Source organism: Trichoderma aggressivum, assembly GCF_033847375.1.
Source record: "Trichoderma aggressivum f. europaeum strain CBS 100526 chromosome Unknown scaffold_024, whole genome shotgun sequence".
NCBI lineage: Eukaryota > Fungi > Ascomycota > Sordariomycetes > Hypocreales > Hypocreaceae > Trichoderma > Trichoderma aggressivum.
Window position 1 is genome coordinate 125,252 of NW_026946390.1, and position 127,910 is coordinate 253,161.

Genomic DNA, 127,910 nt, shown 5'->3' on the forward strand with positions numbered 1-127,910 from the left:
CATGAAGCAAACCACCATCCTCATCTATGTTACAGATCGTAGTCCTAGAGTATTAAATACATCTGCCACATGGGTTGAATGCCAATTAAATGCGGTACTAAGGCCTTGATGAGTCTGTTTCTTCTAGTCGGTACAACGTATATGAAACCCACTGCAGTTAGTTCCTGGCGGGTGCCAATCAAGAGGATCAAGCCAACATCCACACGTGCTGAGCTCTTACTCACCCCCAACTCTTCCCCTTTGGGCCACGCCACCAATGACTCCCCGCGCCACAACTTCAAGCCCCACCAAGACGCACAATTATCGCCAAAATTTCAAAGCACCACCATCTCCAACCTCGTCCTCGTGCTGGCCCATATTATAACCCCCCCTCTTCCCTGATCACTTCCTCAGCCTTCCAGCATCAGGATCACCAGCCAAAATGAGACCCATCCTTCTTGCCGGGCACGAGCGTGCGCTCACCCAGATCAAGTATGTCGCTGTCCAAGCAAGAGAAGCAATTTCGACACCATCTTCTCTTCCCATCTGTTCCAAGCCCCTCCTCTTCACGATGCTGCTGCTCCCCTTTTTCTGCCAACCACCAATAGGAAGCCTCAGCTAACCAAATTTTCCTGCGCATCAGATATAACCTCGACGGCGACCTCATCTTCTCTGTCGCAAAGGACCAGCAGATCTGCGTCTGGTTCTCTCACAATGGCGAGCGTCTAGGAACCTACCACGGCCACGTCGGTGCCATCTGGACCGTCGACGTCGACCCGACCTCCACCTACATTGCCTCTGGCTCAGCCGACAACACCATCCGCATGTGGGAGGTCAAGACCGGCAAGTGCCTCAAGACTTGGGAGTTCCCTACCGCTGTCAAGCGCGTCGAGTTCAACGAGGACGGCACCAAGCTGCTGGGCGTCACCGAGAAGCGTATGGGTTACCTCAGCAACATTGTCGTTATCGACATCAACCCGGATATCACCGCCGAGCAGACCGACGAGAAGTCCCTGACCATTGTCTGCGACGAGAGCAAGGCCACCGTAGCTGGCTGGAGCCAGGCTAGCAAGTACATCATCGCCGGCCACGAGGACGGCAGTGTCAGCCAGTACGACGCCAAGACCGGTGAACTGCTGGACAACGTCCCCATCCACGAGCTCGACAAGCCCATCGTCGACCTGCAGTGGTCGCCCGACAGGACCTACTTCATCACTGCTTGCCGAGACAAGACCGCCAAGGTACAACCTCTTCCACAACCCCCCCCCCCCCCCCTTGACATGATGTTGAATTCTGACATGAAATCTTCACACCAGCTCATCTCCGCTCGCGACCTCGCCACCCTCAAGACATACACGGCAGACACTCCTCTCAACAGCGCCACAATTACCCCCAAGAAGGACTTTGTCATCCTCGGAGGTGGTCAGGCCGCCATGGAAGTCACAACCACTTCCGGTCGCCAGGGTAGATTCGAGGCTCGATTCTACCACAAGGTCTTCGAAGACGAGATTGGCCGTGTCCGTGGCCACTTCGGTCCCCTCAACACCGTCGCCGCCGACCCTACCGGCCGCTCCTACGCTAGTGGAGGTGAGGACGGTTACGTCCGTGTCCACCACTTCGACAAGGGCTACTTCGACTTCAACTACGAGGTTGAGAGGGAGCGACTGAACCGACTTGACGCTTAGAGGAGGAGACGAAGCCACACCGAACCCTTTTTTACTCTTTTTTTTCTTCAATTTTGGTCTAGATTTTGAAACCAAAAGAACGCGAAAGGGAGGAGAGACATGGAGAAAAGGAGACGGGGGGAGACAAAAGGGAAAATGACCAGTCTGTGTTTTGATTATTGCGGACTGCTTGCTTGCTTGCTTGCATGCGTTACATATTGTACGGCGTTTTTGGAAGGGCGGAAAGGGAAACAAACAAGTTCTTCTTGCGGGAAGAGAGAGGGGATATTCAAGGCCGGGGGGGGAGGACGACTGATTCCCGTATGTAATCCATACTAGGTATCTCCTTGTGTTGTAGTAGAGAGAAGAAGAAAATATTGTGCCACTTCAAGATGACGAGTTTCACTACAAGAACAAGTAGGGAGAAGTGACTGTCATCCCGTCATCTACGATTGCTCAAGAGAGGACACAACTACATTCATCACACAATTCTAAGCACACATTAATTCGGTTCGAACATCAATTCTAAACAGCGACAGAAAAGAAGTATATATCCGGTATTATCTGTCGCCAGGCTCTCGTGGTTTTTTCGAGCCCACGGCCGAGAAAACAAACCGGCCGCTACCTCAGAATGCCAACCAAAAGAGGCGTGTATAAAACTTTGTGATAAATCTCCACGCACGTTTAAAAAAAAACCCACGTTGTCTTCCCAGTCCAAAAACGCCTTTCCATGCCCTGCCCAACGTGACAAGAAACATATACGTCCAGCATAATCGTACAGGTCCCTCCAAAGCCCAAAGTCAAAAAGTCATACAGGGGGGCTGTAGTGGCCGTCTTTTTATGGCAACCGAAGCATAAAAAAAGCATCACTTGAGTGATGCCCGGTATTCAGAGAATTTTGTCATCCTTTCTTTGTTTTTTGTTTTTTGTTTTTTTTTAAAACCCTCCCATGACCTCCCTTTAACCAATAATCTCTTGATCCTGTGCCATCTCTTCCTTGTGCCCCGTCTCTGGCTGAATCAGCTGCTCTTCAGCATTCTCATCCACAAATTTTCTCTCGCTGACATGCTCCTGTCCCTGGCCTGGTGTCCAGACCTTGTCCTTGAAGCCTCCTTGCTGGCCCTCCTCGTGGGCGAAGGCGCAGGTGGGATTTAGGCAGGGAGTGTATTTGCACTTTGTCGTGACATGTGTAAACTTGCAATTTGGTGTAGTGCAGTCCGCACCGTTGCGGCAGAGAGGCATCGAGGGGTGCTTGAACGGGCATCGAGGGTTTTGGCAGTTGGGGAAGAATTTGCAGTCTTGTTCGCTCTGGTGCGCAAGTCTTGCGGCCGGTGAGGGATGGCGTCCGACACACTTGCGGTTCTTGCAGGCGGCGCCAAAGCTGCAAACATCGTTGACATCGACAGAAACTCCCGGGGGCGCTGCTGGCGACTGATGTGCAAATTTGCAGTCCTTGTTGGTGCAGTGAAGGTTGTATTTGCAAACAGTCTCGTCTGGGTTCGGAGGCTCGCGCTTGCCCATGTCAACATCTTCGCCTTCGGCACCCGTCTCCATGTTCGAGTCCTCCCCGTTGGCGTCAGCCTGACCCTGACCTTGGCCTCTGCGAAAGTTATTCTTGTGGCGAGGGTCCTGAGTCCTCTCAAACAGAGACTTTCCTCGTCGCTGATGGCCAAAACCTCGGTTTCCATTGCTCATCATCTGTTGAGACAGCTCCAGCATCATTTGGCTCTGTTGTTCTAGCATGGCCATGACATCGATCTGAGAAGGTTGGCCTTGCATCCCCCATTGCGGGAACGCGGGTCCGCCAGCAACAGCAGGCATTGCGCCGGCCTGCATGCCTCTGTTGTTGTTGTTGTTGTTGTTGTTGTGATTCCGCATCATGCCGCCGCGACCTCCGCGTGGGCCAGTTGGGGGGGCACGCCCGTGTGTGTCGATTCTTCCACCGCCCGATTGCCCACGAACTCGGTGAAGCACGTTGTCGTTTGATCGGTCCATGGCTTTGGACATTTGCCCAAACATTCGCTTGTCCCGTCCTCCCCTGAAGTTGCCGTTGCCGTTGCGCATTGAGCGGGGACCGGTGGGCCTACAAAAGAGCTCCAGTTAGCTCCAGCAACACCACAGACGAAGCATCAGAGCTTCAGCCAATGCAAACAAGAAGGAAAAGTACTTACGCGTTCAGTTCGGGCGCACCGTGAGAGCCCATATCAGTGTCCATATCTCCACCTGCGGCATCGCCTGAGAAGTCGCCCATGGAGTCACCGCCGTTTCCTTGTCCGCCATGCGCGTTAAGCATGTGAACTTGGTCGAATAGCCATTTGGAGAATTCGTGAACGACAGGGTCGTCGAGCGGCAGATTTAGGAGGTCTCCAGACAGCTCAGCGGCAATCTGGTCTTGCGTCTTGCCGTTGACAAGCATCAGAATGATGTACTCGGCGAGTGCGGAGTCGTCGCTGCCGCCTGTGCCCCATCCAACCTCAACCAGCTTCGGCGGGATCGCAGCATTCAGGGCGTCCGCCAGCGGCGTGCCAAGGCCAATCTCAATAGACATGGTGTCGAGGTAAGGATCGTTGTGTCTGGACGACCAGTGCGACGGTGGCCCTTTGCCCGTGTCCGACTTCTGAGACGCGTTTATCTAGGCGGCGGGAGGTGATCGCGCGGCAGGGAGTTTCTCGGATCTGGGGCGCCTCTTGAAACGGGCAGATGAGCGTGGAAATGTCGCAAGATCGTGAGTGAATGCGAGGGAATGCTGTAATGGCGAAAATTGGCCTGCTCTGGCTCACATGTAGCAGATGATGTTCACAAAGTTCTTCTTGGCTGCTGGGCGACTCGAAAGAATGGGTCAGAGTGGTGTCACGTGATGCGATATCACTGGTGGCGAATAGGTTTGTCATCAGCTTTGCCGGTGGCTGAGCATACGAGTATGTGAGCCACCGGCTCTAGTTGTAAACTGTAATCATAGCTTTGATTTCATTGTGAATCTGGTGGAATTTTCTGGTTCCCTGCGGCTAACTGTTAACTTTACCAGAACTGGGCTTTGTGCGTGGCCGTTTCCGTTGTATTACAGAGCACTTTATTGGCTTTTCCCCTGGAAAAAAAAAGCCTTTTAATGCTGCAGTTGGAGTCCCACGTGCCATCCTGCGGCCTCCTCAAAGCAGTGAGTGCCAGCGCTCCTCCATTAATAGCATCATCGGTGCCTGTACTTGGCATAGGGCTTGAAGAATTAGTGAAGTCTGTGCTTTCACTTGCAGGTTCCGAGAGTTTGTATCAACGTGAATGATCTATTTTGGGAGCGCAATCTTCAAAGAACAGCAAAAGAACAGCCATGACAAAGAAACGAGTGCTCTTTGAGACATTCTTCAAAGAGAAACAGCCTTGTCTATATTTAGCTATTTGTTTGTTTTCTCCCCCTTTTCTTTACCTGTAATAGGTGCCTTATACCCAAGGTGATGGACTAAAGATCTTCAACGCCTCTAAAAAAGACAAACAAACAAGATGCCTTGAGGTTGTCTCTGCGGAGCCAGCAAACCCAAATACTGGGTACCTCGTATTAGGATTTGGCCCCTTCCAATTCGGCAATCTGGGGTTACGGACTCCCCCACAATGTCCCAGTCCTCATCACGATCTACCTACTGTATGTAGATGTCTTACATCTTGGTAGTAGTATTAGTATACCACTCGCGCCAGAGATTGCAACGGTTGTCCCATTTCACCAACGTAGACGTGTTCTTGTATACCTTGGTCGGAATGGAAGCTCTCGGTGCCAGGCCTAGACGGGGCCCCTATGGATATGGCAATCTAGAGCAATGTACTGCCAGATTACAGTCCGGCACACTTGAGTCCGTGGAACAACAGCCATACAGTTATGCTTTATCGATAGCTTGCTGCTTTGTGTCACAGAGGCGGGCATCGGTTTATAAATGAAACGCCAGCTGGTACTTGGCATCTCTCGTCTCGCAAGACATTTCCAACTGCAGAGCACAGGCTCTCTACCAACACATCAATAATGCCTAGGTGCCTAGTATGTCGTACTACCTACACATCAAGCTTCAAGGCTCCAAGCTCAGCTGGTTAGTTTCTCTGCATAGTGGGGTAAATGCATGCGTTCGGATGGCCTTCCAGGCGAGAGATGATTCGAATTGAGTAGTAGTAGTAGTAGTATACGCTTGGTCATGAGATATAGTGGCTGCAAGGAAACCCTGGCGATGTCTCCAGATAAGATTGGCCGTGGAAGCAAGCATCCAGATCAGGCTGGCTTGCATTATGTATCATCGCGTCCAGCTTTCTCGATTGTCTCGCAAAAGACGGGACCTGAGAACCATCCAGACTTGACGCGATACCACGAGCCAGTGTTACATGCCGCTTCGCCGGAGATGCCCATGTCTGAGCAGCGCTATGGAGTGTAACCTAGCGAGATGACCTGTAAATCAAGCATCGTCGGTTGAGCAGCAGTCTAGCCTCCCAAGCCTAGCGGCATGTCCTGCATGCTGGGTACTACTGTACGAGTACTACACGCCACAGGAGGGGCCTGGAGAGGTGAGGTTACAATCGTGCCAAGGGTACGGCCTGTTATATCGTGCTTGCTAGAAGTAACGAGATAGTCCATGTACTAAAATGCGAGTACGGAGTAGTGCTGTTTGCAAACAGGTACCCGTACGTAATACAGGGGTGGGCCATAGTAACAGTTCAGCACAATAGACTAGGTAGTTGTACTACCACTCTGCGTACGTATCTCTCTAATCGTGACGACCTTGTGTAAGTAGAGGGACGGCTCGATATCAAATCTCTACCTATGGAGCCGATGATATGGACGGGACCCTTTGTTCAACATGGCTCTCGACAGGGGCCATGATAGCTGCGATTACACGTAGTAGGTACTGTGGTGTAAGTACGGGGCAACTCTGCTCCGCAAGTGCGGCTGCTGGGTCGTGATGAATCAACTGATCCATTCTCGTATCATTGTGAGCCATGTGCTGTATGTAGCACTTATCTTGGTATCCCACCAGGGGGGTCCATACCTCTGAGCAAGCATCAATACAGAGGATGACTGTAGAGCACTCGTACGAGTACTTGCAGTAAGCACCATAGGCGATGGTAATTTAACTCGATTCCCGGCACGGCGGCGATGAAGACAAAAAAGAGCACGGATGAAGCCCCAAATGATCGCTAGCTAATTAGCAATGCAACGCCTGTTCTGTCTGTCAGCTTCACACAAGCAACAGCGCTGTCGATTCGACTCAACTGGACTTCAATTTCCGCCCACGGCCCAAGGCCCCGCAAAATCACCCGGCAAACCACCGAACCGGCCATTGACAGATGCCTGATGCAGACTAACGCCTCATCAAAAGGGCGGCCCCCGGACTAAGGCTTATCCGCCACTGATTGGCTCGCGATAACGGGCCGTGGAGAGGCGTCCCCGCATGATGATCGCAATCAGGGATTCTCCAACCATTTGCCGTTACAACCACACAAAAGAACGACAGAGGGCCCTAGCCAGCTGCATTAGCGACCAGAGAAACAAAGTCCCGGGGCCGTTGCGGCATCCAGCGCCACTAGCTGATTTCCCGGCCGGCGAAAAAGAGCGGCTTTGGCCTCTGTGGCCGCTCAGTTCGATGGCGACACGGTCGAGGGCTGGGACAATGGATCGAGTGACCTCTGGTGCAACAGCACTGCAGCTTCAGCTCTTGGCCTCGATCGGTCCATCGGTGCAAGACGGAGGCTGGTGAACCGCTTGGCCCTTTGTCGGCGCTCTGCTGGTGCTGATGCTGGGGCATGGAGAGTGCCAGTCCCATTACCACCGCCCAGATCTCTCGTCAGATCCCACCCCTGTCGAAATATCATTGACTGTGTTTCAAGTTGCCAGCGGCATTCGGAGTACGGAGCATATCGTACTTGCAGGGGTGCTTCTACAGCAGCTAATTTGTCCGACTTGCCTGAATGATGGAATGATGGACGGGCATGTACGAGTACTCGCAGGGAGTCGCCGTGGGATGCTCGCACCTGGCCCGACTCGACTTGTTCAGCATTCGCCTTGATCGTCGCCTTCTTTTTCTTCCCTTTTGTTATTGGGCATCTCTTGCCAAGCATTGTTTTATGCAAGCAAAAACATTCTTAGCGAAGGATATGCGTGCTGTTGGTTGCTGGGCGTGGGGAGTGCGTCCAATTAACACCACCAAAAAAAAGGTTGACTTAAAGTAACGTTGCCCTCACAAGTTACCCAAGTCAACTCGGCCCCCGGCAGAACGCCACAGCTTCACCATCAACAGGGAGGTCTCCTCTATGTCTGGAGCACATGCTCAGCCTCAGCTTCTGCCCAGCAGTCAGTCTCCCTGCTGCCGACCTGCCGAGCCGCTGGGATCTGGGAATGGACAGGCATCAGCTGCCTCTCTACACGCGTGCCATGTAGCATTGGCCTCTGGATCGTTGAATTTGTCTTGCCAGTCGCGTGTCAAGGGTCGTGGCCCATCCTAGCGCATAACGTCTTTTTGGGGGAGGCATGCCCATTTTAGAGATCCGCACATCCCTTCAAGGAACCGTGTGGCCGGCCAGCTATTTAAATATTCGGTTGGCCCCCCGTGTCCGAGAGCTGTAGCAGTGCTGGCAGGACGACATCTCCACCAAAGAGTCGACTCATTGCTGGCATACGGAGCATTCCAATTCTACTCGTAGTAGTGCTATTGCCATCGCTCATCATGCTGCCCAAGGCGATCATCGCGATTGCCGCACTGGCCTTCAGCCCAGCAAATGCGCTGTGGCCCATTCCTCAGAACATCTCGACCGGAGACAGCGTGCTCTTTATTGACCAGGCTGTCAGGGTGACTTACAATGGAGTGCCGGTATGTCGATGAAGATGGAGACGAAGACGCTGATGCTTGATATACCCATGCATAGATCTCAGAGACTAACACTTTGGCAATAGATCATCACCATCGGTTATAACCCACCGGCGAGCTCCAACTTCGACAGCAGGCAAATCGTCCAGGGCGCTGTCTCGCGCGCTTTTCAATCCATCTTCAGCACCAACTATGTGCCATGGAAGCTTCACCCGCGTAATAGCAACTTTGAGCCCAAGGTGGCCCCTCTGAACCGAATCCAGTCCATCTCAATTCAGCAGACTGGCAAGGATACCTCCAAGACGTTCAAGCCGCGCGCCGGAGACGTTGATGAGTCGTACTCTTTGACCATTTCCAAGAATGGACAGGTCAACATCAGTGCCAAGTCCTCTACCGGTGTGCTGCACGCCCTCGAGACCTTCTCGCAGCTTTTCTACAAGCACTCTGCTGGGCCTTTCTACTACACGACCCAGGCGCCAGTGTCCATCACAGACGCTCCCAAATATCCCCACCGTGGCATCATGCTTGACCTTGCCCGTAACTATCAAACCGTTGATGACATCAAGAGGACCATTGACGCCATGTCGTGGAACAAGCTGAACCGCCTGCACTTGCACATCACCGACTCTCAGTCGTGGCCGCTGGTGATTCCCTCGCTGCCCAAGCTGTCCCAGGCCGGTGCCTACCACCCCAGCCTCGTCTACACGCCTGCAGACCTTGCTGGCATTTTCCAGTACGGCATCAACCGCGGTGTTGAGGTCATTACGGAAATCGATATGCCTGGCCACATCGGTGTTATTGAGCTCGCCTACAGCGATCTCATTGTGGCCTACGAAGAGATGCCTTACCAGTACTACTGCGCCGAGCCCCCTTGCGGTGCCTTTTCCATCAACAGCACCAAGGTGTACAGCTTCCTCGACACCCTGTTCGACGACCTTTTGCCTCGCGTCGCGCCCTACAGCGCATACTTCCACACCGGTGGTGACGAGCTCAACGCTAACGACTCCATGCTCGACTCCCATATCAAGAGCAACGATACCTCGGTTTTGCAGCCCCTGCTGCAAAAGTTCATCGACTTTGCCCACTCCAAGGTCCGTGCCGCGGGCCTGTCGCCATTTGTCTGGGAGGAGATGGTCACCACCTGGAACCTGACTCTTGGCAGCGACACCGTTGTCCAGTCGTGGCTGGGTGGCGATGCCGTCAAGAACCTGGCTGAGAGCGGCCACAAGGTCATTGACACCGACTACAACTTCTACGTAAGTTACGATCTTGAAAACCGAGATGTTACCTGAATGATAACTAACGAAATACGCATGTGTAGTACTTGGACTGCGGCCGCGGTCAATGGGTCAACTTCCCTCCCGGAGACTCCTACAACACCTACTACCCATTCAACGACTGGTGCCAGCCCACCAAGAACTGGAGGCTCATCTACTCTCACGACCCTGCGGCGAACGTGTCCGCTTCGGCTGCCAAGAACGTCCTGGGAGGAGAGCTTGCCATATGGAGCGAGATGATTGACGCCAGCAACTTGGACAACATCATCTGGCCTCGTGGCAGCGCTGCCGGTGAGGCTTGGTGGTCCGGCAATACCGATGCCTCTGGCCAGCAGCGCAGCCAGCTGGACGTTGTTCCTCGTCTGAACGAGTTCCGAGAGCGCTTGCTTGCTCGCGGTGTCAGCGCGTTCCCCATCCAAATGACTTACTGCACTCAGCTCAATGCGACTGCTTGCACACTATTTTAAGTCTAGGATGACTCTGGTTTTCTTTTATTGGGCAGGGTTTCTTTCTATTTTTCACGTATCATCATTAGTGTACAGTGGTTAAAACAGGCATGGCTTAAGAGGAGCCGTGAGGGTATCCGGCTTGGGGGCGGTATATTATTAACTGTATATAATTCAAATTCAACTACATATATGTTATGACGAGCCAGATTCGGCAGGGTGACTCGTATCTCTCTATAATTGCCGTGACAAGGATGATAGTATCCATGCAGACCGTTAAGCGCAGCACTTTCACGTTGTCCACTCCTCTTTTGAGATGTATCAATACACTGAAATAGACTCTTCAAGTAATTGTATCTTTCCAAAGACAGTTCGGAGGCACAGAAGCTTGATTATTAGCGAGACCCGGGTACCTGGATCAGGACCAATTTAGCAAGGAGGCAATGGTACCAAATAATGCAAGTTACCTAGGTACTTTATCATCTACGGCATGCCGTCATACTTACCTACTGGGTAGATTAGACGAGGGGTTAGTAGATCAGATTTAATAGGCGGTGCGAGATTCTATAAAAAAATATCCTGTCATCTTTTATGAACTACCTTTGATCCCTTCAAGACACGTGTGACACCTTGAACCATCTTGATCATAACCACGGAGCTCATCTCGACTACACATGATACTATTTGTGATGGATCAAGACGAAGCAACGGCTGATTCTGTGCCGACAATTCGATTTACAAATATCGAAGACTTAGTCAGGGAAAAGTATTCCCAGCAAGGAGATGCATTGCGCGTAACAAGTACGTCTGTCCATAGTTTATATCTCTTCTTCCCTTTTCTTACTTATTCGGCAGACGTATCTCTTGCGGATTTCAACAAGATAGACGAAGAGTCCGAGTGGAACAAAATCCGCATCTCGCAGTATTTGGAGTCCTCCCAATGTATGCTGGTGTCCATCCCCACAGCTGCCCACGAAGTGCTTCACCTGGCGCTGGATAGAAAGATTAGCCGTCGACTCGATCGTATGGGACTGGATGACGACTGGAACCCTACGGGAGCGGTGACCTGTTACAGCCAGGGGTTTCGTTCCGGCGGCGGCAACGGCGGTGCAGGATCGGCAGACTCGTCGATGAGGCCGTATAGAAACGGATACAGAGGTTTCCCTACCCTCATGATCGAAGCCGGATGTTCTTGGCCTTTGGTCCGCATGCGGGACAAGGCTGAATGGTGGTTTCAGGTCTCGAATCACACTGTCAAGACTGTTCTTTTGGCAAAGCTCGACGAGAGTCGGCTTACCATCGTCTTGGAGAGGTGGGAGGAGAGACAGCAGGGGGGAACTAACGAGGAAGAGGTCGAATGGGTGGCGGCCTGTCAACAAGCCATTACTATATCCGATACTGGTTCGAATCCGCCAGTGTATCGAGTGACTGGTGGTGATTTGATGCTGAATCTCAAGCTGCTGCTTCTGAATAGTTCGCTCGAGGAAGAGGAATACGTTGCTGTGACTGTGGACGATTTTGAAGACTATGCGCGACGAGTGTTTGAAAATGCTCTAGGGAGACATGTTGGATCGAGATGACCTATTGGGCTTAGAGTAGCTGTGACTATTTTGATATATATTGCTAGTATAGCTGCTTTTATCTAGTAGAGATTTTTGTATCTAGTAGAGCTATTTACTTCTAGTGGAGATATTTATGTCTAGTAGAGATATACACGTCCAATAGAGTTGTCTATATCCAGTACATCCATCTTTTCGAGTACTCATAAGCAAGCTAGACACCATCTTCCAAAGAAATGAGTTTGATCAATCCTCTCCTGAATACTGTCTCCCTCTAGTCCTCAAGAGTTTCTTCCCAAACCATCTCCGCATAGTCCTGCAAGCGGTCAGCGGAAATCACCACATCCCTCCCCCCCTCGCCCGGATCCCTCAAAAACAACAGCCGAAAACTCAACACCAAGTCACCGGATATCTGATATGCTAATGGATCGTCGCTAGTCTTTATAATCGTAACCACTTGCTGACAGGACGGCACTCCTTCAGATCCCCATCGAGTTGTTGCCGCCCCTTGACGAATCTCTCGTGGCCTCTCTTCCCACTTTTCGACAACTGTCATCTGTCGTGCCGGATAAAACTTTGCCAACAGCACAATCTTTACATCGTGGTGGGAGATTTTGAACCACCACTTCGCCTTGGCCTGCATAATCGCCAAAGACCGAGTACACCCGGCCTCGATGACAACAGTGGGAAATACACCGCGGCCACGTCGTTCTGGCCACGGTCCTCCCGAAGAATCTGGCTCTCCACTACTCCCTCCGCCATTACCATGACCGACGCTGGTATTTCCAAGTTGTTCGTCCGAATCGAGACTCCCGTGATAGAAACTCGTGGCTCCCATAGGATTCCAGTTATCACCAAGGCCCATGCGCCAAAAGGCGTATATGAGCTCGTAGTACAGCCATATATGAAGTTGCACGTAGAAGCTTGCAAGTTAGAGAGAGGGCAGCGATGGATTCGGGGGACGAAGAGAGCTGAGACCCAATCAGTAAATCGATCTCGATCGGCAGTCTTAGGAGTGATGGTAGAGGCGGAGGCGGAAACAAACGCCTCAACAGAGAAGAAAGAAACTGGCCCATTGCTCAGATACATGAAAGAGTTCAAGGGGGAAAGAATCATGAGCCACATACAAACGTCATAAGGGGAGGGCATCAAGAAGCCCTGCACGCGATGTTCGTGCCGCAGCAAAGTCAAAATACCTTCAAGCCGATCAAGTAGAGTAGCCAACGGCATCAAGACACGACAAGTCAGCCTTGCATGATGCTTCTATTATCTGCGTGGGTATGTAACCTGTGTGTATAAGCCGTCCACAACATCCTCCCACACACAACCTCTCCTCTTCTCTTCTCTCCCTCCCCCTTTTCCAATAGAGCCGTCACCTATTAAAATGCCGTGCAACACCTAGAACCACATCAAGGACAAGAAAGGAAAAACAAAAATAAAGAAATCCCATAATCCTTAATTTCATCCCAGCTGACCAAAGAAAGAAAAAGAAAAATCCCATACATGCTATACACTACGCAGGCCCAACGACGCTCGCGTCCCCAGTCCCAGTCTTGACCGACCACAAATCTCGCGACCATCCCATCTCCCGCTGCTTCTTGCTGCCAGATCCAGATGGCCTCTTCTCCCCGGTGGCAATGGCCAGCGCCTTGCTGCAGGCGGCAAAGGCCTCGACGAGCTCCGTCATGCGCTTAGCGTCGACGAAGACGTCTTTGAGGTCCGAATCGCGTTCGGCTACCAAGGCGGCGAGCTCCATGCACTCCAACAGGTTCTCCCGTGACAATCCAGTGCCAGCGAAATGGAGAGCGCTAATGTATGCCAAGATGGTTTCTGGCAAATAGGCAGCTCGAATATCCTGTAACTCGGCATCACCAGCTGTAAGAGAAGATTAGTTAGCAATCATGTATGACGGATATATGCAACATCAAGGCCAAGTACATACCCTTGATTGCTGGCATCAGCCATCCCTTTAGCAAGGGTCGCATAACATCCTTGACGTTCTTGATTGTCTCCCCCGCCGGACCCCAAAACTCCCGGTCTCCATGTGTTACCCTAGCCAAAATGTGTCAGTCAATCCAGCCTTTTATCCCCAAGAAATGGCAGTTACATACTCAGTTGAAATAACCATCAGCGAAGCAATTGTCTCCAGGCCGTCTAGAGCCTTGACGAGAGCTTCAAGTCCGCGGAAAATTCGTGCCTCTGCCTGCACCTGCTCGGGGCTCATGTTGGAGACTTCGCTGCGCTCCAGCAGCTTAGCCCAAAAGTCGGCATCCTCATACCAGATATCCTCAGTATCCTCTTGTCCCGATATCCCCTTGATAATATTTTCAAATGAAATCCTCTCATAGAGCCGTCGGGCAGCTCCCAGGCGTCCGGAACCTGTTAAACTGTCAGTCACATAATCCCTAAATTGCATCACAACCGGGACTGGCGAGTTAACATACGCAAGAAGAACTTGTAAACCTTTGTTCCCATGGAAAAGACGTCGGCCCACTTTCCATCCACCATCAAGAGCCACTCCAAGGAACGGATAACGTGGTCATCGCCGCTCTGCACGACACCCTCCTCATAGCCAAAGAAGTCTGCCTTTATCAACTTCCCAAACTGCGGTGTTGAGGGTCCATCGCTGATGATGCTAAAGGCAGCTTGCTGAGGGGCCCTGTCGCCCAGTGCCTCGTAAAAGAGCACAACCTGCCTGTCCACAAACTTCAAGACGTCGATGCCGGCCTTTTTTATCAACTTCAGCTGCAACAAGCGCTGTTCGGGATCCTCTTCGTGTATCAGATTCCAGCTCAGAACGTCGTATTGCCTAGGCGCCTCCAGTATTGAGCAGTATAGAGGGATAAGCTCTGGCAGACCGGCACGACGCAAGTAATCCGTGTACCCCGCCAAAATACTCTCCTGAGAAAATGTCAATTGGGTTGGTGGTGAAAAGCTAGAGACCTTTTTCTGTGCACCGCCAAACTTCTTCATCAGGGCTGTGAGCACATAGACGTGCGACACAATGCGAAGCCCATCATGCTGATTCAGGCTAAAGTACTTCTTCTTCACAACACCAGAGTTGATGGGCTCAGATGAGGGCAGAAGAATGGATTTGCCATTTGAGTTGGCGTCCGCAATCATGACAAGTCCTTGTTCGTACAAGTGGCGCTCGACATCCCTGGCAACAAACGCGGCTTGCAGAGCTTTACTAGGCTCCGTCGCCTCGTCATGGGTCCTTGGCTGAGACTCTAGCGAGCGAACAAGGCGCTTTTCAACTCCATGTGGCTTTCCCAAGAATTGAACGGCGTCGAAGGAGGGGAAGTTCTGAGTCAACGTCGAGGTCACGTTTGGCGGACATCGGCCCAGCACATAGGCGTCAAACTGGGTTCGTAAAAGTGCGTTGTAGTTGGCAAAGAGGAAGTCGTCCCATCTCCGGGCAATCTTTTCGACACTGTTGATATCACCAGAGAGTAAACCATACACCGCACGTTCGTAATCGTCCGAGCCCCCCTGTCGAGCCAAGGCAAAGCACATACGTCTCCAGAGAGCCAGAGACTCGGGCTTCAAGTCATCAACGGGGACAGTCTGGTCCTCAACGGAGAGAAGCATTGCAGACATGGAAACAGCCCGCCACATTTCTGTTCGCTCCTGACACCACTCGCGCAGTTCCTCGAGGCTGCTACCACGGCGAAGATGTTCAAAACAGCCTAGCCAAATGGCACGCTCAAAGTACTCGTCCGCAGGCTCGAGCTTTCGTCCCTGGCGGGTGATGGCGTCGGGGTCCAGCTGCGTAATCAGGGGAGCACCATCCTTGTTGACATGAGATTCCATGACTCTCGGTTGTTGGCGATCCAGCAGCCCGTTCCACGCCGTCAAATTCTTCCGCAGCTTAATCGTCGCTCGCGTGTGAAGCCAGCCGTGCGCAACGATATCCCCTCGGTCGGCCTGTTTCAGAAGATCCCGGGCCAAGTCGTCAATATCCGGGCCATCAGCCGCGTTGCTCTGAAGCCACTGCAGCACCGCATGGCGCTCTCGAGCTAAGGGATCCGAAGTAAGAAGCTCGAGCAGCAAATCGGACTGCGTCGAGCCTGTTTCCATTTCTATTGACGGCCGGTCGTCTGTCTTTGCTTCTGGAGTTGCGTAGCGTAGGGGGAGTAGTCGTCGGATAAGGTCCCAGGTCTGCACTTCTTTTTCCAGCTGCTTTACCTCGTCAGCCTCACCAGAGAGACCATCCCCATCGGCCGTCTCGATCTCATCAGCATCCATATCTACATCTTCGTAGCCGCTGCGAGCTCGCTTCGGCCGCGCCTGTTGCAGTCGTCGGACCGCATTTTCGTAGTACTTTCGAGGGAGGTCGAGGATTCGGGCTCGTTTGTCTTCCTGCGATAGGAATGGCGAGAGACAGTTGTCAAGGGCGTTGGCAAATTCTTCCACCTCGGGGCCAACATTGAAGTCGAACGACAGCCCTTGGTCCATGTTGATTTCCGCGTCGCGCACAGAGTGCCTATGTGATGCTAAAGAGGATGAATAGGGCAAAATACACGTCCAGGGCTCTGCGATGTGTCGATCTCGCCGTCGAAAGATCCAACCAGACGAATCCGATAGAGTCTGGCTGGGCGTCCAAGTGCCGAACTTTCAGGGCGTTGACCTTGGCCGCATAACCCAAATGTGAGTTGCAATTGATGGCCCGGGAGGAATCCGTTGTCGTAGCAGTGATCGGGAGGCTCCTCGTCCGCTGAGGGAATTCGCTATGTTGCCTGGCGAGATCGTTGGTTTGCCAGCGCAGAAATTCAGCACCTTCAATATTTTGTTGCTTCAAGGCGCGCTTGAGCTTGCACACGAACGGCTTCTGGACGCTAAAGGCAGCGCTAGACTCTGATGGGTTCGTAGTCGAGTGTACATGGCCCCCAGCGTATTGAGACGCCTAGAAGAAAGTACTCGGTACTAGCCACTCGAACATCACAAGCGGCAACCAAAAGGTGGAACTTTTCGGCATACTGCGATATGCAACAAAACGGGCATTCCGTGCGCTGGTGAATCCGACTACTACTGCAAATTTTCATCACGCTCTTTTTCTTTTCCTTTTCTCTTTTCTTCTTCATCATAATGTCATCGGCATTCGTATTAGAGTCTCGGAATAAGCGTTCAATGCTTGTTCAGGTCCTATAAGGATCTCTTGCGTGCTCAACGATCGCCTAGAAAAATCGCTCCTCATTAAGTTGCCTGAAATTCTCTACACTGGTTGACACACCATACGATGAGCGTACATATCTTCCTCTCGCCTCTCCTGCCTTTATACGGTACATGGTACATTTTACATGGTACATGATACATGATACATTTCTATCCAGGTATCTCGTAAGACGTTTCGCGTCTCTAAATGCGCCGTAGAAGCAGTCTGTGGTCGCAAAGCCCGCGTGTTCTTGCCCTGCTGCGTCCTCATTTGCCTTCCTTCTGCTGCTGGATCTTCAAACGAAGCAATTTCGGCGCTGGGCAGCTTGGAGAGGTAGCGTCGTCGCCGTAACGCTGGTAGAAGGCGTCACAGCATTCGTAAAGCGCCTTGATGGCATTCTGGCAACGCGCCTCGTTGTAATTGTTTTTGGAAAGGCAATCTGTGGTCATTTCAGCTCTCAAGCGGTCTTTGGGCGAATATATCCGAATTGTGTGGTGTTTGCCTACCCTGGATGGCACACTGAGAATGCGAGCAAAGCCCATCTTGTCAGTGTCTCAATGTTCAGAGTAACACCTATTGCCAAAACTTACTGCTCGAGGATGACACGGTGGGCGTGCCTCCACGTCATCTTGCGGAGATGCCTTCAATACCAATGTTTGCGATTAGTTGCCGAAATGACACACCTGCAATTAAAGACACCAAAGCGGGAAGATTCTCACAACGAACCATTACTGGATAGGACCCAACAAGCCAACAAGTTCTCCAAAGAGGGCAACAGAATAATAATGAGTTCTCAATGGCAGAATAAAATATCGCTAGTCCCCAATTGATGTAAAAAGAAGCTCAAGTCTCGAATCAATCATCCCTCACAAGCGAGTTCAAGGCCAAGTTCCTCGTCACTGATGTCATCCGCAGCCGTGAACTTTTTAGCGCCCCAAAGTCCAGCAAACCCTCCAGGTCAGCGAGCAGTCACACAGGCACCTAAACACTGCCCCAACAGCGCTACAACCTCAGCGCTCCAGCGTGCACACAATCACTCAAGCCCAGCGGTGCAAGATACTGTACCTGCCGCCTGTACCTTTTCTCTCCCCCGGGGGAGCCTCAGCCGTCCAATCAGATGCCTCGCTCCCCACTTCTTGCCTCGATACACTGCTAAACATCAGGCCGCCTCATTCGCCTTGCCATCGCATCACTTTTCGCCCAGCCTAATCTTTCCTTTCTTACTTCTTCCAACATACGCTCTCGCGAAGAAACCAAAGCAAAAGAATCGAAAACCCCCGAAACCGCATCTCTCTCTCAAAAAAAAAAGACACGCACGCGCGCGCACAAAAAACACACACAGCAAACATGTCCGAAAACGACAACAACCAGTCCCCAGGCGATCGCCAGGACCCTCCTCCCAACACCGAGCACCTCAACATCAAGGTCACCGACAACAACAACGAGGTCTTCTTCAAGATCAAGCGCAGCACCAAGCTCGAGAAGCTCATGACGGCCTTTTGCGAGCGCCAGGGCAAGTCCCTCAACTCGGTGCGGTTCCTGTTTGACGGCACGCGAGTGCAGCCGACGGATACCCCGGACGCGGTATGCCCTTGTTTCCCCCTCCAGTCTTTCTCTCTCTTCGCCATTCGCATGTATACAGTGTTGCTAACGTGGTTATTTGTTTGTTTGCGCGCGTTAGCTCGAGATGGCAGACGGCGACACTCTCGAAGTGCATCAAGAACAGGTCGGAGGGCGCTTGCGAGGATGACGTTACAAAAGACCCAAGGGCGGCCGGGAGATGATGATACCGAGTCGGAGAGGAGAGAGGGCGAAGATAGAGGACAGAGGGACATGTGCGTCAGAGCTGGGTTATTTGGGTCGCATTCTATCCCCCACACTATCTACCGTGGTTTGTGTAATACATTAGAGGAGAGAGAGAGAGAGAGAAAGAGTGAAGAGTCAGAGTCAGAGAGGGAACCCGCTATTCTACGACGTCGATCCAAGGGCCAAAACGGCTCTTTCTTTACGCCCTTCCGTCCTTTCTTGTTTCCTTTCTCTCTTCCATAATACGGCAGCGGCGCATTGGTTCGGAAAGATGGAAAATGGTTCTTTTTTACACGAGGTCAAAGTGCAATTACAGCCGTAAGCCGGTTTTACCTAGTTCACCATTATCCCAAATGCTTTGCTACCCATCCCAGTGCTGTCCCTCCCTTTAACTTAAAAAAAAAACCAAAAAAAAAACGAAACGCCTTGTTGAAAATGAGAATACGCAACATCAGTCAGTGGCATCATGACATCATCTTTAGAACTTGAGTTCCCTGGACCGGCAGTTGGTGCAGAGTATAATGGCCCCCGTTGCAGTCTCTTTGGGGAATATCTGCCCATCGTCGAATCCTCCCTTGCACTCGTGGCAGCGGAAGCAATGCTCGTGCCACTCGCCTCCCAGCGCCTTGATGTATTGGCCAATGACCGCTGTCTTGCACATCTTGCACTTGGGCGCACGGCGTTCTGTCCGCTTTGTCTGGCAATTGATGCACCATGCGTAGCCGTCCTTCTCAATGTGTGTCATGCCATGCTCAAACGGGTCGCCGCACTCGGCGCAGAAGAAATGCCCGTAATGCCAATGCGCCCCAAGTGCCACAATATGCTCCCCCAAGATGGGGGTCGTGCAGTGCTTGCAGCGTGGAGCGAAGAGTTCGTGCCAGTCGAGATGGCAATAGAAGCGGAGTCGTTCGTCTCCGTCTTCCGCCATGGTCATGCCAGGCTTCTCATCCAATATCTCACCCGCCGCGCGGCGCCGAATCCTCTCCACACGCTCAGCCCGTGATGCCTCAGGCTCTGGACTGATCTCCATGGCTTCAAGTCTGGTGTTACAGGTGTAGCAGCGGAAGCAGTGAGGGTGGAAGCGCTCAGGAGACCCGGCCAGCGCCACAAACTTGCCCTCAATGGGGCGCTGGCATTGGTTACAGACGGTTCCCGCTGGCCTGATGGCGCCTGATGCTGGTGACCAGTGGCCTCGGGGCTGCGGTAGGTCGCGCGAGCCCTGAGGCCCACGAGCCCCTGGTGTTGGGAGAGGACGTGCGCCTCTCACCGAGCCTCTCACAGGTGAGTCCCTCGGCGTTGAGATGCTGGGGACGCTACGGCGACCCGGCGCTTCATCGACTGAAATGGACGGGACGTTGATTGCGGGCGTCGGCCGCCTTGGGGCGTCGTCCGGTTCCGCTATCGAGATGAACGGCACACTCGCGCTCGTCTGTGCCCGTGGTCTCGGCGAAGGGTCTTCCGCCACAACAATGCTAGGGATCTCCATAGGCCGTGATGGCGTTTGGGGCTGGGATTGAGCTTGGGATTGAGACTGGGACTGGGACTGGGACCGGAAGCGGTTTGATGCTGGCGTTGTCGGGTCTGGTCGGTCTGAGCTGGCATCAGTGGACGGGGACTCCTCCGGGGCTTTCCAGTTCGTATCGAAGCTTACAATGGGCCTTCCAGGGCTGTCGCTGACTGCAGTAGGTTCCGGGAGTCTAGAACTGCGGTCCTTCAGCCTCATGCTAGTAGCTTCGCGGATATCCTGACTGCGAATCTCGACTCCATTCAGATGCTGTCCATGGGAGGGCTTCTGACCGTTGACAACGGGGGTGTTGACTTGATACTGGGCGTTGCGGGATCGAGTCGGGGGGTTCCTGTGGATTTCTATGCGTTCCAATCGCTTGGTCGGGCTCGTCTCTCCTTGGTTGCGTGGGAAGGGGACTCGTCCGACCGTATTGGACGGCTTAATATGCAGGGAAACGGGCGAATCACCGCTGGGAGGGGTCGTTGTCGTGGGTCCCTCGCCTGGCTGGGCTTCGGGCTCTTCCCATATCTGATCGCCAGAGAAGGGTCGTTCGACCTCTCCACTGATATTCCTCTTCATGCTGCTGCGCCGGCCGCCTGTGAACCGCCCTCCGACATTCCCGTATGACTTTGCCTGTTTGGTTGGAGAGTCGTCGGTACGTGATTTTGCTCCGGGGGATCCGTTTTGTCGAGAGCCGTTTTCTTCTTCCGATGAAGTGGTCGAGTATGAGTTCCTGTTCACTTTGTTCGTGCCGAATGGCTCTTCTCCTTGCCCCACAGCTGCTGCCCGGGCATGTGCGTAGCTGTCCTTTCTAAGGTGCGGTCGGTACCGGTACGCACCCTCGGGTGGCCGGGGTTTGACTCCATGCTGATGTTCCCATACGAGCTCGGCGGCTTCGTTGAGGGCAGCGTTGTAGATACGGGTCTCGTCGTCCTCGACAGCAGGATCACCCTCAGGAGAAGCCCTTCTGCTCTCTCGGAGATCCATTTCTTCCATGGCATCTCGCAGAGACGATGCCTCCTCTCTTTCCATCCACCGCCGGCCCCGCTCCATATAGCTAGCCGTGGGCACAACCGTATCGGGCTTCAATGGAGGCGGCGTTGGGCTGGTGGGATAGTAGTCGCGGCTTCGGGAGCTGATGGTGGACAGGCGAGTTGACGCCATGCTCCCGGCAATGAGGCTGGGCGTGTGCGACTGGGATCGCTGATGGCCCAGCTGATGAGCCGTATCTTGTGACGTCGTCGATGCATCGTAGCTAATGTTACTGAGACTGTTTCGGTTTACCTGCGGACGGTTGCTGGGAGGCGGTGGCCTGGCACCACCGGGTCTCACCACGGGCTTGCTTCGAAGGTTTGCGAGGTAGTTTGCTGCTCACGAATTGTTGTAGATTAGCGACCAGCCTGAACCATCGGTCAATCCACCCTGTATCCTGTATGCCGTACCGAATTCGTCCTTTGTCATGTATGATGGCGACGGCGGCGACGCCCTCCGTGACCTGACCTCACCAGCTTGCCTCATGTTCCTTTCCTTGGACGCGGATCGTAACGAAATGAAGGCGAGCGGCCGGTCTCAGAGGGGAGGTACGAGGGCTTTATGTGTGCCGTCGACCTGTTCTGAGGTACCGGAGGCTGTTGGCGGTGACGGGAAGCTAATTAGAGAGGTCGCATGCGAGGCGTGACGTTTTGTATGCAAACCTTACAGGTGTGTGCTCGGTGCTGTGTAAATGGAGTTGTGCAAGTCATCATTGGGTGTGGGGGTTGACGGGGCAACCCCTTGGCATGTTCCGAGACACCCCAGAACTTAGCACGAGTAGGCGCTGTGGCCTCTGCCGTAGCGGTGCGTAGCGCTGGCCAGTAGCGCTGTGTGCCTGTAATCTGCACCGCTAGCCGGCACAGCTCAGCTCCATGCTAATATAGCGCCACCCAAGTTCTGAGTTGGCATCCGTCCTGTGAATGATGGTTGAGCATAAAGCATAAAACTGCACGACTTGACCAAGGTGCAACCTTGTCGAGCCATCAATGGTAAAGGGAGTGAAGAGATTTGCTACTGTAGCAGGGGGGACGCTATGGTACAGGACAGCGGGCTTGGAAAGTTCCAGATCACTGCCAGAAATACTATGTACAAGGAACTGATTCGGGTTGGGCAATGTCACCATGGGAACGGCCAATAGCCTCAAGCTTCCTCCCCCCCCTTTGCACCTCCGTGCCTGTGCTTGTGCCTGGCGACTAGGGACGCCTGTCCGACTATGGGGATGCCCGCTCGCCTTACTACCACCGGAGTTCGCCTTTGACGCCCTTTTCTGGCTCTGCTGGGGCTTTTGCCAGCGCAGGGTCTGCGAAGCCGAGATTCTTGAACTCGTCCCGAGCCATCAGATTTCTTAATTTTGCCGATATGTTAGCTCATGGCAATGTCTTACTGCTCCGATCTCTCTCCCTCTCTCTCTGTTGCTTTTTTTACCTATCCATTCTGCATGACAGATACGCCTTGGCCAAATTGCGACATTCGTCTTCGTTGACACCACGGACTTTCTTCATGCAAGCGAGGTAGCTGGTCATGGCCTTCTTGCACTCGCCTAGTCCAGTTAGACAACTGAGCCATCCAGGAGAGGCGGGAAAATGGACTGAACCACTGCAGCGGGCTTACCATCGTGGTCCAAGGGGAAGCTCCCTCGCTGTGGCCTATGGAGACGGCGGGTCAGCCAACTCCTGAGCTTCAAATCAACGGCGAGAGAACACGTACGGGGTTGGCTTGGTTGTTGGCAGCGCTCCAGGGCTGCCGAAGGTACTCATTTCTCCAGGTGCCGCACCAGGGGCATATCCCTTTTTTCGTTTCTTTTTTTTTTCGAGATGAGACTTTGGAGGCACGGCTGTCACGCATGATGGATGTCGAAAGCGGTGGGGCCGGGCCCCGATAGAGCGGCAAGCATCGCTTAGCTAACCACGCTTTAGCAACTGTGGCGAATCAGATTGCATAGCTGCATACGGAGTACAAGTACAAGCATGTCCTGTCTTGGCCTCATTGGGATGACAACATCCGAGCGACGGAGGGTTTGGGCCGTGGATGGACGAGTCTGATCAGGCGCTTTGCGTTGCTTTGCGTTTGCTTTGCACGGTATGGATATGGGATGGCACAATGTCCGCAGCAGACTCACAACAATTGCCAGGCCAACAGATCCAATCAGTGACTGTCGGAGCAGCCAGAAGCAGCTTCCTCTCCCTTGCATTGCTTGCAGGGCTCCCTCTGGGTCTTGGAACGGACCATTCGCGTTGTGACACACTGCAAGCCAGCTCAACCGCTAGCTGCATCAGTCGTGTTCTTTCGTCGACTGCGGTCTCCACAGGCGCCCAACCAGAGACAGTGTGTTCAGTTCAAGCAGTTCGAAAGAGCCCGCTGTCGCAGTATCGGGTCGGAAAGCATCGTCGGGTTGGCGGATGGACACTCCGTTGTCGGGCGTGAACGAGAGAAACCGATATTCTTGGGTAGCACAATCAGGTGAGCGGCGTTGTGCGCAGTATGACATGTTGTCTTGTTTGGGAGGCGGCTTTCACACGCAAGCTGAAGTTGAAGCATTAGCCGGAAACTAACCCAGGGTTCAAGGGCCATGGTTCGACACTGTAATCAAAGTCGTCATGCCGAATCTGTGCTACACGGTGAACCATCAATAGCTCTTCCAAGGAGCGCGCTAGAGCTGGTTCTGACCTGTAGCGGGTTAGCATTAGCTCGTATCTATGTTATATGGATGATGCCGGCTCTACGTATAACGAAGCCGACATGACGGACGAGATATCTATAGTAGCGTTCCGTCGCAAGTATGCCGAAACCCTTGGCTACAATCACAATGCCAGAGGATCAACTCGTGCTCCGTAATCCATCCAGCTTCAGTAGAGAGATGAAGAACAAGCACGGGACTGCTCAACAAAACAAACACAATAAACTAAACATGCAATCGTATTCCCGCAGCATGTATGGCAGCCCATCTCTCGCATGCCGTCTCCAGTTAGGCTTCTGCCCATGCCTTGCCCTCAACCCTTTATCTCATCAGATATCTGGAGAAATGGGGGGCATTTGACAAAGGGAGGCTGAGGTGAGGTTTTCGGTACTGCTGATGTCCCGCGGTTCTGCACACAACACCCGGTATCTGGTACCTGTGGCGTTGAAGAGGCAAGCCATCAACCAGCCCCACCCTTTACACGTGAACGAATCGGTACGTACTCGATTCGTTGCCAAACTGCCCGAGAAGCCATTGTTTCGGCTTGCTTCTCTTCTTGATCGCCAGAAAAGCCCAGCGCAAGTCGTCGCGTTGCCTGTGCGAGCCTGAATTCTTTTGTCGGAGGCGTCTCTGCTGCTCTTCCAACCCGGTAATTGCGTTTAATTGACCGCTGCGACTGCGATAGCCCCGGCCGAGGCGAAGAAAAGAATCTATAAGGGAAAAAAAAGGCTCCCAAGACGCTGCAATGGCGGCCCTCGGCGAAGATCTGCTCAACACGGTCAACAAGTTGCAGGACCTGGTGTTCAACACCATTGGCAACGATTCCCTCGACCTCCCCCAAATTGTGCGTAGTGCAAATCTGCCTCCCCTTGTCCTCGCTTGATGCTAATGCCCCGCCGCTCAGGTCGTCGTGGGATCCCAGTCCGCCGGAAAATCTTCCGTTCTCGAAAACATCGTCGGCCGAGACTTTCTGCCCCGAGGCAGCGGCATCGTAACCCGGCGGCCGCTGATCCTGCAGCTCATCAACATCCCGGAGGATGAGACGGCACCAGATCCGTTCAACGACCCCTACCGCTCGCCCGGTGCTGCGCGGCGCTCAGAATGGGCCGAGTTCCACCACATCCCCAATAGACGGTTCAACGACTTTATAGATGTCAAGCGGGAGATTGAGAATGAGACAGCCAGAGTTGCCGGTACCAACAAAGGCATCAATAGACAGCCCATAAACCTCAAGATTTACTCCCCGCATGTCCTCAACCTGACCCTGGTCGATCTGCCCGGTTTAACCAAGGTTCGTCTTTACCTCTTGCTTCTACCTGCTCCTCTTCTAGGCTAACCTGGTTTGAATCATGCGTAGGTGCCCATTGGTGATCAGCCTTCTGATATCGAGAAGCAAACGAGGAACTTGATATCCGAGTACATCGCCAAGCCCAACAGTATTGTTCTGGCGGTGTCGCCTGCCAATGTCGACCTTGTCAACTCAGAGGCTCTTAAGCTTGCTCGGCATGTGGATCCTCTTGGCAGGAGAACCATCGGCGTTCTCACCAAGATCGACTTGATGGACCACGGCACCAATGCCCTCGACATCCTGTCCGGCCGCGTGTACCCCCTGAAGCTTGGCTTTATCGGCGTCGTGAACCGCTCGCAGCAGGATATTCAGGGCAACAAGCCCATGGAGGATGCCCTCAAAGCCGAAATGGACTTCTTTAAGCACCACCCGGCTTACCGTAACATCTCAAGCCGATGTGGCACGCAGTTCTTGGCCAAGACGCTTAACACGACTCTCATGGCCCACATTCGAGAGCGGCTGCCCGACATCAAGGCACGCCTCAACACTTTGATGGGCCAGACCCAGCAGGAGCTCGCCGGCTATGGTGATATGCACTTTAGCGGAAAGGAGCATCGCGGCTCATTGATTCTGCAGCTCATGACACGATTCGCAACCTCCTTCATCTCCTCCATCGACGGTACATCCACTGAAATCTCGACCAAGGAGCTTTGCGGTGGTGCCCGAATCTACTACATCTTCAACTCTGTTTTTGGAAGCTCACTAGATACCATCGATCCCACTTCAAACCTTTCAGCGTTGGATATTAGAACGGCAATTCGCAACTCCACTGGTCCTCGGCCCAGCTTGTTCGTGCCCGAGATGGCTTTTGATCTGCTTGTGAAGCCCCAGATCAAGCTCTTGGAGATTCCTAGCCAGCGCTGCGTCGAACTTGTCTACGAAGAACTCATCAAGATTTGCCACACATGCGGCTCAATAGAACTTTCCAGATTCCCAAGACTCCAAGCAAAGCTCATCGAGGTGGTATCGGATCTCCTGCGAGAGCGGTTAGGCCCCGCCTCAAACTACGTCGAGTCACTCATTTCCATTCAGCGCGCATACATCAACACGAACCACCCCAACTTCCTAGGCGCCGCCGCAGCAATGAGCAATGTTGTCAGCGCCAAACAGGAGCGGGAACGCAAGAGGGTCATCCTGGAGGAGCGTGAGCGCCGGGAGAAGCGGCGGCTCAAGGAGCTTGGACCCAACGGCACGGAGCCACAAGAGGATGGCGAGGAGAGCCCGGTTGCGGAGGGAACCCCGCGGGCAGAGCCTAACCTTCGCAAACTCGCCACGACGAAGCCTTCACGAAGCATGTCGCCTGCCGTCCACCAGGACGCCCTGGTTGGCCTCGGCGCATCCATGAATGGAATCCGACCATCGTCTCCGGGCATGAATGGTCAAGGAATTGGCGGTGCTCGCGATACATTCTTGAACTACTTCTTCGGCAAGGATGGCATGGCGCCAGTCAGCGCCCCTATTACTCCCACCACCAACGGCAGACATACCAGCCACCCTTCAGAGCCCACCTTCTCTCAGAGTCTCCGCCGTGAAGAGAAGCTGGTGGTCCGGACCTCTACCGCTCCCCCCTCAGTGACAGACGAGTATGACCCATCATCTCGAAGTTACGGCCTGGCATCACATCTGGTAAGCCTTGATACACACACTCTCTGCTTAACAACACAGCTCTCTTGTTCTTTCCCTCTTGACTAACTCTTCTCCTCTCTCACAGGGCGAATCTAACGAACCCGCCATGACCGAGCGCGAGGCCATGGAAGCAGAGCTCATCCGCGCCCTCATCTCCTCCTACTTCAACATCGTCCGCGAATCCATCGCCGACCAGGTCCCCAAGGCCATCATGCACCTCCTCGTCAACCACTGCAAAGACGTCGTCCAGAACCGCCTCGTCAGCGAGCTCTACAAGGAGAACCTCTTCGAAGAGCTCCTCTACGAGGACGATGGCGTCAAGAAGGAGCGTGAGAAATGCGAGAAGCTCCTCCAGACATACCGCGAAGCAGCAAAGATTATCGGCGAGGTCCTGTAAAGAAGGGGGGAGAAGCAGCTCGTCAAAGTGCCTTTTTCTTTCTTGTTCTTTTTTAATACTCTCTTCTCTTTTCTGTGATGGTCTGGGAATCTATCATGAAGAGAAGGAAAACGAAGTAGAAGATGGCATTAAAAGAAAAAAAAGAAAAAAGAATTGGGAGGTTAAATGTCTGTATAAAAGCGGCAGGTTTTCAAAACACGAAAAAAGGCGATCAATGAGGCGTCCATGGGGGTTTTAACGAAGGCAAACGGTTAGGGGAGGGATGACTGGAAGAAGAAAAAAAGATGCGGAGGAGACGAGGAAAAGAGAACACGCCTGTTCAAGAGGGAAAACTGGAGAGTGTGTGGGATTGTCAAAATGAGAGTTTCATTTTGAAGTGTAAACAACCTGTATATGATGCAATGGAGGGAGATGAAATGGCGAAGAATGGTAAAGAGGATACATTTCCGTGACATGGCTGCACACGATTTCTCATTATTCTCTACAACTACACCGCTCGACTCTGCCATGTCTCCAATGATAGGAAATATACTTGTCACTACCTATACTGCATAATGTGTGGCCACGCCGTACGGACTGATCTACGACTAGATGTCTCGAGTATCTTTAGATATCTCTAGTATCCTAGAATATTCTTATTACCTCTAGATATCTCTAGTATCTCTCGATACCTATCTCCAGTATCTCTAGTACCTATCTCCAGATCTCTCTAGTAGCTTTAGACCTCTAATATTTATAACATCTCTAGTAAATATATTTAAATCTACCCGGCCTATTAATAAAAACCTTTGTTCATAATATTTGCTCCTTCTTAGTGAAGAACATCTGCTTATTTAAGAAATAGGTAGGTACTAGGTATTAATTTATGGTATATAGATATGTACATACTACCATTTTCTTTCAACCGCATAGCCTTTGCCTCAGTAGTAAGATGCTCCGAAACGCCATTGTCATATATTTTAGCAAAAACAAAATAAAGTGGAAGATGCTCCTATGAAAGCTCTAATCTATGCCCATTTTCATTCCCAACCACCCGATCTTCTATTGGCCAATGGATCTCGTGACTCATAAACATTATAAACTCGTGATAAGGCTCCAGTATTGCTGTACGATCCCCCGAGAGTATAGTTGTAATAAACAGCATTAGAGGGAATGCTATAGTTGCGTAAAATGGCGGGATGTTGAATGTAGTAGCCATACGGCAAATTCCGTACATCAACGATGCCGTAGGATTGGTGGAGGGTCGTAGAAGATATCGGTTGTCGGTAATCGAGGCTTTGTTCTCTTTGCAATGCCATGTCCGAAGATGGTGCCTCTGTTGCATAGGGGGCGTGCTCGCGGCGTTCGCGTACGTAATATGTGTCCGGCACACCATGCATCGAGGCGACGAGACCTTCGCCCGAATATTGATGCATTGGTGGTGTGGAGCTGATAGATGCCTCCTGTTCCACGGAGCACCTGAATGGCGGCTCCTTAGGCCATTCCGTTCTCCAAAGTATAGTCATGCTATTCGACTTCTTTGGGCCGTGCTTCATAGCATAGTGTTGTATGATGGCCAGAAATCCGTAACGCTTTGACCCCGGGCATTCTTTGCAGCGAAAGCAGTCCTTCTGGTGATTATTGGTGTGTGGCCCAATCTTATGCTCGAATACCCATTTCATATCGTCCAGAGTTAGTCCTCGCGTCAAGGACACGGCCCTCGCTCCGTCCTTATAGAACTGTTTGCGGACGTATGCCAGCACGTCCGCAGCGAAGTCTGCACAGTTTCCCTTCTTGACGCTGCGTCCCTTAACCCAGCGATCTCTGATGACCTCATCTGCGAGGTTAGAGATATGAATTCGCACAGTAGTCTCAACGTCCTGTCGTTGCTTCTGTAGAGTTTTGGCAATTTCTGAGCCTTTTCTCCCTATCCATTCCGGCTTGTCAACTGTAGAAGTTGGCTGGGTCGAATGCCTGCGCATTTGGCGGACGCCTCCTGACAGGAGCCACCTATCCCATCGGGAAGCGTCACGAAGTATTTCAATGTGTCGAACTTCCAAGCCTTTTTTCCACTCCTCAACAGCCGCATCGCCAAATCGCTTCACTTCTTCATACTCTTCTTGAAGCTTCTCCACTTGGGCAGGCCAATATACCTTTGTCACCTGAATAGGGGTAATGGTCACTGGGATGCTTTGCATCTCTTGAGGGGAGATCACATTCATGTCAGCCGTCAGAAAGACCATAGGAAGGCCCGGTGAGATGAACGATGATCTTGATGACAAATGAAAATCAAATTCCTGCAAGGCATTGTCAGCCGTTTGATAAGCCTCCAACAAGAAAGGGCAAAGTCGCTCACCTTGATGCTCTTTCTAAACAAACAGTTGCCGCACGAATTGATGAAGAAAGGAAAGATAGGCGATACAGTGGTATTGCCAGGTCTGCGGCGTTGTGAAGAATCCTCAGCGGTATTGTAAGCTTTATCCAGCTGGCCGCAGAATTGGCAAGACCGGGTGCAGGCAAACCGCCACATGTCCAATTCAAACCTTCCCTTGAGCGGCGTGGGCATAGCTGGCCAGTGAAGACGCCTGGACGCTCTCCAGATGGCGTCCGGGGCCAGTGTAGGCAACATACGAGTAGTAGGCACGTGTATCGCAGAGATGATGAAGGGCGAGACAGGATCGAGGTATTTGTGGAACAACCGGTTGACACGGAGGCAGCGCCCAAGAGCAGCCGGCGGGAGAAAGGAAAAGATGTGGTGCCATAGCTCCGCTGGGAGCTGCCGCGACCCGTCCTGGCCAGCAGAGGTGATCCTGATCTTCTTCAAGGCTTCGCTATAGCCGTCGCCGTAGCTCTCCAGTCGCCTTCGCTTCCTAGGGGAGCCAAGGGTGCTGCTGTCGGATGAGACGAGCTGAGTCCCGTTTAGACCTCGCATTTCGTCTTCGAGCTTCTGTAGGTAGGCCAGAGAGGCATCAACCAAATGCCCCTTCCGAAGGTCATCCATGATTGCATAGAGAAGGAAATGAGCTGTTGAGGAGACGAAGAGGAAGAAGACATTTGTTGAGATTAACACGCTCGAGGTGTTTTGCAGGAGCGATGCAAGGGATCAGCCCTTCCCCAGAGTCCTTGCAAGCACGGGAAGGTACGTTGGAGTATCATCGAGAAGCTCTAACAGCGGCTGCAAGGATATCCTGAGAGGGAAAGAAACGACGTAATGAAAAAGGCACGGAAAGAGCTGTCTGTCTGCTCTTGATCTTCTCCGGGGCTTTTTCGGTCTTGCCGCTGTGACGGGCGCTAAATCCCCTATAAAGCATGGGCTGACGTAGAAACACGGATTTTTGCTGGAGGCAGCTTATCGATTGGAAATGACTAAGCGAAGTAGCCACTCGAGATGAGCACTGCAGAATGATGACAAAAGATGCGTATGGTAGAGAGATCTAGTAGATGGAGATATATATAGTATATGGAAATATATATAGTAGGTGGGGGTAGGTCTGGTAGGTGGTTGTTGATAGTAGTAGATGGAGATAGATCTAGTAGATGGCAGTATATGGTAATAGATAATAGTAAATACTATAGTAGATAGTAGTAGATATAGTAGATAGTAGTACCTACTAGGTAGGTAGATGGTAATAGATTAGTAGTACTAAGGTACAGGTAGGTAGTAGATAATATGTTGCAACCTCAGAACAGTACCATAACAACTTATCTTGGCTCATACACAGTTCCATTGCAAGCAGCATCATCACCATACAGAGAGAGATACAAAGACACCATTTACTCATGAAGCGGAGAGAAGGAGGGGACTTGGAATAAAAGTAGCTACAAATGTCCCTGCTCATAAAGACCTTGCATTTTCCCTTATCCAAAGACCCAAATCCAGATCAAACATGTCCAACGAACGTGTTCTATCATATACAAGAGTGTCCAAATAAAATACACATCAAATTACTGCTGCTCGTTCATCATACTCGCCCCATCGCCCAGCCCCTGTTCCGGAGACGATTGCTCCCCGGAACCGTAAATCTGGAAACTCTGGTCTGCTCCCCAAGTTGTCATCTGTGTGTAGTTCTCGAATGCACTCTATTGAACACAAAATCGTCAGCCAAAGTTGATATGATGCTAAAGGAGAGAAAACTACAATCTTACCCAGTCAAAATTGGCCATGTCGCCTGCCCCGGTGCCGCCCAAATTTGTAAACATGGAGAGCGGAGAGGCACCGGCACCGGCGCCGTTACCATTGAGAGCGTCAAATTGCGGAAACTCGTTCCCGTTTGTAGCCCGTAGGCCAAAGTCCATACCCATAAAGGCACTGCTCTGCGAAAATGGGTCTTGGCCACCAAAGCCAGGGATCCCGATGGGAGACACAAAGCCCAACGACAAGGGCGTTTGGTCTAGTGATGAACCTGTGCCTACAATTGAGGCAGATAGGGAATCGGTTCGGGATGGGACTTGGTCGCTGTTGGAGTCCATGGCCTCTCCACTAGGCACCTTAATCTTGTCTAGCATGATTTCAATGACTTTGGTAGCCTTGAAGGCTTCCATTGAAGTATGAGCAAGAGCTGCCCATATGCCCTTGGCAGTCTCGAGTGCGGCGATCATTTTGCTTCGTTGCTCGTCAGTGTAGACGAAGCCGTCGTCGGGGGGACTGGCCGATTGCCGTGCCGTATTATCATAATGAAGGTCTAGAACAAGGAGCATGGCCGGCAAGGTAAACTCTTTTGTCGCAATTGATTTGATGTACCACGAAACAGAGCGTAGCCGGCCGTTCCCCTGGGATTCGCGATGTAACTTGGTCAGGTGTTCCAACGCCTGCAGTGACGCTTCGATAGCACTGCGTCGTGAAAAGGCATATCTCGGGTTGTGCTGGGCCTTGGCGTGATATTTGCGGTGCAACAGACAGAGTATTTTCTGAAACAAGATATCAATGTTGTACCTCGCAATGATTAACGTCACCGGATCCTGAGACGCCTCCAGTTGGCCAAGTCGGAGATGAGGAGGAAGCTCCTGCATGATTTGGCGAAGCTTTGCGTCGAATCGGATAACCTCGTCGTACGGAACAGTTTTGCCGACCATGTTTGTTGCTTGCAAAATGTTTCCCAACTCGGAGCAGAGCCTCACTTTCGCAATCATGTATGATATCGGCGTCGGTTCTGAGGAGGGGCGTGACGGTGGCAGTTCCTTGGTGTCGGGGTGGAATTCGTCGTCGAAAAGGTTGTTTGGAAGCTGGGTATCGCAGTCGTTCTCGTATATCATATTAGGCAATGACACCTGATGTGAAAAGACGACATCAGACATGCGGACCAACGCCCACGCTCTTCTTCTCATTTCCTATGCCGTCTCATATCAGTCGTTTGCTCGTCAACGAAGCGCCAGAAAATAAACTTACAGCTTGAAACGGTGTGAGATTGGGAAACCATTTGGCATCTCGATGGTATCCCATACGGAAGGCTATCCTCGTGATGACAGAGACGATCAACCACAACCCGAGGTCCGCATCCCACCGAGATGAGTACTCTCCAAAGACGTATAAAAGCATAGCCTCAACAGTGTACTCGACCGGCTTTGTATAGTCTGCCTTGATCAGACATTGTACTGTCCGTAACCGATATTCTGACGCCAGCTCCAAAGTCCGGCCTCTCCACTCAGGAGGCTCATCACCAACTTTGTGATAGCTCAGCATGGCAAGAGTAAGCACGGAATACAGCAATCCCAGCCACATGATTGGCGTTTTTGACGGGTCCTCCCAGTGACTTTTCAGCTGCTTGAAAAACGTCGGGCCGTGTATTATACACACAGCGTTGTCCATCGAGTTGAAGTAACGGCTGCACAGGGTCAGGATGCTCGACTTTGGAGGCAGCTCCGCGCGAAGCTCAATCTCGGAGGCGGGCAAGGCACCCAGCAACAACGTCGGCCCTTCCCGGGCAGCCATTGGTTTTGATAGCCGGACACGCTCGTAGCTCGACTCCAGCTCCTTCTTGTGAAACATGAAATAGTTCTTCACTTCGGAAATGTCGGACAGAATCGTATGCCAGTGCTCTTGGCCGATATACATGGACTTGCCCTTGTCGGGGTCGACCTTCAAAACTCCCAGCGAAGCCGCGAGTCCCTCTTCCGTGTCGCTTTCGTCTTCGAGCATTGTCACCCCCTCGTCGCGGCCAGCTTTGGCGGAAGAGCCGCTATCAGTTAACGACTGCGACGTAGAGGCAGCTCGACCAGCCGCAGCGGCTGAAGCAGGGTCTACATTAGCCCCGCCATGCATCAAAGACAGGACAAGGCCTTCTAACCGGTCGATCCTATTCTGCATGTCATCCGGCGTGGCGTCAGCCTGGTTCTGGCTCTTTTTCCGGGTTGCCGGAGCTGCATAGGAGCATGACGACGTGTCCATGCCCTCTCGCTTGGTGCAGTTGCTGCACGGGTGGTTCCTGTCGCATTTCCTACACCATGTTAGCAAGTAAAAACGCATCAAAGGATGCTGCTCTTTGGCTGTTGGCCAAGCCATATCCGAGCACCCAGGCACTCACAATCTGCATGGGAGGTTAGCACGCCTACACTCTTGTCCATGGACAGTGCGGAGATAACGACGTACTTTCTTGTCCTGCACGGGTAGCAGCTCAAAGGCACACGATTTCTCTTCCTCACAACGCGAAACTGCTCCTCAGGGGAGCGGCCCCCTGTGGAAGAGTTGGTCGAAGGCGGAGTGGGCGTCATTGCAGAGGAGGGGAGGGAACACGGAGGGGCTCTCGTAATCTCAGACCGTTGTTGGCTGATGAGGCGATTCGGACTTAAGAATCACACCGAAATGCTCTGAACTTCAGCCGGCCTCACAAGCGGCTTGCCGGTTATGATTGATGCGGCGCATATATTAGACCTCTGAGGGCTCGGGAGAAGGCAGGGGGAGGCAGCCTGTCAATTGCTAGAAGCAGCCAGGCCGGGAAAGGGGAAGAGGCGAAGCGACGGTTCAGTGCGACGACAGAGAGAATGAGACTGGCCCTTTTAGAGGATCAGCCGGTGGCCGGTAAGAAAAGATTGCATTCGCCGGAAATAAAGCGAATCCACGGCCTCGGGCTCGGGTTGTAATGCGAAAAGAGATGTTCTGCGATGGTCTCGGACCCTGGGCTGGAGATGGCAGCAGTTGCGCGGCCTCGTTTGAGATCGGACGAGAGGCGGGCGGAATTGCCTTGGTGGCTTGATATGACAGTGAGTTGTGTTGAAGGCGGAGAGGGGCCGGAAAGCTTGAGTGGCGGACTTGGGGAAGACGGAAATCCGAAAACGTCAGTCCTGCAGGCGAGCTGGTGATGGTGATGCGAGAGGGGCAGAGACAAAAGGGCGTCGAAGTGAGGGGGATGAGAGAAAATTTGCGTTTCTGAGAAGAAGAAGAATGAGAGGGACGTCTGGTGGAATTAGAGGTTAAGGCACAAAATATAATAAAGGATCCCCCGAGAGTCGCGGTTGGTGGGGGGGAGCCAGGAAGTGGTGTCGAGCCGGGCGCGAGACTTGCGTGATACCAAACGGTACCACCTGGGAGGGCATGCATAGGTAATCACTTGAGGCGTTCAGTCTCCAACTTTGTTTGCGGTGCAGCACTAACACCGGTAGCTACTAAGGTCCCCGGCACGGCTGTACGAACAGGCGATGTACGATGAACCGTTGTACATACATAGCAGAGCACAGCGTCTGGTTCTCAAATCCCTCATCCAGTGCGGAGTAAATGGGTTCGAAAGGGTAACGAGACAGGTCATTTCATATGATTTTATCTCGACAAATTGAACCCACCCGCTACATTGCTCACCACATGCAGCACAAACAGTGCATCGAAGCAGCTTCGATCTCGTCCGCTGCTACTAAACAGGAAGCTTATCTCAAAGCCGGTTGGCTGCTTTGTCAGCCGGCTCTCCAAGTACCCCGTGTTAGTGCATGGCAGCAATCCCCATTGGCAGATCCATGACGACCCCCAGCCCATGGGAACAACTTCCAGGCGGCCCGTTTATTCTTCCACGGTGCCGACGTCGTTTTGTAAGTAAAAAACAGCGTGAGCCTGTTGTTTGACCTGCAAAACAACCTTTCGACTAAGCAGAGTACTAACACGTCACTGCCCAGACACCCTTGGGGCGGTTCCGAGTACACGCGAAGTTGCTCGTACTTGATAACTGTTCCGGAGTACGAGGACCCCCAGCCGAGGGCTACCAACAATTCCCGTGGTATTTTTTTTTCAGGTGGGAAAAACTTTGCGAGATGAGCACAGCCCGGAGTTAAGCCGCTACGCATACAGGGTCATTTCCTGCGAGCCTGATATGGACAAGGCTCCAGCTAGTTTACGTAGTTGACGCTGCATTCCTGCAACTCTGTGACTCACTCTTCGCGGGCTGTCGATTTTTAGCAGTTGTGCTAGCGCAACCTGTTGTACTTGTAGCGCGGAGTGTCAGCGAACCAGCCGATTGACCCCCCTACCTTAGCTACTATAACCGGCCAATGGTAAGGGGGCAGCGAAGCCGTGGAAGCTCCGTACGGCTGATTCCCATCTCCTCTTTTTCCTGCTGGCCCTTGGGAGTGTGCCAGCGGCAGTTGAAATACCGGGCAGCACGTGCAGATTTGAGGTTTCAGGAACACTCTTTGAAAGCGCTCAAGTGTTGTGGTGTATCGAGTTGATAGGACGCTTGAGTTAAATTGGTGCCTAGGGCAGTGGAGATGCCTGATACGCTTGCATGGAAGTTATAATACAGAGTATGGCTAACACGGAGTATGCTCGTCAGAGCAGGAAATAAATGGTCGACACCTCTCCTTTAACGCCTACCTTGGTAGTGCCTTCAAACTAAACGATTATTAATAGCTTCCGATCTCGACGGCTCCCAAGTCGAGTCCCTAGGATATGCTGTGCATCAAATACTTTACGAAACAAGGGTTTTCAAGATAATCATTTTCTAGTTGTTATTTTTTTATTTCATTTTGAATAAAATTGTGGCTTTCATACATCATATCCTCCTTGCTTTCATCAAATATCCGACTCGGCAGACATGACCAGCTCAGTAAATGGCCCTTCTTTTCTATTCTTGGCCACGCATGTTCAACCTCGTCGACATATATAACGCTCCGATTCCAATTTCGCTCATCCGATTATTTGATATGCAGGGGCAAATTTGCCATTGTGTTCTCGTCCCACGCATCTCACCTCCCGGACACTCCTGGGCCTGCGTAGCATGCGTCTTCCTACAGTTAGAGAGACCGGAATACTTCGATATAGCTCTGTGTCACGGTTCCATCACCAACCCGTAATAGTTGGCAAGATTATTTTCACCAGAGATATCACCGACGGAAACGCGAGGAGGTGTTGTCTACACCTTTCTCGACCTTGTTTTTTATGCCGCCGTCGGTTCGGCAGCGACGCTGTATGGCTTGAAGAACTCCTCGTTGCTGCTGAGCTCCTCCTTAACCTGTAACCAATGTCAGTGAAATACCAGAATGCTCACGTAATAAATAGCACATACAATGTCGAGGCCGCCAACGAGTTCGCCGTCCACCCACAGCTGCGGGAAAGTCGGCCACTCAGCATACTCCTTCAAACCCTGGCGCACATCATCGTCGGCGAGGATGTTGAAGAATCCGTACTTGACAGAGTTGTCGCGCAAAATTCCAACCATTTGTCGCGAGAAGCCACACTGAGGAGAGCTGGGCGTGCCCTTCATGAAGAGCATAACGGGGGCTGCCTTGACCAAGTCGCCGAGACGCTTGAACAGCTCCTCCTTCTGCTTGGCCGGGTCAGTGACGGTGGCGTCGGCCTGGGCCACCTCGGCGGCCTGAGCAGTGCCGTTGGGTGCGGCAGCACCTTGCGTCGCGCCTCCGGCCTTGTTTGCGTGCTTCTCGATGGCCGTCCGCACCTTGACGGCGCTGCTGCCGCTAACGGTCTCGACGACCTCGCCGTTTCGCAGCAGCACCAGGTAAGGAACCGCGGTCACATCGTAGGTTTCGCTGATGTCGCTGAGGTCCTCGGCATTAATCGACACCCACTGGGTGCTTAGCGGGTCGGTGACGGGGTATTCGGATGCGAGCGTGGACAGGACTGTCGCCATCTGGGCACATGGCGCCGCCCAGGGTGCGTGGAAAGAGGCGACGATGAGGGTTGAGGCGGGTGCAGAGCTGAGCACCTGCTGCCACTGCGCATCGGTCAGGATTTCGGTAATGGTCGACATCTTGTCACCAGGCCCGAGGTCGAGGTCGAGTTCAGGTTCGGATGTGTAAGATGACGGATGTTTGTATGGCGGTTGTGGGCGAAGACGGCGAGAATCGGCCTGGAGTACCGAGTATCAGAGTTGGATTTTTAGCGGGGTAAAAGTGATGGCGCAAGTCCCAATGCCGCAAAGGTCATCGCAAGCATTTGAAATCAGGGCCGGTGATATTTCTACACCGGTGTGCCATTTGTAAGCAGCCGGGCTGCAACGAGCCAAATTCTTTGCCAATGGAAATGTTTACAAGATATGATCATTAATCAACTGAAGGAAAGAAGAGCGCCTTTTGAGACGCAAAATTAATGGCAGAACATGCAGGTTTTGATGAGCTCAAATGACATCACAAGTTGTGATTTTTGCCGGGATTGATTGCTAATTTAGGAAACGCAAGGATTTAGAGCTACTAAAGTACAAAGAAAACGAGTTGAAGGATTGAGTGAGTGCATAGGTACGAAGTAGAATGCTGGGCACTCACGTACCTAGGCATTGATGCGATTTGTACTCATCTCGATGGAGAATTCGGGTCAGTCAGGAAGTGCGAAATCTCGTTTAGAAAATAGCCTCTACCTGTTATAAGCTCGGTCTTATGCTTATTTCGGGGCATGATGGCAAACAGGAGCAGTAGTACATACGTACAGCTAAGAGCGAGAGTGTCAACTAAGGGCATCATAAGAAGAATACCGTTGATATCGCAACGTACCAATACAATGCTTCGGAAGAAGGTCGAGGTAGCTGAGATGAACATTTCCCTCTTCGGAAAGGAATCCATCCGATTGGCTGCCATTCACCCCAGCCAGGTTGGGCACATTGGGACGACGAGATGAAACGCGTGTCGGTTGGGCTAAATATAGGTACGCAAGAATGTGGCTCGGTAGCTGAAGTTGTCAAAGTCCAAGCAACACCGAGGCCCATCTATCTCGAGGGTCTCTTTCCTTTTTCTCCTTTATTAGACTAAACCAACGATAAATAACATAAGGTAGAACATGAAGTAGGTAACAAAGGACGGTACCTCGGTAGATAAGGCACCGCAACGCGGCCTAGAGAAAGAGCCTAACTCCGGAATGGAGCTCTGGTTAGACGGCAGGGTATCGTACTCCAGACAGCCAGATCTTGCAGCACAAGTGGTTATGCTGCCCTTGCATACGTCTAGGGCCTAGCGATTCCTGTGCATCTGGATGTGCATCTTGGGCTTTGGGGTTCCGACGCCTTGTACGCAACGGGTTTGCCGGAGATTCCAAAGGGGGCATGTTGATTATACACGGAGAAGATGGTGACTACCCTGCATTTGGAGGCCATTCACGACTGTCCTGCACATGAGCCAATGAGCAACATTTGATGGATGCCGAATCCACTAGTGTCTTGGTTGGTAAGTGAGTTGGTACAGTAGGATTAATTCGAGGATTCGTTACGATGAGGCCTCCTTCAATTCTATCCATCCGGGTGCCTGTGCCTATACCCGCTGAGTCCAGTACTCACTTACGCGTACATTGTGATAACCTGAGATTACGCCATATGGTATAATCTTGTTACCTAAAGAAAGGGGATCGCTGAGTTTGAATTCAACACTGAATCGAGTCGAATCAAGCCAAAATCAAGCTTCATGCAAACATCAAGAGCCGTAATAATCCATCCAATGCCCCTGAACATTGAGTTCCAGCGCTCTCAGGCACCAGTATTAACGATAAACGCTGCCTGGAGCGCTGGGGGTGGGCGGACCTGCCACCAGCAAAGAGGGGCAGCTCTGCGTCATTTGAGCTCCCCCCAGCTCATCCCGACCCGATACGTGCAATCCACCACCGGGGCTATGCATCTACAAGTACGCAGGCTGCTTATTGTCCCCGCCTCGGCGCCACGCAGTTGTCGACGCATGTCCCGCCAGACAGCCAGTTCCATCAGCTTTGCCAGCTCGAGTCGGCCACGAATCCCCGAATCCGAAAACCCCCCCTTTGTGCCCGAGCAGTTACTGCTGCTATACAGTACCCGAGCAGCATCTCCCATCTTCTCCAAAGCATACTAGTAGCATAGCCTAGCCGTGCTATTTATTGGGCTGCCGATAGAACGGCCATTTGCATTGTGAGGCCACATCCCGCCGTTGCTAGTCTCGTCTCCCCTGAGTTGCATTTGATGCTAACAGAGTCGTCGCTAGCCATTGCTGAGCGGAGCTCAATTCCTCTCCAGTCATCCATATCCTCTACTCTCTAGTCTCTGCGTCCCTTCACCTCCATCGACCTCCATCGCTACGCCCACGATTCCTACCTCGAGATGGCGTCTCTCAACCTCTCTACAAACGGCGCCTCCATAAAGAGCAGCTACAATGCTGTCGTTGGCGGAGAAGCGCCGGCATCCGGCTCGCCCACCTACGCCCAGTGGGCGCTCTTCTCCGTCCAAGCTCCCCTGGTCAACGCCTTCCAGGACAGCGGCTCCAAGGAGAGCGTACTCAAAGTTCAGAGCACAGGCGGTATGCGAGCCATTGATGATCCCTTGCGCTTTGCACTCGTCGGCCTAACATGCTAATGACTCTCCAGATGGCGAGCTCACCGAACTGACTGAGGACTTCAGCGAGGGCCGAATCCAGTTCGCCTTTGTCAAGGTCAAGGACCCCAACTCTGGCCTCCCCAAGTTTGTTCTGATCGGCTGGTGCGGCGGAGGTGTCCCTGAGCGCACAAAGGGATACTTCACCAGCCACTTGGCCGCCGTGTCCAAGGTCCTTCACGGATATCACGTTCAGATCACCGCCCGCTCCGACAGCGACCTCGAGCCTGAATCCATCATGCGCAAGGTTGCCGATGCGTCGGGTGCCAAGTACTCGGCCGGATCCTCGGCCGGAGCTGCCACACATGCGCCCCCGCCAGTCAAGGCCAAGCCTGTTTTCACACCTTCGTCGTCAGCGGGCCGTCCTGCCGACCCTCTCGTTGCTGCTCGATCCCGGAATGCCGGCGCTGTCGATGCGGATGGGTGGGGAGCCGACGCTCCTCCCGTCACTCGAACACAGATCGAAAAGGTCGCGCCTGCCTATCAGCCAACCAAGGTGAACATGGCAGAGCTTACCAGTCAGAAGCCGGAGCCTTCGCGCTTCGCCGGCGTGCCCCGACAGGAAACGGGCTCGTCTGACGTTGTCGGAGGCGGCTACCAGCCTGTGGGCAAAGTAGACATTGCGGCCATCAGGGCAAAGGCCCAGAAGACGGGAGATGACAGACCCACGCCGGTCAAGGGAGCGTATGAGCCTGTCGGAAAGGTCGACATTGCTGCCATTAGGGCCAAGGCGCAAAAACCAGCAGAACCAGCTGCAGAAGAAGCGGAACAAGAAACCCAGAACTTTTCCGACCGAGCAGCCGCTTTCTCGCAGCCTAGCGCTGGACGGCTGACCTCACTCCCCAAGCCTACCGTTGCGAAGAAGTGGTCCGGTGCCTCTGCCTTCACCGGTACAAAGGCGCCATCCCCAGGTGGTCTCGGATTCGGTGGCCCGGCTGCCCCAGCAGCCGCCCCAGTCGGAGCTGCTAGCCGGACGTTTGCAGACCAAGGTGGCAAGACCCCAGCTCAGATCTGGGCGGAGAAGAAGGCGAGAGAAGGCGGAAGCATTAGCGGCATCCCTGCCGCGGCGTCGCCAGTGCCAGCAGCTCAGCAGGCTCAGCAGACCGGCGGCTCGTCTTGGAAGAGTGGCTACACGGGCAAGAGCTGGGCTCCGGTTCAGACCGGAGGAGCCACACGTGGTGGTCCCGAAGGCGCGGATCAGCAGGAGGCAGAAGAGGCCAGAGAGGCTGCGGAGGACGAGTCCTCGGGTCCCTCGGGCGTGTCTGCCTTGAGAGACCGGTTTAAGAACACCGTCCCTATTGGGGCCGGCCAACCACCCACGACACGAGCAGTCGAGGAAGAGTACCAGGCCCCACCGCCTGTTCCAGCTGGCTCCAGGCCACCTGGAGCTTTCGCCCTCCCCGGCCTTCCCAGCCGCCCAGCCCCTGCGGACGAAGAAGAAGAGGAGGAGGACCCCTCGGCATACCAGCCCGTGGCCCAGGAGAGGGAGCGCTCGCCGTCACCAATCCGTGTCGCCGTGCCTGTGGCTCGCGGCCCTGAGCCGACCATCGAGAGGCCCGAGGAGCGCGCGCCTCCTCCCCTCCCTGTGGAGGAAGTCCCAGTTCCCAGAGAGGAGGAGCTTCAGGACGAGCACGAGGCCGGCCACCTTGCAAGAGCCGCAGCCGGTGCCGTGGCGGAGCAGACGTTTGAGCACGCTCCTCAAGTGGCCGACAGTCACGACCAGCAAGGCGGCAAGCGCGCTCTGGTTCAGTATGATTATGAAAAGGCCGAGGACAACGAAATCGACCTGGTCGAGGGAGAGTATGTCACCAACATCGACATGGTGGACGACGACTGGTGGATGGGAACCAACGTCAGGGGAGAGAGCGGCCTGTTCCCCAGCAACTACGTCGAGCTTGTTGAGGATGACGCCGCCGCGCCGCCTCCGGCCGCCCCCGTTGCCGCCCGAGAGCCAGAGCCGGCGCCGGCACCTGTGGCCGCTGCTGCTCCACTAGCAGCGCCGGCTAGCGCAGCTGCAGGCCCGACAGCCACGGCTTTGTATGACTATGAAGCTGCCGAGGACAATGGTGAGAGAAAACCCCCCTGAATTGATGATGTCATGGTCAATGGCTAACTTTTGTGGCAGAACTGAGTTTCCCTGAGGATGCCACGATCACCAACTTGGAGTTCCCCGACGAGGATTGGTGGTTCGGTCACTACGGCGGCCACTCGGGTCTCTTCCCCGCCAACTATGTCAAGCTTGACGAGTAAAGAAGAGGCAGATGCTGGGAAGAGGCGTAGAGGGACCGAGGAGGGGGCTTGAGGGGAGATGTGGGACGAGGTAGATGTACAAACAAATAAACAATCATGTTATGCCTGATGAGGCTAGTAAATGAGTTGTTTCCACATAGATGGGCTTTTTAGCAAGGCGGATGGCGGAACAAAAAAATATATGTTTTTTTACTTCTACTCAACATGCAAAAGTGATGCTGTAAGTTTGAGGCTTCGTATGTGTCTTGTTGCTAGTGACTTGGTTCATCCCGTATTTGTTGGGCAACTTCCCTTGACCAAATGGGATCCATACGTGAAGCTACAGGATGCTCGCCCGTACACTCACTCATTCGCCAGGTTTTTGCTTTCTCAAGACAATCTTGTATTAGCGAGGGAAGGAAATCGTGGTACTAAATCTTCCTCTGTCCATTATCCTATCCTTTGTAAGAAAAGCAGGCGGGGTATGAATTGATTTGAAAAAAAAAGAGAAAAGAAAAAAAAAAGACAATGAAAGAGGACGGCGTATTAATCCGATTTCGGAGAGATGGGTGAAGATATTATGAACTGGATTTTCGTGTAAAACCTAGCGCTCCCCCATCTTGAGCGCAACCAAAAACAAACAAACAACAAAACTTTCAAAAAAAGGGGGGGAGACTGTGTGTTCCCTTGATTTTTCTTTTCTGCCTTCTTCCGTCCCCCGTCCACGCTGGGGACATTTACTCTTCCTTTCCTTTTCGTGATTGTTAGATGTGGTCGATTGGTAATTTAGAAGAAGCATTCGCAAAGATCGATACTAGCATGGTATTAGCGATTGGCGCAAACAAGGCTCGTGGGGGAGAGGTTTGGAAAGAAAAAGGGGGGAGAGGGTTGAGATTGAAAAGGCCACATACCAGCACTCGCATCCCTCTTCGATGGCGCAACAACAGCACAGAGCGGCGATGCAGCCCATCAAGCAGCCCTGGTCACCGCCGCGACCGCGCTGGTTATCCGGGGGAGGAGCCTGCTCGTACTGCATGGGAGCTTGGCCCTGAGGAGGACCATATTGACCCTGAGGAGGGCCGTACTGCCCCTGGGGAGGGCCGTAGCTCTAGAATGACGCGTGAAAGGTTAGCGAATGGCCCTCTTGACTGATTTGACTGCAAGATGCGACGCCCGATTGCCGAGTCGACTTGGTTCAGGAGTAGGTTTTTTTTTTTTTTTTTTTTTTTTTTTTTTTTTTTTTGGATTTGAATTTGAATTTGATCGAATCGGCGCACGGGGGTATGCGAGCAGAGTTTGGGGACGGGATGGAGGGTTGATTTACAGCTTGGGGCTGCTGAGGATAGCCCTGGGGAGGATAGCCTTGCGGAGGGTAGCCGCCCTGCTGAGGAGGGTAGCCCTGCTGGTAGTATTCGTTGGAGGCCATGTTGATGTTTTCTGGTTCAGATCGCGCTGCGACGAGACGGGGAGGAGATCAAAAGGTAAACGAAAGTGTTTTTGGGTTGAGAAAGAAAGAAAAGAAAAGGATCAAATCCGGAGAATCGAAGAGAGAGCGGAAGGGGAAATTAGCGATGGAAGGGTGAGAATGAATGCTGGTTGTCTGGAAATAAAGATTAGCGGGTTCCAGCATTTAAAGTGGCCTCCAATGGAGAGTGGATGCGCAGGGAGGCTGTGGCAGTGGTCGGTCGGTACTTTGACAAGCACGCGCCCGATGAGATCCATGGATTGATGGATGGATCAATGGATGCATTAAATGAGCAGAGCGCTAATGCCGGTGCTGCTGTTGGGGGACCAGTGCAGCGCCCGTTTCAACTTTGAATGTCACGGCACAGTCGGTTTTGGACGAGGATGAATGAAGCCGGGCTCGACTAGCCGGGGGGGAGAGAGACGTCAATGCCTGCAGCATCAGGCCAGGGAGTGGGGATTTGTTGCGGGTTGATGCTGAGAATGAGAATGTGATGCTTCTTGGCTGTTTTTGAGGTCCAACGAGGAATTGAGGAGAGATGAAGAGGATGAGGATGAGGGTGAGGGCGTAACATTGAACATAGGTACATACCTCGACTGCAACTGGATGACGAGGGAACGGGTGGACGAAAGAGGAAGTGGGAAATGAGCAAAAGGGAACAAGAACTTGGGCGGCCTCGAGTTTTTACACGTGCGAGCAGGTACTAATGTATACTCTGTACCTGTTACTTGGGCACGCAACAACACCTCTTAGTACCTGTAAGCTACAGCAGAGCCGTTGAATCGAATCTTGTCCGACAAACCTCCCCCGTCAGCCACAAACCAAAAAACATGCTCCCATTGTCTCAACGCCAAGTCGGACCCTCCCCCAAGCCTGCAGCCCGTGCCGCGATTCCGGCTGAGCATCACCCAGCGGCCCCTGTCGCCTTGCCATTGGCTCGGCACGATGCGCTGACGAGGCTGCCCGTGGCGCCGCCTGTTGGCTCTCGGTGCTTGGCTAAGCTTGGGCAGCTTCCGGATAGTAGTACGTACTACGAGTACCTAGCTATCTCCACCTGCACGACCATTATGGGCTCATTCATACATGTCAAGGCATTGGATCTGGTCTAGCTTAGTAGTTCCAGTTGTCAACTTGGTGCATCTGATGCTCCGCACGCCGAACTGAAGAGGAGAGGCCATCGTCATCCGAATTGTACTCGCACCACCCACCGCACAGCCTCGATGAGCCGTGGCGCATACCAAGGTACATTACCTAGTAGGTACTCGTACGCACGCTCTTTTGCCATCTCCAAGTCTTGACTCTCAACTCCATCGGCCCAACCTTTTGCCCGTTCTCGCTTCAGTCCATGGCAGCCGGCGTTGAATCGTGCTTGACGCGTACTCGTATTTTCGTCTGTCCTAAACCCAACACAGAGACAGACAGACAGACAACGCATCTACGAATACACTACATGTGTACTTGCATGTATGTACGTGTACACGTAAGCAGGTCAAGTGCTACGGTACTGCTGCAAGGGCACATTTTTGCATTGATTACCTATAGTAGGTGATGTTACACCCATGAAACGCTGCCAAATCCCCCCTTGTTTTAAGCCCTGCGCGTGCCGTAGCGCCTGATTCTCGCCCGAAGCCCTTTTACGACACATCCAATCCCATTTGATAGTAGGTACCTGTACCTTAGTTCCTTAGTACCTGTACTATCCCGTCTACACAAGTACTTCATACTGCCGCATCGTCGGCACTTCTAAGCGCCACAATGCCGCGCATCTCGTCCAGCTGCGGCTGATGGTCGACCGGCGTCCAATAACCTCCATGCCAGGCCGGGGGGAGTGGCGACTACTAGGTACTAATCGAGTATCTGGATCGGATGTACCTGTTCGTATGCATACATGCATGTAGATAGACAGACGTGCATGTAAGCGCCACAGCCCATCTCATCTGGCAGCAAAAAAACATGCGCCTTGGCTTTGGCCCCCAAGCGCCATCATCGTGGCTGTGACAATCTGGTTTAAGATGCCATTGCCATTGCCATTGCCATCGTATAGCTGGAATGGAGTTATTCTTGCTTTACGTGTAGTGGCGCGATGAGGAGTGCTTGCTTACCTGTGCTCTAATGACGGCTCAGGAATGAGCACTTATATCACCACACTGATATGAGCCTCGACACACGGGTTTATAACCAAAGACAATTGCCCGTCTTGTCCATGTACAAGTATATGTTGCCATTTTAATGATGAAAATCAAGAGGAAGAAAATACATGGTAGAAAATGAAGAACTGTTTCACAACTTCTCCTCTCAATGGGTCACTTCCATCGCTGTTCCATGAATCGATCCTTCATCATCCCATCTGATACTAGCTCTCTCTCCCATGAAATTCGAGAGCCATCCAACTCTAGCTTTGATTCAATGATCAATCCCACAAAACATATAAACACAACTCTCCCAAACGCGTCTATATCCCCTCCAACCAACCGTGATCATCCTACGCTATCCCCCTCAACAAACGGAACATCTCAACTCATCAGCTCAACCCCGAAAACTCTCCCGACACTTACACTGAATCACATAAACATCCTTTCTTGACCGCCCACGACTCCTGTCTACTTGCTCCCCGTCGTTTGCAGCAGTGAATCTTGCACAGCACGTATCGTTCCGGGACTTTCTTCGACATCATGGCCGCTTCTCCGCTCAACATGTATTTATTTCGGCTCCTTTCCTCGCTCTGCTCATGTGCTTTCAACTTCACAAGACCAGTCACGCCTGCTCACTCTTGCCTCTCTGACGCTTGAGAGCTTTGTGGGACTCTGGTGTTGACGGGGCTTTTACGGTGACTTATATCCTTATCCCTTGGCTATCTGTTTTCTCTTCACGTCCAACTGACAGCATCTACTTATCTAAAGCCACGATACTAAAAATCCAGCATTACTGGAGTCGTCCTCGCTCTGAGAGGACTTATAAGTGTCATAAGAGCTAGCAACAATGTCAACCCCCAAAGATGACGGGAACTACACCTCCCACAACCAAGACAAGAACCCAACCACAGATACAAACCCTCATCCCGCCAACTCCCCAAACAAACATCGCGCAATAACCACCACCAACCCCGAGTCTCAGCAACACTCCCCACCCATCTTCGACATCGCTCATCACGGATGGGACGCCTCAAACGTTCCCACCGCAAAATGTGATCTTTGCCACCGCCAGCGCTGCGGCACCCTGCAAAAATGCCGTGTCTGCAAGCTCTCCATCTGTCATGAATGCTGTGTTGGCGGCCGTCTGCAAAACGACCCCAGACACACCATCGATACCGCCGCCGTGGACTGGGACGTAGCGCCTACCCTTCGCAAGCGGAAACGCCAGGCTTTGGGAAACGGAGAGGAGATGCCGTCGGGGACCAAGAAGCAGAGAGGTCGTGGACGGAGACAAGGTTATGAGTCAAAGGGCCCTTTGGCTTCTTCTTTCGTCGTGGCGTCGGATGAGGCTGCTCGAGCTCGAGATGGAGAGGTCGCCTGGCAAAGTGCTGGAGGGTTTCGAGAGTATGGCTGTCATGGTCCTATGGAGCCGCGGCTTTCCGTCGCTCCGGCGTCGTATTATCATTCTGCCAGTCGAATTCAGGGGATGAACGAGCTTTCGCCCAAGTACGCCGCTCGTCGTGAGCCTCAGACGACAAGTTCCAGCTATGAGAGAATTCCTGCCATCGAAGCTGTCCGTGATGATGGCGGCAACGATCAACAGCACCGAGCTTCTCTTAGTAACGAGGGTTACTATGCGGCCTCTTCTCAGGAGAAATTATCCCGCCGTCCCGCCTCTCCAGCAAACGACTTCTCGCAGCCTGTGCTCCCACCCATCACGCCTTTGCTCAGGGACAGACGTATGCAGCATCATCATTCCATCGATGACTTCCGAATTGGCTCAGACATCCTTAACCGTCTCGACCACCACTACCAGCAGCCCATCTCCAACGAATCCTGGCCTCTGCACGAACACACCGAGTCCTTTGGCACCAATCTCGTCAACGCCGCTCGCGCAAACCATCGCGAATCCCACCCCCCAAAGCCGCTCGACCACTGCCTCCGCGAAGAACTCCAAGCTGTGTGGACCTCTCGCGCTTTCATCGCCCATGACCCCGACGCAGGCCGTCGTCATCGTCGGCTCCTTGCCGCGGCGTACTTTGCCAGTACACGTCTTGGTCTTGAGCCGCGGGGAAACGCGGCGCGGGAGTGGTTGTGCGGAGAGGAGAGGAGGATGAGAGAGATGGGATATGAAGCTACCAAGACTGCGCAGCTGCTGGATTTTCTTCAGGAGGTTGGAATCTGGTATCTGCAACAGGCTCAGCGTTAGAAGGGGAACATGGAGTTGCATCTGATGGGAAGGGGGGAAAAGTTTTGTTTGTTTTTGTTTTCAACGGTTCAGGAGCGGTTGGAAAGAAAAGGTCTTCAAGGAGTTGTGTGAGGCGAGATGCGAAACTAAAGATACCCCAGATAGATCAGGCACGGTGTTGCTTCGATAGAGGGCTTGGTCACGATAGGCCGAGAGACAGAGATAGACTTTGCTGGGATAAATAAACAGAGCTGTTAGACAAATAAGACATGTGAGCGTGGCACCTCCTGCTGCGGGTGAGTAAAGATCAAGGAGAGAGAATCATGAGGAAGCGGATGGGATATAGAAAAAAACTTTTTTGTATCTTCGTTTGCCCATTCCCAGTAAGCTACCATGCTCCTGAAACGAGACCAGATCTAGCCTAGGTATGTATCCATCATGAGATATTTGCCGTTTTCTGGAAAAATCGAAACCAACTCACTCATTAAAAAGTGAAAAAAAAGTAAAAGTGTTGGACATGGACAGGTTATGAAACACATCACATATAGTTGGTAAAAAAAGAGAAAAACACACAAAAAAATCAATGGCTTTACTCTTCAGCCTCCTCCTCCACCTCCTCAGGCTCCTCCTCGTTGTCGTCGTCCTCGAAGCTGCCGGCGGGGACCTGGTACAGTCTCAGGATGGACTTGTTGGGGTCCTTGACCAGGACGAACTTGCCCTCCTCGCGCTTGAGGCACATGTCGGCAATGGTGCGGACGATGCCCCAGCCGTTGGACAGGGACAGGTTCATCTGGTTGGCGAAGTCGCGAGGCTTCCAGCCGACCACTCCGAGGATAACGTGCTTATCGTTGCTTCGGGGGTTGGCACGCGAGACGAATCTGTAGTCAAAAGTGTTAGCAAATACAGAGCAAGAAGAGGGAGAGATTTTCAGTGGACGAGGAAAAAAAAGCTACATACCCAAGCTTCATAACGTCGGACTTGGACAGGATGCTCTGCACAGTCCATCTGGCCAGCTTGCAGCTGTTGTTCTTCATTTCGGTGGTAACGACAGCACCGCGCTGGGCCACGAGCTTCGTCCGCCAGTCGAGGGCGCCTCCGCTGCCCTGGGCTCGGCTGTCGAACTCGTTGAGGGCCTTGATGGTCATGAGCTGGTCCTCGCCGCTGATGGCGTTCTTCTGGACGGCGTCGATCTCGGTACGGACAATCAAGTAGACGGGCTCCTCCTCGTTGGTGGAAAGGTCGAATCTCCTGTACTTGTAGGCCTTGCTGGCAGCAGGGTCGGTATCCTCGGAGGGGTTGTAGAAGGGGTTGGCGTGGGCCATTTGAACCTTGGTCGAGTCGCTCTCGGACACAACCTGGTTGGCGAAGTTGTGGTTGATGTAGGTGGCCTCCTCGGCAAGGGCAGACGGCTGGTTAATGGCATCCTTACCGCCATCGGCAGCGTCCAGAGGAGCATCGGCGGCGTTCTCGTTGACCGTCACCATATCCAGGTTGGCGTTGTCACGCTTGTCAAGGAAGATCTTGTTGCCCTGGCGAACAATGACAATGTCCCAGGGGTAGACTGAGCGAGTAGAGCACATGAGCATGGAGAGAATGCTGTCGGTGGCAAAGATGGTGGCCTCGTCCTTCTCGGCGTACTCCTGGATGACGGGGTCGGATGAAGTGGTGACGTTGTAGGCGGCACGGTCAATGGCAGTGAGCTTCCTCTCGGTTCCCTTGACGGGCTGCTTGTCATAGGACCGGTCGTAGTAGTAGAGGAAACCGTAGTCGTCCAGGTCTTCACCATCGTCGGTGTCGAGGTTGAGCTTGGCGAGGCGGTTGAAGTCAATCTCCTCGAGAAGCTCCCAGTCGGCCTTGATGTTGATGCTGGCATCGCGGTTGCGGGCAGGCTTGTCATAATCCTTCCAGCCGAAACGACGTCCGCCACGGGCACCAGCACCACCGCGGCCGCCGCGCTCGTATCCATAGCCACCCTGTCGGCCACCAGCAGCTCGCTGGAACTGGCCTCCACGTCCACCGCGGGTGTCGCCCCGGCCACCACGCTGGCCCCGGCCACGGGTGAAGACGGCGCCACGGCCGAATTTTGACTTGGTAGAGTCTCTGGTGTTGCTGACGACGGAAAAGCTGGTCTCGTCCTCGGCGGGAGGGGCATTGAAAACAACGGCGTGGCCGGTACCATACACCTGCTGGTCTATTTTTTTTTTGCGTGTTCTTTCGTCAGCACACTCTTCCTCCTTTCAAGAGTCACAAAACACGACATAAAGCCACCGTACCTCTATATTGACGGCTGTACTGAAGGCGTCCACCACGCTCGCGGTCCTTGCCCTCGGCAGTCCAGTCAGCCATGCGCCCCAGCTTGTCGCCCTTGGAGAAGGGCGCATAGGGAACGCCATCCAGAGTGATCTCGGTCGTCACCGCAGGACCCCAGCCGTCCCCGGGGGGGCAGCTCTCGCAGATCTTGACAAAGTCAAGGGATTCGGCCATGTTGACGGAGGTGCTTCGTATGCTCTCTTTGTTTCCGCTTGGGGTCCGAGAGAGGCTTTTCGCTATGCTCGTGATGATTCGTTCGTCCGGCCTGCGATGAATTTGGTTTCCAACATTGAATCGAAATTGTGGTGGGGTGTGGGGCGACCTAACGAGAAAAAGTTCCAAGCCCCGCGCCACCAGCTGGTGCCAGTTGTCGCACCGCCACAGGCAATTTCTTGTGTTATCTTATCGCTTCCTCAGCTGTATCAGCCACAGCGCTGACTGAGAGAGACATCCTCGCGATGCATCACGTTGTTGTATTGCAATCCATTATAATACATGGTCCGGATATGTCTGCATAAGTAGGTATATAGTAGATTGAAAACCCACATGCTGGGTATAGAAAAATGGTTTAAACTAGATAGAAACGGGATAATGATATGCACACCATGAGTGCAGAGCCCAGCAAAAGAGAAAATACCGCCATTAGACATGGACGCAACCAAGCATCAAGGTTCGCCCTGGAATCTTTTAACACACAAACACCCAACTAGCATTAAAACAAAAAGGGGGGGCTGTGCAGTAGCCCCCAATCAAGGGTAAAAACAATTTTTAAACAAGAGACGTGAGGTAGCAATAGGTTTAGAAGACCATTGCCTCGGGGCGACCAGAAAAAATGTTTTCTATAGCATCCCGTAATTCAAACTCCTCCAGAACAGCGCCAAAACTAGGTTCACGAGGGTCAGCATACCGAGGTAATGATGAGAGAACATTCATTCCTAAACACGGAGTTGAAAAGGGGGGGAAAACGAAATACTTACCCGTAACACCTGACTTTTCGCAGCAACTCCTCGGAAAGCTTTTCAAAATCGCCCACTTCCAGCTCGGCGAACCTGGAATGAGACAAGACCATCCCCCACGCCATGACTGGAGTGATTTCGCCGTCCAGGCTGAGCTTCCGGCTGAGGTCCAGGAGCGTGGACAAGTCGGCCTTGGTGAGCTCCCACGTTCCCTGGCCTTGCGCGTGAAACTCGCCGCCGTGGTCGTGCGTGTGCGCGTTGCCGAAGGGGGTTTCCGACGTCAGGTCTTGAAAGGGGGCGGGAGGGCAAGATGCCATGAGGGCGTGACCGCACGGTGCGCCGTCGGCGTCGCTCGCTCTGTCAACCAAGAATGGCATGTGTGCCATGCAAGGTTTTTCGAGCCTACAATGAACCCTCGACAAAAGTCGCAACCGTTAGCATACCGGCCCTTGCGCATCAAGCCCCCGACAGTGTTGGCTCGCGCTGCTGTGAAGTGGCAACCTCGATCGAGGGTCACTGGGGGGGAGGTGAAAGATATGCCTTCGAGGAGGAGTTCTCGTACGTTAAGACGAAGTCAATACCAGCCTGCTCAAGATCGGCCCCGCTCCCGGCAGGCGACTGTTGGCGGTTGTCCGGCGACATTGACATGGAGGTTGCGTGAGACGTAGCAACGGGCGAGAAGCCGCTTGAAGAGCCGGGCGCGTAGCTAATGCCAGAGGCACTTACACTCATCGCCTGCGCAGCGCTGCTTGCTGAGTCGTCCACTCTCGGAACCTGAATGCCTCTCTGGACAAGAACCTCCTTGAGCTGCTTATTCTCATCAACCAATTTCTGTTTGTCCTGTGAAATTGTGCTGAAGACTTCCTTCAGTCTAAGAACTTCGTCTTCTAATGCTTTGATGTACAGTTCCTTCCTCTCGCGGTGGGTACTAGATACGACCAACGGCTCGTTAGATTTTGCTACACTCTCACACCACGTCGCATGTTGTTGCGCAGATGCTTACCGCTGAGCCTGTCGGTTGAGTTCTTGCCGCCTAGTCAGGGCGGGCTTGCTGTCCGGCTTCGGTCCACGGCGTTTGGGAGGATTCCCAGCTATTCAAGGAGAGGAGAAGTCATCAGCCGCCGCTCTTGGCGAGAGTGCAAGGGTCTGTGGCATGTCGCAAGTACTTACTGCGAGTGACCTTTTTATCTGACAGGTTCTTGAAGAAGTTGAGGTTCAGAGAGGAGAGGACGCCCTTGTCGGTGCCCTCGGTAGAGGCCCGAGAGGTACCTCCTTCGAGCTGTTCGGGGGATAGCGACGACGACATGGCGACTCGCGGTGCTTCGGATCAAGCCTTTGTGAACGAGGAGTAAAATCGATTGTACGGTCGCTGGCGCGAGGGATGCTAAAATATTCGCCGGCTGTGAACGGATAAGCCACTGTGCGACGTGAGATTCGGACGAGCTCGCAGCCACAGTGTGGCAAAATCACAGCCCGCCAGAAGCAATTGGACTTGGGGAGCGGAGGCGTACTGTCAAGCGATGCCCAGAACGTGTCAGAACAGCTGGGGAAAGGATGCTGTCGAAAGCCCAATGTCGATGGTTTCAAAAGCAGCGTTCACGGTCCGATAGGGTGATAAGGCGAGGCAAGGCAGGGGTGAGCTACCCACATCCACAGGAGAAGAGGAGTTGTTCCTAGGTATTGCTCGTACTAAGAGCGATAGATGTCTGGGGTATGTTGTTGAGAGCGGTTCGGGTTGGCGAGTCGAGACGAGATGAGCTGGGTCACGACGCGAGAGCACCTCGAACCAGGTAGTCGGGAGACGGTAATAAGTACTTGTAAGAGATGATACGAAACAGGGAGAAATTAGTAGCAGCCGCGAGGTAGTATCTGGGCGGTTCAATTCCCGACAATCGGGTTTTGGCCTGCTTCGAGGGTCCGGACTTAAATGCAGCAGCGGGATAATGGAGAATAGGAGCACAGATGCAGACGAGCGAGGCACAGCGGGGTTCTTGTGTCCCACGGGGGGCTGCGAGGGCCCTGAAAGACGGGCTGGTCGGGGAGCCTTTAGCGGGTGCTGGGCCCGGAGGTGCAGGCAAAATTAGGCGAGTCAGTGGAGCGCTCGGCAGAACTATCTTACATCAATCCAGGACGTCCATCCAATGGTAGGGTTGGCTCCCCGATCCGGCGGAACAGAGTGGAAAAGATTGGATGAAATTGAATTGAAGCAGCAGAAGCACAACAGCTCAATATTTTGTTCCGAATCACGGCAAATTGCGCGGGTCCATGTCTCGGGTCGCGCAGATCAGACGAGAGGAGAGGAGAGGAGAGGAGAGGAGAGTTGGGCAATAAGACTTCAGGTTTGTGTAAGGAGTAGGAGGTGGGAGCCCGCGGGCGGTGCGACTCGACTTGGCTTGGTACCGAGTACATGCATGGAGCGTGCAAAGAGGGAAATTCACAGCCGAAACGGATTACGAGGTGGCAGAACATCACGTACCGAGAACTTCTGACCTCGAGATCCTTCTGCTCAAACAGCCCTTTTTCTCAAATCATGGCGCCCCCGAGTCGCGAATCCGAAGAGCGAAGCAAAGGCCGCCAAACACCACAAGCCACCTCTTGCGTCAGTCCCTCCAGCAGGCTTTTGAGCTGTTGCTTTTGGCCAAAGTTCCAATGTTGAGACCGCGCGTGAACGGGTTGCAGCGCTAAGAAGCCGCACTCTTTTAAAAGCGCCAATGAGCTCGCAGCTCTTTGCTTACGATGGACAAGTGCCGAACCTCAGCATCATTACTAATGGATTGGGAAGTCGTGCTACCACAGCAGTCCGTAAGCACCAGCGTCTGGACTCCGTACTGAGTACGACGAGATATGGGGCAGAGCAAGTGATACAAGGCGGCGGCCAATTTAACGTGTGGCGGGTTGCCAATGCAAGAAGAAGAAGAAAAGTGAAACAATTGCAGTGATCCCACCATTCAAGAGTGGCCGATGAAGCAAGTGGCCTGATGTCGTAACAGCCCTGTAGTACCTACATACTTGGCAGGCAAAATTACCAAGACAGACGGTGAGGCTCCTGGAAATGAATAGTAACACGACATGCTACGGAGAGATGGATGTCTAGAAATGCCTAGAAGTGTACGGAATAGTGGGCTGTAAAGACAAAAGACTGGCAAGCAGGTTTATCATCAAAGACGAATTCTTAGATACAGCACCGGGTTGGTGGTTGACGAAGATGAATGTACTACCTATCCGTTGCATTCTGGTTTGTCACCGTGCTAGGCTATCTCACTCGAAGATGCCGTGGCGTATGGATGGATACAGGTAGCATAGGACGAAACGGGCGCTGGCTCAGCTGAGAGCCCAAGCCTCGAGTTCTCTCTCCAGTACTCGTAGCTCCTCTCCTAGATGGATAGCACATGTAGTCTACACCTAAAGCATTGATTGAAGCTACACTTTGCCAACACTGTGTGAGGCGCTCACTCTACGACCTCCTATCTTGAATCCTGAATAGCATTGATTGAGCCGTCTCAATCGTTCAAACCCCAACAGGACACAACATGGCGTCATGTGAGTCGACAGTCTGACCACCAGCCATCATCCAGGCCGTCTTAAAAGGCAAACCCGACTCCCAATTGCGACAGATATCCTGCATCAGACAGAGTGCTTACAGTGGCACTGGCTGTGCTACGAGTACTGCCACTTCCTTCCAATAAGAGACTTCCGACGTACCGTACCTATACTTGCAATACTTGTGCTCTGGGAGGGATCAATGCCTGGCCCTTTGCACAGGTCCCTGATAACACACGTCCGCGGCATTCTGTTGACGGTGCCTTGGTTCCTGTATCTGTTCCTGGCAGATGTGGCCCTATCGCTGCTGCTGCCGCTCAAGCCGCTGGCTCCCGAGCTCGTCTACAACCTCTCGTCTCGCCTGGCCGGCTCGGTGTGGTCGTGGATTCAGTTCATCTTCCAGCGAGTCAATGACGCCAGGATTGTGTGTTCCGGCGATGAGCTGCCCCCCGGCGAATCGGCCATTGTCGTTGCCAATCACCGGGCGTGGTCAGACTTCTATATGATCCAAGCCCTGGCAATACGCTCGGGCATGCTGGGCCGGTGCCGCTACTTGGCCAAGCGCCAGCTGCGGCTCGTGCCCTTCCTCGGCTGGGGTCTCTGGGCCATGGGTATGCCCATGGTGAGCCGTAGCTGGCTCAAGGACAAATCGGGGCTCGACCGTGCCCTTGCCGGGCTCGTTTCCAGGAGGCTTCCAACTTGTAAGTGGGCTCCCGTCCTCTCCTCATGCACGAAATCCGTGTCCCGTGTGCCGTGTACCATGGATGTATGAGTGCCTGACAAGATTTCACCGCCGTAGGGTTCGTCATCTTCAGCGAGGCCACTCGCTTCAGCCAGCGCAAGTATCAAGAGTCGCGGGCATGGTCTAAGAGGACGGATCGCCCCCAGCCCATGCATCTCCTGTATCCCCGCACCAAGGGCTTCATCGCCGCGGTCCAGCACCTCCGCGAGGCACCACACATCAAGGCTGTGTACGACGTGACCATCTTGTACCGGCGAGGCAGTGATTTCCAGGAGGTGCCGACCATGTGGGACACCCTGAGCATCCCGAGCCTGAGCAAGGAGGCCGGATACGCATTTCACGTGCACGCTCGCAGGTTTCCGATCGAGACGTTGCCTTACACGGATGCTGAGCTGGCCAGATGGCTGGAGCGGCGATGGATTGAAAAGGGAGAGTGGCTTGAAGCTCAGAGACAGAAGTGTCTAGCCCGCAAGGAAGGAGCCTGTTGAAATTCAATCAATGCCTCCTCCAAATGACTTCTTCGTACATATCCATGATAGCGCCTTATCAATGATGCTCATGCTGCCACTAGACTACATGTTTCTTCTTAACCGGTGCAGACAGGGTACAGGCCATGTCTATTCTCGGGTTTGCCCCTACTGGTTTTATTCCCGCTTGTCAAGAGATGCTAGACTAGCAGTGTCGTGTACATCTGAGATGGAAGGGCCACCGGCTGCAGAAGACGACGGTGATAAGCAGCTTGCTTCTACTGGCTGACAACCTTGGAATTTCGGGAGTTCGGAGTTGTCTTTGAACAAGCAAAGAATAGCATCAATCAGTACAATCAACTTTCCATCAAACGCTCGAATACTAAACGGAGCCGAATGCAAATAAGCAGCAAGCGCAGCGGGCAGAGCTAATTATATCGTTGCGTATTGGATCCAAGTTGGGTTGAAAAGATAGTGTAATCGGCTCCTGTGATGTGCATCCCAGACGCCAGGCGCCACAGCCCCTTCGAGATGCAGAGCTTAGCACATTGACCTACGGTGCGAATGCTGCTCGTTGCTTCATCCCCTCCACTGGGCTTCGTTCCCTCTTCGCCGTTCTCCTCTCACTCCCGCCGCCGCTCGCTGCAGCGCTAGCGTCCGAGTGGGAGGTGTGAAGTGGCAGATGAGAGGCCATTGAGCTTGTCGAGAGCTGGAGCTAGAGCTGCTGGACGTGCCATCACACCGTCGGAACAAGTGGGAGCGAGGAAGGGCGAGGATGAGGATGAGGGTGAGGATGAGGGTGAGGGTACCCCAAAAAAAACAAGCCCAAAAACGCAAAATGCGGAGGAGAGGGGACGAAGCCATTGATCCCAAGTCCAGGCCAATTGTGCCGATCTGGGCGCCAACTCCAGCTTTCCCCCTTCTCTGGTTTGTCTGCTTCGTCGCTCTCGTTGGTCCTACCAAAAGCTTGTAAAGCTTGTAACGCATGCAAAACGAGGGCGTTGATGGTGCAACCGTTCTAGAGCATTTCTCTCCGAATGCACCCAAGCCTTATCGCCGCTTCTTTCTGATGCATGCCGTTGCCATCACAACCACGCATGCCTAGCACGAGTTGCTCGACACCCACAGCATCAGGATGTCGACTAGACTTGGGGTATAGTTGACCTAGTGATGCTGCTTGCACCGCACTTTACATGGGCAATGAGATCAGAAGCTGTTAGTGCTGCATGTACAGTGTCGATTGAGACCAGCCGGCAATTCACCCACGCAAGACTCAAGCCCAATCCCACGCCCATTGCTGCCGTTATTAATGTCATTACTCTATCTGATCCAAAGCACCGCTTACGGGACGTGGCGTGGTCGCAGCAACCATTTGATGTGCCGTGCCGTGCCAATCAGCCCGTCCTTTGACAGACAGGCATTATCATGCAGCGATGTGAGGGAGGGCGTTGCTTGGAGGGGGAAATCCCTGAAGCGGCTTTTCTCTTTTTTCTCTCTCTTTTTTTTCCATTTTTCCTATCAATCTTTCCTCTCCTGAGCGCCAGTGTGTTTCAAAGCTCCATGTCCCGTCTTGTTTCACAGCACGGGGGGGGGGTTAAAGAGCCTATCCAAGGCCGCTAAAGCCCGCCAAGCTTCTCCCCCCCGTAGGCCCTGTTGGTGTAGCGCCCAGCGCCTGGTTGCGCTATAACCTGCGCTGTTGCCAGCAGAGTTTAGAGGCGGCTTGGGAGGGTTGGATCAGGCGGGTAAAAGAGCAGAGGAGATGGTGTGTCGTGATTGGCCCACGGGCTCTAGCCCCCCCGCTTAATGTGTCATGGGGAGAGGACGCGATGGCTCCAGAAGTACTCCGTACCTGGTCGATTAACAATTGAGCCATCGTGAAACCAGTGAGCTGACTGGCATCCAACAAGAGTTCTGTCTGCGTGGTGCTTCGCCAGCGATTGTTGCTTCTGGGCAATCCCGTCGCCGATTCAACGTCTGTCGTTTAGCAGCATCTGCCAAAGGCCATCTGCTGAGTGCTGAGAGTCGGCTGCCGGGCTCCTTCTGGCTGTTGCGTCCGCCTGGGCCGTGGGATTGCTCGCAGGGCATCCGATTGTTTTTTTTTCCCTTCGTCAGCCCTCTCCTCCTCGACCTGGGCCCCTGCCTACCCTGTTGCCAGATATACGACGCCTCGCCAGCGAACAGAAGAAGAAAAAGACGACAACGAGAGCGACAGCTGTGACCCTACGCTGGCCGTCTTCCGTCATGTATCCGAGCTTCATGGGTCTGTAGTTCTGGCCGCCTCGCCAGACCCCGAGTCTCTCGACGAACAAACCCCAGCTTCCCCCACCATCACCGCCGTGAACCGTCGCCCTCCTCGTCGCCATGGACAAGCCGTATACTCCCGCCGTCGCCTCGCTGGCCCCGCCGGCCGTCTCGTCGCTGCGAGCTCAGCAGACCACGGCCATGGAGAGGTCCATCAGCCAGGACATCCGGGAAGAGCGTGAGGAACTGCGAGAGGCGGCCGAGCAGACGCTCAACGCCATTGCATACCTTAACCTTGACGGCACCATCAAGTGGGTTAGTCCATCTTGGACCGACGTTGTTGGCACAAAGGTCGAGTCCGTCGAGGGCGTCCCCATTTCCGACTTGATAGCCAGCGACAACAAGTCCATCTTTACCGATGTAGTTGATTCGATGAAGAGGGACGACTCCAAGAGCCACAGGGTCCGCTTCTCTGTCGTCTTGGGCCCTCTGTCAAAGTTACGCTCGTTGGACAGCTTTGCGGCTCTCGATCCATCACAAGTCCCACAAACGGAGGTGGCCGATCTCGAGGCACAGGGTATCATGGTGTACGACAGTGCCTCGGGCGGTGAAAGCCATGTAGGTTCTTCTCGACTCTGGACGGGCGAACAGGAGATTCGACGATTAAATCGACTCCTGGCCCTTGACTTGACCATCTCTATTTACTAACTGGTGAATGATTTAGACAATGTGGATGATTCGTCCGTGGATACCCCACGAAGTTCAGATCGATCTCCCCGCCGTGATTGTCGACTCCCTAGGCTCGGGCGTCGAGATCCTCGCCGGTATCCTCACCCGTATAGCAGAAGCTGCAAGTGAAGAATCAGAAGGGCCAGAGCCTCCGCCTCCAGTTCTCTGCCGCATTTGCGAGCGTCAGATACCCCCTTGGTGGTTCGAAAAGCACACGGACCTGTGTCTCCAAGAGCACCACGCTGAAATGGATGTGCAAATGGCTCAGGAGAGCCTCAGTGAGCATCGAAACTCCATTGTCAAGGTCCTTGACGCTCTGGAATCACGCAAGAGCCGATCATTGACTGGCGGCGACTCGCCCAATCTTCCCGTCGCCGAGTACAAGGGTCAACCCATTGGCCCTCCACCATCGGCACAGTCGTCCCCCGGGACTTCGCTCGCTCGCTCTCGAGAAAGACCAGGCGGGTTCGGACACGCCAGGGCCCGTTCCTTTGCCATTCGTCGACCGCAAGCACGTATCGTTGAGCTCCTGTTGGATCTATGCGATACCGCCATCGAAATCAGCTGCCCGGGCATCAAGGAGAGCTCTGCGCAGCATGGCAACTGGGAACTGCGTACCCAATCACCACAGTCAGAATCGAGAATCTCGCAAGTGCTCCAATGGCAATCGCCAAGCTCCAACACTCTCGAGCAAGAGCAAGGCCTGGCATTGCTCTGCGAAGATACTGAAAAGGTGGCTCGAGCCAAGGTGGATGCTGTCTTCCGCCATCGGCAGATTATCGAATATGCGGAGCGAATTCGCATCGAGTTTGCGGTTCTCGTGCAAGACTGTATTGATGAGGCGACCAGAAAAGCCGCTCGCATTGCCGAGGGTCGGTATAGCGATTCCACCGAAGACGAGCTTGATGAGTCGGAAACATACACAGAAGATATCGAAGTGAGGAGTGAAGCCACCGAGCCGCCGAGCCACGCCGGCGAAGAGCATTTTGATCACTCCATTACCAGCCCTTCTGCCTTGGCTGCAGCGCTTCGTCAGGTCGACATGTCCGGGGGACTTGGACGATCTCGCCCGACATCGTTTGTCGGATCTACTAGATCTAGTAGTCCTAGAGAATGCCCAACACCTCGGTCTCATCCTGGTGGGTTGAGCATTCTAAGCCAATCTCGAGATTCACGCCGAGGGTCAACCCTCCCGCTCGAGAGTGACATTGGCGAGAGCGAGGGAAGCCTACGATCATCATCGGTGGCCTCGCGAGGGCACAACAGGACCGAGTCGCCCATTTCTGAATTTGGCGATCTAAGACGCGCAGCGAGCTCCAGGAGGCACAGGCGGAGCTTAGTGATCCCGGAGACAGCTTCCCCCCGGCGGCAAGAATCCCCGTCACGGATGATGACGCAGCCATCCTCTCCTCTGAGGATCAAGGCTCGGGTGCTGCCCCATGCACACGAGGGAATCATTTCCCCAGAGGCGTCCCCAATGTTCCCCAGCAGCGAATTCAGCTCCCCCATTACTCATCCGTCTAGACATCACAGGAGACAATCTTCGGCTGCAATATCCGACTTTGTCATGAAGCCGCCGCCATCTCCACGCCTCAATGCTGGCAATCAGCCGCCGCCGCAGCCCCGATCGTCGCAGCCGTCGATTAAAGATTTCGAGATTATCAAGCCCATAAGCAAAGGGGCCTTTGGCAGCGTCTACCTCTCGAAAAAGAAATCTACTGGAGAATATTTCGCCATCAAAGTACTGAAAAAGGCCGACATGGTTGCTAAAAACCAGGTCGGAAACGTCAAGGCGGAGCGTGCTATCATGATGTGGCAAGGACAGAGCGAGTTTGTTGCGAAGCTGTACTGGACCTTTTCTAGCAAAGATTATCTATACCTTGTCATGGAGTATCTCAACGGAGGCGATTGCGCCTCCCTCATCAAGGTGCTGGGCGGCCTTCCTGAAGACTGGGTCAAAAAGTATCTTGGAGAAGTTGTCTTGGGTGTGGAGCATCTTCATGAGAGAGGGGTCATCCATCGTGACCTCAAGCCCGACAACTTGTTGATTGATCAAAAGGGCCATCTGAAGCTGACTGATTTTGGACTTTCACGCATGGGCTTAGTAGGTCGACAGAAGAGAGCGCTGAACAGTGACGCGGATTCTACCCCAGACTTGCTCAAGCAGGGACCATTTGTGCGTTCTACGTCCATGGCATCCTCACGATCAACATCGCTCGATATTCAGGGCCAGACGTATTCTCCCGGCGCAACGCCACAGATGACGCCGGATGTCGGGAGCATTGGCCAGCCGTCGTATTTCAGTCTTGGCCCTGCTCAGTCTGACCCACGCCGCATTTCGAATAGCCATCGAAGCGACAGCGGTGGGAGCGAGACGCTGAGCGGCATGATCACCACATTCTCCATCCATGACTCCGACTCGGGCTCTCAGCCTGCAAGCGCTAGGATGTTCCTGGATGAGGACGCTGTGATACACGGATCACCAGATCTGGCACCATACTCAACCACTAGAACTAGCATGGACAGTCACGGTCGAAACTCTCATCCGCCACCAAACATGATACCGCCACCCATGGCATTGTTCGATCCCGAGGATACAAATCGGCGCTTCGTCGGAACCCCAGATTATCTGGCCCCAGAGACTGTCAAGGGCGACAAGCAAGATGAGACGAGTGATTGGTGGTCTGTCGGATGCATCATGTTTGAGTTCCTGTACGGCATTCCGCCATTTCACGCTGGTGAAGCCGAGCAGGTCTTCGAGAACATCTTGGCCCGCAAGATTCAGTGGCCAGATGATGCAGACTGCGAACCGGTGTCTGATGAGGCCAAGGACTTGATCAACAAGCTGTTATGCATGGACCCCCCGCAACGCTTAGGTTCCAATCGCGAAGAAAAATTCGCGTCTGGTGGCGCGGAGATACGAAGCCATCCTTGGTTTGCAGGAGTCAACTGGGACACCTTGTTGGAAGACGAGGCTCAGTTCGTTCCTCAGCCGGAGAACCCCGAAGATACCGAATACTTTGATTCGAGAGGCGCTGTCCTTCAATCGTTCGTAGAAGAGATGGAAGACCAAATGTCGCCGCAATCTTCCACGACCGGGTCCACCGACTATCCGGATAGGCCGCACGACGCCCTCTCGCGAGTCCGTTCGCAAGTGAACTCGGCGGGTAGGAAGCTGATGCCACTGCACATCCCCCCTCACGTGCGAGATCTCAAATCACGGAGGCTGAGCGAACCAATTGCTGCCGATGACTTTGGTAGCTTCTCTTTCAAGAATCTGCCCGTCTTGGAAAAGGCAAACAAGGACGTGATCCAGAAGCTCAGGGCAGAGGCCCTGGCAGTCCAAAGCAAGCAGTCAGCCGTTAGTCCCGGAGGACTAGGGCTTGGAGGTGCGCCCTCTCCAGCACCGTCGCTTGAAGGCAGCCCCGTGGTATCAACGCATATTCAAAGGACGTTGTCCAACGCAAAGGCTCGCCCGCAATCCCCATCCGGCTTAAGTCTCGCAAATGCGTCTCCCAATAGGATTTCGCAAGTCTCGCAGCCTTCGCAACCCTCATCTCCTTTGCTGGTCTCTTTCACGGCAGCCGGACAGGTACAACCAGAGGGCCGTAGAAAGGCATCAAGTAACTCATCCAGCTTGTCGTACCAATCATCTTCTTCTCTACAGCCAAATTCCGCCTTTGAGATACCAAAAGTTCCCCCTAGCCTACAGAGAGCTGCGACATCCGCAGCTGCATCGCCCGTCAAACCTCGTAATGGAAATACGGTACCGCCTCCGCTTGCATTGTCTCCAGCAAAAGTGCTGGCAACGCCGGTCCGGCAGGGAAGCACATCTTCGACGAGCCGGTCGAGGTCCCTGACTGTGGGGTCGCAGGAAGCCAGCCCCATAGCAACAGACATGCTCCAGCACCACCACCGAAATCGTCGAAGTCAAGTGTTTGACATGTCCCCTTCATCATCAGACAACGAAGGAGACAAGCATAACGCTCTCTTGAGGGTCCAGCGGCGTCGACAAAGCTCACGACGGCTCTCTCAGATTGCCTTTGACAACGGGCCGACATTCCGGCCCTTGGACGTGCTCATCTGTGAAGACCATCCCGTGTCCCGGATGGTGATGGAGAAACTCCTTGAGAAGCTACGGTGCCGCACCATTTCCGTGGCTAACGGGTCGGAAGCAGTGCGATATTCGATGAGCGAGATCAAGTTTGACATCATCTTCCTCGAATACAGACTTCCACAGATCAACGGAGCCGACGTGGCCCGCATGATACGAGAGACCAAGAATGCCAACTCGCACACCCCCATCGTAGCTATTACAGCCTATCTGAAGGAACTGCAAGCGCCCCACTACTTTGACTCGCTGATTGAGAAACCCATCAGCTCGTCAAAACTAACAGAGGTGCTTCGAAGCCTTTGCCAATGGCAGCCCGAGTCCCCGCACAGGCCGGCTATATCATCCATGTCGCAGGCCATTCCGCTTAACCTGAGGAGAGCTCACCCCCCTCGTCCAATCGATGACAGTCCAACGTCGAGCATCTCTGCGTTTACGGGCCGCCATGGATCAGCGATGGTGTCAAGCCGGGAAGATTCCATCACATCTAGCATGTTTGGGGATTCGGAGTCTTACACTACGGATGAGATCCCGGTCGTCATCAGCCGCAAAGCAACCGGCGATTGGGGGGATGACAGCGGTGGCCTCGGAATTACCGACATGGACGCGGCGGCTGGGCTTGATAATTCACCCAAAAGCATACCCTTGCTCCTATGCCAGCAGTCGGCACCAGCACACCTGGAGGTCATGTCGCGCGGTCTTGATAACCGACTCAAGGTTAGGCAGGACATTTTTGACAAGAAGCCCTCAGAAGGCACCGAGTCCGCGGACGACGAAGATGAAGAGCTTGATGGCAGGAGAGACTTGCAGCTAAGACGGGGGAGCAAGGCAGTGATTGGAAAGGGCTCGTTGCCGAGCTCGAAGCTTGGCATCGAAATGATGCGAGCGGATAGCCATGACAGCGTCACATTGTCAGATAGCACATCAGAAGCCGTGACGCAGGTAGCAACAACACCTTCCCTTGAGCTGGAGAGACAACTAGTCGGTATGCCTACCGACATGGCGGCAGCACTGAGCACGCCAAGCAAGACTGGAGCGGCCGGAGCTGATCTAGAAGGCATACTGAGCGCCGAAGCGACACCGAGACCGCCCGTAGCCGGGGCAGACACAGATCGGACTGACAGCGGGGGTTCAGTGGTGAGAATTCAACTAGAAGAAGACGACTCAACACCAAGGGCCTTGGGGAAACAGGCATGACGAACTAGTCCACACTTATTCCGATTTTTTTTCATCTTATTCGTTTCACTCATTTACTATCCCTTTTCTTTTTTGCCTTCTACTCAACCACCCTATTTTTTATTTCCCGTTTTCTCCCTGGCTTGCTGGAGGAAAAAAGCTTCATCTATCTTCAAGCCCCCCCTTTTTTTTTCTACACTCGCAAAATATTCGTTGCTCGGGACGAGTTGAAAAAAGAAAGTTGATTCCCCCCCCCCCTTTTTGTACGAACACAGCAGCGAGGCGTTAGATGGGACATGACGACTCGAGACGAAATGCAAAACAGAGCGATAGCATGCATGCTTATCAGATGAAATGGATGCGATGGAGATGAAACTACCTGGCAGATGGGATTGATGATACAACGAGCCTCGCTGTCTTTTTTTTTTTATTTGGCACATTTGCTCCCGAAGAGCCAAAGGGTTGGCCTTTTTTCTCTTCTTCTTCTTTTTAACTCGGGGTAGTTTCATTTGGTCTGCTGGGGTTTGTCATGGTCGGTATTTTAGTGGGTGGTGATGTGTGTGTGTATATAGATGAGAGATTCTGAGGTATAGGAATGAAACTAGCTATTATTGGGGTTTCTGCTTGTGTTATTTCTGCCTTGAAGTCCTTGAATGTTTGTTTGTAAGTTTTAGTTTGTATGCGGTAGGTTGTTTGGTAGGAGAGTCGGCCACTTTTGATACCATGGCATCCGGATGAAGAGTCGAAGATAACAAAGACTCGGGGAAACTACAAGAACGGTTTAGACGACTATACTGATCCTTTAGCCCGGATCAATCGACTCTTCGATTGGGAAAAATTCCCCAATATCCCCTCGATATCAGCTATTGATTCTGGTGGAAATAATAGTTTATTGCCGGGGACAATGGGCAAACCCTTCCCGGAAGCGCGGAGATATTCCCGCCCAGAGGAATAAGTTCGCGAACCGCGCTACCTAACGCAAACCGGGTTCCATACCAGATGTGAACACCGAAGCGGCTGACCAAAAGGCGACAGCGTTTTCGCCGACTTTGGAATATGTGTTTGTATGACCATGTGGCAAAACGAGAGAAATAATCTGGGGTGCCTTTGGGGGCTTTTTGAGGCTGTTCTCGGTGAGTGTTTGCATGTTAGTAGGAGGCGTGGCTGCTGGTGTGGCTGGTGCATTGATCTATTTTGCGCCATGAAGTTTCTGAGGCTAAGGCAGGGAATGACTTTTTACATGTGGGCCAAGGGGCCTTCAAGGTTACGTTTTACGGCGAGTTTTGGGTTGTTTGAAAGGCATTTATGCGGTGAGGTGATGGAGTATCAGCTGGAGTTACTATTCATTGCGTGGGTTTGAGCTCGTTGTGCATTGAAAAAAGTTTGGGGCGTGAATTCTGCAAATATCTCCAGGGTAGAAGTGTGCATACAGAGGGACAGCTGAGTGATACATTAACACATATAGTAGGTACCAGGTACTGCATGTTAGTGGCTGTACGGAGTAGGAGCCCTCCGTACTCTCTCCTCTACCCCGCGCTGATCAACCGCTTTGATTGGTGAGCGCTGCAAAGAGGGATCACCGCACGAGAAAAATAAAATAAAAATAGAGTGGAAAGGTGAAAAGGACTCCGTGCAGAATACTCCATAGAAAAAAAACCTTTCTCAAAAGGGGTGTAGAAAGCGGATGTTAGCCGAAAGACCCTTAAAACTCCGGATCAGGTTCCCGCGTCGATAACCTTACTGCCATTCAGCACTACGGAGCGTCGCATCTGGACTCTGGTCTCAAGATACGAGGGGAAGAAAGTGTAACGTGTTCTGGAATTCAGATAAGAGCAAAAAAGAAAAAAAAAAGGAAAAAAAAAAGAGAGACAAATCTAGGCTTTCGGCCGCTCTGGATAGTTGCCAGTGGCGTCGGTGTCGGCTCCGTCAGAATTCTCGTCGACGGCGACACGGTGGCGGCGGAGACGGTGTTTTGTTCCTTTTTTTCTCTTCTTATTTTCTCCATTTGGTCTTCTGTGTCTCGTACTCTATTCTTCGAGGGACATCCGTAGGATTGAGTACGGACGGGCCTGGGCATGCATGGACCGTGGTCTGATGAGGGCTCGAGCTTCATGCACCCAGACCTGCGCGAGACATCAATTGCAGTGCTTGTGTTACCGCCTGATGCGCGCATGAAGATGCTCCCTGCCTTAGCTGCTGCTAGCAGTTAGTCCACGCATCATGTCTTGCGAAGATTTTTCTTGCCAAATCCCGCAGGTACTCATACAGTACAGTGCCAACACGCTGCCAGGGAGATGACGGACAATGGCACACGACACATACCTAGTAGTGAGTATTTTGCAATACAGGCATCATGGAAAACCAAGCATTGGCCAGCCTTGTGTCAGCACGTTGCACGTTTTGCAATGATTTGCAATGATTGGACCACAGAGCAAGAGGCAACAGGCTCGCGGGCGAGGCCGAGGTAGAGAAACCAAATCGCCATCAAACGTTAAAGGTTGTGCGCAACAGAAACGAAGGTATCCGGTACTAGTGCATCTCCGCCACAGGGGCTGCGCACCAATGGTACAAAGTACGCATCTGCGCCACTGATGAGCGCTCGGTGCGTGTTTGAGGAAATAAATGGATATTGCTGTTCGATAATCTCACTCATCACGCATTCTTTCTCTCCAGCTTGCCATAAGTGCTGTGGACAATAGTATTTTTCTTTCAGAGTTTTTCTTTGCATTTTCCATCATGTCTTGCTCCGCCCGCAGCGCTCTTTCCGATTACGCCCTGGAGTAACACCGAGAGGGGGAAGTCTCGAACTCTGGACTTGACTCACGCGACAACTTTCCCACTTCGGTTGGTCGTACTTGGCAGAGGTGGATTGCGTGACGTAAAAGAGCGGTCGCCAAGCAGAGCCGGTACCTGATAGGCTGCAAGTGCCGAGACATTGGACGACGTTCGTCCCGGATGGAAAAAAACACATTTCATCGTCGAGGGCGAAACGAAGCAATTCAGAGTCTTGTTTTGGGCAATTTTAGCATCTCACCAGGCTCTCTTGTCGGTGCCAGGTGCAGCCACAGCACCTGCTTGCTTTGTTAGGGGGGCCCGATAATTCTTGGAAAGATCGGCACGGATTTTGACTGTCTGAGGTGCCGTTCTATCCGGATGCAGCAGCAGCAACGCCAACCGGGAAGGGACGACGCACCACGCCCTTGCCTTCGTATCGACTGGGTGCCATTAAGATGCTGACAAAAGACATGCGCTTCGCCAATAGAGACGCTGCAGTGCTTGTCCAGCGGCAGCCTGACAGCCCAAGGATGTTAAACTGTGTGCATCAAGTCCATGCATCTGTGCTGTAATTTTTTGCTTCTTCCCTCTGTGCCACCGCAATGAGGACGTTGTCTCAATTTTTTTTTTAAATCCCGCCACCCACCGCGGAATTCATGCGCAAAACACCAAGTGACTCTGTGTGTACTGATGCTCCATATTTGTACATGAAGATCGTATCAGGCAGAGAACCTTTGGATCCGTTGACCGAGGCTCGAGAGAGTGCACACCACCTGCTGCAGTGCGGCTGTATGGATGCCAGATTGGCTACCGAAGAAACATGGTTATGCCTACAGTACTCCGTACGGCCACAAACTATCCAGCATTTGGACGCAAACCCTGACCGAATGCCCTGCATAGGTGGCCAAAGCAAGCCTTGCAGAGGCGTCATAGGCTCAGAGGCGAGGGTTGAGATGGCCCGATTTTCTCAGCAGATCTTGCTCAAGCGACAGGGCAAGGACACGAAAAAGAAAAAAAAAGAGAGAGAGAAGCAATCAGCTAGCAAAAGCCTTCTCCGAACTACGACGAGCCAAAAGGCGCCACAACGGCCAACAGAACCGATTGGTCTAGATGGTGGCGGTAAAGCTCTAGATCATGGCTTCTGCGCCATGTCTCTCCCGGACTACGGCGAATTCTCGTCGTCCCCTGTGCGCATGTCAAAGTCGACTCGAGCTGCGCTACGGCGAGGACGAAGGACTAGATGTGTGGCATACTGTACCGAAGGGAGCTTTCCGCCACGGCCTACAAGGTAGCACCTATTACGGGCCATGGACTGCGCACACGACAAAAGAGACCGTCGACAGGGTTTAGTGATACTGCGAGCGGGTCATGGTGTGTGGGAAGCTTGTGGGGAGCGTCCCAAAGACCACGAGGCGGACGACGGAATGGAGCAGCTGGGCCAGGCGAGTCTGCCCCCGGCCAAAGCCACTCGAGGTCCAAGGTTCGCCCACGATGGCAAATCTCAGCATCTGACTGGCTGCCGAAATGCTGTCTTTCGGTCGTCGAATGCGGCTTAAACCGTGAATCTCATGGCGGATATTGAAATTCTTTCCAAAATACTGCCTTTCGCGGGTCTTTAGCTTGAACCAAGCTGATGCACTCTCTATCAAGGGTGACAAAGCGCCTGGCGACTGTGACTTCGACAAACAAATAAAGCATTTGCGTCCCGTCAATCTTGTTCCCTCGTTCCCTCTTCCTCTTCTCTTCCTCCCCATCTTCATCTCTTGGTGTGGTGGCCGCGGTCGAAGCAACCCCCCAACCTTATTTGTTGCTAGGGCATTGTCCCTCCCTCTCTATTCTCGGACTTTCTCCCCGCAGTCTTGCGCTCCCCCTCCAATCAGATTGCTTTGTGGACGAGAACAGCATAATTTTCCGAACACCTGTTACTGTGCACTGCATAAGCCGTTTGCATTATATCAGTCGCAATGGCTAGCCAGGAGCACCACCACCTGGGCGGCCTGGTCCCCGGTGAAATCCCAATCCCCCACGGCCCCCATGGGGATGGCGACGACCGCGATGACTACCCTCTCGATGCGGATGAGCGCCGTGTTTTCAGCCATGTCACCCGTCCCGATGACAGCTACACTCCCGACGGCACCTACTGGGCCGATCTGCCCTTTGGCGAGCGTGTCAAGTTCGTCTCTGCCGTCGACCGACAGGCCGCCAGCGAGGAGCTGAGCACCATTTGGTCCATGATCAAGAAGGACCCTCTGTCTCCCGTCTCTTGGTATTTCCGCCATGCCGTCATCCCTGGTGCCGGTCTTGGTCTGGAAGGCTACGTTCTTTTCTCTATCGGTAACCTGGCTCCTCTCTTCAGCCAGGTCTGGCCCGAGTGCTGGGGCTCCAACCCTACCGTTTGCGATCCCAACTGGATTGCCGCCGTCACCTATCTGGAAGTTGTCGGTATCATGATTGGTCAGGTCATTGTCGGTGTAAGTGCTCTGCAAATTAGCCAAATTAGAACACCAAGAAGACGTATGACGCTAACGACTTCTCTCTATACAGGTTATTGGTGATTGGATTGGCCGTCGCTGGGGTCTCATTCAGGATGCCATCGTCATGTTCATCGGCCTCCTCATGCTCACTGCCAGCTGGGGCAACACCCTCCAGGGCTGGGTTATCTGCTACGCCTGGTCGCTGTTCTTCTACTCCCTCGGTGTCGGTGGTGAATATCCCATCACTGCCACATCTTCCCTCGAGAGCGCCGTCACTGCCGGCAAGCTCTCCACCAAGGAGGATCGTCTGCACCGTGGTCGCCGTGTCACCATGGCTTTCCTGATGCAAGGCTGGGGCCAGTTCGTCAACCAGGTTCTGCTCATTGTCCTGCTCGTCATCTTCAACCACGGCAAGGGCGGCCCCCCTTACACCAAGGAGGCTGCTCAGTTCACCTTCCGCCTGTCCTTCGCCTTCCCCGCCATTGGCACTCTGTGGCTCGTCTACCACAGAACGTGGAAGATGCCCAACGCCTCGAAGCAGCTCGCCGAGGCCAAGAGCCGCACCAGCGTCACCGGTTACGATGTTACCGCCCTCAAGTCTTGCTTTACTAACTTCGGTGGCCGTCTGCTCGCCACCGCCGGTACCTGGTTCTGCAACGACGTCTTCTTCTACGGCAACAAGCTCTTCCAGGGCCAGTTCATCAAGGTCATCTCCGACAACCCCAACTCCCTCCTGACCACCTGGTCTTGGAGCTTGGTCAACATTGTCGTCTCCCTGGCCGGCTACTACTGCGCCACTTTCCTCATCGACAACAAGCTCTATGGCCGCAAGTGGATGCAGCAGATCGGTTTCCTCATGTGCTTCCTCATGTTCGTCATCCCCGCCTTCAAGTACGAGTACTACACCAGCCCCGCCGGTATCCACGCTTTCCAGGCCATGTACTTCTTGTCCTCCTTCTTCAACCAGTTCGGACCCAACTCCGTCACTTTCCTCATTGCCGGCGAGGTTTTCCCCACCCCCATCCGAGCCACTGCCCACGGTTTCTCTGCCTGTCTCGGAAAGGCTGGTGCTCTGCTTGCTTCGATTCTGTACAACTACATCGACATCCAGACCCGATTCTACGTCGTCCCGTGGTTCGGCCTCGCTGGCATGTTCCTGACCTGGCTTTTCCTCCCCGACACCACCGGTCTCGACCTCAAGGAGCAGGAGCGACGATGGCGCTACATCCGTGACGGCAAGGCCGACCAGTACCACGGTGTGGCCGTCCACCCTCACCACCTGTCCCTCTGGGAGAGATTCCGTGGCATCGCCAAGACTTATGATCCCCAGCTGGACTGGAAGGCGAAGGTCGAGGACATGCGCGCCGAGTGGGAGGCCGTCCAGGCTGCTCGTGGACCCAAGGAGACCGAGGCTGACCACAGTGGCATGCCTGATGATGGCGAGTTCTCTCCTGAGATTCACGCCTTCTTCAAGCGCTCCAGCCCCGCTGCGCGCTCCAGCGGCGGTGTCCTGAATGAGAAGACTGTCAGCGACGAGGCTTCTTCCGAGTAAAGTCGGCAACCCTACACCTATCTCTCTCCGAAAGACTATTGTTCTATATATCTTTTTACTACATCTTTATTCTTAACGCGTAATCTGCATATGGGGAGTTTGCTTTGGGGGGTAGAGATCTACTCTCTTTTCTTTTTTTGTTATACCTGATATCCGGTTTCTGGAAGTAGAAGGATGCAATTTTGTGCATCCTTGCTGAGAGAAGACTCTCACTTTTGGATTTTATGAGATTCCCTGATGAAAAAACTGTTCCCTATCTAGAGGGTATGCTTGTTTGAGCAGCATGATTATGATATGCTATATTGAGTATATATAGCAATGAAACACAATCAAAGTGTCCAAATCTACAAGGAGCTGATCAATGGTGATGTTCAAATAGTTTTCGTGAAGTCTTGATGTGATGGACCCAGCGCTTGCCACATGGCATGTGCCTTTAGAGGGTGGTTTATGACTTGTAGGCTGTTTATTTACTTGTAGACTACATGTAGTAGGTCCGCTATATATCCCATAGATTTCGCTCTTTAACAGGAAGCGTGCAGGCTAATAACCATTCTTCAGTAATTTCCGTTCCTCTTCCACAAATTGTATATGCAACGAGTTCGACATTAGGGCTCTTCTCTGGTAAACTTCTCTGGAAAAGGTGTGTGGCTGCCCATATCCCACACAATCTCCGTGAAGCTTCCGCTCGGGTCTTGTCTGAAATGCAAAAGCCACGAGGGGGGGCCGTAGAGGAACAGGCCGTTGCGAATCCGCTGGTCGGCCGAAGGCAAGAAGACGAACGAATCATCGCTATAGTGTGAAAGGACGTGCTCTTACTCTGGCTTGCCGTTGATGTTGAATTTCAAGGCGCCGTCTTGCTGAAATACGTCGAGATATACCGCTCGGGTTTTGTGCCAGTACTTGCCTAGGAGGGTCTTGTGTATGGGTTCTGGCGAGTTCGGCTTGCGGCCCTTTTCGAGAGCTTGTTCGATTCCTTGGTGGATTGTTCTCCATTTGGAGGCGGCTTGCTCTGCGTATTGAGTTATGTTGAGGGGGTGCTTTTCGTTCAAGACGGCTTGGAGGAGAGATTGGGCGATCCAGCAGGGGGTTTCTCCTTGGGAGATGGAGTTGGATAGGACGACTATGACGGACTGAGACTCTGGGACCAGTATGAAGCAGTGGTTGTAACCAGGGAGGGCGCCGCTGTGATAGAAGACTTGTTGGGGCTTCGAGTTGGTCCCTATCACGGGCATGGCGTCGACTAGGCTGGGGTTGGGACCCAAGGTGCCGATTTGTGTCGGGGTCATGACTTTTACGAAGCCCATTGTGTAAAGCTCGTCCGGTGTGGCGGTGCTGTTCATGAAGCTGCGGCCAGCGAAGACGGTGTCGAGAAGGGCGAGGGGTGTCTCGCCGTTGCGGAAGACGGAAAGGAGGGCGTTGCCCCAGGTGAGAAGATCGCCGACGGTGCTGCGGATGCCGCCCGCGGTAGACAAGGCGCTGCCGTCGGTGAGGTCGAAACTGGCAACGCGTACTGGCGTCAAGTCGTCGAGGACGACATATGGCAGCGCAAGAGAGTCTGGTGGGATCTCAGAGGCGATGGTTGTGGTATGTGAGAGCTGGAGCCGGTTTAACACTCGGGAAGAGAGCACTCGGCCCCAGGATTGATTCGTAACTCTCTCAATAACCTCGCCGGCCAGCGCATACATCCAGTTGTTGTAGAGCCACTGCGATCTCACGGGATACATGGGTGCCAAGTGATTACACAGCGAAACTGTAAAGTTCTTGGCCACCAAGGTTTGGCTGTTGGCGCCTAGCCAGAGGTTATCGAGTTGAACAAGTCCCGTCCGGTGAGATAGGATGTCGACGAGGGAGAGTTGGCCGGCGAGGGATGGATCTTGCTCAAACGAGAGCTCGGGGATGTAGCTGGTCAGGGGCTCATCCCAGTTGAGAAGACCCTCGTCGACCAGCTGCGCGATCGTCACGGCGGTAAAGGCCTTTGTGAGGGACGCGACGGGGTATCTCGTGCTGGAGTTTGGTACGAGACGGTGCTCGACGTCGGCGAAGCCGAGGTTGGTTTCTAGAAGGACGCTTCCGTGGCTCATGACGCCGATGGAGATGCCAGTCGTGCCGCCGATGTCTTTGAGGGCTTCGATTTCTGGCAGGACGTGGACGAGTCTGTCTCGTAATCCCCAAAGATGAGATTCTGGAGGCAAAAGAGGTATCTGCCAGGCGGCTGCAAGGAGAGGGAAGAGCGTGAGGGCGAGCATATCGGTAGCTTTGCCGTGATGTAGAGAATAGGGCGAAAGGGTGCTGTTAAAGTGAGATTGCTTGATTGAGGACCTGATGCGGATGTCACCGAGGGACACGTACAGCGTTTTGTATAAAGCCCAGAAGGAGAAATTGTTTGTCCCGATGTGAGGACATAAAGGTGTTGATCTATGCAAGTGTTGGCTGCATGCACTTGCAGTATACATGTATCAAAGGAGCCAGCACGGATGGTTTCAACCAACAGCATTCCCATCTCCCTTGTCTCTCTCTTCACCAATTGGGGATTTTTCTCATTCTCTAGAAAACAATTCATCACTCTCAGCTGTCATGGAACTCACAATCCCGCTTCTCCTTTATGGAACCGCCTGGAAAGAGGAAAAGACTGCTCATCTTACAGAGACGGCTGTGCTCAAGGGCTTCACCTGCATCGACACGGCCAACTACCCGACGGCGTACGACGAGAAACTGACGGGCGATGGAATTGCGGCGGCCCTCAAGTCTGGCATCAACAGAAGCAATCTTTTTGTACCTTAATTTCTTCTTCTTCTTCTTATTTCTGATTTTGGCAGATCGACTTACTCACCATGTTTAGATCCAAACGAAGTTCACGCCAGTCTGGGCTCACGATCCGAATAAGATCCCCTTCAATCCTCACCAAAACATTGAGGGACAGATAACGGAGTCAGTACGACAGAGCCTTGAACACCTTCAAGTCGATTACTTGGATTCCTTGCTGCTCCATGTACCATTTGAGAACGATGACGACAACCTGATTGCCTGGAAAGTCCTCGAGACATTTGTGCCACACACGATTCGCTCCCTCGGCGTTTCCAACTTCAAGTTGCCCCAGCTTAAGGAGGTGTATGCCAACGCAACGGTTAAGCCCGTCATCGTGCAGAACCGCTTCTACAAAGAGACAGGCTTTGACTTTGGCCTGCGAGAATTTTGCGCAGGGCGAGGCATAACGTACCAGGCATACTGGATGCTCAGGCACAACCCGGAGGTTCTGGCATCGGACATCTTGAAGTCCGTAGCTTTGAAGCTCAATATCGAAAAGGAACTTGCCTTTTATGTCTTGATTCTGGGTTTGGGCGGGACTCAGGTGCTCGATGGCACGACAAAATCTGAGCGAATGGAGCAAGATTTGAAGATGGTTGGGGAGGTGTTTGGTAATAGGGGGCGGTTGCGTGAGCTGCAAGGAGATATTGACGAATTCCGCAAGCTTCTGTCGAAGCTATCTACTGGGGCAGAGTAACGTGGCGGTTTCGATTTGTTCATCGTTCCTTTATACCTTTCATTGATCATCTTGACCCATTTATCGGTATAGCGAATGCAAATTGTGATACTACTATCTTAAGTTGTGGTTGTGCCGCGTATAGGTAAACACCAGCCGTTTTATGCTTCAGTAGTAGAGAGTATGGCGATAATCCAGGTCAGGATAGGCATATATTTTAACACTACTAGGCATTCCTCGATTTGCAGCTACCTACTAAGTACGTGGTATATTAAATACCGACATGTAGTTGCCTTGAACACATCATTGTTTCCTGTTCAAACAGACTTGTAGCGTGATACCGCTCGCTTTGGCAAGCAACATCTAACTTAACAAATAGGCCAAAATGCCCATCACGACGCCATCCACGCCGATGACAGCACCAAACACACCCAGCCCAGTATCTAAACTCTTCCAACAAAAGCCAGCCACGACTCCACAGATGATGGATAAGATGAGGGATAAGAAAACAAACGCTGAGAGAATCAGTTTGTCGAATTCCAGGCGAACTGATAACACATCTCTAGCACGAAGAGTGCCAGGCGCCTCGACGAGAGCTGTAAAACGGCGATACGAGGTGATGAAATCGCACCTAGCGGGGAACTCTCGGGGATTATGCAAAGCCTTTGTTAGAACGTGGCAGCGATATTCGGCTCCAATGTCAACGATGCAGGGGAGATCTTGAGAGATGACCTCGATTGGTACCTAGAAACGAATTATGAGTTGACTATATCGGGTTTAAAAACGCGAGGATAAAACACATACTGGGCACATTGTCGCGCTATAAACTACCGGCGTTAGAAAGGGAACAACCTTTATTAAATTGTCCGTCCACCATCCACGAGAGGTTACAAGAGACCTCTTGAGTTTGAGCATGGCATCAATTGCCTTGTCGGAAGATTGAAGTGGAACGTGATAGAGAAGGTAGTTGCCATGGCTGAACATGACTACACGGAGGTTGATCCGTGCTATCTCGGATTGGTACTCTGTTTCAGCATGCCATGACGAAGACATGACGAGAATTGGATATTTGACGTTGATCTTTCTTGAGACAATGGGTACGTGTAGATGGGATTAGTCTCATAATTCAATGACCGCTCAAGGAAATGGCGGTACCGTCCTTTAAAGATTCCATGTTGTTAGGAATATGGGGGTTCCTGGAAGGCGGCTGAGAGAATCACTAGGACGTGGCAATGAGATGAACGTGGGGCTCCTCCACGATGGGAGAATCCAGTGAAGCATTGTATAAGTTAGGAATTTGGCGACGTTGGAGAGCTGGGGATCAATTGTTAGGAACGCAGCGGCGGCCCAGATACTCCAGGCCAATGAGATGCAGCAGGCAGTGGCAAGTTAGGAAGACGTGCTGCGAGGTAGAGCCATGCGGCCAGCATATGCATTACCTAGGTACTATGCCTCTTTGCAAGGGAGAATTGGGTACATTCATGTTTATTTGTTGGAGATCCAAGGATGCTGACCTGTGCTTTGATACCTAGTGATAGGTAGGTTCGGTACGGAGTACATGTAGCCATTAGGCTTCCGCCTCCCTTGATGCGTGCGATTCCTAACAATCCCCGGATTGCTACTGGACATGGACCCCTGTCAAGTTCGGGCAGTTTTGGAGATTGAGGAATGCATCCCCTGTCAGTCTCAGTCAAGCCTCGTGATACGCCGCCTGCCCAGGTACACATTGTTAGGCTGCAGTTGGCGCGCCTTGCATAGATTCCTAAAAGCGCGATGCGGCCACTAACATGATGAACTCGAAGGCTGGTACCGATTCCTAACACTTCTAGGGGCGGCTCAATCCAAGGCTGTACATGCATGGTGACGAGCCCAATGGGTGGGCGTAAAGTCATACATGTAGCCGTCGGGGCAGAGTATAAGATTCTCCTTCTTCTCTCCGGCTCGTGCCGCTCTTGAATTCGGTTTCAACTCAACTCACATTTTGCTTTTTACAGACTGCCTCTTGGCCGACCGCCAACATAATACACGTCCATTTGGTGGCATCGCGCCGTTGTCGCCGCCATGAGCTTGGAGCATTTGGCTCCATCCCGGCGAAAGGCCTTTGTCTTTGCCGAATTCTTGGGAGGGTGAACACTCCTCTTCCGGCATCTGCAGCTTTCTATTTCGCATTACGCTGACCAAACCAAGAGGAAGGGTTTTCAAGGCTCATTCATGCGGCAATGGCCGCTTCATCCAGGGCGCTCCAAACCAAGACCTCGAGATCTGCTTCATCCTCTGCAAGACCCCGAGCTCATTGGACGTCACAATCTACGAAGACAACCTCAAACAGTGGTTGCGCGCAATCACCTCGCTGCGTAACCGCCTCATCATCACATACTTTGGCATCTTAACCAGCATGAAGCGTCTAGCACCTCGCTGCCCCGAAATGAGTGCCAAGTTCAACCAGGATAGGAGAGAGGGACGCAGCTTCGACGCACTCGAGTTATTTGTCCGTCATTTCCTCCGTGAAGGCTCGGTATCTGCCTTCTCGGACTTTGATCCTCTACATGAAAGCGGCATTCTTACAGACACCCATCGTCGTGACATTTTCAACCAAACCCGCTCTATGTCTGCAAGTCTCGACCTTCTGGACGAAGCCGTCGACGAGATTGACGACTGGGATATCAAAGCGCTAGATAACTCTTTGCACTTCGTTAATGAGCCCTCCCAATCCCAACTACTGACTGTTATCAGACGACGCGAGGCCCAACAACGTAGAGCCGTGGCCCATCGGTTACTCGCAAAGGTTACCAACTCATACCAAAGACTGCTCGGAGCAAGCACCATGCAGGGCGTTTCTGCAGGAGCCATGGCATTTGCGAATCAGATCGGCACCAGAGAGTCCGTCTGTAGGAGCGGAACACGTGCGATTCGGGACATCTGCGAAGGCTACATGCCACGTAACCTCTCAGACATCGTCAACGCATTGCAGGTTGCAAATGCAATGCAGTCGGTTGTGCCACCTTCAAACCTAGGGTACTCGAAGAAAGAGTGAGCAGACTAGAATCCTTTACTGTTTTTAAGCTGCACGTCTAACCGACAATGTAGATTCATTGATGACATCCCACAATGGGCTTCTCTTTTGAGTCCGGATGATCAACCCCTGTTCTTCGAAATTGCTTCCCATCTTTGGGGAATTCCAATCGCAACAATTGTCCATACAATGGCGAACAGCCCCACGCACCTTCTAATGCCCCTACGAGACATAGTCGAGCCTCTCATAAAGACATCCGGGCTGTCTGACCGTGGATCCGGAAGCTCTCATCGGCTGCAAACTTTACGACAACAATACCTTTGTGACACGCGTCCTACCCTTACATGTGAAAAAAGACCTACTTTGACGGAGTGCAGTCCATCAACCAAGCAAGCGATACAAGAGAGTCTACCTACCAATGCCCCCATGCCGCCCAATCCAGAGAACGGGTCGCCCAGTGTGTCGTCACATCTGACGGCTTCACCACCTGCCACTACCATCTCATCCTCCACAGTGACCACAGCTACACCTGGCTTGACTACCATGAGGGCTTTGATGGACGGAACAATGTGCTGCGCCATTTGCAATTCAAAATTTAAAATCGGAAAGAACGGCCGCCGGGGCCAGGCCAGCAATCTCCAGAAACACATGAAAGTTCACCATCCCGAGACTATACCAAATTACCGCCGGGTAATATACAACTGCCGTTACGGCTGTGGCACGAGGGACCCCAATAAATCGAATATCAAAGCCCACGAGAACAAACACTGCCCGAACAGGAAAGGAAAGCAGCCAAGGCGCCAGAGCAAGTGGAGAGAGACCAATACATGATCATCTCGAGCCGGCACCGATACGCATTAGTATTAAGAAACTTTGAAATGGATTTACAGCTAGTGTATGGCGAACGGTTACAAGTTGGGGTTGAAGTTTGGTCTTCATTCACTCTCTGGCGTTGCACAATCAACTTCTCTTCTTGAGGATTCAAGTTTCAGACATTTTCAAATGCTCTGTTTACGAGTTCTACGTTCGACTACTAGGCAAAGGGCCGCTGCTAGCACAGAGACGACAGCTAAAGAACCCTCGGCGCCGCTATTCTCCAGCTTCCGCTAGATATTCTCTTTTTTCATACCGATAAACTGGCTCTATATAATAGGTTCCTCCTTCTCACGGTACTTTAGTATGAGGCTATTGGGGCCTTGTGGCTCTCTGAAGATCAGAAGTTACTTTGCTCAAGGGTAGTATGCCTAGCTCGCACGATACACGGGCTCTCGGGGCGCATTAAATAGTTGTTTGTTGTGGGAAGACTACTGTTTACAGGAGGAAGAAGATAAGGTACCATACATCAACGTGAAAAAAAAAACATCAAAAATCAAAGGAGCTGCAATAGTCACTCGGTTGTCTAGTAAAAAGCTGAGGTGAGCTTTAGACTTGAATTATGTGTTTTTTTTTTATTCTTTGCAAAATAGCTACTAAATAGCATTACTTAAACTATTGCTCATCTAATGACCGTCTCTACGCATACGCTTAATCATTGGCAGATTACCGGTACTCAGGAAAACTGATAGACGGGTTGGATTCGTGATTGTGGTCGCCGCAGAGGATTCCCGGGACCCAGAGGTTGTCACAATCCTTCCTTTGCACCATCTTCATCTTGAACGGGCAGCTTGTGCGTCTCGTAGTTGATTTGCGTAGCCCAGGAGACTGAGATTTATACTCGCGACTTCCACACACACACACACACACACGCAATATCATAACGACGAGGTTGGCCGTTTTTATAGGACAAAGGGCGCATTTTAGCAATTATAAACCCTTTATTACGCCAGTAAATTTAAAAAGCATTAAAAGCTGCATCTGCTAATGTAAATTTTATATTAATTAAGGGAGGTTTAAGTAATATATTTGCGAGTATTAGTTATACTTTTATTATAACTAAATGCGTTGTGTTGTAGTGTTTTAAAATGGTAATACTAGCTGCTAAGCACTTGGAGGGGTAAACACTCAGTTTCCCTGAAGGATTAGTCTACAAAAAGATACACTAAATTCCCAGCTATTTCCCTATAAATCATGTACTCAGTGGTTAGTGCGGCGCTGTCGAAAACAGGTAGCAATTTTAGTGGGTGAGCACATCTGCCCAGGTAGGGTTAGGGTGGTTAACTGGTTTGCCTCATGAGGAAATTGCGCGTCCTCCCGAATGCTGACAGCCGCTCTAACTCAATACAGAAACACAAGACTAACTCGATACGGTAAAGACGCATCGGGAGCCGGCTCGGGATTTGCGGAGATCGTGATTGGAAAAACCAACGTTGGACAAACCCAAAATGAGAGCAACAACCCCCTGATGAGGATAGTTGGGCATAGAGGCTTAAAGCCGGTGTGTTTGTGTGAAGTGTGGAGATGGAGTGCATGTTGATGACTGGAGGGCTAGCCTTGTTGGGATGGGAATATGGGCGAGGCTGTTGCGTCGGATTAGGATTTTCATGTCTTTGTGTGTCTTGCGTGTAAGTCGAAGAGTATAAGTATCGATGAGGTTGGCATCTTGTCTTCCACATCCAGACAACACTGTTCAAATAAGCACTCAATCTTCTCCTGCTCCAACACCTTTCACTCTATCTTCATCACCCTCTCCCAAAAAAAAAAACCCATCCATCAAACGGCAACCATGCCCAGCTGGGACGGCGGCCTCATCCTCTCCTCCGAGTTCGTCCTCAGCAGGTACGGCGACTCCCTCGCCAACAAGACGATCCTCATCACCGGCGTCGCCAACGACTCCATCGCCGGCGAACTCGCCGTCCAAATCAGCGCCTACAAACCCTCCCTCATCATCCTAACCGCCCGCTCCGAGTCCCGCGTCGAGCCCGTCGTCGCAAACATCAAATCCAAGAACCCCGACGTCTCCACTCGCTTCCTGCAGCTCGACCTCTCCGACCTCAAGGACGTCCGCAGAGCCGTCAAGGACCTCGACGACGTGCCCAAACTCGACCACTTCGTCGCCGTGGCGGGTGTCATGGTGCCCCCCTACGCGAAGACGGCCGACGGCGTCGAGTCGCAGTTTGGCGTCAACTACCTGGCCAACTTCTTGCTGGTCAAGGAGCTGCTGCCCAAGATCAGGGCTGCGGGGCCAAAGTCCTCCATTGTCATTTGCTCTAGCTCCGCTGTGCGAAGAGGCCAGGTCTTCTTTGACAACATCAACTACGGCGTTTGTCCTCCTCCATAGGACACGTAGAAATGGCCCCCGATTGCTGACATATTGCCGTTCCACAGGACGGTGAGACATACAACGCCCTCGACGCCTATGGCCAGTCAAATGCCGCCAGAACAATCTTTGCCAAGTCCCTAGGCGAGAAGCTCAAAGGAGAAGGCATCCGCGTCTTCAGCGTCGACCCCGGTGGTATGTATCCTCCAGTAGACAATTGGTGAGCCGTGGCTAATCAGCCGCGTTTCGATCCAACAGCTGTTCGAACGGGATTACAGCGCCATTTTGGAGGCGAGTTCCTCGCCCAGATTCAGGTGCTGCGCAAGTCGACTGAACGTAAGCGTGCTCCCTCGTGCTCCCTTCTTGACCGATAAATTGACTGGAACAGCAATGCACGATCTCGACGGCCGCCCCTATAACATACCAAACTTCACAGGCACATCTGAGGGCGCGTCGAACCTCATCACGGCCATGGTTGATCCCACCATCGAGGAGGCCCACGGTGCCTACCTGCACCAGAATGCCCCTGCTGAGGATCACTTGACGTCGCACATCTTGAACCGAGACAACTGGACCAAGCTGTGGGAACTCAGCGAGAAGCTCATCGGAGAGCCCTTTGCCGTCTAGGCTCTGTGTCCCCACCTCTCATATACAATCCTTTCGTCGATAGAAATCAAGAAGAGTCCATATCCCGTATCTTAATCAAAGAATCTTCAATGGACCCTCCTGTCTCTTTGCCCGCCAGTAATTCGTCGTCCTGATAATGTCCGGGCACTCGTTCACTATCCACGGCCACTTGCGTACCATGGTGGCCGAAATTTCGTACGACGCGGCATCCCAAGCCTCTCCCCACACCACCATCCCGATCATGCCGTCCTTGTCCGACTCGCCATGTTGTAGAAACAAGTGATGGCAAAACTCATCCTCGTTTAGATTATGCAATCTCCTCAGCAGCGCGTCACGCAACGAAGGCTGAGCGCAGACGTCAATCCAGGGGTGGTGGATGACCAGCTTCTGCAACGCGGTTGGCTGCAGGTTCGGCGGCAGATGCTGCAGCTCTTTGCCATATGTAGTAGTACTGCCAGGCAGAGTGAGCTGAGTACCGACGCCGGCGTAGAAAGGCGAGATGACATCTTCGGCCATGAGATCCATCCCGATGCCGATGGCCGCAGCATTCACCCCCGCGGCCCGGATAACGTTGAACTGCATCACGGACAACAGGAGCTGACTATCCAGCGTGCGCTGCGCAACATGGCGAGTAACTAGTTCGTACAACCGACGGTAAAAGACACCCCGTTCGGTCGTCGACAACTTGCAAAAGAAGCGAAACATTTCGTCGCGGTACTTGGGCGAGAGGAACACGTCGCTGATACTTGGGCTGTGGCAGCTGCCGCTGGCAACAGCCAACTCGGATCCGGATTCTTTCCATTCATCAAGAGACGACGCCGGCCGCGTTTGCGCAAGACGCCATTGATACCGCTTTCGATCCAGCGGCCGCCCGTCCTGCTGCGCGTCCTCCGTTCTCGGGTCTACATAAAAGACCCATTTGCTAACCTGATTCTTGTCCTGCTGCTGCTGCTTCTGCAGCTCCTTCTTTCTCATGCCTTTCCCCCGCCCCCATTCATCAGCTCCCGTCAACCAAAGAGAAGAGTAGGGCTAGATAGATAGATGGGCAGTTGACATGGTTCACTTACGGCTCGCCCGCTGGTTCAGGCGGTTCTGCAATCTCCGCCTGTTCACCGCATTCAACGTCTCCGTAGCCTCCGACTCTAGGCTTGTCGTGTCTGACATGGCGTTTCGTAGGCTCTCGATGCTATACGCTACAGCCTTGGACCGTGAAATGATGCTCTCACGTCAAACAACTACGAGCATCGTGAAAGCTGCCGAGGCGTTGTTGATGTCGCAACGTTGGGCGACGCGCAGCGTTGGTTTAAGTCCGGGCCCGGGCCCCACCTAAATCCGCTCCGCAACTCTTCAGAATCCCGTAAATACGGAGCATGCGGTACAATCTTGACATCCTGGCATTGTTACAGCACATTGTTACACTGTCTGTTGCATCCCTCTTTGATGCTCATCTCAGTCATAACCCATGTATAACAAGCATTTACGCTGCCTCGCACAGTGCACAGTCCGGACTGTTCCGTACATTTAGCCTGACTTGCAGCTGTCAGACATCCTACTTTCACAGCAACACTATCCAAATGCTGGCAAAACGACATACGCTCTTGTTTTTCATCCGCTCGCCTTCTTCAAAGTAGACCGAGCATCGCTACGCTATGATTCGTTTGTTGTACAGGTGCCCGCAATATCCCATAACCGGAAATTCTGCACTCGTGAGGGTTGGGTATGTAGAGGTAGATGCTGGGTGCTGGTGACATGACTCGTATACCCAAAGGGAAAAAAGGTAAAATAATAACAAATGTCGCTCATGTGCCCTCACCAGAGGGGTAAAGAAAAAAGAGAGAAAAAAGGTAATGAGAAATCACTCCAAGGAATCGCACAAAGAGGAAAAAAGACCAAGAATGGGGAAGAAGAAGAAGATAGAAGAAAAAGAAAAAGAAAGCAAAAGAAAACAGATCAGAGCGCTTATTCCATCCGGGCAGACTTTTTCGCTCTTCTTATGTAAATCATTCCCTGTGTACCGTCAATGGTTCCTGACCCATTCCCATTCCCGTTCCCGTTCCCATTTCCATTTCCATTCCCAGCTGTCCGCTCTCCGGTTGTACCAGGCCCGGCCCCGACCCCGGCTCCGGCTCCGGCGCCGGCCCCAGCAGATCCTCCTCTTATTGGCTTTTTATCTTCGTCGTTAGCATCGTTATTCGTTTCCATGGCCGCTCGGGTACCCGCCGGAACGATGACGCTCAGCACGCAGTCGTCCAGGTGCTCATAAAAGTCCTGCGGTGCGGCAAAGCGGTTGTTGCAAATGGAACAGATGGCGCTGGCCCCTGAATTAGCAGACAGCGTGATAAGCCGGCCACCTCTGTTGGTCGTATGGCTATGCAGAGGCGCCTGTTCGACCTGATGGGCTGCAGCAAGGTGGCGCTTAAACACATCGGCTCGGTTGAATGCTTTTGCATAGGCTGAGCCGACCCCGGGGCAAAATGGGCAAACCATGGTTCCTCGGTAATGTGTAAGCGCGTGTCGGTTTTTGTCGTACTTGCGAGCAAAGCCCTTGGTGTGATATTCGCACGATTCAATGGGACACTTCTCAGGCCTCTCCTCCTGGTGCGTGAGCATATGAGCTGCCAGGTCTTTGAACACGCGCCCGCAATCGGGAAACGGGCACCTGCTACGGTTCTCGGGTGCTGGCGGTGTCGGTATAGGTCTCGATAGGTGGTGTGGGATCGGCGGCTGGGACGATGGTGGCGGCAGTGACAGCGGAGGAGGCGGCGGCGGCGGCGCTAACCGGCCGGCCGGGCTCCTCGAGATCATTTCCCACGGCACCTGATCTTCCATGATGCTCGGAGATACCGTCATGGAGCTGACAGATGATACTGACAAGTGTGAGCTGACGATTGGGATGGGCGGCGGTAGCTCCATCACAGGTGCCGGCGGTATAGCCGCCAGAGGTATCGTTCTGGTAGGATGCTTCACGTCTTCTTCCTCTTCGCCGTCGCTCGACATGTCATTGTCCACATCGCCGCCCACCTCCGCCACAGATTGCCTGACTTCGCGCATCCAGTCTTTCAGCAAGGACATGGGCGGCCAATCCCCGCTGGCCTTGCCTCCGCGGTGGGGGTTGAAGTGAGCTCGACGAAGATGAGCCGCTGCATTATAATAGGCGCCATAGTGCTTCTGCATAACGCAAGCCTTGCAGCTCGAAAGGGGAATGGCAGGTTGCGGGGACGCTGGGCCTTGTCCTTCAGGCTCACAACAAACCCATCGTTTTACGAGCGCGGCGTGTTTAGCATCTGTATGCCGTCTCAGTTCGTGCTCGCCGCGAAACCCTTCGGGATATTCATTACACTTGCGGCAAAACACGCGCCGTAGGGGTGGTCTTTGGTAGGCAGGCTTGAATCTCATGGGGGTCAAGTGGTTTCCGAAGATCGGGCTCGATGTGTTCGTGGTCTCCCCTGCAACCGTGTGCCTCCTGGCACGTCCGACATGTTCTAGGACCGGCTGGCTCAAGGAAGACGAACCCCCCCCACGACTGATGTTTGCGTCATCCAACGCCTCCGGGCGCGGTCCAAGTAGTATTTCTCTGTGGGAGGGTGCGGGAGGGAATGCAGAGCTCCCCACGGATGACCACCGCGGCTCACGCGCCGAGATGGACTGGGGAGTTGACAGGTGAGTATCATGGATGGGGGCAACGTGTGGCCGTCCGGGACGGATGAAGCCGTTGAATCCGAACATATCTTTAGTTCCACTTCCTAGACTCATGAGGAAATCTGCGCTGGAGCGAATGTTTCGGGACTGCCACGTATCCATGCGCATGATGCGGCGCGTGAGCTCATATACGGGAACATCCTCCTGTGGGACATCGCTGGGGGAGCCGTCCGTCAACATCGGCCCACTCGTGATGAACAAATGGACCAAGGCCTTGTATACGCCGTCTATGGTGTTTTGAGGGCTGTCTCTGAGTGGACTTTGATGTCGAAATGCGGGATAAGGAAGCAAGGAAATTGAGGCGAGGTCCATGAGCAAGGTGCGAATTATGCTGAAGATACACAAAGAGTAAAAAACGGCCAGCCATTCCTTCGATGGGAGAGGGGAACTTCTCAGAGATATGGTCTCAAAAGACTGCAAGAATGCCACCATGGCCTGTTCGACAAGCCGGCTATGCTCTCCGGTAAAGTCCAGGCGGTCTGACGGAGGCTGATATCCGAAGCTTGGATCCAGCTGAAGGACGGGCTTGGGGTGGAAAAGGCAGTAGAATGCGGTTTCACGGAGCAGGACCTTTGCATGGTATAAAAGCGGGTACTGCGACTCCTCGACCTCGCGAGAGGGCGATATATATCCGGTATATCTCAGGAGATCGAGCGGGTTACCTGATGTCTCCTGGCAATTCCAGCTCGCAGCCAAGGCGCAGAGAATAGGTGGAGGGCGGTTGACCATATCCTGGGTGAAGTGTTGCGTCTCATGATGTCCATCAAATCTTCTATGAGATGTTTGCTGTCCGGACCACCAAAAGGCATCCCTATAGTCCATACATGTTCTAACGTGCTCACCAATGTGCGCTGGAAAAGCACACGTTCTTTGCAGATAATCGTTCACATTTTGTCGTCGTGTGGGAGACGTGGAAGATGTGGGTGTTTGGGTGTGTCCGTGTGAGAAAGAAGAGCCTGCCCGGCGTTGTTAGAGATATATATATATATATGCGTTGGAGCTTTCCGGTTTTGCATAGGCCGCAACGGGGAAACAAGACAGCTATAACAACATGAAGGTGCAAATCGAGGCTACACGGAGAAAGGAAACAGAAAAGAAGAGTAAACCAAATCGTTTATACCTGGCAGTAGATAGTCGGTAAAGGCGCTGAGGGAACTGCGGAAGCACCCAATGACGGCCCAATGGTCCTCGGAACTTATCAATGGTAGGTTTGAGCAGGCTGAACATGGCTGGTTTCTATCGCACTGGATCGCAGACAAGAGACGAAGCACAAAGTTAGTCGACGCTCGACGGATGAACGGTCCCAGAGTTTGGGAGAAAGAATGAATCAAGAAAAGCGGTGTCCCACCTCCTTCTTGGTCACTTTACAGCGGAGGCATGGCCGCTGGTCGTGAAAGAGGCGAAGCTCTCCGATGGACTCGAGACGAGGCAAGCTGCCGACCCTGCTCCTCTTCAATGGCGGGAGGAGGGGCTCGACATCGGCGTCGACGGCGCTCCTCGGGGCGGCGGAGCGGCTGGAGTATGCGTAGGTTATGAGCGAGTCTCGCCGTTCGGTCGACGGCGTCGGGATTCTGAGAGGAGGGAGCTTGGAGGACAGGGCGGGGCGTGGAAGGTGCATGAGAGGCGACGGGCCCAACGGTTCAGAGGCATTGGACAGATACGGACCGCGCCCAAGGCCAGAGGCGAGAACCGACGACGAGGACAGCGACGAGCTGGCGGCAGAGAGCTCCGAGTCTCTCTTTGCGTGAGAGGCATGCATTCGGGCGTGGCTGCTCCGATCAAGCTCGGTGAGAAAACCGTAAACGTAGTGGATGCACCGGTCGTCCCAGCACTTTAGAGAGGGAAGCGGATAAGCGCTGGACACAACTTCGCTGCCGCACTCCCGCTGGGCCCGGAGGACAGGGTCGTGGAGCTCCAGATGCTTGTCCAGCCAAGAGCCGAACCCTGGCGGCGCCGATCGCGAAGAGCCTCTCAGGGGCTCGACAGCATCCACGTCTATTTGGCGGGAGCAAAAGAGAGGGAGAGAAAAGGTCAGCGTCTGGGCAAGGCGAACTAACAACAGGACCCGGCCTTGTTGTTTTTGGGCCTGACGATGTATGGAGTACAAGGCAGATGTAGCATGGAGTAGCAGCAGTATATTTTGACAAATGGATTGGGGGCTTGCATGAGGCGGGTTGGTGGCGGCGGCGGCGGGCTGCGTGGAGAACGGGAGATGGGCAGCTAGCTAATCAAGTAGCGGTAGGAGGGTCTGGTCTCAGCTTACTATCTCGAACACAAGCAGCCTCGAGGCATTCGCAACGGTGCTGAATCGCGCGAGCCTCTTCAATGTCGGACATGAAGGGGGTTACGCGCGACGCCGGGCCTGATAAGCATTTGCGAGTCAGCACACGGGCTCCGTTGCCGGACCGGAAAGCGAATGGCGGCTCGTATGTATGTGTAAGTAGTGGTATGTGAGGGCATGAACGGAGCGCTACCACTATGTACGGTATCTTGTCTGGTCTGGTCTGGTCTGGTCTGGTATGGTCTGTCCGTCTGCCTGTCTAGTACAAAACAAGCGTGTATGCATGTACGTACGGAGTAATAAGGTCAGGTAAGGAAAGGCAGGGCAGGGCAGGGCAAGCAGGGCAAGGCAAGGCAAGGCAAAGGTAGGGGGAGCAAAAGCGTGTGTATATGCGCGTGTGTGTGTGTCAATCGAGGCCGGGCTCAAATGTGGACAAGGCTGTATCAGGACTGGACAGGGGCTTGACAGGCAAGGAAGGGGGAAAAAAAAGAGCAATTGAGGGGAGCCTATGATGCAAATACGCAATACGCACACACATACAGGGCATCAGCCCGTACATGTACACACTTGCGCACATGGGGGTGAGAGCGGGAGACCAGGCGAGACAGCCAGAGAGAACTGAGAGACAGAGGCAGATAGGGCGGACCGAAAGTGAGAAACATGGAGACCATACCGTGGTGATCAACGACGTCGTCGAGGACGCGCAGTTTGTGGCGCAGCATCTCGAGCTCTTCCGACAGGTTGAGGCCGTGTTGGAAGACGTGTCGAACGTGCATCTCGGCCCGTTGGTCGACGGTCGAGTCGGAGTCGGCAAGCTTAGACATTGGCGCACTCGCGGTTGTTGCTTTTAAAAGGCCACTTGCGTTGTCGTTGCTTTGCTCGTCTTCATGGCCAGGTTCGATAGCCGCGTCGAGGTCTTAGGACACGTCGTCGGCGCCGAGACTGCCGTTGTCCATGGCACGCGCCCCGGAGCAGGGCTGCTGTGAAGGGGAGCGAGACCGGTGAGTGGGCAAGCAAGCGGCGAGCTGAGGAGGGGAGAAGAATGAGAGGGCGTGGAAACTGTCGTGGGGGATGGGAAGCGTCCCGGCTTGTCTTTTTGCTTCCGCTTGGAGATGGCTTCGCGGAGGCCTTTTGGCGGACCTTGTCATGTCTTGTCGCCTCTTTGTCTCTGGCGTGTTGTCTTTTTGCGAGCAGCTCTCTCGTGCGTTTCAATACGCATTCCTTTGCTTGTTCTCGTTGGCGGTTTTGCAATCTCTTTTCTTTGCAACCAGACTGTCTTCGTCTCCCACTCTTCTTCTTCTTTTCCCTTGTTTCCCTTCCCCTGCCCGCCTACTGTCGGTCTCGTCTCCGAACAATTTTGTCACTTGCATCTTGTCTGCTTTCGAAATGCACACCCGCCTGCCACCCCCTTCGCCTCCCCTGCATTATCCATTGGGGCCATTTCGCGGGAATTGCGGGCTGGGGTGTTTTATCAATAGGGCGGTGCGAGTGGGTTTTGCTCGAGGTGGGTGGGTGCGACTCAACATGGCTGGAACCGCAACGGTTTTTTCTCTGCTTCTTTTCGCTTCTCTTGCCATGGTCGCACGAGGGCCTTGGTACACGCTACAAGGCACGTGGGGCAACAGCCTTGCAGGCGTGGCATCCGATTAGGCGCCGCCTGTGTACTCCATACATGAAGCGTACGACGGCCACGAGCGTGGGCGCACGCAATCTGCGGGTAGCGGTACAGACACGGGTACGGCAGCGAGCGCGCACAGGCAGCATCTGGGCAGGCGAGATAGGTAGTCGGTACTTGGGCGGCACACCCACTTCTGCAGACCGAGAGGGCTCCATAATCCAGGTATTATTCGAGCTGGACGGCCTGGACGGCATGTCTCACGCGGGGTGTGGGAGTGAGGGTGGATGCGGGTGCGGGTGAGCGTTGAGAGCGTCAAACGTTGGACGTTGGACGGTCCAGGCCAGGGCTGGGCTGGAACCGGGCTGGGCCTGTGGCGCGCACTGGGTTTGGCCCCAGGGCGGCCGGCCGTTGCACCGTGTCTGAGACCTCGGAAGAGTGCCATGTGGCCCGTCCCCGCACTGTACGAGCCGCTGTCTGTGTGCTACATACCTATGTACTACGGCATGTACTCGTACTCCGTACAAGCATGTACATGCAACACCACATCAGGCAGGGCGATGGACCAGCTGTGGGCTCGAGTTAGTTCCATCATGTACGAGTAGCGCGTCTGCTCTGACTTGGTTAGGACGGGTGGTGCTCGTGCTCTTGGCGCCACCTTTGCAGAGTAGGTGCCGGCAAGACCCTGCGATGGCATCTCTTCCAGAAGACACGGAACAGGCCTCCGTTCGCAAGGTACATATACCACTGCTAATGCCCTGGGCTAGTGACTGCGTGGGTTCCCAGTACGAAGAGGTACTGTATGGTAAGAACTGGGCCTGTCGCGATGCCTGTCCTTACTCGGCGAGATGTCCTGAAGAGATGGAGGCAAGATGTAAGCATCTACTGCAAGAATCCAGATCCAGCAAATAGCCTCACGTACGGAAGGGGGAAACAGGCAAGGGGAGAAAAAAGAAAAGAAAAGAAAAGAAGCACACACACGAGCCGTCTCGGAATACATCCGACGACACTAAAAACGAACCGGACAGCAAAATAAGTTCGAGCAAGGTCAAGCACACCAAGGCAGGGAGACGGGAGAGAGAAAAAAAGGTGGCCGGTGCACAAGCTCCCGACAGCCACCCCAAGCCGAAAGGGAAAGACAAGAAAAGTCACCAGTTCAGTTTGTCCAGGCAGGTTGAGGCAGTCTGATGCTGGGTTGCTATCAAACTGCTCGTACAGACATCCATACCTTGCGATAACAGCTGGTATATGGCTATGCCCTCCCCCCATCTCGATGCTGCCGGCGAATGAACCGCCCTGTCTGGCCGTTCGTCGTAGGGCCCGGCATGGAAGGTAGCATCATCGACGCATCTCGTGCGGCAGAGAGTGGGAGGCAGACAGCAGAGAGTCGGCCGAGTTGGACTGATGGCTGCGACTTTTGTGCGCACACGTGCGGTCTTGTCAGAAGTAAGATGGATCAAGTGTCAGTTGTTAGCCCTCGCACCAGCACCAATGCAGCCCTCCACCGCATTTGCATTGACTGATTCAACTGTCGCTAAACTCTATCACCACCGACAAAAATTGCATTCTGGCTACTCGCGAGGCTAGTATCCTCGCGGCATCACGGAGGGAAAGGTCGGGAGCTGTTAGTGGCCCCCAGACAGCACCGCTACCGGCACCTGGTCCAACCCCAACCGGCGATATCTCACGGAGGGCTTCCCGCTCTCTCTTTCTCTCTCTCTCTCTCTCTCTCTCTCTCTCTCTGTCTCTTCCTCTCTCTCGTCGCATCCATCTGCATAGGTTTCTTTCTGCTTGCCCATCCTCCACACACCCCCTGCCCCCGTGGTACGCGTACTAGTACATTCTAAGTGTGGTGCGTGCTGTGCTTCTGCCCAGGGCTTGTTTTTAATCACCGCCTCGCCTCACCTGTCACCCGCTACGCTACGACCTGACTTGACAACCTCCATGCAACGCACGCCCTGCTCACTCTCATGGTTCCATCCCATTCACCCAGTCCCGCTCGCCCAGCTGCGTGTGCGTGTGCTTGTGCTTGTACTCGTACGGTACAGTAGCCACCCATCCCGTCCAATCTGGCCACTCAGCCGGCCCAGCACTCACGCACGCACGCAGCCCAAGCCGCATCAAGTTCTGTCCGTGCAAGTTGCACCCGGGGGCCTTCGGTACATGTGTGTGCGAGCACGGAGTATAGTAAAGGTACCTAGGAGCCCGGGGGTGGTTTTTAGTAAGTGGTCTGGTCAGCCTTTTTAGGCTGGTAATCGTTATGAGCAATGAAGTTAGGGTAGAAAACCATTACGGAAGTACAAAAACCATTACCAGAGCCCTTACCAGACGCTTTTCACAGTGCGAACCCTTACCCAAAACCCCCCCGGCGCCCGATGGTACCTGTCGGCAGGTATTGTGACGACACCTCCAACCAAGGAAATGAATATCTCTGCCGCTCAATGGCAAGGCAATTGTCTCAAGTGTTCGCTAAACAAACTCCCAACGGCCTCAAGTTGCCGCCGATTTGCTCGTACTTGTACTGTACTCGTTACTCCGTGGTGCTTCTGCCGGCCGACCTGCCGCAGTACGAGTACCGGAGTCACTTGTACCGACCGGCGGAACGCACTACGGCCCCGATACCTGATGTCCAGGTAGACTCCTTCGTACTCTTACACAGGACACAGCAACACAGCAACACACACCCCCGGTCACCCAACAACAAGGAGCCGCCTCCGCCATTCTCGAACATCAACGTCGTGTAGCGCCGTCTCTAGCCCGCGGCACATTTGCAAGCCAGACAAGCCGCATCCACGCGCACACACGCACCCACTCGCGCGCACACGGCGCACACGCCTTGTACCGGTACTTGCGCGTCCCCCAAGACGACGCCGACTCGTCCCGTTCCTTTTTCGCCCCAATGGGCCCCTAACCTCCCTTCTCCATCGTTTCCCCATCGGGCTAGCCGCAACGCTCAGGCCAAAACCCTTCTCCGCGCTAAAACACTTGTGCCGGGCCTACTCCACCCCCAATCAGAAATTCCAGCCCAAGCAGCCCTGGCAAATCAAAGTAAAATAAAAAAAACAAGGGAAAATAAGAGACCGGAAGATGCGTTGTGTTGCTTGACTGACTGAGTGAGTGGATGGATGGATGAGCAAAAGAAAAAGAGGGAGAGAATTTAAAAAGTCTATACAGCAAGCTCGTCATTGCATTGCCATGCCAGCGCTTGCGTCAGACAAAGACAGACAGACAGACAACTCTCGAGCCACTCACCCGCCGCTGGTTGGCTAGAGATGGAAATGGATGCCAAAAAGCACTCGACTGGACACACACAGACACAGACACAGACACAGTCTCTCTCTCACTCAACTCGCACACCATTTGATTCGACGCCCATCCCATCCCTTCCCATCCCTTCCCTTCCCTTCCCTCTCACCCCCAAGCCTAACTACATGTAATCTAATTCCCTGTACCCGCCATTGCTCAAGCGCTTTCCCCATAATTCCGCTCTCCAAAAAAAAAAAAGTGACGATGATGCTCCTGCTTTGGATGCTAACTCTGATTCGGGTTGCCGCCCAATTCAAAACAAGCATGTACTTGTACGGGCATGTCATGTCTTGTACGGGAGCATGTGCGTGCATGCAATGCCACTGTCGCTATCAGTCCATCTCTGGCACAGCCTGTCTAATGTCACTACATACTTGTGCTCGTATCGTATCGCATCCTATCATACCTACATACATGCATACAAACAGCCAAAGCATCTTGGATGTTGGGTCGGGGTGGTTGGCTGCACGGAGCGCACTCCGTATCACTGCCGAAAGGAGTATCCCAGCCAAAAGAGTCCATCCCATCTTACCTCCCCCAGAAAGCATAACCGACCCAGCCCGTCCTATGGAGTAATATGGAGCTACAGAACATCCATGGCTTGAGCAAGGTGGTGGCAAGTGATTGTCGAAGAAAACCCGCCGTGCGATATACTAGTACATACACACGATACGGCATGTACAGATAGCCTACTCGTATTGCTGTACTTGGCAGCAGCAGCAGCAGCCGGGTGTTTCGTTCGTATCATTCATCTTACAAGGTCATCATCTTATCACAATCACTCTACCGGCGTCCTATTGCATTACATGTCCATTACGAGCTACATACATGCAAGTCGAGAAGATACAGTAGGTAAGTCGTCAAGGCAGAAACTAACTAGGTAGCCCAGTCAAGGTAGCACCAGGCAAACGTCCCCGTCCATGGCCTTGGAGGCGAGAATCCCTCCCCGACAAGGACAAGGACCCCCCAAACTTGCTCTCCGTGTGCTTTTTCATCTACAAAGTACTACAGCGCCACTCGTCTGCTTGCTTGTCCCATTGCCAATCCATGGATGTTCACAATGGCTCCATTTCTCCATCCTTTTTTCTCCCCCAATCCTCCTCCATGAATGCAAGCACCGTCGTATCCAAGCCGCTGACTGCCGCCAATCTCTCCACACAACCAAAGATCGATCAGCAAAGAAAAACAGAAGCCTCCCACCCCCTGTCCCTTCTCTTTCGCCTTCGGTTCCCCCTTCATCCTCAGGTCTGCCTGTCCCTCTCTCTCTGTGTGTCTCTTTGCGGAGTGCGAAATGACGCGGGGGTTAAGGTGCCGTCCCCCCCAATCATTTCCCATTCTCCCACGACGGAACCTGATACTCATACGTCAGGCTACATGGGACGAAAAAGCTCCCCGGAATTGCGTGCGCCTCGTCATGCCCGTATGTCCGCTTTCTTTCTTCCGCCTCAGAGATCCGGCGTTGCTTATTCTTGTATGCGTGCATCTCTATCTGTAGTACTACTGAGAGAGATGCCGAGGTATACCGCCTGCTGCTGCTGCTCGTATTACCTGTATCGAGTATACAAGGTACGAGTAGTAGTTTAATTGACCACCTTGGGGAGGTAACCCATGCTTTACTTCACTTCACGTCTTAGTGGTAGAGAACACTGTGGCGTATGCCCTTTTGTCAAACGTCGTCTATATTAAAAACTCGTAATAAAATTGCATGCTAAGAGCGATGCAGATGACGAAGCAATCATCAAGGTAAGAAGATGAAGGGAAAAGGGTAAACAAGGCGAATGATGGATACTACAGTGCAGTACCTAGTACTAAAGCCTCATGCGGAAGTGGAAAGCATGGCCAATTCTTCGTTTTCGTCTTTTTGCTTCTCTTGCCGTCATGTCAGGCCATTTCCCCATCCCAACCCGTATTCATGATACTCTAACTCGTAGATAATCCAATGGCCATCTCTACAAAGACGCAGCCCGGTTTCCTCCCCAACCCAGGTCTAGACAAATGCAGGACGGGGATAATTAAAAGAATAATAATAATGATAAAAGCACTAATCAGCGCCAACGCCGTCTTTTGCGCCCTCCCCCCACGACAGACTGTTTCATTGCAGCCTCTCCTCGTTGTCACCGCCACATTTGCGAGATACCAATTGGTTAATGCCGCTGTTGCTGTTGCTGTGTTGCTGCACAATGACAGACAGACGGCTTCCCTCAAACGCAATGCAACCGTGACACCCCACGGAATCCCCTTGCTTCCCTTTTCTTTTCTTTTTTTTTTCACATCTTTGTTCTTTTTTTTGCCTTGCCCCTCTCTATTCGTTTCGGGACCACGTCTTCTCTCGGAGCGGTAGCTCTTTGCCTGCCGCCGCACGGCTGCCGTCTTCCTCAGCCTTGCAGGCCCAGTATTCACCGAGCCTCAATTCGGCGTACGAGGCGTAATCAAAGTCAATGTGCGAGATGGTCGCCTGGATCAGGGCCCATATACCCCAATAGAAGCCGGGAACCCCACGGAAGACGTCTACCTCGCGCACGAGCTTGTCAGTCTCCTCTTCGAGGTCCATGCCATTGCTCGAGAGCTTTGCATATGTGGCAATGTATTCACGAATAAAGGCATGTCGCTGCGACCGGGATGGCATGGCTGCGTAGTCGCAGTCATACCCTGCCCATTCGGCAAAGTGATTGGCAATATCAAACGCGGCCGGCGATGGCGTCGCGTATTCGTAATCGATGAAGCTCACGGACAGCTCCTGGCCGGCTTCCCGGTGCATGATGATGTTGGCACTGAGCAGGTCGCAGTGGGCGAAAACCAACTATACATTATTCCGGTTAGCACAACGAAGGGATCTTCTACAACGCATCATGTAAGGCGGCGGGTCGAACGGATACATACCCCGTTCCGTCCAAGTCCGGGACATTGGCTGAGCTTCTCAATCATTTCCTCCAGCTCACGCTGCAGCAGGGCCTGTCTCTCGCGCTGCTGCTCCGTGTCGGTCGGTAGAGCCAGGATCCATTTCTGCATGGTCGACCACAGGTTGGGGATCGGCTTGCCAGCCGCTGCCTTGGCGATCATGGCCTTGTGGTGGCTGTCGTCGTGGCCTTGGGAGTTGCCGTTCTCTGTCGACTCTCCCTTGATGGCCGAGTCGGGTAGACACGGCACCGTGGCGTGCCACTGAGCCAGCAGTCGAGCAACAGCCGCGATCAGTGCAGGGTCGGAGAGATCCTTGGGCTGGGCGACGGTACCGGGGACGAATCGGTACAGCATGCCGTTGGCAAAGCGGGCCAGCAGTTCCGGGGCCAGGCCATGCTTCATCAGCAGCTCGTGGTTTGCCGCCTCGCGCTCTCGGTCGATGATGACCGCGGTGCCGTTTCCGTACGCACGGAGCAGCACGGCATCTCGGTCAATGTCAGCCTTGGACAGGCCCGGCAGCCGGTTGACAGCCTTGAGCAGCGTGTTGGTGATGCCGTCAGTGAAGCGAACAAAGTCAACTTTGGAGTCGCCGCCCTCCCATTGAGGGAACAGACTCAAGATGAGCTTCAGCGCCGAAGCCTGTGAATCACTGCTGTCGTAGGTGATGGGGAGAAACCGGACGTGGCTGTGGGCAGAGCCCTTGGTTGTGGCAGCTGGAGACATGGCTATGGAGAGAGAGGAGAGGTAAAGCGGGAGTTTGAGTTGATGAGAGTTGGTGGGAGTGTGCGGGAGAGGAGACCAAGAGAGGTTAAATGGGGTCGAAGAGAGATAGTAGGAGGGTCACGCGCGCAGCGAGACTGTAATATAATGCTCCGTGCTCTTCTTTTTTTTTTTATTGCCTTTGTGTCTCTACCGGGGGCTGGCCGTTGGCTTGCGATGTTTGCTCGAGGTTGGCGAAACAAAACTGGCGCAATGCTTAGATCAGGGGAGGGTTTGTTTGTTTGTCTCTCCTGTCATCGACTATTGGCAGGCTCGGAGGTGGCGGCGTTGTTCGTAATTGCGATAAGAGATTCGTAGTACAAGAGTAGGACGGTTGACGTGTGCTTGCTTCAAGTTGTCGTTGTCCGTAGTACGGGATGCCAAGCTCGGGTGTTCTCAATGGGCGGGCGAATGACGGAGGCGCACGGAAACGGGTGAGGCTGGAAGAATCGCACACGACCTGTTGCCCTCCCAAGCCGTCGAATTGTTGTGTGTGAAGAGGCTTAGGAGCGTCGGATAGTGTGGGCCGCTTGTGGAAGGGTAGGACGCTTCCATGTGATGGTGGCTACAGCAAAGCCACGAGACAAGACAAGGCCAAATTAGGGGATGGGGGAGGGAGGCAAACGGCGGGCTGAATGGTTGGCCTCTGCAATGGCGCTGGTACTTTGGAATTACGAGTGGCGCAGTGTAGATGCAAAGTACTCTGCGCGATGACGCTCCGGGCTGCTCTCAAACCTGCAGGGTCCAATATCTGTTGATGTCGCCGGTCGTCAAAGGTCACATCAGCCTGTAGTTGGCGCGCGAGAATGCGAAATTTTGTTGGGACACAGGCACTGCTGCTAATGCTAGAACTTGATGAGATTAGCACCTCCGCATCCCGGGTAAAACGTGCCAGGGTCCAAGTTTAGATGAAGTATTCAATAAGTCGCTTGTTGTTTGAGTTTGACCCATATTCTACCCAACTTGATCATCTGGATACCCAATTTCTACTCAAAATATACCTTGCACGTGCTTTTAAAACGTGACTGCGCTAGTCTATTCGGTGCCACCTCCTAATTTTCGAGGTCCCTTTTTCCAACTCGTTAGGAGCCAAATCTGTTCACCGCCCGACTGTCAGAAATGGCCACTGCATTAATGGGCACGAACAAGTCTGCCAAAAAAGGTACGTGGCGACTGACGTCAAGTTTTGGTGCTCCCATCCTACACCATTTTTACACAGCAATTAGTATGGGCAAATGCCACATCTTTGAGCCTCAGAAACATAGGAGAAATGCCGCCTTCTATGGACTAGGTCTTTACTGGGCATTCAACAATTGTTGGGAATCTGCATCTAGAAGAATCCATCATTATGCCTGATGCGCTAAACCCATGATATCGAGCAGCACCGCATCGTCTGGTCTTTTGGCATGTGAAGGAGCAGAAATACCTACAGGGGCCTTTTGCGGTGGAGATTCACAGATGACTTTAGGCGCTCTCCAACTGCTGCCCCCGCATTCACCATCAGCTGAAATGGCTCGCTAAACATCCCCAAAACTGTACGTCCAACACAAGTACAACAGATTTGATATTCATTGTTTGTTTATGCCCGGGAAACAACAAGGTCTCTAAGAAGATTGTGACTCCTTAAACTGAATAGATGAATATTCAGCATCATTGAGAACCTCAAGCTCAGTTATTAAATCTCAAACGCAAAGACGTAGGCATCAATCCCTTGCCACTCTTGGGGTCGTTGGTACCAAGTTTGAAGTTTGGGGGAAGGCTGAGGGCCAGTGGAGCTTAGATAGTACCACGTACCCGCCCACCGCATAGCCACCCGGTGGTGACACAAGGTAGATGCTACTTCATCCCAGCTCTTGCTCTACTACCGCCCCAGCGACCGCAAACTGCTTAGCTTCACCTCTTCTCATCAACCTCAACTGCAAACCCAGCCAAGCGATATCTTGCCTATCCTTGCACAAGCAATAGCCTCTTGCGCAACAGGAGCCCCCAATCCAATCACAGCCCGCAACACGGAGAATTGCTTACAGCGGCCGCTACCTGAAGTCCGGCGCGCAAGCGAAGCAGGACGGGACTCGGCACAGACACGCCCCGACGACTCTCGGCCGTGTCTCTCCTCGATAGTGACGGCTAAGTAAGCTGGTTGGGGTGCATCGCATCATGTAAGGCGCCTTGCCTTGGTTCCTCGAAGCTGCGGCCATGTCTTGCGTCAACGACGAAAACTTTGTCGCCGTCGCGCTCGTCATCAACCGGTCTCGCGATGGGCCCGCCTTTGTCTTCCATTACCCTGCTCAAGTCCCCGCCCTCTATAGTGGCCTCGAGAAGTCGGACGACATAGATGTCGAGGATATCCTGTTTGAGCGACTGTCGCAACCTGGCGGCGCCGAGGCTGCCCCCGATCTCGCCGAGAGCCAAGGCGTCCGTGATGACCATTACATGACCGAGTCGGGAATCCAGGTCGTTCCCTGGGAGCACGTAGCCGGCTTTCCATCCCGTGATCTTGCTGGCATCTTGACCCCCGCTAGGTCCTATCATAAGAAGCTCTTCCAGCTTTCTCTTGATCCACTGCTCTGTCTCTCTTATCCCATCCATGTACCTGAAAACGGGAAGTGGAAGAAGACAAAAAAGACCAACAAGGCAAAGACCAACAAGGATGCTGACGAGGGCATTGCACCAGACGAGCCCAACCCCCTCCCCACAATCAAAACAGAGCCATATAAAGAAAAGGCCAAAGACGGCAAGAAAGATGAGGCAGACGAAGAGAAGCGCAGCTCCATGACCATGTTCAATCTTGTCTTCTTCCTCAACCCCCAGAAACACGAAACCAAGGAGCTCATCGACTCTTTGTATTCTAATATTGTGAAAAAAGTCAACAAAGCATATCGGTACAGCCAGCAGCATAGTGAGTTTGTATGGAAAGAGTCTAAGCGTATCCTACTCGCAAAAGACAGGGCCCGTGAAGATCGTGAGTTTTTCCCAGTCAAAGAGACAGGCCATCAAGCCGCCAAACAGGCAGGGGAAAAAAGACTGACAAAGCTAATTGTTGAATTATATAGAGAAGAAGATGAGCGTTTTATGGAAAGAACTTATCCAAAACTCTTCACTGGCAGCTTCCATGTGTGAAATTTACAACGCCATCTCTCAAAACAGGATTGCAACTTTGCATCTCGATACTGTGGACGGCATCCTGACGCCCTCAGTTCAGATTCCGGCGCCCTTTTTCGTTTCGGATCTCCCCGCAGAAGACGATGAGAGGCATCGTGGCCTCTGGCTCACAACATCGAATGCTTTCTTGAGCCAGGACGCACTTGAGGAACCCGGATTCCTGGACCGGAACTTTGCGCTCTTACTCATGGATGATGAGAAGAAGATTGTCTCGGAGCTACAGAGTGACCGCGATCCCACCACCCAATCCATGATTGAGTTTGTTCGCCTCTCAAAACCGACAATGTCGTCAGTCTTTCCTGCTTCTTACCTTGTTCATTTGTGTCCATGATTCACTTCGCTAACTTGATCGCGTCTCCTGTCGAAGCTTCTACCAAGTTGGCCAGAGCAACCTCCTCACTCTAGATCAGGTCCGCAAGTACGCCCAGCACTTCATCTTCTGGCGCCGTGCCATGGCCATTCCACCCCTTCACCCCCGAGACGTGTACATCGTCTCTCCCAACTGTGACTTGGAGAACCTACCACAGGATGCCCAAGACTGGCAGAGAGCCTTCCCCCTGGCTCCGCCTCTGTCGACTTTCCTTGCCGAGCTCTCCGTGCTGCCCCGGCCCTACAAACACATCTCGCCTAGTAAAGCTCACCGGCCGCTGTACCTGCGCATGCTGGCCTGGCTGATGCGCGGTGGCTGGGTCACTCAGCTCTGCACTTTCGGCTACGTCGTTGTATGGCCGGAGATCCTATACGAGGTCGACTACGAGATCGAGGCGGAAGAACTCGGCCTCGCCACCTCCTCCTCAACCGACTGGGCCGATGCGACCAGCATCCACACCACCCAGAGCAACAGCAACGTCGACGCGCAATCCACCAACTCCTCACTTACGCCGCCGCCGCCTCCGCCGCAACCGCAACAGGCCCAGCAGCCGCAGGGATCGCAGTCGCAGTCGCAGCCTCAGCCTCAGCCTCAGGCTCAAGCACCCCCAAACGTCCCCAACCCATCCACCCTCTCCGCAGCCGAGCACTCGGCCGAAATGGCCCGTCTCGAGCGCATCGCCATGAAGGCCCACCGAGAAGCCGCCGACAAGGCCACCGCCCACGCCCGCAAGGTCGTCCCCGTCGCGACGAAAAACCCGTCCCTCAACGATGCGCCGCACCTCGTCGGCCTCACGCCGCACATCATCCTCGACCCCAAGAAGGCGGCGGGCAAAGAGTCGCGCTACCTCTCCGCCATTGCGCGGCGGTTCAAGGACGAGAAGCTGCGGTCGGCGTGGCAGAACATGTGCAAGTATTTTGATGGGCGGTGTGCCCTTGAGCGCATCGCTCTGCAGGAGGACATGAAGCGCAAAGAGGCGTGGGCTTTGTTAACGGCCATGAGGGAGTATCTACTATGTACAAGACACTGGTGAATAGAGAAAACGATGACTGGTAATGATTCATCATACGTGTTGAAAGCCAAGGCACAGTTTTAATAGCAAAGATTCATCTCGGCAGTTTATTGGTCATAAGTGGTATCTGAAATAGTAGGGGGGAAAAAAGCAAAGGAGCCACAGGATATAAAGAAATGTCGATAGGTTAAGATTAAGTACGCGGATATAAAACTGTAACCCTCCACAAAGCCAACACAAGACCAGAAAGGAAAAGAAGAAGAAGAAGAAGAAGAGGCGTAAAGCAAATAGCTGTGTATCAGCAGTGATAACAAAAAGTCCCGTTATCCCACAGAGGGAGGCCGAAGCCGAGATTGCTACCTAGGTAATAAAGGAAAAAAGAAAAAAATAGATAAATGAGAAAACCATACCAGTCGTAGGGCATCTCACACTATGAGAGCCCTCTGTATCGTCCCTGCCCAAGCAAACCAACAAATGCATATCTCATAACGGGTTGTAGTATCAATAGAGCGCTTGACAGCTGTAAAAGGAAATCGATGGGGAGGAAAAGAGACCAAGCCAGAGAGAGGCATAGAGTCTCCTCCGTCCGTGTGTATGAGAAACCGGGGGGGAAAGCAAGCAAGAGAGACGCATAGTCCCTTTTGTGCTGTCATGCAGTAGTATATGAAATAAAACAGAACAGAGAGAGATGAAAGATGAAACAAGAAAACATGACCCATCCTATATAAAAGCCATGCCCAATGCCGATGCCTGTAGCACGCACCCTATCACTCATAAAGACGAGGCCCTGCCGATGTAATAGTTTGACACCTAGAACGCCGCCAGTACGGGCACTCGGACATGTTCCTCTTAGTATGCCAGAGCCACACGTATTTCCTCTCCAAGACGATTACTGCTAGATATCTAGCAAAACATCGTCAGATGGGCCGTAAAAAGATGCGAAGTCACAAATAGAGAAGAACCAGAAGGAAAAAAGACCCAGAAGGAAAAAAGAGCCAGAATGATAAAGAACCGAAAATAGAAGGAGAGTAGACAGGAATGGAGGGACGGTTTTGCGAATAGGCAGACAGAGATATGCTCGACCAAAAGAGAACAATCCCCGACATGAATATTCGCATGCGAAAACACCAGCAAGGTAGCTACTGTGTGAGGTCCATATCATATTCATCCTCTTCCTTGAAGTTGAGATTGGCATCATCATCGGGGTCATGCCAGAATTGTGCGGCATCTCCGAGATCACCGGGCAGTCCACCATGACCACTTCCCTCCGGAGTGATACCAACAGAGTCAAGGTTGCCGCTCATGCCGTTGGTGGGTTCGCCGCGGTAGTCAGTGTGGTGAGGTACGCGAAGGCCAGAACCAGAGGTGCGCGTGTAGGTAAACGATCCCGAGTCGTTTCGAGAAATAGCATCCATGAGCTCAGACTGCATCCGGCGCTCATCATCGGTTGACTCAAAGGGTATTGTGCCGCCCAATTCGGCAATGTGGTTGATCAGTTCTTCCTGCTGCTGCAATTTGAGATGCAGCATCCACATCAAATCTCGCGTCCAGCTGACGGCGCCGTTGAGAATGTCACCCTTGTTTGGGCCTTTGTCCTTGTCCTCAATCGGCAGGCCGGTTGTAATGTTTCCAGCTCCAGCGCCGGCGGCTCTCCGGGCACCAGGCCCGGCCAAACCAGATGTAGCACTAGAAACGCCAGTGAGGGTGGGCGACAAGGGTGTGCCATTGGAAATCAGCTTGCGAATCTTCTCGTCCTCCAATCTATGCGTGGGAACAAGTCTGCTGAGGTCCTGGATTCTCTCATTGATGTTGTCACGGCGGCGGCGCTCAACGAGATTGTGCGACTCGCGACGACGCTTCCGCTTCATCTCTTGGGTAGACATGGCATTTCCCACGCCAAGCTTGGCAGGCATAGAGGTGCCTCCCTTCATCATGACTTCGTTAATTTGCACCATGCCTGGTTGCATGGGAGAGGAAAAGCCAGAATTGAAGGAGGCGGGGATGCTTCCGTTGGGGGTGTTGAGCCAGTGACCGGATGGTGACTTGTCATTCCGGAGAGACTGAGGGCCGAAGCCAGGAGAGTCTTGGCCGATGGGAATGCTGTGCATGCTGTTGGTCTTGGGAGTCATCGGGCTCCTGGTGTTGGAGGCTTTCCGTTGCATCTGCTGGGACATGCGGGCTCTTGCCTTGGCATTGAGGAAGTTGGGATCGTTTCCGTCTGCCATGTCGGCGGCGGCCAGGGGAGATTGAGAGTAGGACAATGGTGACTGCAGAGGGTTACCGAGAGCACGGTAGTGTGCATTGTAAGCATATGGGCTCTGGATAGGATCACCATCTGGGGTGCTGGAGTAGCCGTTGATCTGCGACGGGTCGATTTGGATTCCAGAACCGCGGTGTGACTGAAAGGTGTTTTGGTAACCCATGTTCATGCCGTGGAAATCTTGGCCCTGGCCATGAAGGCCAGACTGTCCATCGGAAGGGAGGCCATCTAGCAGCTCGTCATCGCCGAATACGGCCGAGCCACTCGAGAAGCCGTTTGTGTTGGAGTTTGTGTTGAAGTTGTTGTTGGCAAAGGACGGGGAATATCCGCCCGACATGGCCAGGTCGTTGGGGTCGATGTGGCCGGCAGTCGGGCCAGACCCGAACTGGGTGAAGCCGTGTTGGGCCATTGCAGAAGAGGGTCGGGATTTCAATCGATGCAAGAGGCTCGCAGTTGGTCGGCAACCGATGAGTCGAGAGCGCTTTGATTTGCTTTGTTTGGGGTCGCGGGCGCTTTTTCACAACTCTCTGGGGGTTGCTGAACGGGGCAACGGGGAAAGCGGCCTCGGAATTTCGAGGATCGGCAAGTCCCGCCTGAAGGGGGAGCGGTTCGTGGCTATAGCGAAACAATAGGGAGAGAAGAGTCAGTGAAGGTGCGCACAAAAAAGGATTGCTCAGCTGTGCGCGACAAGACAAAAGCTGATCAAATAGCCGGCGGCAACGACGGAGCCTGTTGGCCTGACGTGGCGCAACCGGTCGGAGAGAGAAATGGAGGGACCGGAAGACCAAGTGCGTAGGAGGGGCTGACAAAAAGAGAGACTAACTTGACACAAAAAAGGGCACGGTCGACCCTGCGTTGCTGGTAAATGTTCGATTGTTGCAAACTTTGGAATCGAAAAGCAAAGAGGCGAGAGGCGATTAAGCGATCAGAAAGCGTGGGTGAGAGTTGAAGGTTGTGGTTGTCAAGATGCGAAGTTCGGAGGGGTTTGGAGACGATTGCTTTTTGTGAGCCCAAGGGCCGAAGTCGTCTCGGCAATGCCAAGTGCGTTTAAAAAAAAATATAAAAAAATAAATAGTGGCAGGGTGCAAGCAGCCGGCCGATGGGAGGGGCGGAAATGGCGGGCTGTCGTGTAACTGGGGTGCAGGCGGTGACGGGCGCTTGGGAATCCGCAATATGCGCAGTAAGAATCCGTCAGAAACCGCGGGATGCGATGACGATGTGGAGAGCTGATGAGCGAAGATGCGAGGTCGCGAGATGGGATGAATCTCTATAGATGAGCCCTGCACTGCGCGCTTTATTATTATTAGCTTGTCGGGGGTCCAAAGCGCAGTCGCTGTACTCGTATGTACTCGTATGGATGGGTGGGGGGGGGAGGTGGTGAGGGTGAGGGGAAGAAGAATGGGCCAAGACGATCTGCTCACTGCGGGTGCAGGGCTGGGTATGATTGTTTCTTCTTTCTTGCCCTCTCGTGAGGGGCGTTGCAGCGAGTCTAGATGCAATGCCACCTGCGCGGGGGAGAAGGTGAGGGAGGGGGGAAATCGAGAGGGAGGGATGCAACAAGGGAGATGGAGGAGGCACAGAGTCGCTTCTACTCACCAAAAGTAGTCGGTCGGTTGCCTGTAAGTTGAGACGTGGCAGCAGGCAGAAGAGAGCTGGGTGGATTATGGTGCGTGTATCGTATGTATTTGACACGATACTCGTACACGGGCAACAGACGGTCTTTTGGCCGTTTTGACAGATCCTTGAACGCTTTATGCCTATTTGTTCATAAAGCATGCATGTAATATGTCTGTCGATGTTCCGTAGCTGCGGTAGGATGGCCTTGGCGGCGTCTGGTCTGGTAAGCGGGCTGCCAAACCCTGCGTGCCGCGTTGCACAATGACGAAAGGGCGAGACCTTGTTGCTGGGTCGCTGCGACGGCCCACAGTCCCCAAATAGATGTAGATGAGGCTAGAACCCTCAAAAGCAACAAAGACGGGGAGGAGGGAGACGACTCGGTGCGCCGGAGGCTGGGAGGCGCGCGGACACTAGCGGTGATGGTCGAGGACGAGGACGGCAGCGAGGAAAAGATGACGGCGAGACGTTTTGCTGGCCGCAGGTACGTAAATCGGAATGTTGAATATCGCCAGGATAGGGCGGCTAGTTTAGTAGTACTTAGGCAATGCACATATGCGCGTATATGCGTCCTCTATGCTGTGCAGGAGATGTTGCGTGGCGTGGTGTTGAGCCGCTGCTTGATGTGAGTGGCCGCAACAGGGAAACGTATGGACGGTGGGTAGTGGGTAGTGGGTAGTGGGCACGCACGCAAACAAGTTGAACAGAGATCAAAAAGGCTCCGGTGCTTTTTTTTGCGGTGGGACGAGACACTCAAATATTGGAATTCTGGCCCTTTTCTCTCTCTCTTGTACTCCGTCGCAGAGGTGGTATCCTCCCGCTGTCTGGTGGGGGAGGGGGGAGTGGGATAGTGAGATCTTTTCGCTTTTTGCCTTTTGCAGCGGTTAGCAATCCCCCCTGCTAGTGCATATAGACTAGACGCCAAAGACGCACGACTTCTCGGATCTGTCTCTAGTGATCTCTTCTGACCCAGCGAGCTGAAGCCGATGGTCGCGTCGTATCGTACTGATCGAATATTGCCTGGGCTGGGATGAAGGAAGAGCAGTAGCGGCAATAGCGCTCTGTATTATTGGCGTCTCTGGCTGTTGGATGGCTGCCAACGATGGGCAGAAAGCAAGTCTTGTCCAAGTGGCGCCCGGTGCTGGTGGTGGTGCCCGCGATATGCTGATAGGCCGCGGCGGTGGTGTCAAGACGCTGGAGCGCCCTTTGCGGTGTTATTCTATTGTTTTCAGGTTCCTTTCCTGTTTAAACTCTGTCGCCTGCAGCCTTACTTGCTCGCATGCAACCACGTCGTCGGCGAATGAGGACGAGGCGTAGGACTGGATTATGCCCGATGGAGAAGCCTAGCTGATGACGATCCAGAGGGCAGACAAAGCAGGCAGTCAGTCAATCACGCCTGTTAGTCCCGATATCTCTAGCCCTTCCTTCGGGTCGCTCTCGATGCCGCTTTTCGATGGACCGACCGGTGGTGTCCCAGATATGGCCTAGCAGTGTCTACTGTCTGTTGTTGCGCCGACTCTTGAACTTGACCAAGTGCTCGTACATGCATACACATATGCAAGTGCTTATACATAAATGTACGTTGGAGATGGACGAAAGCTTGCGAGGTGGCGTTGGTATTTGCCTGTCGGTTGGCTGAGGCGGACGAATCGGGCCGTGCGGGCTCTCTTATGTATGAAAGTTGAGGACCTCGGGAGGTACTAGATGAGGTAGGGGTTGCAGCTGGATGCAAAGTGCGTCGTATTAGTGCTTTTGTCTGAGAGCAAGGGAAGCAGAGCAGAGACAAAAGCAGCTGATGGGGCAGCTCGGATGGATGCACGATGATGCAGAATACGGATCATTCCAAATCTCTCCTCGAGAGCTCGGCAGCAAGGTACCCGGCCTCACGTTTTATAATCGCTGGCGGTAGCTAAAAATACCGGATCTCCAGTACGAGAAATCTTTGATGCCTTTCTCGTCTTCTGACTTGCGCAACAAATGGTTGGTCCGCTCTCATCCAGCTACCACACCCACGTTACTACGAAAGAGGGAGGGGGGAGGCAGAGAAACCAGGATGAGCGTGACTCGATACCGTTAAGACATAAAACGCCATCCTCGCTATAAACTTGGGAGGGGCTCCCCATCGCCGGGCGTTATGAACCATCGTAGCTGTCTCTCATGGTCATGCGTTCCTAATTTTCCGTGAACCATCTACCGTCTTGGCCACGCGGTCATGTAAGGCACCGGTTCCAAAGGTCAGCCACGATGGCGATGACGATGACGACTCTGGAAGCCCTGCTTCTTCTCCTTTCTCCTGTATTCTCCAGGCTCCGCTACATCGTGGCGATGCTACGCGCGTTGGTCAAGCTGAAGGCATGGAGGTAGCTAGGCAGATCAGGTCAGGTCAGGTCAGGCACGGATTGCAATGGGTGTGGTGTACACGGAACACGGAGTACGGAATACGGGAGCAACAGAGCCGCGACCAACTCACTTAGACCGTCGTTCGGCTCGCCCAACCACACAGACGCAGTTCGTGTCAAGAAAAAGTCGGTCAGTCCGTCCAAAGCAGAAACAAAGAGTTCTGGCGTCGCGGAATGCTGAATGTCTCCCCCACACATTGCCATACGAACACCACCAACCCGCATGCAGTCGCCGTTGCACCAGGACAAGGAGGACAGACTGGAACTGGCGATGACGTTGGTTGCTGCTTATCGCTATCGTCTTATCCTTGCCAAGGTGAGCGGCACTAGCAGCGGCATCTCTCACCTTGGGGGGGGGCCCTTTTAGAGCTCAAGCTCACTGAACCCCAGCGGTGCTACCACCCCAGAATAGCACCGGCCCAGTGCTGCCAATCATGTGCCCCCCTCCAACGACGTATCGATTCTTATCCCACACCCCTTGAATCTGGCCTGAACCTCCACCCGTCAAACATCTTCGTTCCCGTTGCCAGATTCCCCATCTTCGACCTCGTCCATCGCTTCGACGTCTCCGACCTGCCCCCCACCAGCCCGTGCCGCCCGTTTTCTTGCCGCCGTCGCCATCTCTCCCGACGCGGCCGTTGCCTCGTGCCCGCCTGTCGCCCGCGATAGTCGAAGCTGGTAGGCCTTCTCTCTGCCCCATCCCTCCATCCCTCCATCTTGGTCCTCGACCTTGCTCTAAGCCACACCCTGCGCTTCTATACATATCTGATCATGCCCCCCGACTGACCATGTCCACAGTGGAGCTAGCAGCTTCCACGCTCTTAGGGCTGTCATCTATCAATCGCTGACTGCGAGAAGGCGACGCCCCTCCTCTTCTCCCTCGGCCGTTTTACCTCGAAGCTCTGCCGCGTCGATCGGGGGCTCACCCACAGCTGCTGTCGAGCTTGGCGATTGGATCCCCGACATAAGCCATGGCTTCCAACAGTTTTCGAGACTCCATCAACTCCCTGGGCTGGAGCCGGCGACAGGAGGCGCCCATCACGACGTCTCAGCAGTCATCCGGCCTCCTGTCTTCTCTGCAGAATCTGAACCCTTTCCAGGATCGCGGATACACTGTCCTTCCCACCTCAGAAGGTCCAGGAGCACCACTGCCGGCACCCACTCGGCGTGAGGAGGAGGAAGGCTGGTTTGTGCGTGAGTCAACCTGGACATTGTCCCATCACCTTTATTGCGGCCCCCCATTCTCCCCCCCCTCCTGCAGACGAAACATGTGCATCTCGCAGCTCTAGCTCGCACCTTGGATGCTGCATGTGATGCAGATGCAACGCCTCGTGGCCGGAAGTAGCTAACATGGAGTGTAGTAAGTCGATGGGACCGCATGCTGGTATTCGCCTTTTGCAATCTGGCTGCCGCTGCCTGTTTCGTCATCTGCTTCACCCTGTTCCCTGTCCTTTCTCTGAGACCACGCAAATTTGTGATATTGTAAGTCTTTGATGACGTCGCTGCCTCTTTCCTTGCGCAAAGCTCTTCACACCCCCTTTTCATCGATGCCCTGGCCCCCTTCTTCCCCAACAATCCAGCCTTGACACCTGTCACACCCGTGTAGACAAGCATGCACGCAATATATGCCTAGCCGGAATTCTCGGTAGACGGTATTGCATCGATTGCCTGCATGCGTCTCTACCTGCCGAGACCAATTACCCATGTAGCTGCACAGCGCTAATCCCCCACTTAGATGGACAGTCGGTTCGGCGCTCTTCCTGGCGTCCTTTGCTGCCATTATGGGCCCAATGAACTACGTCTACCACCTGTTCTCGGCTCCGAGACTGCCATTTACCGCTGCCTACTTTGGCTCCATCACATTGACGTTGGTGTTCTCTATCAAGGTATGTCAAAGCCCCGCGAGAGGAGAGGAGGGGGAGGAGGGGAATGTGCCGCGTAATCAGAAACAAAGCCTGCTAACATGACGAAGCTTCATAGCACTATCCTCACCCTCTTTGCCGCCCTGGTTCAACTCGCCGCATTGCTTTGGTATCTTGTCAGTTATTTCCCAATGGGCTCCACGGGATTGCGCTTGGCTACTTCTTTCGGCGCAAGGCAGGCCACCGCGTGGCTGTCGGGGTGAGTCTTGGACAAGACGTATTGGCAGGCAGGATCTCCCCGCTAGTGCTCGAGCTTGACACCTGATGCTCTTTTGAGTATGGCTCTTGTTTTGTAATGTATTGTGGATATATGTATTATGTGAAGCCTGGAGTTTCGAAGCACGTCGGCAATAGTATCTGGCGTCTGGGTTGTAGTCCCGTGTAGCGATAGGAATGAATCCACTCAAAAACATGCCTCTCAGAAGCATGTCTATCACTTATTGCCGAAGTTCCCCATCCATCCGTATGCATAATCAACCAGTTACCTTTGCGCGGTGCTAATGCACAATCTCTCCGGACATTAACTAACAGACACGGCACATCTCATCCACGTGCCGGAAACACAGGCATAGACTGGGAAATGCAGAGCGGGCAAGAGGTCACCTGCCATGCCAGGGGTTGTCGACATAGATTAATCGGGGGAAGAGACGAGTCTGATTGGCTCTTTTGAAGGTCGACAGGACTCTGTGCTCCGTACCACCAATATCTACCTTATTGATGCGTCCATGGTGACCATCATGCTTGGAGCCTGCCAGGTACTAATCCACTAAGGTAGGTGCTACCTACTATAGGTACTAGTAGTTTTGAATAGAGACGATCCGGAGTAGATGCAGATCACGACATCTAGAACAAAGGATTTGCACTCTGTCCAAGTGAGCAGTAAAAAACCAGCAGAGATTTGCATTGTCAGTCACGGGTAACGCTGGTGCGGTATTGCAGGGTACTCCGGAACACCGCACCTCCGGTATACCTTAGTAGGTACAGGTACCTTGGTACCCTTGGAGGTATGTAGCGCTACTTTGCGCTGCGCAGCCCATTTCAAGCCACCACAGTCCAAAAGCAAACAATGACAACCGGAGAAGCATTTCCGGTGCCCAGTTGGCCGTAAATGCCTACGAGTGAGTATGTAGCAAGCGGCTGGGTTAATATCGGGTATGCAAAGTGCTTGGCGCGGAAGACGGAAATGGGGAATCAAAATTGCTCTCCAGTTGCGTTTTCTGTGTACTACCTGTAGTACTCGCAAGGGCGGGCTGGCTGGACTGAGACAGAGGCCTCGGCAAAGATGACGATGACTCTTAGCAGTCGCACCACGCTGCGGAGTATTTGCTACAAAGTACATCCTCATGTCACCAACTCTTCTCCTTTGGGTGCTACGTGCAAAATCCCGCTACCCTGCCGTGGGTTACTCGTACATGAGAGATTTTCATTACAAGTAAATACTACTCGTATTGACAGAGCTCCCCTCATCGCCAGTCGCACTCGGCGCAGGTGCAGGCACAGGCACAAAAAATGTTGCCCACCGGGTCCTTTATCGCGGGTATCGCTTGTCGATAAGGGCGATAAATGATAGTGATAGAAGGATAAGTGATAAAGTGATAAAGCGCGACGCGACGCAGCAAGTCATGACAGCGCGGCCGATCTCCCGGCACGCAGCCTGCTGATCACGAAGCGAAATGAGAAAAAGCAGGACAAGGCCAGTGATTATGCACGGCCGCAAAGACTGAAGCCTCGCAGCCGGGCTGCCAATAGGATGCCCGATAATTATAGCGGCGGATCGCATCCTGACAACGCATTCCGGAAGTGCCCCAAAATGCTGGCGCCGCACCACAGCGTCTCTCTGCCTTAGGTACAACCTCACGCACCTTGTTTGCGCATGTACATGGACAAATCAGGGCCGCACACAGGTTTTCGAATGACTCCGCACTAAATTGTGCATGTCTCACGCCGCCGGGCTCTGCAATTCCAATTCGCTATTCGCTGCCAGGCCTGCGTGTACGGTAGTTCGTATCCGAACAAAAGCAACGAAGCAGGCGGCGTGGGAACGAAACAAGGGGCCATGAATAGACGGACAAACAGAGCCTGAGCCTTAAAGCTTACCCGCCGCCTACTACTTAAGCAGGAGTCATCAAATTGAGCATTCTATTGAGTCCTTGGATTCCCCCGGTAGTCCGGTACTTGAAAAAGCCACCGATTCGACTTGAGCAACGCTCGGGCTGCCTCTCTCAAACACCAGACACCGACTCGACCCGACATTCGGCTTACAAGCCATATTCGCGCATTTTCCATCACTCCACCTGCAGCGAACGATTTTCCATTATCCAAGTGTGGGCCGCGGAAGCCCCAGCAGAGCAGCGTTGCCCTCGGCCAGGCAACTCGAATTGAGTGCATCAGCTTCACGAGCAAGGCTTTGATTTTCATTACTACTACTATTATCATCATCATCATCCCATCCATTGTTATTTTAAACCCCTGCTTACTTTTTTTTCCTTCTTACCCTCCCTCACCCCCGTTCTCACGCACAAGGCTCAAGGCCCTGGAAGCCCGCCCTACTTACCTACTAGTTTGGGACCAGCAGCGCTGTAAGAGCGTGCTTCCATAGGCCCGCTGGGGGCCAACTGCACTCCGTAATCCAGCGCCCATTCGCTCGCTGGGGACCGCTGTAACTTAAGCCGCCCAGCCGCTCCGCTTTCAGGACGCTGTCCTGGGCCCCAAAAAACCCGCCAAACCCGCCAAACCCGTTCTAGGCGCCCTATCGTCTAAGAAGAGAGGGGAACCAAAAAAAAAAAAAATTTATTATTCTGGCACACAAAGCAAAAAAATTATCAACTGGCCTCTTTCGTTTGCCCTTTGTGCCCTCTTCATCTTTTTCACCACCACCTTTGACCAGTCAATTCTCAAGAATTGCCGCGCCGGCTGGCATTTGTTTGACCGTTTCCTGACAGGCTGCGCTGCGACCTGTTGAGGAGCGCAGCTGGTTTTTTTCCTCCTTCATCTTTTCCTTCCTCTGCCCTGCATTGCCCGCGTGCCACTGCGCAACAGTTATTTTCCTCCTGCACCCCGGCCACCTTCGACCCTCAGCCCGGCAGCCTGTTGTCACCTCTCCCTTTGCCTGACTTGGCTGACGCTGTTGCTCGGCCTGCTTCTCTGTCCTTCCACCCGTACGTGTACGTGCGACGCCTGGAGGCTCTGAGTGTGCGACAGCCACCGCCTTGAGCTTGAGGCGCCTTTTGCCGACCGGCCGCATTGCCTTTTCGACCGGTTAATAGTTTCGGGCCCCTCCGCCACCTACCGACGTGATCTTGATCCCTTTGCCTGGGCTCGAGAGACGACCGTCCCGCTTTACAGCTACGGATTCTACGCACTCGCTTCTCCTCCCGAGAAGCATTCCAAGAGAAAGAAATCGACTGCCTCGAGGTCCTCTAGCAGGATTTCCGTGTCTGGTGCCTCTTTAGCGTTATCCCATACGCCAAAGAAAAAAACTCTCTGGAACTTTCCACCTTCAGAGGAATACCTTAAACTTTCCCACTGCGAGGTGCGACTTTGAAACTTTGGGCCGGCATATCACGCCTTTAGTGTTTACCAAAGACATCACTTTCGCTGCCGCATCATTTCTTTCTCTTCTTCTTCACCATCCCCCCTTTACGGTTCCATCAAAAATGGCAACCGCTTCAGCTTTTTCTTATGCGCAGGCCGCCAAGGGCCAGGGCACCGTGCCATCAAATGCCTTGCCTGGGCAGCCCGTCCAGGACTCCCAGCCACCCGCAGCCGCGCCCAAGTCTACCGCGGACGCCGAACATGCGACCGAATCCAATGGTGCCGTCCAAAGCGCCGACTCTTCCGCCAACACGGAGAAGCAGGATGCTGTCAGCAACACTGGTTCTGAGGTTGAGGCCCGATCAGAGGAGGTCCAGGAGACGCGCCGCGAGCCCCCACGGGATGACGAGTCTGGCAGATTAGATCGCCCCTGGCGACGAGGCGACAAAGGCACGAGGTCTTCGAGTACGACCACGCGATCGGTCGACGAACAAGATGCCAGAAGGCCGCGGAAGTCTAAGAAGTCAAAGGCTGCAGAAAAGCAAGCCAACGAGCAATCAGCAACGGACAAGGACCAGGAGTCTGAAAAAGAGGTTCCCAAGGTCGAACTGTTTGAGGCACCCATCCCATCCGTCAATATCTGGCGGCAGCGAGCGGAAGCTCAGGCAAAGGTCAAGCCGTCTCCAGTTGGCTCTGCAGAGCAGACAACCAATGGCTCACCGAAGCCTGACGTGTCCTCCAAGGTGGCTGAGAACGGTGTTCCAGCTGCTACCCAGCGTGATAGCATACCAAATGGCGTCAAGCCCCCTCGCAAAGCGGTCGATGCCTCTCGATCCGAGAGAAATGCCAGCCGTGGTTCAAGAGTAGCGGACAAAGACGCTGGCAGTGTGCCCCCTTCAGTCGCCGATACCACGGCCTGGCCCACCCCGGAGACGGCCATCCAAGAAGAGAAGAAGAAGCCCGCAGAGAAGTCTGATCGTCCCGAGAAGGATGCCTCAGAGGACGGATCCCAGTTGAAGCCGAGACAAAAGGGAAAATGGGTGACTATGGATTACGTGCCGAGCGTCAACTTTGAAACGCAGCTTCCTCAGATGCGCAACTCTAAGCCTCGAGGTGGAGCCAGAAACACAAATGGCTCAAGGGCTACACCATCCCACGCCAGTGACAAAGGCACCGCTCCCGTCGCCAGCCAGGGCAAGCCCAGTGAGAACACCGGCAGCGGTAACAGCAACGGCAGCAGCAAGGATCGCCCTCGGGATGGTGCCAACGGCCCGAACCGCGGTGCGCCAGCGCCCCAAACTAAGCGTTCATCGACAGATATGTCAAACGCACGTGAACAAAGGAAAGCAGCGAACCACGCTGGCGGCGAGAAGAACAAGGATGCTACATCAAATTCGAATGTAAGTGATTTCTCGATCAATACAATTGCAGCTGAGAAGGGGGTGGTGGAAGGGGGGACACTCCCATACCAACCTCACCGCCAATTTTTTTTTTGGAATGATGTGCTAACACTCTTGTTCAAGGAGCAGGGCCATGCTGTCCGTGAGCGAACGGAGAACCGCAATGACAGACCACGAGGTGCATACCGCGGCCGTGGCGGACATCATCCTGTCAACACCCAGCATCAGCACCAACATACCGCATCCAGCTTCTCTGCATCGGGCGCCATGGGCGGACGAGCCCAAGGCCCCTACAGCCCACCACTCAGGCAGGGTGGCCATGGTCAGATGTTCATACCATCTCAAAGGGGTGGCAGAGGCGGCCGCAACAACGGCGGAAACTTCCACCGGATGTCTCTGCCCAATGGATCAGCACGCATTCCTCAGGTTCAAACTCAGTTTGGGCCCTACGAGTATCCCATAGCGCCGATGGCGGCAATGCCCTTCCAGCCTCAGCCCTACTGGGACAACATGTTGGTGCCAGTACTGAAGAGCCAGGTTGAGTACTACTTCTCCATCGAGAACTTGTGCAAGGACGTCTATCTCCGCGCACGGATGGACTCGCAGGGTTTCGTGCCCTTGCACTTCATTGCCTCCTTTAAGCGTGTGCGAGAGCTGTCTGCCGATATCGCCATGGTCCGTGCTGTTTGTGAGATCTCCACCGAACTCGATCTCGCTGTTGGTGAAGATGACATTGAACGCGTGCGACGAAGTCAGGCATGGGAAAGCTTCGTGTTGCCTCTTGAGGACCGGGATGAGTTTGCTCGAAACCACGGACCCGCCCACCTCACTTTCAAGAACCGACCATCGCAAATGCCACCACAGTTTAACGGAATGCCTGTACCGTACGGCATGGCATCGCCCCCTGCGTATGCAGCCCACGCCGAGGCCCCGTTCCAGCAACTGCCCGATGATGTTCTCATTGGCCAGGGAGTCAACGGTCTAGCAAACGGCCATGTCAATGGCGTCAGTCAGCTGTCGGCGGATGTGCCCGATTTTGCTCCCTCGGGTGCTCTCGACGGCTTTGCCAAGACTAACGGCCCAGTTGCCGTGAATGGGCATGCTGAGAAGCCCCTTGACAGCACGTTGCCTAACGGAGTACACAACGAGCAACCAGTGTAGCGGGATCTTTGATCCTAAGCTGGTCATGCAGCGGCGGTACTGACTCCTGGCCATTTGGGAGTTTCTCTCGTCTGTGGTGCCTGGGCCAACAGCCCTAGAGGCCCTTCCTGCATATTTGTTTCTAGAGGTTGGCTGGACGGCCCAGAAAGCTTGTCATGGCAATTCATTGGCCGGTTCAAGTGAAAACGCATTTTACCATTCTTATTTTTTCTTTCGTCACAGTTCTGCCTAGCTATTCTTGGCTAAGGCTCGGCAAGGGAAACGGCAAAACAAAAAAAGCGTTGCAACAAACTGTGAATTATTTAAGGATTTTTGGTTTTGTAAGATTCATTTCTTTGCCCTTTGATTGTCTACCTATGCGCGGATGAAGGCGGCAGACGACGGAGACGGGGCGTTTCGCTACTCTAGGAGGGCACAACCAAAAAAGGGGGAGAAAGATACCCCTGGAAATTTCTGTTTTTTATTTTTGGGTCCGGAACCTGTAACGCAGCAAAAGCGTTTGGCACTCTGGTTTGGGATTTCCTTTCTGAAGAAGAAAAGAGAAGAAGAAAGAAGAGAAAAAAAGATTGACAAATGGGAAAGACATAGGAGAAGAGGAAAAGGGAAAAAAAGTTTGCGAGTAGGAAATAGAGCCAGTGCTCGAGGGCGCTGGCATTGGAGACCTTGTGTTCATATGGAGGTCTTTTCCTCTTGGCTGGGCAACCATCATTACTCTGACGTGGTTTTCGGTAGAGAGTGGATGAGAGATTTCACACACTTCTGGGGCTCAGGAGACGAATATTATTCACGGCAGGACTTGGATTGGAAAGGCATACCTGGTCTTGCAACCTGTTGGGATCTCGGAAGGCTTATGAAAAGGGCTGTTCCTGTTTTCACACTCCTGAGCATTAGTTCACGTTTGCTCCAGCTACCCCATGCTATTGATGAGAAACGCAAAGGGCTTCCGTTACGATCTTTTTTATTATCATTATTATCATTTTTTTGCTAGACAAATGACGGGATTTGGGCTGCCCAGAAAAAAAAAAGAGGAAAAAACGAGAGAATGAAAGATGATGGGCAAAACTTGCCCGAGGGCATTTAAATGGGATGCGAGATTGGCAAAATTGGGTTGCACAATGAGATTTTTTGATCATTTTTTTTTTTCCAAAACTTTCAATTTTTTTTTTCTTGAGTCCGTATTTTCGGAGGGTTGTTTTCAGGGCTGGATTGCCTATGGCATTTGACGCGAGACAGCGTGGTACGATGTTGCTGCAACACTGTTCAATTTGTACGATAGGATTCAAGAATAATACCAAAAAAAAAGTCAGTCGTCGGGTCTGAGAACAGACTCTCTCTCTCCTCTATTGGGGTATGGAGAAAACTGGTTGTCTGCGTCTAGTTACAGAAACAGTAGGTTTGTCCTGGTCTAAATGTAATAGGAAGGCTTACTCTCTCCTTGTTCTCTTATTTCTCCATTGAGTCTCTGTTTAGGGCTGACTTTGTATTTGCCGTTAGAGAAGGCGAAGGAAAGATTGTAGAATGAGTTGTGTGAATTGATGATACCATCCATAGACGCTCATAATGCCATGGCTAGGCCTACAATGGCGATGAGACCGACAGCGGCGTTGGCAAAGGCCGTTGGCACTGAGGCTGGATTAGACGTAGATGATGATGTTGCGGTGCGAGTTCCTGTTATTGTGGTGACAGAGGGAGAAGTGGACGAGACGAGTCGTTTCTCTGGGTGGTGTGCCGGTGCGGTTGATGTAGATGATGGGAATGCCGTAGGAGAAGCTAATGATGCGGAAGAGGGAGACGAATGAAATATGGATGAAGTAGATGGTATGAATGGTATAGGGTCAATATCTTCAAAAGGAATAGTAGTGGCTTCGACGGTTCTGGTGGTTTATAGTCAGAATGAGATCTAACGTGAAGTAAAGGGAGACGAAAGACATATTGCATCTTCAAGGTTGACACGACAGCAAAAAACAAAAAGGGGGGGGGGGGGGGGGACAGTAGCTTACGGTGATGAACTCGATGTACTTTCAACATCATCAAGATCCGACTCGCTCGGCGTGAGAATAACGAGTGGTCTGGGAATAATCAGGGCGGGATCATCGGCGAAGGCGGTAGGCTGGACGGGATTTGAGAAGTGGCGAGTCGCGGTTCTGCCAAAGAGAATGCATAATTCGTTAGTTTATACTCACTGAAGCTTTTTGGATTTATATATTGCAAAGGTGGAATTAATCTAGGGATAGTAGAGGACTTACATTGAGTGCTGCGCCAAGGCGAGAGAGCTTGTGGCGAGGACCACGGCGACGAAGCGATGCATGGCTTTAAAGCTGATATTTCTGATGGGATAGGGATATCAAGGTAGTTGAGTTACAGATTCGGTCATCTATAGAAACACATGAAGAAGAAGAAGAAGAAGAAGAAGAGGGAGAGGAGCTGGAAATGATGGTGAATTCTGTCGAGTTGAAACGTCGATGAAGCGTGTATGATTGGAATGTAGACAGTTGCCCAGGCCGAGCCTCGTCACATACGTCGTCACATAGCGGGTGGGCGGCTTGTACTTTTTTCTTTTCTTTTCATTTCTGGGCCCCATTTAATTTGATTATGCAGTTTTGTTACGTGGATAAAATAAAGTCATCAGGGCAAGGTTCTTTATATCTTCGGGATAACGAAGCGATACGATACCAGAGTAGCATTCGGCTGTTGGGTTTGGAGAATTGAGTGTTGTGGGATGCTTGCTGTTGTCACGGAGGTACGGCAGTGTCATGATAAGGTGCGAGTGGCGCTAAGCTGGAAAGGGGATATGGATATTGCATTGTAAAGCCGTTGTCTTGGTTGTATTTACGAGGCAAACGAATGCAGAGTAATACGATTAGGATGCTCTATTTCCACAATACACACTGGTCTATTTGATTGTAAATGCCATAAGAATTGGTAGCGATGACTAAATGCCTAAGATGAGGTTTATGATGGACGGTGCGATAGAAAATCTCCAATTGTTGGGGGATTTCTCTTTTCCCGTACGCCAGAGGCATGACATCATTCTCCAAAGAGGCCACCCCGCCATAAAGTGGCTTGAGCGACAGCCTCTGTTTCAACCAATCAATCCCGTCACGAGCCACATCCAGGGCGAATGAGGTCAAGTCACGGTGGCTGGGCGCGTGTGGCTAACGAAGTTGAAAAGGGCGGGTGAGGCCTCGGGAGCGAAGCGGGGTAGTGGCATGTGCTAGATTACCTGGTGGGCAATTGAGCAGAACAAGAGCGACAAGTACGAGTATGTAGCAAGGGGAGATGGGATTCTGTGCGAAAAGAGGCGCTCAGGTTCGGGCTCCGGCTGGATTGTGGCGTTGGCGCTTGTTCTAGGCGGCGGGTGGCCGTGGGTTCTCCCGCGAGGTTGTTGAGACGGCATGGCAACATGAAGGGAGATGCAGACTTTACAGAGACTTGGAAAAATGTCAGGCGATGTAATAAGTGTGCTTGTGTACGTGCATAGTAGGGGGGGTTGTGGTGAGATGAGCAACTAGAAGTCACCCGGTGTCCAAGACGGGCATGAGGCGACTCAGCTGGCTCTGGTTCAGTCGACCGACCGAAGCTTGACTAGACAGGCCAGGCCTAGAAGCGCTCCCTCGCCCTCTCTGTCTGGCTGCTGAGGCTGAATGTGAGCAGCAAAATGGCGAGTGGGAGGACATCGGAGCGCCCGAGTCTATGTGTGTGCGCGCGTGTGTTGGGAGACATGATGTTTGATCTTTGACAGCACAAATATTGAGCAGATGGCTGCTTCGTCGGTGAGTACCAAGGTCAAGAAACCGTTGCTGAATATCGCCTCAAGCGTTACGACCACAAAAATCTCAACCAACTGAACCATGAGGCGCAGCTGCTGAGCCACAGCCCTCTGTAATGCTTAGGTACGGTACGGTAAAAGCCTGCAGTGCAGCAATTATGCCGCTCAGACCGCCTTGCCCTATCAAATCGCCAGCCCGAGCGCAAGGCAAAAACAAAAGCAGGGCAACAGCAGGGGTGCGCCTGCCCCCGGTCATCTTCATGTGTCGCCATTACGTCTTGCCCCGCTGCTTCATGCAGGCGCTGCGGCCAAGTCCCTCCTTCCAAGGCCCCCAATTCGACAATATCTTTCGGTCCTGCCTCGCAAATCTTGCAGCCCGAGTTTCTTTCTACTTCTTCAAACCTCTTCCAGCTGTTACTACGACTATATCTGCTGCAACACCAGCGTCGACGCGCCAGACTCGAGCAGAGACAGAAACATCCGCAGAAGCGCTCATCAGCTGACTCTGACTCTTGCACCAAAGTGAAGCAACAAATACTACAAGGGCTAGATCGGTAGTTGCTTTCGTCCGCAGTTTTGTGCGGCATATTATAAAAGCCTGCTACCCCGCCAGCGCACTTAGACGCTTCATCTCTACGAATCCGTCACCCTCTACAGGACGACACAAGCCAGACTCAACTCTTTTTTCCAAATGGCGAGCCACAGCCCGCAGGACTATGAATACTCCCGTCGCTACTTGCGAGGAGACGTCATCGATGAACGCGATCCCCGCTACTTTGACAACTATGGAGATGTCAACGTTCGGACCCGCGACCTCGTTCCTCGCGCAGACCCTCGCGACAGCAGCCTCTCTGTAGAGGAAGTTCGTCGCGACTTCCCGCCACCCAGTGGACGAGACTACGTTCACACTCACGATGTGCGCCGTGCTCGTTCTGCAGAGCCCGGCTACTACCAGGAGGATTACGAATATCGCCGCACTTATGGATCGCGGCTCGACGCCCGGGAGAGTGACCGCCACTCGAGGTATGCTGGGAGCAGCCATGGAGGCGATGATCGTGACAGAAAGCCCAAGCACACCAAGACCTTGTCGAAGCAAGAGAAGCTCATTGCTGCCGTTGCCGGCGCTGCCCTGCTCGTGGGCGGCAAAGAACTCTATGACCGCCATGAAGCCAAGAAGGAGGGAAATGGCACCCCAGTGCAGCGCAATGCACTCTCGTCGGCTGCGCTCGCGGGCTTTGGCGCACTCGCTGTCTATTCGGGTGCTGAGTTCTACAGCAAGCAGCAAGCAAAGAAGGATCAAAAGGCAAACTACATCCTCCAGCGTGGTCGAGACGGCCGTCTCGATGAGTACTACGAGTCGGACGGTGAGAGCGATACCAAGGAGAAGAAGGGCCACAAAAACTTCCTTGAGAGTGCAATCGCCGCTACCGGTCTTGGAGCCGCCGTCAAGTCACTCACCGGCCTAGGTGACGACAAGCACTCTGATACTCGGAGCCGCGGTGGTAGCCCTAGCTCCCGCAGCGTCCGCAGCGTCCGCTCCCGCTCGAGCTCCAGAAGCGGCCGAGGTGCCAGCAAAGTCCAAAAGGCGGCCATCGCCTCGCTTCTTGCCGGAGCCACCGAGGCTTTCCGGGTCGCCAAGGAGCCCGGCGGCTGGAGGGGAGAAAAGACCAAGAGAATTCTCACTGCCGCCGCCGGTGCCGCCACTGTGGATGCCGCCCACGGCGCGGACCACGGAAAGCTGGGTCTCGCCGAGTCAGTCATCGGAGGTCTGGTGGGCAACCGCTTGATCAACGGCTCCAGGAATGATATCGAAGAAGACCGTCGCACCGGCAGAAGCCGCTCCCGATCTCGTGCGCGATCAAAGGACGGCCATGGAGGCGTCGGCCTCGCAGCACTTGCAACCGCCGGATTGGGTGCCCTCGGCGCCAAGAAGGCCTTTGATCGATCGCGGTCCCGCGGACGCGACAGGAGCGTTTCCAGAAGCCCCTCGCGAGATCGGGATCGTCACCGCAGCCGAAGCCGCAGCGTTGTGGACAAGGCACGGGACGGTCTTGCCAAGCTAGGCTTCGGCAGCGGTGCTCTCGTCGCTGCTGATGACCGTCGCCGACGCGATTACGACGACGACTATGACGACCGGAGCTCACGCCACTCCGGTCGACGAGATGATGATCACGTATACGATGATCCCAGATACCGCCGCCGTGGAGGCCGTGAATCCCGTGACCGAGACCGTTCTCGATCTCGGGACCAGTCGCGCAGAAGAGGTGGTTATGGATCCGAGTCCGATTTAGGGGACTCCTCCGAGGATGAGAGAAGGGCCAAGAAAATGAGAGGTAAGCAAGTTATAACTACAGGTCTTGCGACCATTGCCACAGTTCACGCAGCACATGGAGTCTATAAAAGCATGGAGAAGAGGAAGGCGCGGAAAGAAGCCGTCAAGGAAGGCCTTCTCTCTTCACAGGAAGCCAAGAAACTCAGAGCCAAAGCTATTATGCAAGACGCAGCTTCAATCGGTATAGCCGCCATTGGTATCAAAGGCGCATTGGGCGAACTCAAAGAAGCTAGAGAAATGTCTCACGAGTGCAGAGAGTGGAAGAGCGAAAAAGAGCGCCGCCGTGAGAGGCGAGCAGAGAGGCGCCAGAAGCTTGGAGAGAGAAAGCGATCCTCAAGTTGGTCAACTCCATCGCGGCCAAGAAACGACGGATACCATGGAGACCATGAGGATGAAGTATACGTCCTCGATCGCAGATACACTGCGGTCTCTCAACTCTCCCAACCGCCTCTCAGGCGGGATAGCCGCTGAGCGACTACCACTCGGGAGTCTGAGCGCCAACCAACAACATTCCTTTTATGGCAACCTTGCATTCCATTTCTACGTTTCAGAGTCTGCAGGCTCACCCCGTCACTCAAACCATTCACTATACGACTTGAATGGCATAACTGCGGAAAGACTACTTTCGTTCTAATCTTGGCATTGGCTACCTACCTTCCAATCAGAGAACTTGGGATTTTTATGATGAAACTTCATATGCTGCGTGCTGCTATATAGATTGAGCTTCAAGCTTAGCAAAACTGTCTTCTTCAATACTCTTGCATCTATATTAAGAACAACTGACTAATGATGATTGATTTGCTACAGATCACCGGCGCTACTGAGTGCTTGTTCTTTCCGGAGAATAAGGAATGCACCCGAGAGGATGGAATCGTGGCCATTGCGGAGAATCGGCATGCTCGAGCACGGCCACAACTCGATCGATTGACGAGAGGAGCCAGTTATTTCTCGGAATCAAGGCCGGATCTGGCGAATTGCACGGATGGGAACACGTTTCCATGCAGGCCAACACGAGAAAGGCGCGGGTTTGACGAATTCTTGGATGACGGCCATGCTAGGTAACGTGGCACATCCCAGATTCTCGATGAAGCAGGAAGGGATATGCGGTAGCTCCGGCAAAGACGGCCCAGGGCGGGTGATGCAGCCCAAGGGCAGATCTACGATGATTGGAACATTTGGCTTGGAAAACAGGTTGAGGGACGAAATTCTTGGATGGCTTACACTGATTTCCTTGCATGTGCGAGGGCCTGGCAAGCTGGGCTCCCATTTACGAATTATGATGACTGATATTAATGAGTGCTTTTATGTTTTTTATATAGTAGAAAGGCAGAGGACAAAAAAAAACTGTGTGATTAATGCATGGCATCAAGTAAATTCATCATTTTGCATATGGACTAAGACACTATCCTTTGTCGTGGCCTTGTGTCACTCCAATCAAAAGAAGAAGAAAAAAACTAGGCAATCTTTTGTTTCCGCTCCCTGGCAAAACTCCAGCAATTCAAGATTCCCCAAGTCTATGACATCATGACTTGTGTAAGCGGCATCCAACTGCATCAAGATCTCGGACACGTCCTTTTTTTTTCTTCTCCTCCCCCCCCCTTGTTTTTTTTTGGGGCTCCCAGCTCCCTAGTCTGAAACGTCACAGTGCGCGGCCCGACCACCCCCCCACTGCTGCATGGGCATGGGACGTGAAATAGTGGTGACGTCGTTGTGCGTCCCCCCCTGGAGCGAATGGATTTTGGATTATCGTGATGTTTTGAGGCGGGTTGCATGTACATGTGCGTATGTACGAGAATGTATGTGGTATGTGGGTGCCCCCCCCATGTGTCTCATCGTCGGTCTTTTGTGAGGAGTATGCAACATGTATGCGTGGAATCACATTGGATGATGGAGTGAGAAGAAGGAGGGGGGAGTGAAATTAGACTTAGACAGAGACAGAGAGATGTATCGGAGTATTAGACGGGTTTTGTTTTGTAGGTATTCTCCCGCCCAAAAGAAGAAGAAGAAGAAAACGGTGTATACAGCGGCAGAACGAAGCGCGCGCAGGCCCTCACGAAGCGCCGGACAAGTCGCCGCCCGTCTGCTTCCACTTCTGCGCCATGGCCATAATGTTGGACAGGTTCTTGGCCTGCTGGTCGTCGGCCGGGAAGACGTAGTCAAAGTACTCCTCGTAGACGTCCTCGTTGTCGCCGCCGCTCTCGTCCTGGACTCTCCTCCGGCGCTTGACCCTGCGCGGCATCTGCTTCTGCACGGCGTCCACGTCGGCGTCGGAGCCGTGCGTGCGCTCAAACGACAGCCAGGCGTTGAGCAGGCTGACGCGCTCCTCCTTGAGGTCCTTGTCGCGCATGCTCTTGTGGGCGCGCTCAAAGACCTTGCGGGCGCGGGCCTTGGCCTCCTCGCTGACGCGTTGTTCCTCCTGTTCCTCCTCGGCCTCGTCGTCTTCGGGGATGTTGATTTCGAAGTGGGCGTAGCTGATCCAGACCTTGACGTGGTCCGTCTTTTCGAGGAGTCGCTCGTACAGGTCGCGCGTCCGTTCGTACTCGCCCTCTTCTTCTTCAAAGTCGATGTAGGCCTTCCACAGCAGCTCTGGCATGTCCAGCTGGGGCTGGCCGACGGCCAGTTCAAAGATGGCCCTCGCGCGATCGAGGTCGTCCAGGCCGCGTTCCAGCTCGGCAAACTTGATCCACGTCTGGCAGTTTGTCGCGTTGTACTGAACGTGCTTCTCGTATAGCTTCCGGCAGCGCACGAATTCAAACAGCTTCCGCTCCAGGTCGACGTAACCGTCGAACAGCTTGTCCTTGGGGCACATGCCGATCGCACGCCCCAGTAGCTTCCGAGCAGCCCCAAGGTCGCCCTGTCGAACCTCAAACTGCGCCGCAAGCAGCCATATTTTGGCAAACGTAAACTTGGCATGGGGTATCAAGTTTAGGCATGTGGTGTAAATCTGCCGGGCGCGCTCCGCGTCCTGGCCCTCGAGCTCCTCCCACACCGCATAGAATATCCACAGGTAAATGTATCGGCGCCAGTGCCGCTTCTCCTGGGTTGGGGGTACTTGGGCAATCGCTCGCTCGTAGACATCCCGGACACGGTCTGCGTCTCTGGAAGCCTCTTCTAGTCCGGCATAGTCGAACCACGCATCGTAGTTTTTGGGGTTCTCGCGCACCTGCTCTTCGTAAAACACCCGTCTCTTTGAGAGGACCACATCCTCCACGCCGTCCTGGTCGCCAAATTGCTTTTCAAATGTCGTGTATGCCGAGTGCAGCAGCCTTGATTTTGATCGAGGTAGGCGGTCAAGGGCGTATTTGTAGATGGCTCTCGCGCGCTCATATTCCTTGAGCTTGGATTCAAACCTAGCATAGGCAATGAATAGCTTCTCGTCGACAAAGTCGTCGCCCAGAGCCTCAACCGCCGTTCCAAAGACCTCGCGAACCAGATCGCTCGTTCCGTACTCTTCCTCAAACTTGGCCCATTTGATCCAGTTTCGGGGCTCGGGGTGGACCATGGTAAAGGTCTGGAAGATGTCGCGTGCCCGGTCAAACTCGCCGTATCGCTTTTCCAGCTTGATGTACGCACTCCACGCCGCCTCATTTGGTCGCCATTGCATCCACCTGTCAAAGACCTGTCGCGTTCCGGGGATGTTGCCCAGCATCTCCTCCATGTAAACGTATTTGTACCACATCTTGTCGACTCGGGGCAGCCGCGTGACTGCGCGATCCAGCAGGTTTCGGGCATGGTTGATGTTTCTCGACTTCATCTCGGCCTCGATGTACCGCGTCCACACCTGGACCTCATTGGGATGGACATCGAGACAGCGCTCGAAGACGGATCGAGCGCGGGCAAACTCTTTCTGCTCCAGCTCCCACTGCGCGTACTGCAGCCAGTTGCTGAGCTTGACGCGATTCCGCCGCACATAGTCCTCAAACTCCTTTCGCTTCCGGCCCTGGTACTCGTGAAGCTCTTCGAGATCGGCGAATCGCTGCGTCGGCGCCTGGATCTGAACCTCCTGTCGGTCGACGGCCTCACGAAGCAGCTGCTCGGCACTGATCTGGATAGGAGCAGCCGCCTTGTTTTTGACCTTGGGGGGGCCACGCGACGACTCCATTGTGCCGGATAGCTCGTGAGACGCCTGATGAGAGCGATTGTGTAGAAATCAGATCCGAAACTCGCCTCGATTAGCTGGGATGAACTCTTGCGGCCCTCAAATAACTGACGAGGCTTTGAAATTTGCGAGGCGGAACAGACAGACGTGCTTGGAGTGGGTACAAAGTAGTACTTGGCGGCGCCTTATCGCCACGATAAGCGATTGATTTGGTGTGATGGCGCACGGACCACCCGGACTTGCCTACCTACAGCGTCCGTTGTTTCTCAGCCTCGCAGCTTCATTCAAATCAGAAGAGAAAAAAAAGAAGCCTAACAAAGCAATTCGTAATCCTGCAGGCTGCACATCGCCCGATCGAGACAATTACTCTCTCTTCCTCTTTTCTATTTCACAAGACACAGCCGCGACTAGAGAGATAGACTTGTTCGCCAGCCAGCCGCCGCCATGTCGACAGTCGCCGACGACCTGCTCAACGACTTTGGAAGCTCAGGAGACGAGGCAGATGAGCTGGACAACGAAGGCCTCGTACTCGCAGAAAAGCCGGAGAGGACAGCAAATGGAGATCGCGATGCCATGGACGTGGACGATGACGACGACAATGAAGAGGCCTCGGAAGATGAAGGCGCGGGTGCGTTGAACGACATGGAGGATGCAGAAGCAACCAAGGCAAAGGTCGAGAAGATGCAGCTGGGCGCCGTCAAAGACGTCCGCAGCGTGGCCAGTCTGATGCAGACGCTGGAGCCCATCCTTGAGGTTAGTAAACCCCTATCCCTTGCCCCAAAACCTCTTTTGGATGGCTTGTTTACATCGTTTTCGAGATGAGCAATTAGCCCTGACGTGTTGGCTCGACTCCTACAGAAAATCACATACTACCAGTCGCAACCGACGGCGCAGCAAACCAGCGTTGGCAACATCGAAGACCACCCCGAGTACCACCTATTAACGCAGTCCAACAGCCTATCAACCATGATAGACGGCGAGGTCGCGCTTGTGCACAAGTTCATTCGCGATCACTACTCGACTCGTTTTCCCGAACTAGAACGCCTCGTCACGACTCCGTTGGAATATGCCAAGGTGGTAGCCATCATTGGAAACGGCCCCATGGACTCGGAGAATATCAAAGTGCTTCAGACTTCGACAGACAATCCTCTTGGCGTTGGACTAAAGGCTGTCCTCGATGGACCCTCGCTCATGATTGTTACGGTGGAAGCCACCACCTCGAAAGGGCATGAAATGGCGGCCGAAGAGCTACAACGAGTACGACAGGCCTGCGAAATGATGATTGCCCTGCACAGAGCGAAGCAGACTCTCACGGAATACGTGCAATCACGAATGAACATTTTCGCACCCAACTTGACGATCCTCATCGGCTCACTCACGGCTGCACAACTTCTCAACGCTGCTGGCGGTCTGACGGGTTTGTCCAAGACACCAGCATGCAACATTCCCTCTTGGGGCTCCAAGAAACGACAAGCCGGTCTGGCTACCAACATCGGCATCCGTCAGCAAGGCTACCTCTACAACTCTGAGATTATCCGGGGCATCCCCAACGACTTGAAGAAACAAGCCATGAGAATCGTAGCAGCCAAGCTCGTCTTGGCCGCACGAGTCGATCGCATCCACTCCAGCGCCGACGGCTCAACGGGAGAGCAACTGAAATCTGCCTGTCTGGAAAGGCTGGAGAAACTTACCGAGCCCCCGCCTAACAAAGGGCAGCGGGCGCTACCCGTACCGGATGACAAACCCGCCAGAAAGCGAGGTGGTCGTCGGGCCAGAAAGGCCAAGGAGGCGCTCGCCATGACGGAGCTGCGCAAGGCCCAAAACCGCATGGCATTTGGAAAGGAGGAGAAGGAAGTCGGCTACGGCACGGGCGAGGGCACGGTGGGCATGGGCATGATTGGCCAGTCCAACGACGGACGTATTCGCGGCATGCAGGTCGATCAGCGCACGCGGGCCAAACTCGGCGTCAAGAACAAGGGCTGGGGCGGCGCCAGCACACTGGGCGGAGGCACGGCATCATCCATCGGAGGCTTTGGCATGGCTCCCGGCATGGATCTCCGCGGAAAGGGGCTCCGGACATCGGGCGTGGGAAGCACCGTCGGCTCTGCGACCGGTACTCAGTCATCGCTGGCCTTCACTCCCGTCCAGGGCCTGGAGCTGGTCGACCCCAAGGTGCGCGCCGAGCTCAGCCGAAAGCGCAAAGCAGAGGAGGACCGGTGGTTCAAGGGCGGCAGCTTCACGCAGGTCAACAACGGCGGAGGCGGCTTCAAAGTCCCGGACCTGCCGGCGTCCAAGCGGGTCGACACCGGGGCTTCCAAGATGGGCCCGCCTCCGGTGCCGAACCGAAAATGAGAGGCCTACCCGATAATAAAAGGGGGATTCAGATGGTTTTGGACTTTTTTTTTTTTTTAATCCTCTTTACTTTGATCAATTTGCTTATTGATGCTTGTTCACCACGGTATTGGAAGGTGGTGCTGTTTTTATCTAGGCGTTTTAAACTACCAAGACTTGCTTAAAGAATGTGTCTATGTAGGTACTAATATAGAAATACCACTACCGAATACTACCATGCTCCAAACGGAAGGGCATATGCAGGTTGAGACTATTCAAGTACTGTACACCAAAAGACGCATCTCTGCTCCTCCTTGCCTATAGAGTCCAAGCCGTAGAAGATTAGAACATTCTTCTCACGTCAATCTTTCTCCTCGCCGGGAAGCGGTGATCAACGTCGTGCCAAGACGACGATCAAAACAAAAGATGTACATGCACGATTTTCCATGGCAAGATTTCCCATGTGGCTGCTACGGGGGCCGGGGGGGGGGGGGGGGGGGGGGGGGGGGGGGGGGGGGGGGGGGGGGGGGGGGGGGGGGGGGGGGGCGG

The 127,910-nt window shown here is 53.3% G+C and overlaps 37 protein-coding genes across 37 annotated transcripts; 18 read left to right on the forward strand and 19 right to left on the reverse strand.

Annotated features, from left to right (window-relative positions):
• Window positions 1-421: 421 nt before the first annotated feature.
• On the forward strand, window positions 422-1,664 carry Triagg1_6206 (uncharacterized protein; the record flags this gene model as incomplete). Its single annotated transcript, XM_062900805.1, has 2 exons — window positions 422-471; window positions 623-1,664. 2 exons carry the CDS (start codon window positions 422-424, stop codon window positions 1,662-1,664), a joined length of 1,092 nt encoding a protein of 363 aa, XP_062754752.1.
• A 939-nt stretch (window positions 1,665-2,603) lies between these two features.
• Triagg1_6207 (uncharacterized protein) lies at window positions 2,604-4,191 on the reverse strand (the record flags this gene model as incomplete). Its single annotated transcript, XM_062900806.1, has 2 exons — window positions 2,604-3,726; window positions 3,815-4,191. 2 exons carry the CDS (start codon window positions 4,189-4,191, stop codon window positions 2,604-2,606), a joined length of 1,500 nt encoding a protein of 499 aa, XP_062754753.1.
• A 4,141-nt stretch (window positions 4,192-8,332) lies between these two features.
• On the forward strand, window positions 8,333-10,217 carry Triagg1_6208 (CAZyme family GH20; the record flags this gene model as incomplete). Its single annotated transcript, XM_062900808.1, has 3 exons — window positions 8,333-8,476; window positions 8,560-9,729; window positions 9,795-10,217. 3 exons carry the CDS (start codon window positions 8,333-8,335, stop codon window positions 10,215-10,217), a joined length of 1,737 nt encoding a protein of 578 aa, XP_062754754.1.
• Window positions 10,218-10,870: 653 nt separating this feature from the next.
• Triagg1_6209 (uncharacterized protein) lies at window positions 10,871-11,776 on the forward strand (the record flags this gene model as incomplete). The annotated part of the gene is made up of 1 exon (XM_062900809.1): window positions 10,871-11,776. One exon carries the CDS (start codon window positions 10,871-10,873, stop codon window positions 11,774-11,776), a length of 906 nt encoding a protein of 301 aa, XP_062754755.1.
• Window positions 11,777-12,029: 253 nt separating this feature from the next.
• Window positions 12,030-12,620, reverse strand: Triagg1_6210 (uncharacterized protein; the record flags this gene model as incomplete). The annotated part of the gene is made up of 1 exon (XM_062900810.1): window positions 12,030-12,620. The coding sequence occupies one exon, from the start codon at window positions 12,618-12,620 to the stop codon at window positions 12,030-12,032; it is 591 nt and encodes a 196-aa protein (XP_062754756.1).
• A 648-nt stretch (window positions 12,621-13,268) lies between these two features.
• On the reverse strand, window positions 13,269-16,759 carry Triagg1_6211 (uncharacterized protein; the record flags this gene model as incomplete). Its single annotated transcript, XM_062900811.1, has 6 exons — window positions 13,269-13,630; window positions 13,698-13,807; window positions 13,867-14,134; window positions 14,200-16,241; window positions 16,279-16,661; window positions 16,736-16,759. The coding sequence occupies 6 exons, from the start codon at window positions 16,757-16,759 to the stop codon at window positions 13,269-13,271; spliced, it is 3,189 nt and encodes a 1,062-aa protein (XP_062754757.1).
• Window positions 16,760-18,257: 1,498 nt separating this feature from the next.
• Window positions 18,258-18,694, forward strand: Triagg1_6212 (uncharacterized protein; the record flags this gene model as incomplete). Its single annotated transcript, XM_062900812.1, has 2 exons — window positions 18,258-18,494; window positions 18,605-18,694. 2 exons carry the CDS (start codon window positions 18,258-18,260, stop codon window positions 18,692-18,694), a joined length of 327 nt encoding a protein of 108 aa, XP_062754758.1.
• Window positions 18,695-19,194: 500 nt separating this feature from the next.
• Window positions 19,195-23,012, reverse strand: Triagg1_6213 (uncharacterized protein; the record flags this gene model as incomplete). The annotated part of the gene is made up of 7 exons (XM_062900813.1): window positions 19,195-21,590; window positions 21,923-22,105; window positions 22,216-22,286; window positions 22,492-22,599; window positions 22,681-22,795; window positions 22,867-22,901; window positions 22,963-23,012. 7 exons carry the CDS (start codon window positions 23,010-23,012, stop codon window positions 19,195-19,197), a joined length of 2,958 nt encoding a protein of 985 aa, XP_062754759.1.
• Window positions 23,013-24,677: 1,665 nt separating this feature from the next.
• Window positions 24,678-27,303, forward strand: Triagg1_6214 (uncharacterized protein; the record flags this gene model as incomplete). The annotated part of the gene is made up of 4 exons (XM_062900814.1): window positions 24,678-24,776; window positions 24,837-25,223; window positions 25,290-26,906; window positions 26,992-27,303. 4 exons carry the CDS (start codon window positions 24,678-24,680, stop codon window positions 27,301-27,303), a joined length of 2,415 nt encoding a protein of 804 aa, XP_062754760.1.
• A 1,019-nt stretch (window positions 27,304-28,322) lies between these two features.
• Window positions 28,323-30,283, reverse strand: Triagg1_6215 (uncharacterized protein; the record flags this gene model as incomplete). Its single annotated transcript, XM_062900815.1, has 2 exons — window positions 28,323-29,579; window positions 29,639-30,283. The coding sequence occupies 2 exons, from the start codon at window positions 30,281-30,283 to the stop codon at window positions 28,323-28,325; spliced, it is 1,902 nt and encodes a 633-aa protein (XP_062754761.1).
• Window positions 30,284-31,227: 944 nt separating this feature from the next.
• Window positions 31,228-33,990, reverse strand: Triagg1_6216 (transcriptional regulator family: Fungal Specific TF; the record flags this gene model as incomplete). Its single annotated transcript, XM_062900816.1, has 5 exons — window positions 31,228-31,362; window positions 31,429-32,610; window positions 32,669-33,716; window positions 33,804-33,806; window positions 33,869-33,990. 5 exons carry the CDS (start codon window positions 33,988-33,990, stop codon window positions 31,228-31,230), a joined length of 2,490 nt encoding a protein of 829 aa, XP_062754762.1.
• Window positions 33,991-36,635: 2,645 nt separating this feature from the next.
• Window positions 36,636-37,989, reverse strand: Triagg1_6217 (uncharacterized protein; the record flags this gene model as incomplete). Its single annotated transcript, XM_062900817.1, has 3 exons — window positions 36,636-36,710; window positions 36,765-37,565; window positions 37,978-37,989. 3 exons carry the CDS (start codon window positions 37,987-37,989, stop codon window positions 36,636-36,638), a joined length of 888 nt encoding a protein of 295 aa, XP_062754763.1.
• Window positions 37,990-39,764: 1,775 nt separating this feature from the next.
• On the forward strand, window positions 39,765-42,284 carry Triagg1_6218 (uncharacterized protein; the record flags this gene model as incomplete). Its single annotated transcript, XM_062900819.1, has 3 exons — window positions 39,765-39,960; window positions 40,028-42,100; window positions 42,160-42,284. The coding sequence occupies 3 exons, from the start codon at window positions 39,765-39,767 to the stop codon at window positions 42,282-42,284; spliced, it is 2,394 nt and encodes a 797-aa protein (XP_062754764.1).
• Window positions 42,285-43,049: 765 nt separating this feature from the next.
• On the reverse strand, window positions 43,050-43,689 carry Triagg1_6219 (uncharacterized protein; the record flags this gene model as incomplete). The annotated part of the gene is made up of 3 exons (XM_062900820.1): window positions 43,050-43,077; window positions 43,175-43,371; window positions 43,588-43,689. 3 exons carry the CDS (start codon window positions 43,687-43,689, stop codon window positions 43,050-43,052), a joined length of 327 nt encoding a protein of 108 aa, XP_062754765.1.
• Window positions 43,690-46,707: 3,018 nt separating this feature from the next.
• On the forward strand, window positions 46,708-48,069 carry Triagg1_6220 (uncharacterized protein; the record flags this gene model as incomplete). The annotated part of the gene is made up of 1 exon (XM_062900821.1): window positions 46,708-48,069. The coding sequence occupies one exon, from the start codon at window positions 46,708-46,710 to the stop codon at window positions 48,067-48,069; it is 1,362 nt and encodes a 453-aa protein (XP_062754766.1).
• A 568-nt stretch (window positions 48,070-48,637) lies between these two features.
• On the reverse strand, window positions 48,638-50,532 carry Triagg1_6221 (uncharacterized protein; the record flags this gene model as incomplete). Its single annotated transcript, XM_062900822.1, has 3 exons — window positions 48,638-48,926; window positions 49,006-50,239; window positions 50,322-50,532. 3 exons carry the CDS (start codon window positions 50,530-50,532, stop codon window positions 48,638-48,640), a joined length of 1,734 nt encoding a protein of 577 aa, XP_062754767.1.
• A 624-nt stretch (window positions 50,533-51,156) lies between these two features.
• Window positions 51,157-52,620, reverse strand: Triagg1_6222 (uncharacterized protein; the record flags this gene model as incomplete). Its single annotated transcript, XM_062900823.1, has 6 exons — window positions 51,157-51,241; window positions 51,336-51,671; window positions 51,758-51,830; window positions 51,896-52,242; window positions 52,318-52,405; window positions 52,485-52,620. 6 exons carry the CDS (start codon window positions 52,618-52,620, stop codon window positions 51,157-51,159), a joined length of 1,065 nt encoding a protein of 354 aa, XP_062754768.1.
• A 2,224-nt stretch (window positions 52,621-54,844) lies between these two features.
• On the forward strand, window positions 54,845-56,084 carry Triagg1_6223 (uncharacterized protein; the record flags this gene model as incomplete). The annotated part of the gene is made up of 3 exons (XM_062900824.1): window positions 54,845-54,854; window positions 54,929-55,555; window positions 55,654-56,084. 3 exons carry the CDS (start codon window positions 54,845-54,847, stop codon window positions 56,082-56,084), a joined length of 1,068 nt encoding a protein of 355 aa, XP_062754769.1.
• A 2,340-nt stretch (window positions 56,085-58,424) lies between these two features.
• On the forward strand, window positions 58,425-64,341 carry Triagg1_6224 (uncharacterized protein; the record flags this gene model as incomplete). The annotated part of the gene is made up of 2 exons (XM_062900825.1): window positions 58,425-58,922; window positions 59,029-64,341. 2 exons carry the CDS (start codon window positions 58,425-58,427, stop codon window positions 64,339-64,341), a joined length of 5,811 nt encoding a protein of 1,936 aa, XP_062754770.1.
• A 4,718-nt stretch (window positions 64,342-69,059) lies between these two features.
• Window positions 69,060-71,121, forward strand: Triagg1_6225 (uncharacterized protein; the record flags this gene model as incomplete). Its single annotated transcript, XM_062900826.1, has 2 exons — window positions 69,060-69,566; window positions 69,640-71,121. 2 exons carry the CDS (start codon window positions 69,060-69,062, stop codon window positions 71,119-71,121), a joined length of 1,989 nt encoding a protein of 662 aa, XP_062754771.1.
• Window positions 71,122-71,933: 812 nt separating this feature from the next.
• Window positions 71,934-73,367, reverse strand: Triagg1_6226 (uncharacterized protein; the record flags this gene model as incomplete). Its single annotated transcript, XM_062900827.1, has 1 exon — window positions 71,934-73,367. The coding sequence occupies one exon, from the start codon at window positions 73,365-73,367 to the stop codon at window positions 71,934-71,936; it is 1,434 nt and encodes a 477-aa protein (XP_062754772.1).
• A 328-nt stretch (window positions 73,368-73,695) lies between these two features.
• On the forward strand, window positions 73,696-74,623 carry Triagg1_6227 (uncharacterized protein; the record flags this gene model as incomplete). Its single annotated transcript, XM_062900828.1, has 2 exons — window positions 73,696-73,893; window positions 73,961-74,623. The coding sequence occupies 2 exons, from the start codon at window positions 73,696-73,698 to the stop codon at window positions 74,621-74,623; spliced, it is 861 nt and encodes a 286-aa protein (XP_062754773.1).
• A 342-nt stretch (window positions 74,624-74,965) lies between these two features.
• Triagg1_6228 (uncharacterized protein) lies at window positions 74,966-75,655 on the reverse strand (the record flags this gene model as incomplete). The annotated part of the gene is made up of 2 exons (XM_062900830.1): window positions 74,966-75,346; window positions 75,407-75,655. The coding sequence occupies 2 exons, from the start codon at window positions 75,653-75,655 to the stop codon at window positions 74,966-74,968; spliced, it is 630 nt and encodes a 209-aa protein (XP_062754774.1).
• A 1,008-nt stretch (window positions 75,656-76,663) lies between these two features.
• Window positions 76,664-78,214, forward strand: Triagg1_6229 (uncharacterized protein; the record flags this gene model as incomplete). The annotated part of the gene is made up of 4 exons (XM_062900831.1): window positions 76,664-76,728; window positions 76,790-77,632; window positions 77,690-77,795; window positions 77,993-78,214. 4 exons carry the CDS (start codon window positions 76,664-76,666, stop codon window positions 78,212-78,214), a joined length of 1,236 nt encoding a protein of 411 aa, XP_062754775.1.
• A 2,063-nt stretch (window positions 78,215-80,277) lies between these two features.
• Window positions 80,278-81,438, forward strand: Triagg1_6230 (uncharacterized protein; the record flags this gene model as incomplete). The annotated part of the gene is made up of 4 exons (XM_062900832.1): window positions 80,278-80,814; window positions 80,880-81,006; window positions 81,070-81,147; window positions 81,200-81,438. The coding sequence occupies 4 exons, from the start codon at window positions 80,278-80,280 to the stop codon at window positions 81,436-81,438; spliced, it is 981 nt and encodes a 326-aa protein (XP_062754776.1).
• Window positions 81,439-81,513: 75 nt separating this feature from the next.
• On the reverse strand, window positions 81,514-82,602 carry Triagg1_6231 (uncharacterized protein; the record flags this gene model as incomplete). The annotated part of the gene is made up of 2 exons (XM_062900833.1): window positions 81,514-82,439; window positions 82,506-82,602. 2 exons carry the CDS (start codon window positions 82,600-82,602, stop codon window positions 81,514-81,516), a joined length of 1,023 nt encoding a protein of 340 aa, XP_062754777.1.
• A 795-nt stretch (window positions 82,603-83,397) lies between these two features.
• Window positions 83,398-85,866, reverse strand: Triagg1_6232 (uncharacterized protein; the record flags this gene model as incomplete). The annotated part of the gene is made up of 1 exon (XM_062900834.1): window positions 83,398-85,866. One exon carries the CDS (start codon window positions 85,864-85,866, stop codon window positions 83,398-83,400), a length of 2,469 nt encoding a protein of 822 aa, XP_062754778.1.
• Window positions 85,867-86,464: 598 nt separating this feature from the next.
• On the reverse strand, window positions 86,465-88,566 carry Triagg1_6233 (uncharacterized protein; the record flags this gene model as incomplete). The annotated part of the gene is made up of 5 exons (XM_062900835.1): window positions 86,465-87,357; window positions 87,401-87,499; window positions 87,959-88,036; window positions 88,092-88,291; window positions 88,343-88,566. The coding sequence occupies 5 exons, from the start codon at window positions 88,564-88,566 to the stop codon at window positions 86,465-86,467; spliced, it is 1,494 nt and encodes a 497-aa protein (XP_062754779.1).
• Window positions 88,567-94,641: 6,075 nt separating this feature from the next.
• On the reverse strand, window positions 94,642-95,960 carry Triagg1_6234 (uncharacterized protein; the record flags this gene model as incomplete). Its single annotated transcript, XM_062900836.1, has 2 exons — window positions 94,642-95,139; window positions 95,220-95,960. The coding sequence occupies 2 exons, from the start codon at window positions 95,958-95,960 to the stop codon at window positions 94,642-94,644; spliced, it is 1,239 nt and encodes a 412-aa protein (XP_062754780.1).
• Window positions 95,961-98,192: 2,232 nt separating this feature from the next.
• Window positions 98,193-100,561, forward strand: Triagg1_6235 (uncharacterized protein; the record flags this gene model as incomplete). The annotated part of the gene is made up of 3 exons (XM_062900837.1): window positions 98,193-98,958; window positions 99,050-99,446; window positions 99,526-100,561. The coding sequence occupies 3 exons, from the start codon at window positions 98,193-98,195 to the stop codon at window positions 100,559-100,561; spliced, it is 2,199 nt and encodes a 732-aa protein (XP_062754781.1).
• A 1,118-nt stretch (window positions 100,562-101,679) lies between these two features.
• Triagg1_6236 (transcriptional regulator family: Helix-loop-helix) lies at window positions 101,680-103,209 on the reverse strand (the record flags this gene model as incomplete). The annotated part of the gene is made up of 1 exon (XM_062900838.1): window positions 101,680-103,209. The coding sequence occupies one exon, from the start codon at window positions 103,207-103,209 to the stop codon at window positions 101,680-101,682; it is 1,530 nt and encodes a 509-aa protein (XP_062754782.1).
• Window positions 103,210-107,784: 4,575 nt separating this feature from the next.
• On the forward strand, window positions 107,785-108,938 carry Triagg1_6237 (uncharacterized protein; the record flags this gene model as incomplete). The annotated part of the gene is made up of 4 exons (XM_062900839.1): window positions 107,785-108,007; window positions 108,175-108,295; window positions 108,549-108,699; window positions 108,786-108,938. 4 exons carry the CDS (start codon window positions 107,785-107,787, stop codon window positions 108,936-108,938), a joined length of 648 nt encoding a protein of 215 aa, XP_062754783.1.
• Window positions 108,939-112,391: 3,453 nt separating this feature from the next.
• Window positions 112,392-114,830, forward strand: Triagg1_6238 (uncharacterized protein; the record flags this gene model as incomplete). Its single annotated transcript, XM_062900841.1, has 1 exon — window positions 112,392-114,830. The coding sequence occupies one exon, from the start codon at window positions 112,392-112,394 to the stop codon at window positions 114,828-114,830; it is 2,439 nt and encodes an 812-aa protein (XP_062754784.1).
• Window positions 114,831-116,385: 1,555 nt separating this feature from the next.
• Window positions 116,386-117,138, reverse strand: Triagg1_6239 (uncharacterized protein; the record flags this gene model as incomplete). The annotated part of the gene is made up of 3 exons (XM_062900842.1): window positions 116,386-116,704; window positions 116,831-116,974; window positions 117,077-117,138. 3 exons carry the CDS (start codon window positions 117,136-117,138, stop codon window positions 116,386-116,388), a joined length of 525 nt encoding a protein of 174 aa, XP_062754785.1.
• A 2,152-nt stretch (window positions 117,139-119,290) lies between these two features.
• On the forward strand, window positions 119,291-121,402 carry Triagg1_6240 (uncharacterized protein; the record flags this gene model as incomplete). The annotated part of the gene is made up of 1 exon (XM_062900843.1): window positions 119,291-121,402. The coding sequence occupies one exon, from the start codon at window positions 119,291-119,293 to the stop codon at window positions 121,400-121,402; it is 2,112 nt and encodes a 703-aa protein (XP_062754786.1).
• Window positions 121,403-122,981: 1,579 nt separating this feature from the next.
• Window positions 122,982-125,033, reverse strand: Triagg1_6241 (uncharacterized protein; the record flags this gene model as incomplete). Its single annotated transcript, XM_062900844.1, has 1 exon — window positions 122,982-125,033. One exon carries the CDS (start codon window positions 125,031-125,033, stop codon window positions 122,982-122,984), a length of 2,052 nt encoding a protein of 683 aa, XP_062754787.1.
• Window positions 125,034-125,474: 441 nt separating this feature from the next.
• On the forward strand, window positions 125,475-127,382 carry Triagg1_6242 (uncharacterized protein; the record flags this gene model as incomplete). Its single annotated transcript, XM_062900845.1, has 2 exons — window positions 125,475-125,783; window positions 125,889-127,382. The coding sequence occupies 2 exons, from the start codon at window positions 125,475-125,477 to the stop codon at window positions 127,380-127,382; spliced, it is 1,803 nt and encodes a 600-aa protein (XP_062754788.1).
• Between the last annotated feature and the right edge of the window lie 528 nt (window positions 127,383-127,910).